General features: G+C 45.6%; 1 protein-coding gene across 2 annotated transcripts; it reads left to right on the top strand.

The window, feature by feature from the left end:
- The first annotated feature begins 66,044 nt into the window (after positions 1-66,044).
- Positions 66,045-138,448, top strand: CHRNB3 (cholinergic receptor nicotinic beta 3 subunit). 2 transcript variants are annotated; one of them, XM_073637066.1, is made up of 7 exons: positions 66,045-66,125; positions 66,189-66,326; positions 86,863-87,014; positions 108,371-108,415; positions 122,333-122,442; positions 130,053-130,935; positions 138,132-138,448. In XM_073637066.1, the coding sequence occupies exons 2-7, from the start codon at positions 66,269-66,271 to the stop codon at positions 138,267-138,269; spliced, it is 1,386 nt and encodes a 461-aa protein (XP_073493167.1). In that variant the 5' UTR covers positions 66,045-66,125; positions 66,189-66,268; the 3' UTR covers positions 138,270-138,448. The 2 variants fall into 2 exon arrangements, with proteins under 2 accessions (XP_073493167.1, XP_073493166.1); XM_073637065.1 differs by having other exon boundaries at positions 66,048-66,326.
- The last annotated feature ends 5,731 nt before the right edge of the window (positions 138,449-144,179 follow it).

Here is a 144,179-nt window from a genome sequence, read left to right as displayed (position 1 = left end):
CTTATTTTGAGCTTTGTTCTGTTATTCCTTTTTGTGCCAGGAAAAGGCTGTTACTTTTGTTTCCTCACTGGTGTATGGACAGTAAATAAACCACCAGTTTGTTTGAACCCGCGGACTGCATCACTGTGTGAACCTGTGCCTACCTCCAATGCGGCACAGTGAGTACAAATCCCTACAATGGATACTGGGAAGGTGTAGGCCATATTACATTGGGTTCAACCTAGTGATTTTAAAGCATTGCAACACTTTTTAGGGTTCACCAACTATTATAGAAAGTTCATTAGCGGTTTCTCTCAGATTGCTAAACCTCTTACAGATCTCATACCTAAAGTGGTGGATCTCAAGGTTTGGTCACCTGATGCTATTAGGGCGTTTTAAAAATTGAAAGAGTGTTTTATGTCTGTTCTAGTCCTAGTAGAACCTGATATCCAAGAACCATTCATTGTGGAGGAAGATGCTTCAGAGGTCGGGGTAGGGGCCGTATTATCTCAGGTGCCCAAAACTCTGACCAACCTGCAACTATGTGCATTTTTTTCTAGAAAATTTTCGTCAGCCAAAAGAAATTGTGATGTTGGGAATCATTAATTATTCGCCATTAAATTAGCTTTTGAGGAATGGAGACATTTTTTGGAGGGGATGGTTCATGAAGTCACTGTGGTCACTGATCATAAGAATTTAGCTTACATTAAATCAGCCAAATGGTTAACTTCTAGTGATGAGCGAGCACTAAAATGCTCAGGTACTCGTTGCTCGGGTCGAGCAAATTGGAATACTCGAGTGCTCGACCCGAGCAACGAGCCCATTGTAAGTCTATGGGAAACTTGAGTATTTTTTAGGTGGCTCCCCCCGGCAGTCTGCAGAGGGCCTAAAGATTGCCCAAATCGACGGGAACAGTGCTCAAATGACATGGGAACAGCATGGGGAAGACCCCTGGAAGCATTTCTGACTCCCAGCTCACTGCTGTCAACAACGTTGTCAGAGTATTATGCCACTTTTACGCACTCACAATAAAACATACAAAAACGAAACCAAAATGGATTTTCCTGGGAAATGACTTGTATATAAGGCAAAATAAATAACCAAAACAAAAATTACTCCTCCACACCTTGGGCTATGTTCACACATAGCTTTTTTGATACGTTTTTGCACTTTTGCATTGCTTTCAACCAAGACAAATGCATTCACTGAGAAACGTCATTTTAACATTTTACAACCTTATCTGCCCATGTGGTGTGTGACACATCATCAGACACATGCATACAGTGCTAAAAAGACATGGGAACAGCATGGGGAAGACCTCTGGAAGCATTTCTGATTCCGAGGTCACTGCCTAAAAGTGTGCCCATCATAAGTGATCCTTGGCGCATGCAAAGATGCCTCCCACCATGCACCTGTCATTGCAGACTTGCAACAATCACCGTCCACGTCCTTGTCCCACTGCAGCGTTCAGTTGTCCCTACCCCATTCCTTGGAATGCAAGCTCAAGTATGCAGCCAGCCACCCACCCTCCCACAGGCTGCAATACTATACTGCCAAATTTTTGACAGCTGCTTGCACTTGAAATGTGGCCTTTTAGGCTCGTGGAGGCTGAAGCTGTCCACAATCTTATGGCGGCGGCGGCGACTGGGTATCCATACTCGGTCCCCAGCCGCCACTATTTTTCCCGGTATCATCTCCGCCTTCCACAAGCACGGATCCCACAACATTACCCGTGCCCTCCCCAGTGCACTTACTGGAAAGGACCGCCTAACCACAAACACGTGGACAAGTGAATGTGGCCAGCAACGGTACGGAGCCAGTCCACAGCTTTTTTTGCTGAGTTGTATTTCACCACAGCCATATATTCTTTAGCTTGGTGAAAGGACTTGGGAAACCATATCTACCCAGCTGTCATTTCTCCCAGGAAGTCCTCTAAAGCTGCTTTCACTTGAAATGTGGCCTTTTAGGCTCGTGGAGGGGGAAGCTTTTCACAACCTCATGCCGGCGGCAGCCGGGTGTCCATACTCGGTCCCCAGCCACCACTATTTCTCCAGGTATCGTCTCCGCCTTCCACAAGCATGGGTCCCACAACATTACCCATGCCCTCCCCAGTGCACTTACTGGGAAGGACCGCCTAACCACAAACACGGGGACAGGTGAATGTGGCCAGGGACGGTACGGAGACAGTCCACAGCTTTTTTTGCTGAGTTGTATTTCACCACAGCCATATTCTTTAGCTTGGTGAAAGGACTTGGGAAACCATATCTACCCAGCTGTCATTTCTCTCAGGAAGTCCTCTAAAGCTGCTTTCACTTGAAATGTGGCCTTTTAGGCTCGTGGAGGCGGAAGCTATTCATAACCTCATGCCGGCGGCAGCCGGGTGTCCATACTCGGTCCCCAGCCACCACTTTTTCTCCCGGTATCGTCTCCGCCTTCCACAAGCATGGGTCCCACAACATCACCTGTGCCCTCCCCAGTGCACTTACTGGGAAGGACCGCCTAACCACAAACACGTGGACTGGTGAATGTGGCCAGGGACGGGACGGAGACAGTCCACAGGTATTTTTGCTGAGTTGTATTTAGCTCGGTGAAAGGACTGGCATAGAGGGAAACGGTATCTACTCTGGGTGTCATTTCTCCCAGGAAGTCCTCTAATGCAGCTTGTTGCAGAAGCAATGGCAGCACGTCCAACATCAACTCGCACTTGTCGGTGGTGCTTTGACACACAAACATCTTTCTTTGTGCATTTAATTTCATGACTACAGAGTTGGGCAATGGCCTGATCTGCAATGCGGTTTGAGAAATAACATGCATAAGCACGTCCGATCTACATTAAAAAAGCAGCCATAGAGTGTCCGGGAACCTACCCTCACACTTTTCTTAGCCAGGACTGCTTCTCGGCAGGGTTGGATGGTCCCACCAGAGAATCCTCTGGTGTGCCCTGACTTCTACCTCAGGAGAGTTCATGATAGCGCTAACTTTGCAGCTGCTATGGGGCTCTTGAGTGGGGGAGAAAGGTGAGCCCTCAGAATCAAATTCTCTGGTGGGCACAATGTTTTTCAATCTGAAACAGCTTCTCAGTGGGAGTTGTATTTCACCACAGCCATATTCTTTAGCTCGGTGAAAGGACTGGCATAGAGGTAAACCGTATCTACTCTGGCTGTCATTTCTCCGTCACCAGGTGTTATGATCTGCAACATGTACTAAGGAAAGAAAGGGGAAAGCTGTCACTACAGTAAGACTAAGCTAAATCCCTACGATGTAGCGGGCTGCCTGTTCCTTGCGAACAGACCCGCCTTAGTCCTCAGCTAGTCTGAACGAAGACCTATAGCATAAGGGGAGGGGTCCCTAAAAGAACTAAGGACTGGAACAAAAATGGGACACCTCCTGAACAGAGAAAGTTGTTGCAGAACACAAAAAGACAAACTGACAAAAAGGTACTAGAGGTCCCAGAAGGACCAAACGAACTGACAGAGAAATGTGGCGCCCCTGAGGGTTCGGTCGCCACAGAGGTATTGCATCTCACCCAGAGGTGTGGTATCTCACTCTCAGGTAAGCAAGGAGTATGGCTCAGGACCCTAACACTGCATTCACTACACCACATTTCCAGGGGACAGGGCGACAATGCTCCTAAGGAAGAGCACAACTGTCCCTGATCCCTGGCTGGAGTGGGGGGAACCACCTAGTTAGGGGGAACTATGTAGTGGATGGGTGGAGGAAGTAGTTAAGGGGAGCACATAGTGAGAGATATAAAAGAGAGTAGCCATCTTAGGACAGTGCGCAGTTCAGTTCAGCCAGTCAGTCAGACTGAGGGGCAGACAGGAGCAGGGGCTCTGTAGGAGTTCTGCTCCACGGGTGGGCCTATCCAGGAGGCCTGAGCCTGGGAGAGAGAGAAGGCGCAGGAAGGCTCCAGAAATCCAGAATGGACCGTAGGGGTACGGGCCGTGCAGAAGGCCACCCGTACGCCCTCTGCTACCAGGAGGTAGAGGGGTCGAGGCCAGAATAGGGAACCGGATCCCTCAAGTAGTGGAGAAACATTGAAGGCTCAGCTAGGAACCGGCGGTTACAGTGTCTAACGTGCTGTAACCATAATCCACACCAGTGGCCCTAAGAAGGTGTCCACATAGGACCAGGGGACGGAACATACGTCGCCCGCTAAGGCCCGAGGGTACCGGATAGAAGTGGCGCTGGGTGTGAGGTGCAGGAAGAGGCCAGAGGAAGGTACACAGAACAGGGGTCCTGAGAAGTGCTCTGGAGTTATCTGAGGGTGGACTGAGCCCCTCACTGAGTACGCCTGGGAAGTTGCCTGGACGTCTGTAACTTGGAAGTAGAAAACTGTGAGTAAAGACCCTGGGACTGCACCATCTTGTCTCCGTGTTTCTTACCTCGCCAGCACTAACTGTACTGGTATGCCCTGCACAACCACCATCATTCACACGCGCTGCCCTGAAGCCCTGAAGCTACACTCTTCCTGTGGGGAGTCATATTACACTTGCTGCGCACTCCACCAGCTTCAGCGGACTGCTCCGCAGCGGCGGTTAACAATTACCGCAATCCACAGGTGGCGTAGTCAGACGGTAACCTAAATACAAACAATACGCCCTTGGTTTGACCGCCCTGGGTCAAGGACCGGGTCGCCGCCACGGTGACTACAACCCCCAACATCTACAACAAGGCCCGGCTCCGGGTACCCCCACGGCCCAGGGGGCGCATCAGAAAGGCATCGAAGAACCTGGCTAGCAAAACAGTCAAACAACACTGAAGTCCAGCACAGCCAAAAGGGCGGAGCTGGAATATAAAGGCAGATGGTCACGTGACTGCAAAACACACGATGGAAAAAACAAACAGGAGGGTTCTAACAGTACCCCTCTTTTATGAGGATCCTCCGGATCCTCCAGGCCCAGGCCTATCCGGAAACCTCTTGTGGAAAGCTCTAACAAGCCTAGGAGCAGAGACATCATCCGCCCTTACCCAGGAGTTATCTTCGGGACCGAAACCCTTCCAGGAGACAAGATACTGTAATCTCCCTCTATGCCATCTAGAATTCAAGATGCGAGAAATTTCATATTCGCCGTCTTCCACCACAGGAGGAACTGTGACAGAGGCATCCCTATCTGATACATCCGCCTTTTTCAACAAGGAAACATGAAGCACAGGATTAATCTTCCAGGAAGTAGGGACATCCAACCTAACAGCAGACGGGTTAACAACCTGAAGCACTTTAAATGGACCCACAAACTTAGGACCCAGTTTTTTAGAGGGAATCCTCAACCGCAGGTTCTTTGAGAACAACCAAACCATGTAACCCACAGTAAAAAAAACCTCCTTACGTTTCCTGTCAAAATATTTCCTGGACTTCTTGTTAGCCTCTTGAAGGTTGCAATGTACATTAGTCCAAACTCTCTCCAAATCACCAGAAAAATTCTCCTCCTTCGACACCACCGACCCCAATTTGGAGAACAAACCAAAAGACGGATGTCTCCCAGTACAACAAAAAAAAGTAGAACACCCAGCAGAGGAGGATGTATGATTGTTAAGAGCAAATTCTGCGAGAGGCAGAAACTCAGACCACACCTCTTCATTGTCCACCACAAAACAACGCAAAAAATGTTCTACATCCTGGTTCTTTCTTTCAGTCTGCCCATTAGACTCAGGATGATACCCAGACGAAAATGACAAATGGACTCCCAACCTGTCACAAAAAGCACGCCAAAAGCGAGCCACAAACTGGGGTCCTCTATCAGAAACAATATCTGTGGGAATGCCATGAAGCTTGACAATCTCCTTAACAAATGCCTTAGTGAGTGTCTTGGCGCAAGGCAACTTAATGAATGGAACCAAATGACACATCTTACTAAAACGGTCCACGACCACCCAGATGACAGTAAAACCCTCGGACACAGGCAGATCAGTAATAAAAACCATTGTGAGATGCGTCCAAGCCACACTAGGAACCTCCAGAGGGCAAAGCAACCCCGCAGCAGGAGTATGTGAAGCCTTTGACCTAGCACACACCATACATTGACGCACCCACTTGATGACTTCTTTCTGCCATCCAGGCCACCAAAAACTGCGACTGATAAGTCTCTTAGTCTCCGAAATTCCTGGATGACCTGCCAACCGAGACTCATGACACTCCACAAACAAATCTCTCGTAAAGGTTCTAGGCACGAACAACCTCCCATGGGGAGTGTTAGATGGAGCCTCATCTTGAGCTTTCAGAATCCCATTCTCCAAAACGGAGTCCAATGCCGCCACCACAACTCCTTTCTGTAAAATGCTCTCCTCCTCCTCGGCACCGACCGCAGGAGAGAAGCTGCGAGATAAAGCATCGGCTTTAACATTCTTAATACCAGGGATATAGGTAACAGAAAAATTAAACTGAGAAAAAAAAAGTGCCCACCAAGCTTGACGGGCATTCAAGCGCTTGGCAGCATCCAGATAGATCAAATTCTTATAATCTGTGAAAACCTGAATAGGAAATCTAGCGCCTTCCAAAAAATTACGCCAATCTTCAAACGCGAGTTTAATAGCCAGCAACTCCCGATTTCCAACATCATAATTCAGTTCGGTTTCCGAAATTTTTTTCGAAAAGAAGGCACAAGGATGTTCTCCATCCCTGTTCTCCTGAGACAAAACTGCTCGGACCCCCACCGATAAAGCATCGACCTCGACCAAAAAAGGCTTGGTCTCATCAGGCTGCATAAGGATAGGGGCAGAACTAAACCTCTCTTTGAGATACTCAAACGCTTCAATGGCCTCAGTAGTCCACTGGACCGTATTCGCACCTTTCCTGGTGAGAACGGTTAGAGGCTTAACAATTACAGAAAAATTCTTAATGAATTTCCTGTAATGATTGGCAAAACCCAAAAATCTCTGTATAGATTTCAAACCAATAGGCCTAGGCCATTCCTGCACAGCCTGAACCTTCACCGGGTCCATCTCAAAGCCCTCGCTGGAGACAATGTAGCCCAAAAAACTAATTTTCTGCACAGCGAACTCACATTTCTCCAGCTTAGCAAAGAGTGAATTATCACTCAATAACTGCAAAACTTCACGTACACTCTGCTAATGGGACTCCAGATCTGGCGAATAAATCAAAATGTCATCCAAATACACAACCACATTCTTACCAATCAAAGGTCTCAGGATGTCATTAATAAGGTTCTGACAAAAAGGAAGGTGTATTGGTAAGACCAAAAGGCATCACCAGATTCTCAAAATGACCTACCGGAGTGTTAAAAGCAGTTTTCCATTCATCACCCTCCTTCGCTCGTATCAAATTGTATGCCCCCCGGAGATCAATTTTAGAGAACCACTTGGACCCCACCAACTGGTTAAACAAGTCAGGAATTAACGGCAATGGGTAGGAATTGCATACGGTAATCTTATTAATTTCACGAAAATCCAGACAAGGACGTAAACCCCCGTCCTTTTTTTAAAAAAAAAATCCAACTGCTACAGACGACTTAGAAGATCTAATGTGACCAGCAACCAGGCTAGTCTGTATGTACTCCTCCAAGGCCTTACTTTCAGGGATAGTCAGATTAAACAAGCGACTCTTGGGAAGAGTAGCGCCAGGAACAAACTCAATGGCGCAATCAAAATCACTATGAGGAGGTAAAACTTGCGACTCCTCCTCCGAAAAAACCCTCCAAAAATCTTGAATAGGTACAGATAATTCCCCTTTTTCCACAGCCGCAATGCGACCATTACAACATTTATCATAGCACTTCGGACTCCAAGACTTATTCACATTAGTAGACCAGTCCAGCAAAGGATTGTGCAGTTTTAACCAAGGCAATCCTAGAATGACTGGAGAGGGTAAATTATCTAATACAACCAAGTCCAAAATTTCTTGGTGAGGACCACTGATAGTGAGGGGAAATCCAGCAACCTTGTGAGTAATACATTTCAAGGGAGTGTTATCAATTGCAATCAGAGAAATAGGTGATGACAAAGGTTTGGATTTCAATTTAGGTTTTTTCAAAAACCCTTTATCAATCACATTAAGTGTTGAACCACAATCCACAAATACCTGAAATTCAATCAAATTTTCCTGCAAAGTAGTACTCCCTGAAAGAAATACTCCTGCAGAGCATAAACAAGCAATACAGGCGTACCTGACCTCCTTTTTTTTTTTTTTTTACTTAAACGAAACTCACAATACTTAATCAAATGGTCAGCTTTACCACAATAAAGACACAATCCCTCGGCGAACCTCTGGTCTCTTTCCTTAGAGCGAAGTGACATCGTCCCAACCTCCATCGGTTCTCCGCCATCTGAGCGAATTTTCTGGGGACTAGGACCTGGTATTACAGGAGTCTTTACCTCAGTTTGCCTGGACCTCAGCCTCCTATCCACACGAACAGCTAACTGCATGGCATCCTGCAGAGTCTCAAGTGCAGAGAAAGCAATTAGCAAATCCTTAACCCTTTCACTCAGACCAGCAAGAAATAAACATTTCAGAGCAGGATCATTCCATTTAACTTCAGAAGCCCACCTTCTAAAGTGTGTGCAATAAATCTCAGCATCATCTGACCCCTGATTCAAATGCCTGAGTTCTGCCTCAGCAGATGAGATTCGATCAGGATCGTCATATAATAGCCCCATAGCAGAAAAAAATTCTTCTACCGACCTTAAGCATGAATCATTAGGTTGGAGAGAAAACGCACACCCCTGTGGTTCATTGCGCAAAACTGACATAATATAACCAATGCGCTGTGATTCATTCCCAGAGGACCTTGGTCTCAAACGAAAATATAACAAACAAGCATTTTAAAGGAAAAAAATCTTGCTGTTTACCATAAAAAACATCAGGCAGTCCTACCTTGGATTCCACAAAATGCGTTCCAGAACAGCTACTCACGTGTTGCTGGAGCTCGGCCACCTCCAGAGACAATCCCTGCAAGCGTTGAGCCAAATCCTGGACGGAAACCATACTGATCCCTGAATTTCTTTCCTTTTAGGTTTTTGGGCTGGACTTACTGTTATGATCTGCAACATGTACTAAGGAAAGAAAGGGGAAAGCTGTCACAGACTAAGCTGAATCCCTACGATGTAGCGAGCTGCCTGTTCCTTGTGAACAGACCCGCCTTCGTCCTCGGCTAGTCTGAACGAAGACCTATAGCATAAGGGGAGGGGTCCCTAAAAGAACTAAGGACTAGAACAAAAATGGGACACCTCCTGAACAGAGAAAGTTGTTGCAGAACACAAAAAGACAAATTGACAAAAAGGTACTAGAGGTCCCAGAAAGATCAAGCGAACTGACAGAGAAAGGCACCGAAGCACCTGGCTAGCACCTGGCTAACAGTCAAACAACACTGAAGTCCAGCACAGCCAAAAGGGCGGAGCTGGAATATAAAGGCAGATGGTCAAGTGACCGCAAAACACAAGATGGAAAAAACAAACAGGAGGGTTCTAACAACAGGTTCCACCCATTGTCACACACAACCATGCCTGGCTGTATGTTCAGCAGTGAGAGCCTCAGATCAGGCTGCTGTGTTACAGCTTTCAACAACTCTGCAGCATTAAGCATGTTATCTTCAGCACAGCCTGTTGCCGCTTGGCCAAGGCAGTGCTGCAGTGCTGTCAGCTTGTGACTGATGTGGTCATTTCTGAGATGGAGGAGGAGGTGCAGGAGCTGAACAATGTTATTACATTGAGGTTAAATTGGCAACGCTATTTTTTATACTAAAGAAAGATCCTATTGTTTTGGGGATTTTTTACGTTATTTTTTAAGACAAATGCATTCACCAGGAAATGTCATTTTAACATTTTACAACCTTATCTGGCAATGTGGTATGTGACACATCATCAGACACATCCTGTTTCATTTATGATGGAGGGACTCTGAAAGTCATAAAGCCTATTTTTATAGGGCCATCAGACGGCCCTTACAATTCTTAAAAGGCCAGCAGTCGGCCCTCGCTATTGTTAGAGAGCCATCAGCCGGCTATGCTTTGTTGTTCCCATTATTAACAAGTGGGTCTCCTATACTGTTATTGTGTATGCAGTGACTGCAAGGGCTGCCAAAAATTCAGACGCAACCCAATTCCCATTTGAAGAGACATAGAGGAGGGTCTCAGTAAAAAAAATGTTCCCATTATAAAGGAGCGGGTCTCCTATAGTGGTAATGCCCATGCTGTGACTGCAAGGGCTGCCAAAATTTGGGAAAAACCCCACTAAGAATTTAAAGACACATAGAGCAGGGACACAGTAACAAGTTTGACATGTTCCCATTAGAAAGGAACGAGTCTGCTTTACAGTTATAGGCATAGGCGGATTATAATGAGGGCAATCTGGGCTACCGCCAGGGGCCCCGAACCTCCAGGGGGCCCGGGGCTCCGAGGTGTCTATGGCCAGATTGCCCTCATTATATGTGCGGCGCCGCGGCACATATCGGCAGACAGTGGAGGGGGGGCCCCCGGACCGCTCCCACAGCAGCAGCGCACGGCCACTGCTTCTTCTTTGGCCGGGCCAGCACTGCAGCTGTTAACTTCCCTGTGCTGACCCGGCCGCGTCACTGCTAGGAGACACGGCCCTGTGCGCGGCCGTGTATCCTAGCTGTGACGTCATGCAGTGCGCACCTGGCCTGCAGTGCAGCACCGGAGAAGAGCAGGAGGACTGGAGCCGAGCCGGGGGATGGTGAGTCTGTGTGTGTCTGTGTGTGTCTGTGTGTGTGAGTGAGTGAAAGTGTGTGTGTGAGAGTGTGAGTGTATGTGTGTGTGTGTGCGCGAGTGTGTGTGTGTGTATGTATGTGTGTGTGCAGGCAGATATCATTGTGTGATGTCTGTTTATATGTATTTTTGTGTTTCAAATGTGTTTATGCATGTATGTACAGTACAGACCAAATGTTTGGACACACCTTCTCATTTAAAGATTTTTCTGTATTTTCATGACTATGAAAATTGTACATTCACACTGAAGGCATCAAAGCTATGAATTAACACATGTGGAATTATATACTTAGCAAAAAAGTGTGAAACAACTGAAAATATGTCTTATAGTCTAGGTTCTTCAAAGTAGCCACCTTTTGCTTTGATGACTGCTTTGCACACTCTTGGCATTCTCTTGATGAGCTTCAAGAGGTAGTCACCAGAAATGGTTTTCACTTCACAGGTGTGCCCTGCAGGGTTAATAAGTGTGATTTCTTGCCTTATAAATGGGGTTGGGACCATCAGTTGTGTTGTGCAGAAGTCTGGTGGATACACAGCTGATAGTCCTACTGAATAGACTGTTAGAATTTGTATTATGGCAAGAAAAAAGCAGCTAAGTAAAGAAAAATGAGTGGCCATCATTACTTTAAGAAATGAAGGTCAGTCAGTGCGAAAAATTGAGAAAACTTTGAAAGTGTCCCCAAGTGCAGTTGCAAAAACCATCAAGTGCTACAAAGAAACTGGCTCACATGAGGAACGCCCCAGGATAGGAAGACCAAGAGTCACCTCTACTTCTGAGGATAAGTTTAGCCGAGTCAGCAGCCTCAGAAATCGCAGGTTAACAGCAGCTCAGATTAGAGACCAGGTCAATGCCACACAGAGTTCTAGCAGCAGACACATCTCTTCAACAACTGTTAAGAGGAGACTTTGTGCAGCAGGCCTTCATGGTAAAATAGCTGCTAGGAAACCACTGCTAAGGACAGGCAACAAGCAGAAGAGACTTGTTTGGGCTAAAGAACACAAGGAATGGACATTAGACCAGTGGAAATCTGTGCTTTGGTCTGATGAGTCCAAATTTGAGATCTTTGGTTCCAACCACCGTATCTTTGTGCGACGCAGAAAAGGTGAACGGATGGACTTTACATGCCTGGTTCCCACCGTGAAACATGGAGGAGGAGGTGTGATGGTGTGGGGTGCTTTGCTGGTGACACTGTTGGGGATTTGTTCAAAATTGAAGGCATACTGAACCAGCATGGCTACCACAGCATCTTGCAACGGCATGCTATTCCATCCGGTTTGCGTTTAGTTAGACCATCATTTATTTTTCAACAGGACAATGACCCCAAACACACCTCCAGGCTGTGTAAGGGCTATTTGACCAAGAAGGAGAGTGATGGGGTGCTACGCCAGATGACCTGGCCTCTACAGTCACCAGACCTGAACCCAATCGAGATGGTTTGGGGTGAGCTGGACCGCAGAGTGAAGGCAAAAGGGCCAACAAGTGCTAAGCATCTCTGGGAACTCCTTCAAGATTGTTGGAAGACCATTTCCGATGACTACCTCTTGAAGCTCATCAAGAGAATGCCAAGAGTGTGCAAAGCAGTCATCAAAGCAAAAGGTGGCTACTTTGAAGAACCTAGAATATAAGACATATTTTCAGTTGTTTCACACTTTTTTGTTAAGTATATAATTCCACATGTGTTAATTCATAGTTTTGATGCCTTCAGTGTGAATGTGCAATTTTCATAGTCATGAAAATACAGAAAAATCTTTCAATGAGAAGGTGTGTCCAAACTTTTGGTCTGTACTGTATATGTCTGTATATGTTTGTGTGTGTGCGTGACTACGTGCGTGACTGCGTGCGGCCTCCTGCTGTGTATAGATGGCGCCGTGCGGCCTCCTGCTGTGTATAGATGGCTCCATGCGGCCTCCTGCTGTGTATAGATGGCTCCGTGCGGCCTCCTGCTTTGTATAGATGACTCCGTGCGGCCTCCTGCTGTATATAGATGGCTCCGTGCGGCCTCCTGCTGTGTATAGATGGCACCGTGCGGCCTCCTGGTGTGCATAGATGGCTCCGTGCGGCCTCCTGCTGTGTATAGATGGCTATGTGCGGCCTGCCGCTGTGTATAGATGGCTACATGTGGCCTCCCGCTGTGTATAGATGGCGCAGTGCGGCCTCCCACTGTGTATAGATGGCGCAGTGCGGCCTCCCACTGTGTATAGATGGCGCAGTGCGGCCTCCCACTGTGTATAGATGGCGCAGTGCGGCCTCCCACTGTGTATAGATGGCGCAGTGCGGCCTCCCGCTGTGTATAGATGGCGCAGTGCGGCCTCCCGCTGTGTATAGATGGCGCAGTGCGGCCTCCCGCTGTGTATAGATGGCGCAGTGCGGCCTCCCACTGTGTATAGATGGCGCAGTGCGGCCTCCCACTGTGTATAGATGGCGCAGTGCGGCCTCCCGCTGTGTATAGATGGCGCAGTGCGGCCTCCCGCTGTGTATAGATGGCGCAGTGCAGCCTCCCGCTGTGTATAGATGGCGCAGTGCGGCCTCCCGCTGTGTAAAGATGGCTACGTGCGGCCTCCTGCTGTGTATAGATGGTGCAGTGCGGCCTCCTGCTGTGTATAGATGGCTACATGTGCTCAATATTGAGTCATACAATTAATGTAAGGCTATGTGCCCACAATGCAGAAATGCTCCGGATCTTTTTTGAGCGTTTCTGCATCTCCCTGGCAGAAAAAACGCATGCGGATTGTACATGCATTTTTCCTGCCAGGGACAAGCGGAAGTGAAGCGTTCTTCACATGCATTTCCGCATGCGGGTTGACAAGCGCTTTCCAAGCGATTTAGCATCACTTGGAAAGTGCTTGACAATCTGGTCACACTATATAAATCTATGCAACCAGCATGGATTTATATAGTGTGACCGTGAAAGAATGGTAAAAAATAAAAAATAAATATATAATTACCTTCTGAAGGCCTGCCGACGTCAGCGGTCGCGTGACCCGTCACATGACTAAATGACGTCACGGCAGGTCCTTTTCAGACCATCGCGAGCTGTCGGCAAGCCAGGACGCATCGGATAAAGACACCAGGGGCCATCAGAAAGTAAGTATAATATTTATTTTTTATTTTATTCTTTTTTTACAGGTTCTATGGTACCCGGGTCCGGAGGAGAGTCTCCTCTTCTCCAAACCCGGGTACCATCCGCACATTGAAACGCATGGAATCCGCATGTACAGATGCAGTGATGCGGATTCCATGTGTTCCAATGCAAGTCAATGGCCGCGCTTTCGCAAAATAATTGGTAGTGCTGCGGATTTTTCCGCAATGATAATCCACAGCGGAAATTTAGCACATGCGGATTATCATTGGGGAACATGGCAGACCTTCCACCAAGCGTTTTTTAAGCGTTTCTGCAGCGGAATTGCCGCTGCGGAAACGCTTAAGAAACGCATAGTTGGCACACAGCCTAAAAAAAATTATTATAATTAATATTGTGCCAAATTAATTTCACGTGAACTATCACATGATCTATCACAGGGGATCATGTGACATGTCACGTGATACATAAGGTGTGTGTAGGTGGGGGGGGGCCCGCTCATTCTAAACTGCCCGGGGCCCTTGCTACTCTTAATCCACCCCTGGTTATAGGGTATGCAGTGAGTCCAACAGCTGACCAAATTTAGGAAAAACCCCACTAACAATTTAAAGACACATCGTATTACCTATACGATGGACTACTTGCTAGAGATGGGGTGCACCTTACGAAGACTGGAAAACATGTATTTGGAAGTCGCCTTGCTACACTCATCAGAAGAGCTTTAAACTAGAACAATGTGGGAAGGGAAGCAAAAGGCCAGAAAAAGCCATACAGCTGACAAATACTATTGAGATCTCTGCTACTGGAAGTGGAAAGGAAGAACAAAGACAAAACAATTTAAATAATAAAAATATGGGAGGAAGAGAAACCAATCACAAACTAAAATGTTTTTATACAAATGCACAAAGCATGGGCAACAAACAAGGAGAATTGGAACTACTAACGCAGGAAAAGGAATATGATGTTATTGGAATCACTGAAACTTGGTGGGACGATACACATGATTGGAATAAAAGGCTAAAAGGATACAACTTATTTGCAAGAAACAGACTTGATAAACAAGGAGGAGGTGTCGCATTGTATGTTAGAAAAGCGTATATCTGCACAGAGATTGAAGCTTCAGAGACTGGGAGTTCTGTGGAAACTGTTTGGGTAAGAATACAAGGAGAGAACAACGGAAAGGACACCATTGTAGGCATTTACTACAGGCCACTTGGGCAAGCTGAAGATATGGATGAACTCTTTATGCATCAAATGACCAAGTTCTCCAAAAAATATGACGTAGTGGTCATGGGAGATTTCAACTATCCAGACATTTGTTGGGAATCTCTCTCAAGTAAAACTAACAGGTCAAGCAAATTCTTATCCTCTCTTGCTGACAACTTTATCTTCCAAAAGGTAGGGGGGAAAACAAGGGGATCTGCTACTTTGGATCTAATCCTTATAAACAGGGAGGAAATAGTTGAGGAGGTAAAGGTGGCTGGGACGCTAGGAGGCAGCGATCATGCTATTATAGAATTTTGGATAACTAGAGGAGGAAGACATGTGAAGACTCAAACTTCAAGGTTAGATTTTAGAAAGGCAGATTTTAAGAGACTCAGAAAGAGAATAGGAGGGATCCAATGGCTGGATGTCCTTAAGGACAAAAATGTCCAGGAAGGATGGGAAATTTTTAAAAATGAGATTCTCAAACCACAATCGTTAACAATCCCGAAAAGTAGGAAGAATGGGAAGCATTTAAGGAAACCAGGATGGATGAACACAGAACTTAAACACATGCTAAAAAGAAAGAAAGAAATGTTTATTAAATGGAAAGAGGGAGGCATATCTAACGAAGATTATAATGCAGTCTGCAGATCCTGCAGGGCACGTATCAGGTTAGCTAAAGCTGACAATGAATTAAGGCTTGCAAGAGATGTCAAAAGCAATAAAAAAGGATTTTGGGGGTATGTCAAAAGTAAAAGAAAAGTCAAAGATGCTATAGGATTTTTACAGGATGAAAATGGAGAAATGGTAAGAGAGGATGTTGAGAAGGCCGAACTTTTTAATTCCTATTTTGCATCTGTTTTCTCTCAGAAAGAAAATGTAACATCAACTGATCTTCACTGTCCTTTTAGAGGAATAGAGGAATCCAAGTTATCTGTAAACAGAAAGATTGTGAGGGAATATTTAGCTAACATAAATGAGTTCAAGTCTCCAGGTCCAGATGAATTACACCCCAGAGTACTGAAGGAGATCATAGAAGAAATTTTAGAACCACTCTCCATAATCTTTGAAAATTCTTGGAGAACAGGAGAAGTCCCAGAAGACTGGAGAAGAGCAAATGTTGTTCCTATCTTCAAAAAGGGGAAGAAGGTGGACCCAGGGAACTATAGGCCGGTGAGTCTGACTTCTATACCAGGAAAGATCTTTGAACAAATTATTAAACAACATGTATGTAAGTACATGGATAAGAATGAAGTGATTAACCAGAGTCAGCATGGGTTTGTAACTAACAAGTCATGTCAGACTAACTTAATTTCCTTCTATGACAGAATCACTGACTGGGTGGATCAGGGAAATGCTGTAGATATAGTATATCTTGACTTCAGCAAAGCATTTGACAAAGTATCTCACACCATCCTTATTGACAAAATGACCAAGTATGCAATGGACCAGGCAACTGTTAGGTGGATTCATAACTGGCTTAGTGATCAGACTCAAAGGGTGGTTGTAAATGGCTTCACATCCAGCTGGATGAATGTCTCAAGTGGGGTACCACAGGGCTCCGTCCTGGGACCTGTATTGTTCAACATCTTTATCAATGATTTAGATGAAGGAATTGAGGGTAAACTGATTAAATTTGCTGATGACACAAAGCTAGGAGGGATAGCTAATACTAGAGAAGAGAGAGAGAGGATTCAAAAAGACCTAAATAAACTGGAGCAGTGGGCAGCAACCAACAGAATGGTTTTTAACAGGGAAAAATGCAAAGTACTACATCTGGGCAATAAAAATGAAAAAAGCATATACAGAATGGGAGGAATAGAGCTAAGCAACAGTACATGTGAAAAAGACTTAGGTATACTAATAGATCATAGACTGAACATGAGTCAACAGTGTGATGCAGCAGCAAAAAAGGCAAATACAATTCTGGGATGTATTAACAGAAGCATACAGTCTAGATCACGTGAAGTCATTATCGGTCTTTACTCCTCTTTGGTCAGACCTCATCTGGAATACTGTGTACAGTTTTGGGCACCACATTTTAAAAAAGACATAGACAAACTGGAGCAAGTTCAGAGAAGAGCGACCAGAATGGTGACTGGTCTGCAAACCATGTCCTATGAGGAACGGTTGCAGGATTTGGGAATGTTTAGCTTGCAAAAAAGAAGACTGAGAGGAGACTTAATAGCTGTCTACAAATATGTCAAGGGCTGTCACATTGTAGAAGGATCATCTTTATTCTCATTTGCACAAGGAAAGACTAGAAGCAATGGGATGAAACTAAATGGGAGGAGACACAGATTAGATATTAGAAAAAACTTTTTGACAGTTAGGGTGATTAATGAGTGGAACAGGCTGCCACGAGAGGTGGTGAGTTCCCCTTCAATGGACGTCTTCAAACAGAGGCTGGACAGACATCTGTCTGAGATGATTTAGTGAATCCTGCTTTGAGCAGGGGGTTGGACCAGATAACCCAGGAGGTCCCTTCCAACTCTACCATTCTATGATTCTATGATTCTATGAGAGCAGGGCCACAGTAACGACATGTTCCCATTAGAAAGGAGAGGGTCTGCTATACAGTTATAGGGTAGGCAGTGAATCCAACGGCTGACCAAATTTAGGAAAAAAAAAAACACTAAGAATTTAAAGACACATAGAGCAGGGCCACAGTAACAACAAATTCCCATTAGAAAGGAGAGGGTCTCCCGTAGTGTTGGCCTATGCAGTGACCACGGTCAACCTGGTGATATGGTGGTGGAGGATGAGAATGAGGAGAAGGAGGAAGACAAGAGCAAATAGCCAAAATCATGAAGCGTATACCCATGTGTGGGTGTGAATAGGTGCATGGGAATACACCTCCCAAAAAAAGACACTAGATTTAAGTTTATGTTACGCTGCTATCATTCGGTGGTGTTGACAAGTCTGTCTAGCCTAATCCAGCCCTTGTTCATTTTTATAAAAGTCAGCCTGTCAGCATTTTTAGTTGACAGGCAGATGCGCTTATCAGTTATAATTCCACCAGCGGCACTGGATTGCATTTGTGTCTCTCTCGCCTGTACTCCTTGGTTGTCCAACAAACTGTGACCTCTGCCGCCAGCGGTTTCAGATGGGATTTTTTTTTTAATAGTTCCGCAACAAGGGCCTTCTGGTACTGTCCCATTTTTGTAGACCTGTCCGCCTCAGGAATAAGAGATATAAAGTTCTACTTGTAGCGTGGGCCTAGAAGTGTCACCAACCAGTAATGACTGTCATCCAAAATTTTGAGAACGCGAGGGTCATGGGAAAGGCAGTGTAACATAAACTCAGCCATGCGTGCCAGACTACTAACCGGCAAGACTTCCGTGTCCTCACCAAGAGGATGACTGACCATGCTCTCCTTCTCCTCCTCTCTGTCCTCTGGCCGTCCACGCTGAACAGACGGTATGACAGTTGTGCAGGTAGTACCATATAGCGCATGAAACTAGCTCCTGTTCTTCCTCCTCCTCCTCCTCTTCCTCTATTGTCACCCAATCCATGTTGGGATGAGATGAGGCTGGGCTGTGTGTAATCCCCCTGTATGGTTCCTTGCTCCATCTCATCATGCTCCGCCTGCAATGCATCCTCTTTGATTGTGAGCAGAGAGCGTTTCAGAAGACAGAGAAGCGGGATGGTGATGCTAATTATGGCGTCATTGCCGCTCACCATCTTGGTGGAGTCCTCAAAGTTTTGGAGGATGGTACATATGTCTGACATCCATGTCCACTCCTGAGGTCTTATGTGTGGAGTCTGAACTGAATACCGACGGCCTTGTTGATGTTGGTACTCAAAAACTGCCCTCTTCTGCTCACAAATCCTTCCCAACATCTGCAGTGTAGAGTTCCAATGCGTGGGGACATCACATACCAGTCTGTGAGCCGGAAGCTGCAAACGCTGCTGAAACACGGCAAGGGCGGCGGAAGCTGTAGGTGACTTTCTAAAACTTTAACAAGCAGATCCGGCAGCTCCGGGTGGGATTTGAGAAACCACTGAACCACGAGGTTAACCACATGGGCCAGGCATGGTACGTGTGTGAGCTCGCCTCGCCTCAGAGCCGCCACCAGGTTCCAACCATTGTCACACACGACCATGCCTGACTGTAGGTTCAGCGGTGTGAGCCACAGATCTGCCTGCTCTTTCAGAGCTGTCCACAACTCTTCAGCATTGTGCGGTTTGTCACCTAAGCATATTAGCTTCAGCACAGTCTGTTGCCGCTTGGCCGAGGCAGTGCTGCAGTGCTTCCAGCTTGTGACTGATGTGGTCATTTCGGAGATGGAGGCTAAAGAGGAGGAGGAGGCTGAGGAGGATGAGGTGCAGGAGCTGTAGACTGTGGGGGCAACCCTGATTGACCTAGGGCCCGCAATCCTTGGCGTCGGGAGAACATGTTCCATCCCAAGGTCCGACTGGGTCCCGGCTTCCACTATGTTAACCCAGTGTGTCGTCAGTGAGATGTACCCTCCCTGCCCACAAGCACTTGTCCACGTGTCCGTGGTTAGGTGGACTTTCCCGGTAACTGCGTTGTTGAGGGCACGGCTAATGTTTTGGGACACGTGCTTGTGTAATGCGGGGATGGCACACGGGGAGAAATATTGGCGGCTGGGGACCAAGTACCAAGGGAGAGCCGCCGCCATCAGATTTCAGAATGCTTCCATCTCCACGAGCCTAAAAGGCAACATTTCGAGTGCAAGCAGTCGTGAAATGTGGGAATTTAGTACTGTGGCTTGTGGGGCGTTGGCTGCGTATTTGCGCTTGCGTTCCAAGGACTGGGGTATGAACAACTGAACGCTGCGCTGGGACAAGGACATGGACGTGCTTCCTGATGCTGCTACTTGAGAGTGTGCAACGACAGGTGCAGAGCAGGAGGCATCTTTGCATGCACCATGGACAGTGGATTGGCGTGCATGCACAACAGCGGAAGAAGCAATGGTGCCACCCGCAGATACTGTTCCTGGACCCTGGGGTTCATCCCACAAAGTCGGGTGCTTTGCTGCCATGTGCCTGATCATGTTGGTGGTGGTCAGGCTGGTCGTTTTGCCGCCCCTGCTAATGCTGGCATGGCAGGTGGTGCAAATGGCCTTTTTGGGGTTATCGTCAGAGTCTTTAAAAAACAACCAGATTCGGGAAGATCTAACAGTTGTACTGGCAACTTCCTTCGCGTTGGTGTTACGGGGAATAGTTGCCTGCCTTCTTTCTTAAGCCACCACACTGCTTCTTCCTGCCTGTTGGGGTGCTCTGCCTCCCTCCCCCTGTGTGCTGCTGTCCTCGCTCTGCATGTCCTCCTGCCAGGTTGGATCAGTTACTATATCATCCACCACCTCGTCTTCCACTTCCGCACTCTGGTCCTCCTCCTGACTTTCTGGCAATTGTATCTCATCATCGTCCACCTCTTGTGACACTTTCCCACCGTCGCCTTCGTGTGACCGTGGCTGCTCAAATATTTGGGCTTTGCTAAATGCAATCTCCTCTTGCCCCGCTTCAAGTGGACCCGGTGAGAGGCCTGAATCTATAAATGGAAAAGTGAACAGCTCTTCGGAGTGTCCAAGTGTGGGATCAGTTGTCTCTGGGCACTCGGCATGGTGGGAGGAAGGAGGTTCAGGGTGAGGAATATCCGGTCCAGACTCACAGCTACTGAGACTTGACCGTGTGGAAGACAAGGTGGTGGTGGTGGTGGTGGTGGCTAAGTGACTGGAAGCATTATCTGCTATGCAACCAATAACCTTTTTCACACTGCTCTGTGTTCAATAGTGGTGTTCTGCGGTCCCCTATTAATTAGGACAGGAAGGTCGAGCGTGAAGATGTGGGTGTTTGTTGTGGCACAATTTAAGCTTGCCCATGGCCTCGGCCTCTGCATGCACCATCATCACCATCACGTCCAGTTCCCCGTCCCTTGCCACGTGGCTTGCCCATTTTAAATGGAGGACAATATCTTCCACGCTCTCAACAAATGACTGAATTTGGAGCGAACTTATATGTGATCCGTGTGACGGACAAACCACAGTTTTAAATACCTGGCCTGTAGGTAACTATTTTGAACAGCAATATGGTGTCAATTGCTTCACTGACACACTGAAACAAATTTTTAATGGAGGTCAGAAATGGCAGTATTTTCTGAAAACATATATGTGATCCGTGTGATGGAGAAAACACAGTTTTAAATAGCTGGATTTTTAGCGCTGTAATATGGAAAGGACCTGGCTGTATTCTGCAGTGCCAACAAGCAAATGGCGGAGAAAAACTGTGTTCTCTGGATTGCTTTTTAAACAAATAATGAGGATTAAGAACCAAAAAAAGAGCACCAAACATGCAGGGTGGAGACCCGAGCAACCCCGGAAATACTCGGCGAGCACCGAGCATGTCGAGCAGTGAGATGCTCGGGTGAGCACCGAGCAGTAGCGAACATACTCACTCATCACTATTAATTTCCAGAAAGTCCAGATGGTCCTTGTTTTTATCTAGATTTTATTTTTCTATCACGTTCAAGCCGGGGTCTAAAAAGGTGAAGGCTGGTGCATTATCACACAGTTTTGATTCAGTTTCTCCTCCAGAACCTCCATCCTTCATTCTTCCTCAGGGAATTGTGGTTTCTGTGGTACCCTTGGAGTTGGAAACAGAGATCCGAAAATCCAGTCATCGAGTCCTTCCACCACTCCAGGGTCCATTTGTACCAGTGTACCTGAGATTCTGTCTCTTGCAGAAGTTTCATGATTCTGTCTTAAGTAGTCATCCTGGGGTTACAGCTATGTGGAAAACTATTGCTAGACTATTTTGGTGACCATTCATATATAATTGTTACAAGGTGGGTGGTGGAACTGTAATGGGCCACAGGGTGGTAGTCAGTGGTGAGGGGTACTAGTTCTTCTTCACCCTGGCCCGTTACAGAAATATGGGGACCTTCCTGTCCCTGGGTGTGTGTGGTGTGCGGTACTCTGTGGATGCATTTACTCACTGTCATTCTTGGTTTCAACAGACCCAGTTCTTCTGGTCCTTTGTATGAGAGACAACACAGTTCTTAAAAACAACAGAGTCCACTTTACTTGTTACGCCTTTGGAAACAGAGGATTGTAGGTGCAGATGATTTTACATACAACGGCACTTGTTGGTGTTCTGGACACAGACCCAGTCCCCACACAATGAACTTCCACAGTATGGCTCAGCCCTAAGGGAAACTACCCCTGGAACTTCAACGCAGGGAAGCTCCTGCTTCACCCTACTGTTCCTACTGCCTGACTCTTTCAGGATCCACCTTTCTGATAAGGCTGTCCTAGTCCCGACACGTTCAATGCTGCCTGACAGCTGAAAGAGGCTAGAATCTGCAGATTGACCTGTTGAGTACAGACTCTGTACACGTGATGTGGAGACTAAACACAGCTTGGCTACCTAGTTGCTACTAGCTGTTCTACGTATCTCCATGCCCCTATGTGCTAGAATGGGTTGTAATCAAGGCGGGCTCTCGCCATGTCCTGGGGCTCTCAGAAATATACGCGATGTATGGCTAGGACATATAGTAAGTCCTTATTCTCCTTATGAAATCATAGCTGTCTGAACAAAGGAGACCGCATGGTTTGGATCCACAGGGGGTCTTCCTGTAGAAGGTTGCAAACTAGCTAGCTGGTGGGGGTGTGAATCCCTTGTTTGAAACTGGTCAGGGGTCTTGTTATAACTACATATGCTTACAGGATGATTGTAAGCTGCCATTACATCCCCCCATCCTTCACAAGGGGAGTCTGTCACGATTCCACCAAGCTGTGAGTGACAGCTTAGCCGCTCTATAGGATATGGCCGTGCTGAGCTGTTAGTATTGTGAGTGACAGCCCAATCTGAGGCAGGGGTGTGGTGGGCCTATCGGTATTGTGATTGATAGCCCAGCTGCCCATTCTGTCCGGGATTGCATTGTATTCCAGGTGTCCATCCATTCTGGGTGATTACCTGACTTTTAGCTGGCTGGCTATTATCAGACCTTGCCAGTTGTAGCTTTTAGCTCAGTGGTGTGTTTGCTCTGTGCTCTGTATTCTGATATTCTGATCATTGTTGCCGGACTTTGGATATGCCTTTTTTGATTACCCGTTTGTATTACCCTTTTTGTCTTGACACACTCTGACCTTGGTTTTCTGACCCCAGACTTGCCTTTGACTAGCCATTTGTATTATCCTTTTGTCTATGACATACCCTCCTGGCATTTGAACTCGGACTCCTTGACTTCCCCCCTTACTGCTTGCTTGAGAAGTGATTCAGCGTCACTGTATTAGAAAGAAAGGAGACTCATTTGGAGTGATTTTTTGGGAGTTAAGACAGCATAAAATGTATTACTAAAGTATTTAGCAGATGGTCTACTTATCCATCAGATAGAATTTAAGTGCACTCTGCTTCTCAAGGGTTTGAGTTTTTAATATTTCATCACTCAGATATACGGTAGTTGTTTTATACATTCCTTCTTGTTTGTACATAAAAGTCTTTGGATAAATGCCATGCTAACATTAACTACTACTTTCAAAGATGGTTACTCCTTCGTCTTTCTGTCTTTAGAAACAGATTTCATGAAGGTCATTAAGGTCAAAGTGAATAATAATGAATAATTCAAATCCTGTCTCTGCAATCCCTGTACCAGTGAACCTGACACTGAACCTTTTCATTATAGAAGACTGAGTGACTGCCAGGAACCACATCAGTCAGCAGCTGGGATAACCGGCAAAAAGGATTTCCTTTCTACTATCATGGCCTGATACAGAAGTGTATTTGGAGTAGAGGCAACAATAGGCTGGCCTTAAAGTTTAAAGTGGGCTTCATATTATTTGCTAACATTCAGAAAAACATAAGGGTATAAATTATTCTGCCCTGCAACGCTGCATGACCTGCATATTTTAACTTTTTATTCTGCATGAATAGCTCTAAATATATACCATGGCATTATTGAAATAAAATGGAGCCATAGGCAAAAATTACATAATATTGTTAATACTTGCAAAACCTTCTAATATCTATCTACCTAATCTATTCTGTATCTATCTGCTGCAAATTGCAGGCTAATAAACTGTCCACTATTTCCACTAGAACCTCTTGGATTGCTGATACTTTTCTTAGATTTAAGAATAAACTAAGGTGGTTATCTGAGGTCCACATTTGGAAACTAGTGCTGCTTCAATGTATTTTGCCTATCTATTTATCTATCTATCTCTATCTTTTTACAGAGAATTTAAAAAGTTTACACACCCCTGTTAAAATTCTGGGTTTTTGTAATGCAAAAAAATCATATCAAGAAGAATCACGTCAGAACTTTTTCCACATTTAATGTCACCTATAATCTGTACAAGACTGGCTGTGCTATTCCAAAGCTCCCTGGTGAAACACTTCCTGGTAAAGCCATTCATTTGTTGATTTGGTGATACATTTAGGGACATTGTCGTGCTGAAATGTTAATTTCCTCTTCATCTTCAGCTTTTTAACTTTCTTTTATGCAAAACTAATTGATATTTGGTACTGTTCATAATTCCCTCTACTTTGACTAAAGCCACATTTTCAGCTGCTGAAAAACAACCCCAAAGTATAATGCTACTTCCACCCTGCTTTACTGTGGACATGGAGTTCTTGTGGTGACGCTCAGTGTTGGCTTTGTGTCAAACATACCTTTTGGAATTATGGATAGAAAGTTTAATTCAGACTATAATACATTTCCCACATGATATACAGTACAGACAAAAAGTTTGGACACACCCTCTCATTTAAAGATTTTTCTGTATTTTCATGACTATGAAAATTGTACATTCACACTGAAGGCATCAAAACTATGAATTAACACATGTGGAATTATATACTTAACAAAAAAGTGTGAAACAACTGAAAATATGTATTATATTCTAGGTTCTTCAAAGTAGCCACCTTTTGCTTTGATAGTATAGTATAGTATATCTAATGACTTGGATTTTTTTTGACTAACAAATAAAGTAGCACTCTGCAACGCTAAGTATGCAAACATGAAATATATGAAATTTGAATAGCATTACTGCACTAGAAAATAGAAATAGCTGAGAAATCTTAGCGCTTACAGTCATGGCCAAAAGTTTTGAGAATGACACCAATATTATATTTTCACATGATCTGCTGGCCTCTGGTTTTTATTAGTGTTTGTCTGATGTTTATATCACATACAGAAATATAATTGCAATCATATTATGAGTACCAATAGGTTATATTGACAGTTAGAATGAGTTAATGCAGCAAGTCAATATTTGCAGTGATGCCCCTTCTTCTTCAAGACCTCTGTAATTCTCCCTGGCATGTTCTCAATCAACTTTTGGACCAAATCCTGACTGATAGCAGTCCATTCTTGCATAATCAATGCTTGCATTTTGCCAAAATTTGTTGGTTTTTGTTTGTCCACCCGTCTCTTGATGATTGACCACAAGTTCTCAATGGGATTAAGATCTGAGGAGTTTCCAGGCCATGGACCCAAAATCTCTATGTTTTGTTCCATGAGCCATTTAGTTATCACCTTTGCTTTATGGCAAGGTGCTCCATCATGCTGGAAAAGGCATTGTTGGGCGCCAAACTGCTCTTGGACGGTTGGGAGAAGTTGCTCTTGGAGGACATTCTGGTACCATTCTTTATTCATGGCTGTGTTTTTAGGCAAGACTGTGAGTGAGCCGATTCCCTTGGCTGAGAAGCAACCCCACACATGAATGGTTTCAGGATGCTTTACAGTTGGCATGACACAAGACTGGTGGTAGCGCTCACCTCTTCTTCTCCGAATAAGCTGTTTTCCAGATGTCCCAAACAATCGAAAAGGGGATTCATCAGAGAAAATGACTTTGCCCCAGTCCTCAGCAGTCCACTCTCTGTACCTTTTGCAGAATATCAGTCGGTCCCTGATGTTTTTTCTGGAGAGAAGTGGCTTCTTTGCTGCCCTCCTTGAAACCAGCCCTTGCTCAAAGAGTCTCCGCCTCACAGTGCGTGCAGAAGCACTCACACCAGCCTGCTGCCATTCCTGAGCAAGCTCGGCACTGCTGGTAGTCCAATCCCGCAGCTGAAACAGTTTTAAGATACGGTCCTGGCGCTTGCTGGTCTTTCTTGGGCGCCCTGGAGCCTTTTTGACAACAATGGAAGCTCTCTCCTTGAAGTTCTTGATGATGCGATAGATTGTTGACTGAGGTGCAATCTTTGTAGCTGCGATACTCTTCCCTGTTAGGCCATTTTTGTGCAGTGCAATGATGGCTGCACGTGTTTCTTTAGAGATAACCATGGTTAACTGAAGAGAAACAATGATACCAAGAACCAGCCTCCTTTTAAAGTGTCCAGTGATGTCATTCTTACTTAATCATGACTGATTGATCGCCAGCCCTGTCCTCATCAACACCCACACCTGTGTTAATGGATCAATCACTAAAACGATGTTAGCTGCTCCTTTTAAGGCAGGACTGCAATGATGTTGAAATGTGTTTTGGGGATTAAAGTTCATTTTCTGGGCAAATATTGACTTTGCAAGTACAGTAATTGCTGTTAAGCTGATCACTCTTTGACATTCAGGAGTATATGCAAATTGCCATTACAAAAAATGAAGCAGTAAACTTTGGAAAAATTACTATTTGTCTCATTCTCAATACTTTTGGCCATGACTGTATATTGGCCAATTCATCTATACCCGTTAGCCACGGTAAGGCATTTCTCGTTGCCAGGAACCTACCTAATGTGAATCCTCTCTAAAGTCTGCACGTGTATAGGAAGGTAAGATCCTGCTGTAATTAAAAAAGCCTGAGGCTTAGGGGTGGAGTGCTCAGTCAGAAGGCCTATGTATACAAATATCAAAAGACTGACTGTCACTTCCAAAACAGAAAACTGGTGTGTACAGGTGCTTACTAAGAGTAGCCATCTCCGTATTCAACTAACAAATAAAGTAGCACTCTGCAACACTAAGTATGAAATATATGAAATTTGAATAGCATTACTGCTCTAGAAAATAGAAATAACTGAGAAATCTTAGAGCATAAACTGGCCAAGTCATGTGTACCCGGCAGCCACGGTAAGGCGTTTCTCATTGCCAGGAACCTACCTAATGTGAATCCTCTCTTAGAGACTAAAGACTGCATGTGTATGGAAAGGTAAGATGCTGTTGTAATTAAAACCGCCAGAGGCTCTTTTGGATTTTTTTTTGTACTTCTCTTCTGGCTGATAATTTTCAACTCGTCTGCACGAGCCCCAATTCTGAACACAACCACATCCCAAATAGAAGAGGGTGTTCACACTTAAGTAACCACATTATTTTAGTTTTGTTCATTTTATTTTCCCCTTCAAAATTATTTTCGTTTGTTTCTCAATGGATTGGTATAGTTTTGGGTGACATTAAAGAGGAAAAAAGTTCAGAAATGATTCCTCTTGGTATGATACTTTTTCATGACCAAAATCGGTCATGTTAACAGGGGTGTGTACACATTTTATATCAATATACAGTGGATATAAAAAGTGTAAACATCCCTGTTAAAATGACAGATTTTTATTATATATGTATATATAAATATATATATATATATGACAAAAATAAATCTGTATATACGGTATATATATGAGTCTATCTATCTGTCTGTTCCTGTTCCCACAGCTTTCTAGTAACCATTTATCTACCTGTCTGTCTGTCTGTCCATCTATCTATTCTTGTTTCTGGAATTTACCTGCATCATTTATCATTGGTTTCTTGTCCTGATGTCACCTTTCCGCAGTGACATCCATTCCTTTATTCCTTACATATCTGCAGCTGCAGAGTTACTTACAGTACCTCTTAACAGTTAACATTATTTCTATTATCATGCCCCAGTGCCTTGTGAGGCCATATTCTGATGTTGTGAGCTTGCATCATAGAGGCTTCACATAGAAGAGAATATAGAACAATGCAAAGAAATAAGGTCTTACTACATCACATACTTATGGCATGTGCTGGGTTTTCTTATACCCTGCATGCCTTATTTGCTTTCATTTTATTCCTGTTGCTCCCTTACTATTGCGCTTTTTGATTGTTTGTTTTGTTAAATCTGCAATACGGCTCCAGAGATAAGGGCTTTTTTATTTAATGCTAATTATTATGGTCTTTACAAAGGGGCGTGGCTCACAGGATTCTCTAGGCTGCTCTGCATAATAACTGTGTGATCAACGCCCCCTTGGTAAAAACCATAAAAATTAGAACTAAGTAAAAAAGCCCATATCTCTTTAAGGGTGTACGCACACAATGTCTTTGTTCTACCCATGGCAGTCTTTTTCCTGATGCGTCTTCGTTGGTGGCTTTGATGTCGTTTGTTAGTTTTTTTCTCTGTATTTTACACTTCAGTGATTAGTGACTTCCTAGATGAAGCCGCCGAAGAATAGTCATGTTACTTCTTATAACCTCTTCACGGTTTCCAAACCCTGAAGTGGATGAATTAAGTAACAAATGACTAAACATGTGCACAGCAATGTCGTTTTTACATTACTGTGCATTATGTTCTTTTTATGCGGTGGTTTTCTGGCACTTTTTCTGGCGGATTGCAGGCGGAATATGCTCATATCCTAACCATAGGGCGGATTAAAAAAAACAATTGAGCTACTCAAGAGGAACAAAAACTGGTCACTCTTCACCTAAAGACAGATCCTTTAGGAGGTCGTAGAATCTGCAGCAATATCCAGCGCATATACAAATATATAGGCATAGTGCATATTTGAAGTTTTTTCAGACTCATGTGAGTGAGGTTTTGCAATTCATAATTTCCATATAACACATTCTACACATAATACTAACCCTATTGTCATCTAAAATCTGCAGTGGTTATACCCTGTCTGACTGTGGCTGATGAACTGCAGTGTAACTGCCATAATAACAATGTCTCATGTCTTTTCTTTTATCTATGTAGGGGTAGGCGAAAAATATGTATTTTGTGCACACACTCATATGCTCCATGGGTCAAATTATCGCCAGCGTCCAGTTGTTCTCATAATAAATTACCCAGTTGGAAAGTTAATTTAATTCAATGCCAAGGCTGTCGCTTGTAGCAGGTCCAGGGCTACAAAGACTATACTAATACATGTTTTACATTAGATAATGGAAGAATTTCAAAGAAATGCACCAAGTATGTGAACATTGAGCTCTTTATATACACACAACCCTTTATCTATTAGACCATCTGTTGTAACGGAGGTTTGCCAATTGTGAGGATGGTAATAATACTTACATTTACTAAGTCTCTACATGATTTCGCCTTCTCAATGTAATGGTTTGGGGCGCTCAGACAACCAGCTGTGACCGGGACTTAGTCTTATCATCTAAGCCTGATATAGTCAAACAACCGGTGTATCAGGAAACTGGAATTGTTGGTGGGTGGCATAAGATGTTATGCACCAATGTGATTATTAAGCTATTAATCATGATCCCTTTCATTTTTGCAGATCACCAGCTGCACTAGATATGGCTACTACAAATATCATTTACTTTTTTTCATAGATTTAGGTCTTCAATATCTTTCTAATCTAAAAAGAAATAGAAGATAATTCTTCAATTTAGCAATAATGCAGCAAAATGGAAAGCAAATATTACACATACACCATAACATACACTGATCAATCATAACATTAAAACCACTCAGAACCGAATGGCACCTTTAAATATGGGCATGACTCTACATAGTCTGACTGCTGCACACAGCAGGGTGCACAATGTTGTCAATAAAAATTTATGGAGCCATTGGCCACCGTGGGTGAGTGTGATTTCAGAAGTGGGCGCCCACTAAAACATGTTGTCCTACCCAAATGCAGCAAATGAACAATTAATTCTTGAAGATGATGTGTGTGACGTAGGAAACATCTGCAAGCATAGGGATCTAGTTGTCTTTGGTAAGGGCCAAATTATACAACCGAAAGAAATGAACTGGAGAATAAGTTGGTATACTTGCAATGTGTAGGAGCATGTTCACACTGGCCATTAAACAGACTAAACCTGAGATAGAAACAAATTGAACAATAAATAAATATAAAGCAATAGTGCGTATAAATAACATAAGGTACTTAGGAAACACTGTTATGATGTAAAAAAGCGTAAATGCCATCCCACCAGCGCCAAGGTGTACCCAATCGGGATGATTCTAAACTCTAATATTAAAACCTTATCATGTGTCAAAAATGACTTTAATGTGAATAAGAGCCAAGCAGGACTGGGACCCTACTATGGACACCCAGCTATGGGAAACTATATAAATGTAATGCTCAGCTCAAAGGAAGGGAGACCATGCCCTTACATGAACTGAGTGCAAGAACTTAAAGCAAAACCGAAATAACTGAACTGGAGTATAAGTTGGTATACATGCACATGTAGGAACATGTTCACACTGGCCATTAAACAGACAAAATTTAAGATAGAAACACAATTGAAGTTAGGACAGTCCCGGTTGGGTATGTGGCGCCCATGCGGGTTCAGTCGCCATAGAGGTACTGCATCTCACCCAAAGGTGTGGTATCTCACTCTCAGGTAAGGACGGAGTACTGCCCGGGACCCAAACACCTGCATCCAACACTACACTACTCCAGACCAGCAGGAGGGGCAAGATGCATTGCTGCGCTGCTGAGCCCTGACCCTGGATGGAGTGGGGGGAACCAAGAGAGGGGGAACCATGTAGTGGGTGTGGGTGGAGGAAGAAGATCAGGGGAGCACTGAAAGGAGGATATAAAAAGAGAAGCCATCTTGTGAGTCCAGTCCAATCTGAGGGGAACAGACAGTCAGTCAGAACAGTCTGAGTGCTCAGGAGGAGGACCTAGTGAGAGAGACCCAGGACAGACTGAAGAGAGGAGAGGAGCAGGAAGAAAGGCTCCAGTAAAGCAGAAAGGATCCTAGGGGCACGGGCAGTGCGGATGCCACCCGTGCGCCCGAACCCACCAGGAGTGGAAGGATCAGGCTGCAGAGAGGGGACCGACCCCTAAACTAGCAGAGTTCTTCAAGTCTCAACTAGATAACCGGAGGGTGCAGCATTTCAGGTGCTGCAGCCAACAGCCACATGTAACTCACCAAAAAGGTGGTCATAGAGGACCCAGGGGACAGAGAAAACGTTGCCCGACAAGATCCGCGGTCACTGGCTTGGGACACTGGGTGTGAGGTGCAGGGAGACGGCCTGAAGGAACACCCAGAATGGGGTCCCGTTACGTACTCCGGAGGTACCTGGGAGTTAGCTGAACCCCTCCCTGCGTAAACACAGGACGGTGTGGGAAGTTACCCTGGCCCTGGTAACTTGGAGTCTAAAAATCGTGAGTAAAACCCGGAAGACTGCACCCCACTGTCTCTGCGAATTATTACTGCGCCATCATCCCCTGCACAACCCTACACACCTACTTCATCTATAACATCCCTGCAACACCCTGGAGCTAAGCTCTACCTGTGGAGAGCTAAACCAACTCTGCTGCACTAACATCAGCTCCAGAGGACCTGTTCCGCAGCGGCGGCTCTCTTTTGCCGCATACTACAGGTGGTGTCACGAACATTAACTTTAAAAACTATAATGCTTTTCTTTAACCCCCCCCCCCCTTTAATTGACCGCCCTGAGTCACGGACCGGGTCACCGCCACTGTGACATCTCCCCTAGCAACGACCGGCCCGGTACCGAGTACCCCATGGCCCAGGGGGCGTGTCAGGTACACCTTGGTGCTAGTGGGATAGTTTTTACGCTTTTTTTAAATTAAAAACAGTGTTTACAAAGTATCCTACATTATTTATGTGCACTATTGATTTTTACTTACTTACAGCAGGGTATATGTTCATTTTGTTGTATCTAAGGCTATGTGCCCACGATGCAGAAATGCTGCAAATTTTTTCCGCATCTCCCTGGCAGGAAAAACGCATGCGGATTTTATATGCGTTTTTCCCACGACCTCTTTACCTCTCATCATCTCTCCTTCCTGGGCATCACAGAGACAAGGTTGACACCCTCCGACACTGCCTCCCCTGCTTTGTTGTGTTACGGTGGCCTCCACTTCACCCACACTCCTCGCCCTGGTAACAGACATGGTGGAGGAGTGGGTCTTCTCCTTTCTACCAACTGCACCTTTAGCCCTATCCCACCTCTACTCACCCTTACTCTCCCTTCTTTTGAAGTCCACTCTGTCCGCATCTACTCTCCCTCCAACCTCCAAGTGGCTGTCATATACCGCCCACCCGGGCTCGGTCACTGCATTTATTGACCAATTCTCCACCTGGCTTCTTTACTTTCTCTCTACTGACATTCCCACAATCATCATGGGCGATTTCAACATCCCCACTGACATTGGCCAGTTAACCGCATCCAAACTCCTGTCACTTACTTCATCCTTTGGACTTACTCAGTGGTCCTCATCAGCCACCCACAAAGGGACACACTCTAGACCTCATCTTCACCCGACTCTGCTCCCTATCTAACCTCACTACCTCCTCCTTAGCCTTATCTAACCACCAACTACTCACTATCTCATCACTGTCCTCCTCACCTGTCACCCATGTCCAGCAACTAGCACACCCCCGCAGAAACCTTGCACATTTAGACACTCACACACTCTCTGACTCTATTCTACCACTGACATCCATATCCTCACTCTGTGACACAGACAGCGCCACTGCTTTCTACAATGCCACTCTCGCATCAGCTATTGACTCGGTCGCCACTCTTATGCATGGCAGAGCGCGACGAGTCAATAGGCAACCCTGGCACAACAACCTCACTAAACAGCTTCAGCAAGCGTCCAGGGTTGCGTAGCGGCGTTGGAAGAAAACACATTCGCAAGATGACTTCACTGCATTCAAACAAGCAAGACTCGCATTCAAATCAGCCCTCACCTCTGTTAAACAGGCCTACTTCACAACCCTCATATCTTCCTTATCCTACAACCCCAAACAGTTATTCAACACTTTTAACTCTCTCCTCCACCCTCCACTGTGCCCTCCGACCTCAGTCATCTCTGCTGAGAAGTTTGCCACACACTTCAAAAACAAGATTGACCGAACACAGCTAGTCTTTACTGTCCAACCACCACAACCCCTTTGTTTCCCAGACCATTGCCCTTCCCCCATAACCTCCCTTTCCAAGATCACGGAAGGAGACCTCACTCATCTCCTCTCCAAATCACAGCTCACCACTTGTGCACTTGACCCCATCCCATCCCACCTCCTCCCCAACTTCACCCCCACACTCATCCCATCTCTTCAACCTATCACTAACTTCTGGTACCTTCCCCGCTGCCTTCAAACATGCCACAATCACGCCCATCCTCATAAAACCATCCCTCGACCCAACCGCCTTGTCCAGCTACCGCCCCATATCGCTGCTTCCATTTCCCTCCAAACTCCTTGAGCAACACGTTCACGGTGAACTTTCCTCCCACTTCTCATCTAACTCTTGTCAACAGACAATCTGGCTTCTGCCCCCACCATTCCACCGAAACTGCCCTTACCAAAATTACTAATGACTTACTTACAACCAATGCTAACAAATAATTCTCTGTACTCCTTCTTCTTGACCTGTCCTCTGTCTTTGACACAGTTGACCACTGCCTCCTACTATAGATCCTCTCTTCCTTTGGCATCAAAGACCTTGCCCTATCTTGAATCTCCTCATACCTTTCTAACCACACATTTAGCGTCTCCCACTCCCACACTACCTCCTTATCCCGCCCCCTCTCTGTTGGAGTCCCTCAAGGCTCTGTCCTAGGACCCCTACTCTTCTCAATCTATACCCTTGGCCTGGGACAGCTCACAAAATCCCATGGTTTCCAATACCATCTGTACACTGATGACACCCAGATCTACCTCTCTGGCCCAGATGTCACCTCTCTGCTGTCCAGAATTCCAGCATGTCTATCAGCCATATCCTCCTTCTTCCTCTCTCGCTTCCTCAAGCTCAATGTGGACAAAACTGAACTCATCATCTTTCCCCCATCTCGCGTATCTTCCCCACCTGATCTTTCTATCACAATAAATGACACCACACTTTCGCCAGTACCGGCAATCCATTGCCTCGGAGTAACCCTTGACTCTGCTCTGTCCTTCAAACCCCACGTCCAAGCTCTCGCCACCTCCTGTCGTCTCCAGCTCAAAAGTATTTCCAGAATCCATCCTTTCCTCAACCCTCAATCTACTAAACTGCTTGTGCATGCCCTCATTATCTCACGCCTCGACTACTGCAACATCCTCCTCAGTGGCCTACCTGCTAATGCTCTCGCACCCCTTCAGTCCATCCTTAACTCTGCTGTGCGACTGTCTCTCGCCTCGCTACTCCTCCGCTACCCCCCTTTGCAAATCCCTTCACTGGCTCCCAATTGCCCACCGTATCCAGTTCAAACTACTAACACTGACCTACAAAGCCATCCATAACCTTTCCCCTCTGTACATCTCTGAACTAATCTCCCGATATATTCCCTCACGTAATCTCCGGTCCTCCCAAGACCTCCTTTTCTCCTCCACACTTATTCGTTCCTCACCCAATCGCCTCCAAGACTTCTCCCGAATATCTCCCATCCTACGGAATTCTCTACCTTAACACGTCCGATTAACCTCCACATTTGGATCCTTCAGACGGAACCTGAAAACCCATCTCTTCAAACAAGTCTACAGCCTGCCATGACCTTGCTTGCTGCCACCTCAACACCGGAGCTACTGCAACCCCCCCAACCTACTGTCTCCTTCCCCGTTCCTGTAGAATGTAAGCCCGCAAGGGCAGGGTCCTCTTTCCTCTGTATCAGTCTATCATTGTTAGTTTTGTTTACTGTAAGTGATGTCTGTATCTCGTATGTAACCCATTCTTATGTACAGCACCATGAAATCAATGGCGCTATATAAATAAATAATAATAATAAATAATAATAATTTATATGTAAAGGTTAAAACAGATGAAATAATAGTATAATTATTTACTAAATTGTAAAACACTGATTAAAACTGTCACTGACATAGAATTGGGGGTACAGGTAGACGGTAATCTCAACTTTAGTGACCAGTGCCAGGCAGCTGCTGCCAAGGCAAATAAAATAACTGAATGCATTAAGAGGCATAGATGCTCATGAGAAAAACATAGTTTTGCCTCTATACAAGTCACTAGTGTGGCCACACTTAGAATACTGTGTACAGTTTTGGTCTCCACCGCATAAGAAGGACATAGCTGAACAAGAGTGGGTGCAGAGAAGAGCAACCAAGCCTTGACGACATATGACGTATATTTATGTCATATGTAGTGTCCCTGACTTTGATGCAGGCTCACACGCTAAGCCCACATCTTTGCCCGCACATGATGACTGATTTAATCAGTCACCATGTGCCTTTAACAGCCACGGGTGGATCAATGCTCCACTAGAGACTATTAACCAGTTAAATCCCTCTGTCAATCAATGGCAGCAGGATTTAACACGCGCCGTCCGGAAGTGCGTCATTCATCCCATCCATCGGCACCCATGTCATGTGATCGCAGGGCGCTAATGGATTGTCATGACAGCCAGGGGTCTGCAGAAGACCCCTGTGCCTGTCACTGCAATACTCCTGTGAACACCAGCTCGTGGCCATGTTCATAGGAGATCGTGATTTCTGCAATACTGTACATAGCAGAGCTGAAACCCTGCTATGTGTAGCAGAAGCGATTGTATGATCGCAGCTTCAAGTCTCCTAAGCGGACTATTAAATAAAGTAGAAAGTAAAAAAAAAAAGTGTTTAAAAATATGAAAAAAAAAAAGACACAAAAGTTCAAATCACCCCCCTTTTGCCTCATTGAAAATAAAACAATTAAAATAAAATACATATTTGGTATCGCTGTGTTCAGAAATGTCTGATCTATCAATATATGAAATAAATGAATCCGATCGATAAACAGCGTAGTGAGAAAAAATCAAAAAGCCAGAATTAAGTTTTCTTTGCCGCCGCCACATTGCAATAAAATGCAATAAGAGGCAATGAAAACATTGTACCTACTCCAAAATGGTATCAGTGAAAACGTCAGCCCAGGGCAGAAAAAATGAGCCATTACCCAGCCCCATATCCCAAAAAATGAAAACATTACGGGTCTCAAAATACGGGTGACAAAAGGAACAATTTTTTTTCATGCATATGACGCGCCCCCTGGGGCCGTGGGGTACTCGGCCCCAGGTGCCGGGGCCGGCCCAGTCGGTGCTGGGGATGTCACGTTGGCAGTGACCCGGTCCGTGACCCAGGGGGGAGAATTAAAGGAAAAGTAAAATGGGAATAAAGTTTTTGGAGATAATGTTCGTGTCGCCACCCATGGTATGTGGCTATATGGGGCCGCCGCTGCGGTGCAGATCCACTGGGGCTGATAGTGACGCAGCAGAGATAGTGCAGCTCTCCACGGGCAGAGCCAAGCCCCAGGGCAGAATATAGGATTGTTGAAGTAGATGTTGTTGGCAGGGACAGTGTAGTGCAGGGCCGGTGACGCAGCAATAAATCAAGGACACAGTGGGGTGCAGTCTTCAGGCTTTACTCACAGTTCTCACGATGCTGCAGTTACAACCGCCAGATTATAACCGCCCACGTCGTCCTGTGTCCGCCGGGGAAGTGATCCAGCCAGCTCTCAGATAACTTAGAAGCACTTGAACGGGACCCCTCTCTTATATACCTCTCCAAGTCGTCTCTCTGCGCTGGCTCTCGCCCTCCTGCCCTGTGCCTCACACACAGTGTCCCGAGACAATGGCCACCTTTTCAGCGATTATGTGTGGATTGTGGCTACGGCACATGAAGATACTGCACCTCTGGTTTGCTATCTGAGCCTTAAAGTACTCCACTAGTCTGGTGCCGGTCCCCTACTGCGGCCTGATCCCTCCACGGTCAGCGTGAACTCGGACATACGGGTGGGCTCCGCACTTCCCGCGCCACTAGGACCCTTTCTCTCTCTAGAGCCTTTCCCGCTGCTCCGGTGTTCTCTCCTCACTCTCCTCCTGCTGGGCACCTCTCACTGGGCCCTACTGCTCATTCTCCACTGAACTCCTGCTCCAAACACTGGAGCCAGGAAAAATGGACCCTTCCGCACTGCTCTCCTGAGCAGGACTTCTCCTTCTAGATGTTTCTATCTGTCTTTTATACTCTTTCTGTCTGTGCTCCCTTAAACTTCTTCCTCCACCCACCTCCTCTAATTAGTTCCACCCTCCTGACAGGGACAGGGACTGTGCTTGTGGGAGTGTGAACTGTGATAGCAGCAGGAGAGCATTAGGACCCTGTGAGTTTTGCCTGGCTGAGCTCAGAGCAGGGGCAGAGCAGGAGACCCTGTATTTTCTGAGGGTGTCTGCTGTGTGAGACGCTGGACAGGGCGTCTGAGGAGAACTGCAAGGACTGAACTGCAATAAGACTCTCTCTTTACAAGCTTTCCTGTGGGAGTTGATAACCCCTGGCCCTGGTGAAGCTGTGTCCCTGCTTAAGAACGAGTGCTGATGTGGCGCCCCTGAGGGTTCGGCCGCCACAGGAATGCTGCACTTCTTTAATGGAGTGTGGTGTTCCTCCTCTGAGGTAAGTCCGGTGCGATGGTAGTTACCTAGCTTTTTGCATCCAACACCACAGCCCTCGTACCCCGATCTTTGGGACGAGAGGGAGGTTGCAGACAAGGAATGTCTCAACCCGGCCAAGGACCAGGATCAAGAAGGCCCGGGAGCTTTAGAGTGTGGCTCCCTAGCAAATGGGTCCCGGGGAGGATGCAGACGGAGCGGAGTTCGCCTCCTGTCATCTCCTACCTGATCTATTCAGAGGGATTCCGGCTGCAAAAGGGTACCGGCCCCCGACACCCGACCTCGTACTCTATGTCCAGGACTGGAAAGCCCGGTTAGGCCCTGAGGATCCCGGCGGGCTTCGGATGGAGAGGAATTGCCACCCGAGCCCAACACCTGAGAGGAGCTCAGAGGGAGACCCGGCCTATCTACACACGCACAGACGGGAAGGGGTAAAGTCTGTAGTGCAGGAACACTCTGGTGTAGGGACGCTACCAAACACTGGACTTCCTCGGAGGTAGTCGGACCCCCGTCCCTGGGGGCCGCAGGACTCCGCGAGGAGCAGGGAGAAGCCTTGCGCTGCTTATGAGAACTGTGAGTAAAGCCTTGGAAATTCATCCCTATGGCCTCTGGACTGTTCATTACGCGCCATACCACGCGATACGGTGCCCTACTCCCGCACTACTACCCCCTATCTCCTGCCTTGCCTGCCCTGAGGCCGCGCTCCGCCTGTGGGGAGCAGCGAGAACTGTAGCCACCATGACATCGGGCCTCAGCGGACTGTAGCGGCGCTGGTGGTGCATCACCAGACACCACAGGTGGCGTAGTCGACAATTACCACTCAACCCAGATAGCCCTAACATCATTTTTAATGTGACGGCCCTGGGCACGGAACGGGTCAAGGCCACGACTGCATCCCCCTTCTTAACATCTGACCCGGCTCCGAGTACCCCATCTTCCCAGGGCAGGGCTTGAGAGGCGTCACACTGAGCTGGTGAAAGCTGTGTGGCTCTTTGGAGTTTTGTGGAAGTCCATGCTGAGTGAACTAGAGACTTTGTGCTGAAGGAGCCAAGTGTCGAGTGAGAAGGGAAAGAGACTGAGGATATCATCTCTGTGACGGAGCGCGTGGTCGGTGGTCCGGAAAACAGTGAGTGACTGCGAGAGGAGAGAAGGGGTCTGGTGCCATTCACATTGAGAGGATACTGACAAGCCTTGTGAAGAGATCTTCCCAGACCTTAACCTGAGGCTACAGGACTAAAGTCCCCGGCGTGTGGGCTCGGCATCGGCCGACAAGACAAGGAACCTTTGCTGTTTTTGTGAACGTTGCTTTTGTTTTGGCGCCAAAGTTTTCCGGGACTAGCTGCAGCCACCGCGATTGACAGGCCTGTGATAGACTACATCTGAGGTTAACGGTACCATAACTTTAAGATACCCGGGTATCCCTGTGTCACCCAGGGGGATATATAGGGGACTCAGTACCCGGGCCTTTTACCTTGTTTAGGAGGTCACAGCAGTCGGCTCCCAGGTTCGTACTCTGGGTCTCTCTTTTAAAAGGGGGTTTTTGTGTAGTTAGTCTCGTGAGGCCACCTGTGGTTTCCGGTAATGGTTACCGGCACTGCTGCAGACCTCCGGGGGTGATGGGATGGCAGCTGGTATGTTTCTGCTCCCCACAGGTGGAGCAGGCCCCCGGGGCAGTGTAGGTGCAGATGGTGGTGATGCTGGGGCTTGTAGTGCAGGAGAGCAGGAGTAACTGACAGAGACAGGGGATTCACTTAAGTACCTTTACTGGTGCGGATGTCAGGTACGGTCCAGGGTACTCGGTAGGAAGGGTGCACTTCAGGACTTCTCCCCAGTGAGCGGGTATAAGGCCTCCTGGTCCGTGTCTCCCTCTCTCTAAGCTTCTGGCCAGCCTGCAACTGAGCCTAGTTTCTGTGTCGTTGTGGCGCCCTGCTACGCATTGGTGCCACAGAACCCAGAAGGGTGCATGGATGGACTTCTCCACAAGAGGCCCTCACATATTCACACACCTCCACCCTACCACCTCAGACCAGCAGAGGGAGCCCTGATAGGGATATATATATGGAGGGTGGAGCCAGGCAGCTGAGTTTAGTCTGTGAGTTTTAGTCTCTCAGTCAGAGAGAGAGTGTGCTGGCACTTAGACCAGTGAAGAGGCAGCACACTAGCTGCTGTGCTTAGGCGAGCCAAGGCCTACAGCACGAGTGAAAGCCTAGTGAGGGCCCTGAGTGTGGCCGAAGGCGAGAGGAGAAAGAAGAAGTAGCGAGGGGGCAGAGGAGCATACCAGGCTCACCCCGAGATATATACCAGACACCGGGTCCGCGCCTACGGGGTCCCTTTATAGCCAGTAGGGACCACCAGACACCTGGAGGACTACAGGTCCCAGGTTTACCAAATGCTGACTACAGTACCAGGGCTAGGAGTCACGGAGGCCCCAGCGTCCAGGGAGAGTGATCTCCAAGAGAAGGCCCTACCACCAGGTCAGCAGGTGCAAGAGAGAGACAGTAACCAAGCAAGGCCTAGCTCCAGGCAGGTCAGAAGCTTAGCAAGAGGAAGCAATGGATCAGGAGGCCCTACACCCACTCACTGGGGAGAGTCCAAAAGTGCACTCTTCGTCCGGAGTACCCTGGACTGTGCCTGCAGCATCACCAGTAAAGGCACTGAAGCTTACCCCCGTGTGAGTGTCCGTCTTTCCTCCGGGACCGTCCTGCCGTCTCTCACCAGTATCCACCATATACCCCTACACTGCCCTAGAGCTAGCTCTACCTGTGGAGAGCCACACCATCCCTGCTGCCGTAACAACAGCTCCAGAGGACTGCTCCGCAGCGGCGGCTCCCTTTAGCCGCATTCCACAGGTGGCGTCACGAACTTACTAAAAATCCCCTATAAATATCCCCCTTTTTATTGACTGCCCTGGATCACGGACCGGGCCAGCCACCGTGATATCATCCCCGGCATCTACTGGCGCGGCACCGGGTACCCCACGGCCCAGGGGGCGCGTCATCGTGCTGTTCCTTCACCTGTCGCTTGGTAGTAGGACCTTTCTTTGGCAACCACTATCCCTGGATGCCGGAGCCTTCGTGGTTCCTAGTCCTGTCAAGGGTTTAGCTTCAGGTCGACCAGGGACTTGTAGTCCTCCTGGTATGCCAGTAGTTCCTACTGGGTATAGAGGACCCTGTAGGCGTGGACCCGGTGTCCGGTTTGTGTCTTGGGGTGAGCCTATGATGCTCCTCTGCCCCCTCAATTCCTCTCTCCTCTCCTCTTTGCCTCCAGCCACACTCGGGGCCCTCAATACAGCAGCAGACGTGCTGCTCTCAGCGTCAGCACGCTCTCTCACTGACTAAGAGACTGACTATCTCACTGTCTAACTCCACCCTCCATATATATATCCCTAACAGGGCTCCCTCTGGTGGTATGAGGTGGAAGGGTGGAGGTGTTTGTTTGTAATGAGGGCCTCTTGTGGAGACGTCCGTCCATGCACACTTTTGGGTCCTGTGGTAGCTGGGTGCCACATCCCCATACTAGGGGAATAAGAGCAATTGGTATAGTTTCATGCATTGTTATTGTTAATAGTGGTAGGATTGTACTCAGTGTGCCATCTCAGGGGTCCCTATAGAACACCATCACTAGATTGACACAGTGTTTAGGTAAAATTGTTCCAGATCTTTAGAATAATTCACATAAACTGGAAACCTTGAGATTGGCACATTGATCTCAGCTTTTGCTGATTGTGTGTATTTAGTAGGGACAGTGTCCCAGGTAGAACCTGAGACTGATTCATGCAATACTGAATTTTAGTCTAATCCCTGTTTTAGTAAAGAAAGTGTTGTTTATTTCTGTCTCTGTCTCAATTTGTGACTCACTGGATCTCTCTTGGACCCCCGGTCATTACATGCTCTCCCTCAGGAGAAATCTCGCCCTTCCCTCAGGAGTGGTGTAGTGTTGGATGTGAGTGTGTGGGTCCCGGGTAGTGCTCCCTCCTTACCTGAGAGTGGGGTACCACACCTCTGGCTGAGATGCAGTACCTCTGTGGCAACTGGACCCGCAGGGGCGCCACACATATTTCCAATTTGTTTTCATCACTTAAATAAAAATAAACTATACATGTTTGGTATGTGTGCGAACCCTCTCTAGTAACACCAAAATATCACCACAAAAACTGCAGTAAATTACTACACTTCATCTTTATTGAAAAAATAATTAAAAACAACACACAGTTAAAAAAATGGGAGAAACCACCAAATGGCACCATGACCCACATAACCATAGATACCCCATATTATCCCGGCAGTAACTCACAATATAATAAAGCCCATTAAACTTAGGCCCTAATGCTATACATATGGGAGTATAACCTTGCCAAAATTACCATAAATTACCCATATTGTCCACACAGTGGTTCACAACCTTGTTAGGCCCCTTTGAAATGGGCCACAATACTATACATGTGAGAGCACAGAAACAGCCCCTGATAGAGGGGACGACATACACAGATCACCAGTGCACACTATACCTGCTGTGGGCCAGGAGGTGTTAAATACCCTACGTATGTTTCGGCTTCCGCAGCCTTCTTCTGGGGTGCTGCCACAGTCACAGCAAGGCTCCATTAAATAGTCCCAACCGACAATCAAATGCATTCCAAATGGGGATGTTCACCTTGTGGTGGCTGTGTGGCCTGTCCTAATATCGAATGGGCCACACATTTCTATTCCTCAGATGGCTCCAAAGAATATGTGATTACTCAGAAAATCAAATGTTCTACACAGGCAGTGGTGTACTGCGCCACCTGCCCCTGCCCCAAGATATACGTGGGCTTGACCACACGGGCCCTCAAAGTTAGGGTCCGTGAACATGTACGGGATATCTTGGGAGCAGGAGGGGTGGAAGATGTAGAGAAATTGCGGACCATACCCAGACACTGTCTCAATTAGAGACTAAGTAGATCTGGACCTTGCAATCCATGTGTCCCCAAGGTCTAAATGAAAACTTGAGCTTCGCTTCATTCCTCTAAACTGTCCCCATCTAATTTTTAACCACACTTTTTTATCCTTGTTGTTTATACTGTTTCTTTTTTTTTTTTGAGACCATATATTTGCCTACCTGTGTCTTGATCGTGTCATTGTGGCGTGTTTGGTGTGGAGTTCCATGTAGTGAGGATACGGATGGAATGGAGAAGGATGGTTCGCGCTACCCCATCTCAAGCTCCGCTAGGACTGGTTGACCTCCCGTCGGGGGCAACCACACTAAGAAGGGAATCACTGCATCCTTGTTATATTATCAAATGTTTATAGCGTGATGATACCAATGTATTTGCTATGTTTAATGACACACTATGTACTGATTGAGGTATTATGTTTTATCTGTGGGTTTTACGGATGGGTCATGGAATACATGAGTGGATCTATATGATATATGTAGGTTCCTGGCACGGTAAAAGATAAGTTTATATGTGCAGTGTATATCATCAGCCCCTATGTGTAAATTAGATCTGTGACATGCAGAAGTAGCGATGTTGCTTTAAAAGCATCCAGCAACTAGAGGGGTTAACAAAGTCACAGGACACAGGGAGGGTTTAAGCAGAGCCCCAGGGGGATTGTGGGGAAGTTGTTTACTGTCTGGCTGGAGCCAAAGAGAAAGGTGGTGTGTGTGTTCTGTATCTCACAGAAGCGCCCCTGCAAGTGAAAAGGATTCAAGTCAGGAGTGAAGCTAAGCACAGGTCAGGTAGAGTTCCTGAACTAGCAGTGCAGAGTATTGTCAGGCAGAAATATAAGGCCTGGAAGAAATGGTGTCACAGGGATCATCTCCCTCAGCAAACCCTCCCCCCTCCTCCATCTCACTGTGCTGTAAAGAATGCTGTGTTCATTAGTGTGCCTTTGCATTAGAACTGTGCTGTCCTGTAGTACTGAGAAGACTGTGAACTGTGCTGCTAAGGAAACTGTACTGTTTGTAACTGGAGCCTGTTGCTCATAAGACTTAACTTGCACTGGCTGTGCGGCTTCTTATTAAATGTTACTGTTCTACCGTTTATGAGGACTCTTGTCAAGTGTGTCTGGTCAGCTGTCACGCCAGGTGTGAGTGCAACACAGAGGTGAAATGGAAAGGGTGCCCAGACACTAGGGAAAGGGGGAAGAGGTGACCTCCTGATCTAGACTTGCGTCACCCTGTCTTCCCCTAACGTCCCTATACAGCCTCCGCAGCTGTCGCCGATCACGTGCCTCACCCTACTATCCCTGGCGTAAGGCTATGGCTGGGGGTGGAAGGAGATGAGCACTAGTCAACCTCCGCTAGCACTCGAAAGACAAAAGGGGAAGACAACACAGGGGAATAACAACTTAGCTTTGGAAGAAACTCCAACAGGGCACACAGACTCAAGACTCCAGAGAGGACGTGATGCTGCTTCAGCCAAGTTCCAAGTAGAAATGAGTATAACCGGCGACACCCACCTAGACACACCAGGTATATATACACCCAGACTAAAGGGAGGTAGTTGCTGGGTCCTAAACACAGCTTCCTCTATAGGCAGCTGTCTGCATTGCCAAACGTGGAGATCTCCTGCAAACCACTGTAGGGCGATGGCCTGTCACCTCTGACACACCCGTGATATCAGCAAGTGAAACAACCTACGTGTCTGTGTCTGAGGGTCAATACCCCTGTGTGCCTGAGAGAAGCTGCAGCACATGGTCTATGGTCGCCCTGAGTAATGGTTCCCCCAGGATTCCAAAGAATTCATGTAACCTGTCTTGCCCCTATCTGAACCTAGCGGCGTGCGTGTAACAGATCTATATTTTTGTGGTTGTCACAATGATATATATATTTAGTAATTTTTTGTCAATCATATGAGGCTGATTGATTATGATTCACTTATGAATGCTGTGCGGGCGATATGCATAATGCTTGTGTCCCTCTAAATAGTACTCCTTAAGAACATATACTGTAGATATCTTGCTGGAGCTATTCATAGATGTGTCTTATATCTGCACCCACATACATAGCATGTGGAGTGACATGCGGTGATCGCAGAGGGGTACCACTGGCTTGGGACGTTCGTTGGTGCCTGTGCGCGCGCCCCCTGCCACTCCGATGCACGCAACCGGGGGGTGTCTCCTGGGGCGGTGCTTCGATTACGCGATCCGGACCACGCCCTTCGGGGCAGTTGTGCCGAGCCGCGTCGTCGGACCGCCTCCCTTGATGCGGCCCGTGGATGCGCCCCTCTGGGCGGATGGGCGGGCGCGCTCCACTATCTGCCGCTGTTTAGAATGAGTATGTTTAGGGAGGAGTGGTGAGGACGCAATGGTGTTTTTTTATTTTTTATTTTTTCTTGTGTGTGCTCTCTCTCCTCCCTCCTTCTCCCCTGTGGATGATCACCATTTTTTTGGAGAACATGGACATGGACCTTTATATGGGTCTAAATGTGGAGTTTACTTTCTCTAGTTTCTGGATTTGTGTGAATGCATCTGTGTGGATAATTACTTTCCGTCCTCCATCTTTTTGGAGTACAAAGACATGGACCTTTTGTATAGGTGTAAATGTGGAGTTTACTCTCTCTAGTTTCTGGATCTGTGTGAATGTGGATGAATGACAGGTTTGCATTAATGGATTTGATTGGCAGTTGGGACTAATTAATGGAGCCTTGCTCTAAGTGTGGCAGCACCCTGGAAGAAGGCTGCGGAAGCCGAAACGTACGTAGGGTATTTAGCACCTCCTGGCCCACAGCAGGTACAGTGTGCACTGGTGATCTGTGTATGTCGTCCCCTCTATCAGGGGCTGTTTCTGTGCTTTCACATGTATAGTATTGTGGTCCATTTCAAAGGGGCCTAACAAGATTGTGAGCCACTGTGGGGACAATATGGGTAACTTATGGTAATTTTGGCAAGGTTATACTCCCATATGTATAGCATTAGGGCCTAAGTTTAATGGGCTTTATTATATTGTGAGTTGCTGCTGGGATAATATGGGGTATCTATGGTTGTGAGAGTCATGGTGCCATTTGGTGGTTTCTCCCATTTTTTAACTGTGTGATGTTTTTAATTATTTTTTTCAATAAAAATGAAGTGTAGTAATTTACTGCATTTTTTGTGGTGATATTTTGGTGTTACTAGAGAGGGTTCGTACATACACACATTTTTTCATATGATCTTATTGTGGCGCCCCATGGGCCGGTTGCCACAGTAGTGTTGCCTCCTTCACCGGAGGTGATATTACGCTTGGAAGCAGGAGGAGCTCCCCACGTCATGTAAGCCCCACATGCACACATAAGTTCTGATCCTTGACCTGAAGGGGGAGCTCTACACCCTATTTTGGGGAGCTGCCTTTTCTGGCTAAGGGGAGGAGTTAGTTAGTGAGTGTGAGGGAAGGGAGAGGGGGAGAAAGCAGCAGAGAGAGAAGGAGAAAGTTCTGGGGAGCAGAGCACGTGAAGAGGTCACCCCAGGCAGTGGAGTAGAGGACGCCAGAGTCCTGGGTTGTACGGGCATTGCACGTCCCGGCAACCGAATCTGGGGAACAGGAGACTGCAAGTTTTCTGGCCACAAGCAGAGGCCCGGCAGCACAGCGGCATAACTAGAACCCGGAGCTGCACCCAAGACGGCAGTACCCATTATAGGTTCGCACCGCCTGCTAGTACGGAGCTTAGGGCAGGAGTGAAGAAAAGGGACCGCATGATAGCTCACAGGCAGCGGGGACTCCGATTGCTTCCAGGCTCACCAGACCCTCCTGGACCTAGTGACCAGTGCCATGGACTAAACAGCTTTTTCTGCAGTAAAGGTAACTGGACTGCATTCCTCGTGTCTCTATTCTTCTGCGCCTCCCCGCAGCTGTGCTACCACCACAACTATCATCACTGCTGTCGCCCTGCTCTCTGCACCCTGGTTCCCCTGCCGCCATCCTTCATATCAGCTTTCTCAGTCCCTGGGGGTCCGCTTCACCTGTGGGAAGTGTTTCATCCCAGCTGCTATACCATCTATCCCCCAGGGTCCACACAGCAGCGCTGGTCATCCCTGACCAGGCACCTCAGGTGGCGTCACATAAAGACTATGAATCCCCTTTAAATTCTCCCTTCATCTGCTCGGCCAGGGCCACGGAGATGGGCCACTGCCACCGTGACCTTCCTGGAAGACTGCCGGCCCGGCTACCGAGTACGCCAGGCCCTTACGGCCGCTGCAACTGGCGCCACGAACAGGATATATAGACCCCGTTAACCGGGTGCTGTGTGCCACAAAGACTGTGTATAATTGTATAAACTGCAGCCATTACTGTAGCACATGCGGAGTTAATGATATGTGGGGTGTCCCATCGTGGGCGGAGCCTCAGAAACGGCGCCAAAATAGACCCCTCCCACTTGCATAGACTGTACCAGAGTTGTCTGTCATTTAGGCTGAAAGGTGCCAGCCTTCCACTTTGCATCAGACCAAGGGGGGAGATTGTCGCCTCCCCCTGCAGCCCCCTGCTGTGTGATCCCATCTATCCATCTGCTGCAGCCCCGTGCTGTGTGATCCCTTCCATCTGACGCTCCCCCTGGGCCGTGTGTGGGGGAATACCCGGAGCCGGGTTTCTGTGTAACGCTGGGGGTTTGTAGTCTCCGTGGCGGCGACCCGGTCCCGTGGCTCAGGGTGGTCAAACCAGTGGCGGATCTGTTTATTTGGTTTTTAATGTTTAAATGTCCGACTACGCCACCCGTGGATTTGCGTCACTGAGAACCGCCACTGCGGGGCAGACCGTTGAGGCTGATGTTGTGTGCGCAGCAGAGGGTAGTATAACTCCCCACGGGAGGAGTATAGCCTCAGGGCAGTGAGTGCATATGGTGGGGGTGATGGTGCGCGGGAGCAACAGTAATGACTCAGAGTCCAGTGATGCAGTCCAGGGTCTTTACTCACAGTTTTACACTCCAAGCCACTTCTGCAGGTAATGGCTGCCCACGTCATACTTTGCTCACCAGGTGAGGGGCTCGGCCAACTCCCAGGTACCTTTGGAATGCTTTTCAGGACCCCCTTCGTGTGTCCTTTCTCTGGCCCATCGTACCCCACAATTGACCATGTTTCTGTCCAGCTGCCTCGGGCCTTGGCGGGCAAACGTATGTTCCGTTTCCCTGGGCCCTATATGGTGCCTTCCTAACGGGTGTAGTGAGGGGCCGTAACACGTGCAATGCCACGGCCTCCGGTTACTAGCTGAGGGTAGTTGCTCTCCTCCACTAGATGAGGGATCCGGTTCCCTTTCTTGGCCTGACCCCCTTACTCTGGTAGCGGCGGGCGTAAGGTGGCGACTGGCCGGTCCGCACCCCTGGGGTCCCTTCACTCCACTCCTGTAGCCTCCTCCGTTCCTCTCCTTCCTTCTCCTCCAGGCCCAGGCCTTGTGACTTGGCCTGCCCACGGAGCATAGCTCGTACAGAGCCCCTGCTCCCTGTCTTCTTCTCTCTCTGACTGAACTCAACTGAACTGAACTCCTAAGATGGTGCCCACCTTATATACTCCTCCTTCCAGTGCACCCTGGATCTACTCTCCCCACCCACACACTACCGGGTTCCCCCTTTCTAGGTGTTCCCTCCCCCCACTCCAGCCAGGGACAGGGGCAGTTGTGCTCACTCTTGGGAGCATTGTCGCCCTGCCCCCCGGAAATTTGGTGTAGTGCATGTGGGTGTTAGGGTCCTGAGCCACACTCCATCCTTACCTGGAAGTGAGATATCACACCTCTGGGTGAGATGTAATACCTCGGTAGCGACCGAACCCTCGGGGCGCTACACATCCATCCCAGCTGCTGCAGCTCTGTGAATACAACACAACTGTGAGAAGCTGTGCAGCAAGAGTGCGGCTGTACAGTGACCAGCAGACCAGTCTCGGTGACCGGCTGTGCAAGGAGCGACGATATAAGCATCCAGAGCAGTGAGTCCTACCCCGGCAAGGGTGAACTAGTGGGCAGCCCCCATAATGCCACTGTCTATGCCATACATCTCAGGAGCAGCCTGGTTACCACAATACTCAGGGGAGTCGCATACCCTTAGCGATTTCAAAGAGAGACTGAGTAGCCAGTTTGACGTTTACCCCTTGGCCGAAGGGCAGAAGGTCAGCGTTCTAATCGGTCAGCTAACTGGTGCCGCGCAGAGGGAAGTCAAGTCCTGGCTGGACACTGATAAAGGGACAGTCAAGCACATTTTAACAAAGCTACAAGACACTTTTGATACCCGCACCGCGGCAGAAATAAAAATGCGGTTCTTTGGCTGCAAACAAAGGGTGCAGGACAGTGTGCGAGACTATGCCCTCAACCTACAGGAGGCGCTGCGAGCCATTAAGCAGATTGATCCTGACAGCGTGGAGGAGGAGGACAGGCTATTAACAGAGCAATTTATAGAATGACTGCTGTCTACCATGCATAAGACCCAATTGCGTATAATGTCCTTACAAAACCCTGACATGAAATTTGCTCAATTTAAGGGCAGGGCAATCCGTGTGCTACGAGAGACGACTCCTAGCGATACCGCGCCCACTAAACGCCCAGCAATACTCTACCACCAGGAGGCAGTGTCTTTGCCCCAGGAACCTGTTGAGGCTGACACTGAGTAACGAACTTTCTGCAGACTTACGCCTACAGGTACAATAACTAACCAGAAGTGTGGCTGCGTTGGCAAAAACGGTGCAGTCTCTGCAAGTGTCTTCCCCTACAGAGAAGATCCAGCTGGCCTCGAGTCTGGATGACCTGCCGTGGTGACAACAGAAGAGGATCCCATCCACCCGCACCAAAGGAAGAGGCACCGACTGCTACGACCCGACCGGGCGGCCCATCTGCCGACGCTGCAACAAGGTGGGTCACATCGCAAGGTGGTGTCCGTTAAACGAACGACCCCTGGGGCAGAGGACCAACCTCCAGGAGTAAAGCAACCTGGTCCATGCAGCTGGAGGGACAAGTACATAGGGGGATGGCTGATCCTGCCCGTTGTGATTGATGGCATTCCACTGAACGCTCTCTTGGACACTGGTTCCCAAGTGACCGCGATGTCTCATATCCTTTACGAACGCTATTGAGCTGACACTTACCTTACCCATCGTCCTGATGATGACTTGACTATAGTAGCAAGTAATGGTCAGCCCTTGCCTCAGGTGGGGTATAAAGAGGTGACCATTAAGGTGGGGAGAGTGGAACTTGAATCGCAGGGTTTAATAATTGTGGATATTGATAAACGTGAATGCCATCCCATGATCACCCTAGGTACAAACATTATTGAAAACTGTATTGGTGAGATAATTGTGTTGTTACAGCAGGTAGCTGAAACCGCCAATGCCAGACAACAAGTCCTGCACAAAGAGATTAGAGCACTCATGCAAAGACAACAGGTAGAGTTGTCCGGTGGAGAGATTAGCAGCGTAAGGGTGAGTGACCCGTACCCCATTGTGCTACCCCCCAAGAGTGAAATAATGATATGGTGTAGGGCAGCTATGGGCATCAGAGGCCAAGATTACCAGGCCTTGGTAGAGCCCATTTACTCTGACAGCAGACCCACTATCCTGACAGCCTGAGAGGTAGTGGATGTCAGAAAGGGGAGGGTACCCATATGAGTATTGAATTGTGGGGAAAAAGAGGCCAACTTACCCAGGTATGCTACAGTAGCCAAGCTCTTTACTGTTAGTAATAACGACATCCAGGCAGTAGAACTCTTGGACCCGTCTGAAACGACGGAGGACAACGGCTCTTTGGGACTGGTGTCAGAAACTGCACATTGGTACTGATTCCACCCCTTCACATCAGAAAGGCGGGGTCTACCGGGTAGTCCAGGAAAACAAAAGGGTATTCAGTAAGAACCTCCTGGATTTTGGGCAAGTAAAATGGATCCAATACCATATCCCTACGGGAGACCACCCCCCCCCATTAAAGAGTGATACCATCCTGTCCCTCCGGCTCACAACCAATGTGCCAAGAAGATGTTGCGAGAAATGAAAGAGGCAGGAGTAATAAGGGATAGTTGTAGCCCCTGGGCAGCCCTCTTGGTACTAGTCAAAAAGAAGGATAGTACCATGCGTATGTGCGTCGACTATAGGCAGATCAATCGCATCACCCATAAAGACGCCTATCCCTTGCTGCGTATCGAGGAGTCGCTAGCTGCCCTGAAATCAGCTAAATGCTTCTCAACCCTAGATCTCACTAGTGGGCATTGGCAGGTTCCCGTTGCAGAGGTAGACAAGGAGAAGACCAAATTCACTACACCAATGGCCTTATGCGAGTTCAACTGTATGCCATTCGGGCTGTGCAACACCCCTGGAACGTTCCAGAGGTTAATGGAGTGTTGCCTTGGGCATAAGAACTTTGAAACGGTACTGTTATACCTGGATGATGTCATTGTCTATTCCAGAACCTATGAAGACCATTTGAAACACCTGGCCGAGGTATTTGAAGCCCTATCCAACTTTGTTCTCAAGGTGAAGCCGTCCAAATGTCATCTCCTGAAACCCAAGGTACAATACCTAGGCCATGTTGTAAGGCGTGTCACCAGACCCGGATAAGATCACCGTCATCAACGACTGGCAGAAGCCAACTACCATTCGTGAGGTACGACAATTTCTAGGGTTGGTTGGCTATTACAGACTATTCATCAAGGGCTTTACCAAGATAGCTGCTCCCCTTCAGGGCCTCTTGGTGGGCCACTCCAAAAACGCGAAGACCAAGAGCTCTCCGATTGAGTGGGACAACAGGGTGGAAGAATCCTTCAACTGCTTGAAGCTAGCTCTCACGGGAGATGAAATCCTGGCTTACCCCGACTACGGTTAGCCATTTATCCTGTACACAGATGTCAGCAACGTTGGGTTGGGAGCCGTGTTGTCTCAAATGCAGAAAGGCAAAGAGAGGGTCATCGCCTATGCCAGTAGGAAGCTTCGCCCTACCGAAAGGAACCCCACCAACTACAGTTACTTCAAGCTGGAGTTCCTGGCCATAGTCTGGGCAGTGACTGAGAGGTTCAAACACTACCTCGCCCCCTCCAGATTTACAGTCTTCACGGATAACAACCCGCTGATGCACCTGGAGACTGCGAAGCTTGGTGCCCTAGAACAATGATGGATGGCTCGGTTGTCTACCTACGAGTTTGTGATCAAATATCGGGTGGGAAACAAGAAAACCAATGCCGATGCTTTGTCCCGCATGCCAAACTTACCAGACTCGGGAGAAGATTTGGAAGACCTCAAAGAAATTGAGATGCCGGCCTTCCCTGCCAAGGTGCTTCCCAATGCTCCCATTGTGTGAAAAACAAGCAGTCGGCCGTTCAAGAAGTCTGTTTCAACCCATTGTCCCACCATGGATGGGCAGAAGCGCAGGACAGTGGCCCGGCCATCCACATGGTGAAAGAACTGCTGAGCCAAGCCAATTCGTCCCCAGGCCCGGATGCACCACCAGAAGCCTTGCTGCTGTGGAAGGAGAGAGCCAAGTTGTTCTTTTATGAAGGTAAATTGTGCAGAAGAACCATCAACTCCCGCACGCATTAGCTGGTATGGCAGATAGTGGTTCCAAAGAAGGATGCGCAAATGGTCCTGGAAGTGTCAGAACTTTGAATATTTTTTATTACATTTTGGCCATTTTTGCCCTCTTTCAAGATGGTGTCTTTTGTCTCATGTGCCCCTTGTCTTCCTGCTTTATAACTCCACCCCAGCCAATAGTCAGTGCTAGAGTATTCTGCCTGTGACCTGTTCCTGGTGGTTTCCTAGTTTCCTGCTCTCCCCTGCAGACCTGTGTGGATCTCCTGTTACCTGCTCTCAGAGATTCTGCTGCATTCACTTGTTACCAGCATTCCTCCTTCTCCTGGCTGCTCCTGCTGCTTCCTCTGAGCCTCAGTCCTCACCTGCATTTTGCTAACAAGTAAGCTGGTTTCTTCTCTGACTTACCTTCATTAGATAGTTGCAGAGCACGGGTCTGTGCCACACTATCAGGGACTTCCTACCCAGGCCTCCCTGGATTATCTAATATATATTGTATGGACATCGTTGCATCTATATATATATTTGTGTATGGACTTGATAAAGACTTACTTGTTTTCTAGCATCCTCTAGTGTGAACTGTGCTTTACAGACTGCTCTGCTGATTGCATTTTCCCCTGAGTGTTTATGGACTTTGAGTTTTCGTCTGCACTTGTTTGAAACACCGTGTGTTTATAATATAAACTTTGACACCTATAAACTGTGTTCTGTAGTATCTTTGTTCCATGCAAAGAGACTCCTGTGGTATTCATTATAATTATTACAGGAAGCTTACCACGACGGGGCAGGACACTTCGGGTGGAAGAAGTTGGAGGTCTTGATCCGTGACCGTTTCTTCTGGATGGGCATGAGAAGTTCCATTGACGCGCCCAAGAGATGGGGACGACTCGGTCCCCGGGCCTTTGCCTGGTTTGGGGATGTCGTGGTGGTCGGCTCCCGGGCCCGTACCCTGGGGTCACTCTTGAAAAAGGGGATTGGAACTTGGATAGAAATAAAAATAAAGTAAATAGTTTGTGACACCACCTGTGGTACCTGGTAAGGATTACCAGCGCTGCTGCAGACCTCCGGGGGGGGTGATGGGATGGCAGCTGGGATGTTTCTGCTCCCCACAGGTGGAGTAGGCCCCCGGGGCAGGGATGGTGTGAAGGGATGCAGGAGAGAGGGGACCCAGGTGGGTCAGAGGAAGAACAGACATGCACACAGGGGTTCGCTTCAGTACCTTTACTGATGTTGGTAGTCAGGTACGGTCTGGGGTACTTGTAGGTGGTGTGCACTTCTGGACTTGCTCCCCAGTGAGCGGGTGTAAGGCCTCCTTTCTGTATCTTCCTGTCTCTCTCCCTGGAGCTTCTGACCTGCCTGGTACAGGGCTAGCCTCCTTGATGTTTCTCTCACCCGTATGCTTGGCGGCGAGGGCTTTCCCACGGTTACCACTATCCCTGGACGCTGGGGCCTTCGTGGTACCTAGTCCTCTAAATGTGCGGTATTCACGGGTGGACCGAGGGATATGAAATCCTCATCAGTATGCCGGATTCCCTACTGGGCATGGAGGTCCCAATAGGCTTGGGCCCGGTGCCCGGCTTGCATCAGGGGACGAACTCTCTGTGGTTCCTCTGTCCCTCATGGCTCTTCTCCTCTCCTCTGCCTTCTGGCCCACTCTAGGCCCTCACTGGCCAGACTAGCCCACAGCTTGGGCCTAGCCTGGCTTTCAGCCACACAGACTTCAGCTTGTCTGGTGCTGCAGCATCGTGTCAGACTCATTGCCTCCCACTGACTGACTTCCTGAACTCCACCCCCCAGTATATATATACCTGACAGGGCTCCATCTAGTGGATTTGGGTGGAGGTGTCTGCATGTATTGAGGCCACTGGGGAGAATCTGTCTGTGCAACACCCAGGAGTTCTGTGACAGCCTGCAGCCGCAGGGCGTCACACCATCGAGAGGTGGTGTCGAGAGTGTGGCCCATGCAATCTAAGACGAAGAGATCATGGTAGCCAGAGAGCCCCCTTACAACCCATCATCACAAGACAACCACTTGAAATCGTGGCCCTGGACCATGTGAACCTGTCTCTGAGTCGATCGGGATACACTTATGCCTTAACATTTGTGGACCACTACTCCCATTTCCTAGTGGTTGTACCAGTCAAGGACCAAACGGCGAGGACAGCTGCTAAAGCCTTTCAAGCGCACTTCTGTTGACCTCATGGCTATCCTGAGCAAGTCCTAACAGACCAAGGCCCAGCTTTTGAAGCGGAGATATTTCAAGAATTCAGCAACCTGTACGGCTGTAAGAAAATTCGGACAACGCCTTATCACCCGCAAACCAACAATCTGTGCGAAAAGATGAACCAGGTGGTGATTGACTTGTTGAAAACCGTACCTCTGGAGGAGCGCAACCGGTGGCCCGAGAAGTTACCAGACTTGGTGGATCTGTACAATCACATTCCGGTGAATTCGACCAACTGTACCCCAGCCTACCTGATGCGGCAAGACCGGGTAAACTTTCCATCAACCTGGACATGGGTGTCCTAGCACCAGTGGCAGTACAGCCAGATACGGACTTGGACACTGAAAGACAGCTTCAGTACTGTAAAGTCCAACAGTGCGTGGAAGAGAGTCTATTGCAAGCCAGACAGAAACAAGAGAAAGATTACAATCAGCAAACCCCTGCCGCTCCCTTGTCACCAGGAGAGCAGAAAAGAAAGCGGAGAACTCATAAGCTGGATGACCAGTGGGAGGCTGAGCCGTATACCATCTTGCCCTCTCACTTTGACAACAGTAAGGTTTGCCTCATTACTAAAGATGGAGGGAGAACTTCTGCGACTGCGTAGTGAAGTCCACAGTGAGCCTACCACACCTGCAGTAAACACCTCAGATCAAGAAAGGTCAACAGAACCATCAGTGTTACGTAGATTGCAGCGTAGTACACTAGGTCAGACCCCAGTTCGTTACAAGCATGGTTTATAGAGTATTATAAGAGTTAGCAAATGTACATATTAAGTTAAAATGTTGAAAAAGCTTGTGCCCACCTGGACTAGGTAATGTGAGACCCAGTAATCACTACATGTAAACTACCTACAGAGACTACTGTATAAACTTCTAGGCTAAATTGAATAAGTGTACATATTAATCTGTTAATGGACAATTGGGCCATAGGACTAGGTGTGGCCAGGACAATGAGAAAAAAACAAAAGGGTGGTTCGCATCCAACCCTGACCTCAAAAAAAAAAAAAACTGTCGGCGTGGCCGAAGAACCAGGTCAAACCATGGCCTTTGTGCCCTGTAGCCACGCCCAGGGACGAAGTTTGGGGCGGTTTACACCGAGCTGCACTACAAACCTGTGAGGTTTATATTTTGCATTTTTCTGATGTTTTTGTACTTTTTGCATTTTTGATAATAATGTATCGTTTAAGAAATGCGCCTCCCAAAAGGGAAAAAATTGTTCATTGTTAACTTGTACCCTTATGTCTTTACAGTCCGGGACGTACTGTGCTTCACTAGGGGGGAATGTGGCGCCCCATGGGCTGATTGCCACAGTAGTGTTGCCTTCTTCACCGGAGGTGATGTTACGCTTGGAAGCAGGAGGAGCTCCCCACGTCAGGTAAACCCCACATGCACACACAGGTTCTGATCCCTGACCTGAAGGGGGAGCTCTACACCCTATTTTGGGGAGCTGCCTTTTCTGGCTAAGGGGAGGAGTTAGTCAGTGAGTGTAAGAGGGAAGGGAGAGGGGGAGAAAGCAGAAGAGAAAGAAGGAGAAAGTTCTGGGGAGCAGAGCACGTGAAGAGCTCACCCCAGGCAGCGAAGTAGAGGATGCCAGAGTCCTGGGTTGTACGGGCATTGCACGTCCTGGCAACCGAATCTGGGGGACAGGAGACTGCAAGTTTTCTGGTCACAAGCAGAGGCCCAGCAGCACAGCGGCATAACTAGAACCCGGAGCTGCACCCAAGACAGCAGTACCCATTATAGGTTCGCACCGCCTGCTAGTACGGAGCTTAGGGCAGGAGTGAAGAAAAGGGACTGCAGGATAGCTCACAGGCAGCGGGGCCCGCAACGGAGAAGCGCAGCAGGCGGAGTCCACACCTGACGGGGTGGACTCTGATTGCTTCCAGGCTGACCGGACCCTCCTGGACCTAGTGACCAGTGCCCCGGGCTAAACAGCTTTTTCTGCAGTAAAGGTAACTGGACTGCATTCCTCATGTCTGTCTTCTTCTTCTGCGCCTCCCCGCAACTGTGCTACCACCGCAACTATCATCACTGCTGCCGCCCTGCTGTCTGCACCCTGTTTCCCCCGCCGCCATCCTTCATATAAGCTTTCTCAATCCCTGGGGGCCCGCTTCACCCGTGGGAAGTGTTTCATCCCAGCTGCTATACCATCTATCCCCCAGGGTCCACACAGCAGCGCTGGTCATCCCTGACCAGGCACCACAGGTGGTGTCACATAAAGACTACAAATCCCCTGTAAAAACTTCCTTCATCTGCTCGGCCAGGGCCACGGAGCTAGGCCACTGCCACTGTGACCTTCCTGAAAGACTGCGGCCCGGCTACCGAGTACCCTAGGACCTTACGGCAGCTGCATTATTATATATGTGTATTGAACTTTTTCCAGGCATTTGTGGTTATTCCCATATGTAGATTCAAATATGCTGTGTGAGTGGATGTGTTTAATGTTTGGTATCTGCATACAGGGCCGGCCTTTGGGGCGTGCCAGCTGTGCAACTGCACAGGGCGCCTCAAACTTGAGAGTGAAGGGGGGCGCTGCGCTGGCTCCCTCCCCGTCGGTATTTTTCTTATGGAAGAGCAGAGAGGGAGCGCCCAGCGTTTCTTCTGTGCTCAGGCGCCGGCGCCCCCTCTCTGCTCTGAAATGTCCGGCCGGGACCCGGGCGCGCTGCACTCTCTCCTCCTCACACACAGGGGCGGAACTACCGCCCGTGCAGCCGGTTCATTGAACGGGGGCCCCGAGGGAGAGGGGGCCCCTTCAGCCTCCAGCAGGGCCGCCATCAGGGCATGACTGCCCTGACTCCAGTATGGGGCCCGGCCGGTAGGGGCCCCCTTGGGGGCCCCCCTCTTGTGTGTCTCTCTCCTCATGGGGCCCCCGGCCCCATGCTAAGCGCCGGGGCCGGAACATCTCTGTCATGATTTCTCTGACTTCCGGTCATGTGACGGCACCGTCACATGACCGGAAGTCAGGAGAACCTGGTGTCATCGATTTGGACGAGGATTCTGCAGGGATCGCATGGGGGTAAGTATAACAAGTTTTTTTTTTTTTTTAAATACAATTTACTAGGAGTGGGGGGAATGGGAGGTGCACATGTGGGGGAGGGGAATGAGAGAGGTGCACATGTGGGGGAGGGGGATGAGAGAGGTGCACATGTGGGGGAGGGGGATGAGAGGTGTGCACATGTGGGGGAGGGGGATGAGAGAGGTGCACATGTGGGGGAGGGGGATGAGAGAGGTGCACATGTGGGGGAGGGGGATGAGAGATGTGCACATGGGGGGGATGAGAGAGGTGCACATGTGGGGGAGGGGGATGAGAGAGGTGCACATGTGGGGGAGGGGGATGAGAGAGGTGCACATGTGGGGGAGTGGGATGAGAGAGGTGCACATGTGGGGGAGGGGGATGAGAGAGGGGCACATGTGGGGGAGGGGGATGAGAGATGTGCACATGGGGGGGTGAGAGCTGCACATGGGGGAATTGGGAGAAAATGAGCTGCACATGGGGGAATTGGGAGTAGGGGGATAATGAGCTGCACATAATGAATGTGGGGTGGGGGACAGTAAATGATGATGGGGTGGGGAGAGCAGGACATGATATAATGAATTGGGGCAGGGGGTGCATGTAAATAATGAATGCGGGGAGCAGGAAGTATAGAGTAGGGGGCGTTGCGGATGCAGGAGTGTAACTGGTAACAAATTGGCGGAAAGAGTAGAGGTTCTAATTAAATTATATATTAAGTGCCTATTTACAGTTAATGGGGGCACCGTGGTGGATTACAATTTATATTTGGAATGGTAGGTTGTATAATAACTAACCATATATTGATGGTGGATACACGTCTGTATTCAGCTGCGTAATGTAGAAGTTGGGGAATGTGCTCTAGATAACTGTGTTATTTTATGCAGAGACGAGTCCTGGCTGGAAGACGTAATGGCGGTCTGTGCTGGATGAAGGAGAAAAGCGTAGCTGAAGGACTTCACCTAGAGACGTCACCAGTGAGTCAGTGTATTACATGTACACTTACACTATATACTATGTACCGGGCTCCTGTGTATAATGTCACTGGTGATCACTGTATTACCTGTACACTGACACTATATACAGAGCTCCTGTGTATAATGTCACTGATGATCACTGTATTACCTGTACACTGACACTATATACAGAGCTCCTGTGTATAATGTCACTGGTGATCACTAGATTACCTGGACACTTACATTATACATACCATGTATAGAGCTCCCGTGCATAATGACACTTATGGTAATATTAGTAATGTGGTGGTAATATTAGTAATGTGGTGGTAATATGTGGTCTGGTCATGGTGTGGCAGTTTTTCCCCCTTCTGTGTGGTATTATTCGGTCACTATGTTGTGGTAATATGTGGTCTGGTCATGGTGTGGCAGTATTCCCTGTATGTGGTATTATTGGTCATTTTTAAAAAAAAATGTATATGACACATTCCCTTAAAGAAAACTAAATAAAAATATATCTAAAAAGAGTATTGGATATTTTAAGAAAATTTTAATAGGTTAGAGTAGGGCCCTGCCAGAAGAGTCTACCTTATCGTGGTGGCGGCTTTAAAACTTTTCAACTTTTGTTGCTTGTTATTACTTGATCATTTGATTAATAAAAAATGCACTTGTTGTTTTCACCTACATGAGTTTAATTTTTTTTCTTTGGGGGGGGGCGCCAAGAGGGATTTCGCACAGGGCGCCATATACCCTAAGGCCGGCCCTGTCTGCATACTCATACTGACCTGGAGAATCATATTGCCTGGTCAGTTTTACAATATAATGAACGTAGTAAACAAATAACCCAAAAAACAATTGTGGAATTGCACTTTTTTTTCAATTTCAACGCATTTGGAATTTGTTTCCTGTTTTCCAGTGCATCATATGATAAAATGAATGGTGTAATTCAAAAGTACAACTCGTCCGGCCAAAATCAAGGCCGTATATGGCTATAAAAAAAGTTATGGTTCTTAGAATAAGGGGAGGAAAAAACGAAAACTAAAATGGCCCGGGGGTGAAGGGGTTAAGGGAATGGGTGAACTGCAATGACAAGGCAGGTTATTAAACTTGGGGTTATTAAGTTTGGAAAAACGAAGGCTTATGAGCGATCTTGTATTCACAGCACAAATATAAGAGTGGACGGTACAGAGGTCTTTCTAATGATCTTTTTACACATAGGCCTGTAACGGGGACAAGGGGGCATCCTCTACATCTAGAGGATAGAAGGTTTAATGATAATCACAGATGCAGATTCTTTACTGTAAGAGCAGTGAGGCTATGTTGTAATGGTTGATTCACTCCAAAAATATAAGGAAGGCCTGGATACCTTTTTTTTTAAAATATAATATTAAAGGTTATGGGTACTAGATTTTGTGATGGGAGGTTGATCCATCTGATTGCCACATGTGGAGTCTATAGGGAATTTTTCTCGTAATATGTAGCAATTAACATCTGTCTCAAGGGGTTTTTGCCTTTTTCTGGTTCAACATGTAAGGCTATAGGTTGAACTTGATGGACTTAAGTCTACCTTCAACCTTAAAAACTATGAAGAAAACAAAAAAATATTAACTCTGGGTATAGTTTAGTGCAGGAGTGAGCAATTCATTTTCCAAAGAGGCCACATGATAGATCGTGACTCTTGTAAAGGGCTGAAACCAACAAGCCAAACCGAATTTTATTTATAATTATTATTTTATATTAAATTTTATACTTAATATTGAGTAGAATTTATTATGGTGACTCACTACTACTGCTAATACATGTTACGATAAGACTTATTGTATCCTGTATTCTTACCAGTAGCAGTTAATCAAAGCCATCTAATTTACTGCGTTTTATCAAGTTTATGAAAAGCAGTAAATCATACAGCTCCTGTTATTCAACACTTTTACCTTAATCAACAGCTCTCCCCACACTTAGTATGATAGACCCGACGGTCCCCGTCACACAGTATGATGGACCCAACAGCTCACTGCACACAATATAATTGACCCCAGAGCCCCACCACACAGTATGATGGACCCTACAACTTCCTTTACATAGTATTATGGCCACTTCAGCCTCTATGCAGTATGATGGACCCAACAGCTACCTATTAGTGATGAGCGAGTATGTTCTGTTAACCCTTTCGGCGAGCATACTCGGGTGCTCACCGAACATCTTCAGTGTGCTCGGAAGTTATGTTTTAGTCACTCCGTGCGCATGATTTGCGACTGTTTGACAGCTTTAATACATGTGAGGATCATGCTCACGGCGTGACTCAAACATAACACCCAAGCACGCAGAAGATAATAGGAAAACACCTGAGCATGCTCGTAAATCTCCAGTAATGAGCATGCTCACTCGTCACTACTACCTATACAATGTAATGGTGCACACAGTTTACCTACACAGTATGATAGACCCCAAAGCTCCCCACACAGTACAATGGACCTCCATGGCTCCTCACACAGTTTGATGCCTCCACAGCTCCCAAAATAGTATGATGGTCCCCATAAAATATAATGATCTCAACACAGTATGATGTTCCACACAGCTACTCACATAATATCACAGTATGATGGACCACACAGCCCCTTAAGCACAGTTTAATGTCCATATGATGCCCTCCACAGAGCATGACAGACCCAAAAGCCCCGTACACCCAGTATTATAGCCTCACACACAGTAGGATGGCCCATGTACTGTCTTCTTACACGTTCTCACGGTATGCAATATGACATACAGCATAAACCTCTTCTGTCTTCCAAACTAAGCAGACGGTTCTCTGTAGTCTAACTTGTACAGTATTATGGGTGCCACAGCCCCATAAACACAGTATAATGTCCCCCACAGATCCCCACACATTACGATGAACCCCACATCCCCCTTTTACATAGTGTGATGCCCTTCCCCTGCATACACACAGTGTGATGGACTCCACAGCCACCTTCCACACGGTATGATGGACCTCACAGATCCCCCATACACAGTATAATGTCCCATACAGCTGCTCCCCACATATCGCATGATAGACCCCATAGCTCCCCACACATAGCATTATAGCCCCCATCGATCACCACATACAGTATGATCACCCTTAATTCTCCAATACAGCATGAAGGCCCTTTGTATTACACCACTATTGTATTCACTGGTATCTGCATCTTCAGGATTAAAAATGGTAGCTTTACATCACAAATCCAGTCAAATGGATATTTGGAAATGTCATAGATTTATGTGATGAGATGACATTAGTAAAGTCTGCAATAAATAGATGAAAGAGGGTATGGTTGTATAGTTTGGATTTAATTTCTGTTCTATGTGTTGTATGTGCTTACATGCCAAATTCAATAAAAATTACCTGATTTAAAAAGAAAAAGCCTCTGATCTATTTGTCTACATACGGATGCTTCTCACTAAATTAGAATTTCAGTTCTTCAATACAAAAAGTGAAGCTCATATATTATATAGAGTCATTACAAACAGAGTGATCTATTTCAAGTGTTTATTCCTGTTAATGTTGATGATTATGGTTTACAGCCAATGAAAACACAAAAGTCATTATCTCAGTAAATTAGAATACTTTATAACAACAGCTTGAAAATGTTTTTAAAATCTGAAATGTTGGCCTACGGAAATGTATGTTCAGTAAATGCACTCAATACTTGGTCGGGGCTCCTTTTGCATCAATTACTGTTTCCCACATAAACAATGCACCATTATGGGAAAATAAAAATAGGAAATAAACACAAGACATATACCTTGGATTTTTTTTTACTTCACACATGATCTATGAATCACATGGATTGTAATGAAGGCTATGTATACCGTCAGACAGATATTTTTTATTTGCTATTGTATATTTCCTTTCTAAATTAAAGTTAAGCAACTTTAACTTTCTTAAAAATGCTCTATCATTTTGCTGCTGCAGAATGTATGTAGTTCTTTATCTAGTCTAGTTGAGTGAAAAAACAAGATAGAAACCCTGCATCTGATGTCTCTCTGCTCCCCCTCCTTTCTTTCAGTGTTAGACCACGTTCACACATTCAGTATTTGGTCAGTATTTTACATCAGTATTTGTAAGCCAAAACCAGGAGTGGGTGATAAATACAGAAGTGGTGACGTGTTTCTATTATACTTTTCCTCTGATTGTTCCACTCCTAGTTTTGGCTTACAAATACTGATGTAAAATACTGATCAAATACTGAACGTGTGAATTGGCCTTTGGGTTAGGGTTGTACACAGATCTGCAGTGGACAGAGGGAGCACATTTTTTGTAGAGCAGAGAAAACAGGTTATATAAGGAGTAAAGCACATGGAGTCCTGGAGCTGTGCTGATGCAGAAAAAGAAGGGAAGATAGCAGATTCTGGGATACACACAGAGCTCACATCCAGCCTATATTACCGGGAGAGAAACTCCCACAAGAAAAAAATCTGAAACTTGTGTCAGGCTGCAAATTGCATATCTTAGGGTCTGAAAATGAATGAAGAAATGAAGATTTCAGACTGAAGCATGACAATTTTATTATCTAAAGGTAACCATTAACATGTAAAAATAATTTTTCCCAAAGGTGTCCATAGGTTTTAAAAACAGAATAAAAAAGGCCATCAAAAGCGCAGATATTAAAACACATGATTAAAAGTAAGATCACAACAAAAAACACAGAAAAAATGATTAAAAGGTTTGTATGAAGGTAGCTTAAAGGAATTTTACTGTGTTTTACACAATAATAGAGAGCTATCCGGATTCCTATATGAAAGATTATCAAAAGGAATTGATAAATTGACGCCCTTGATAAACCTCATTTTGCAGGAATGAAATAGTGACACCTGGTGGTTCAATGTGTTATTAATGAATAAGGTGTACAGAAATAAATAGTAATTAACCACCTAATGGAAATAGAGACAGGAGGACATAAGATCTCAGCATCCATGTTAGTGATATATACTGCATTATCTGCATGCTTCATTCTAAATCTCTCATGGTATGTTATGCCCTAGTTCGACAAAACTGGTGCACAGGTGTAACGTTGCATGCAATCTAAGGGCTGTATTATTTACCTCCCCTCCATCTTTCACTGATTTCTCCTCCATTAGGTAACCTTTTTTCTGTTTAGTCACAGGACATGAAAAAGAAATGTGGTGTTTAAATCGTAGTTCTGGTGATGATCATCAGAAAACCATTGCTTAAATATTCATTGGGTAGACTGCTCCAGTGCCCGATCGATAAGGTCCTTTAATTTCTATCACTGCACAGATGGTTAATTACTGACTTAAGCTGCTCAGTCATGATCTTAAAAGGTGGAGTAACTAGTGTCCGATGGGCCCGATGCAAGATTTGGACCAAGGCCCCCTCCCCCATGTTGGTCAGATGCATGGGTCCTTGTAGCGTCCTAAATCCTATAAGGACATTGAAGTTGCACCCCTTCCCCATTATGTAGTAATGTTCCCCATCTTGGGCTCCTTCCTGGTATATATATTCCCCATCTTGGACCCATCCTAGTATATATGTCCCCCACCTTGGTCCCATCATGGTATATGTATGTGTGTGTATATATCTCCTTAATCCTGGTATATATGTTCCCCTTCCTGGTCCCATCCTGGTATATATGTCCCCCATTCTATTGCTGTTCTTTAATGCATAGAAAAAAAATGATTCTACTCATTATCCCTCCGCTCCCCCACCGTGCAGCGCCCTCTTCTGAAGCCAGCAGCTGACTTCAGTGTGCAAGCGACGGGAGCGCATGATGTCTCTGCCATGCGCCCCTAGTCACATGTACGCAGATTTCAGCTGCTGGCCTCTGATTGGTCGGCAGCGTGTATTGCAGTACCATAATTTCTGTCCAGGCCTATTTCATGAGTTTAATTTTTTTAAAAATTCTGAGGAAGCAGGGTTGAAAAGCAATGTCTGACTTTCATTTGTTCATTTTCAAAGATTTTTAATTTATTACTTCTGTCAGATTCAAGTTATTTCTGTGACCATTGTAGGTTTTTCTTTCATTAAACGAGGGGTACGAACAATTTTGACCACGTGTGTATATGCACACATAGTTTTTATAGGAGGTTTTGGAGCAGAAACTGGCTATGTGCACACAATTTCTATTTGTGGCGAATTCTGCCGTGGAAACCCCCTAACAAAGCTCTAACTAAATGCTCAAAAGAATGAACATATACATTTTTATGTAACAACTATTGCTGTGCTTATGTTTAGTCTTTGGAATGTCTAAACCACTTCAGGTTTCTAAAAATCAAAAATAAGTGACATGTCCGTCTTCTGCCGTTTTCCGCTCCGAAGATGCTCTGTACTTTACAATATAAGTCAATGGGAATACTTAACCCTAGAACGCATACCTGGGGCCTCGCAGGCCCGCCCTGTTAATTGTTTTCTATTTTCTGCAAGATTACTTTAGTTAGAATTTTGAAACTCTAGGTATTCCTCAGGTATATAGTTGTTTGTCATTTTTGTTTGAGTTATTCCATGTTATTTGCACACGGGCCTAAAAGGCCCCAGGTATGTGAAAAAGTAGATTTTTATGGTCATGCGTTCTAGGGTTAAGACGCCCGGAAAACGGACAGATTTTTTTTCGAGCATTTTGCCATCATTTTTTGTTTTAAAAAAAACGTTAGCAGCTCTTTCATTGTTCAGTGGAGTGAAAAAAATGACATTAATACAACAGTAAATAAAGAACTCACAAAAAAACAAGAAAATCTTCCCAAAAAACACCAGTAGCTGAAACTGTCAGAAAAACGCTCATGACGCAACTGAAAAAACATCTACAGATTTCTAAAGTGCCTTCTGCTTGAAAAACTTGGATCATCTGAGTTTTTAATGATGTCGTTTGCACATACACTTTGAGTGGACACTCTCCAAATCCTCCTCAAAAACTCAAAACTTCTAAAACGTTTTAGTTTTGCTCAGTTTCCTCTCCGAAAACTCTACAAAAAAGATTCCATGTGCACATACCTTATACCCAACTTCAGTAAGCTCCTAACTTTTGGTATCTTGTACCTGACTTTTTCCTTCAAGTCTGCTGTCATCAACCGGAAGGTTGGAATTCTTCACACCTCCTCCAGGAATTAATTGGCATTAAGCAGGATGAGAAAAACAGGCTGCTTCTTGATAACCTGCACCACACCTGTCCATCGGTTGTGCCTGATATTGCAGCTCAGCTCCATAGAAGTGAAAGGGGTTGTCTGAAACTTTAACATTGATGGCCTATTGTTAAAATCCTGTCTAATCTTGAGAATCAACTTTTCCCTATAGGTGTCTTCTTGAGAACCACATCCATATCGATAAAAAGATTACATTTATATATAGGGAACCAAAGAGGTAACCGAAGAAAAGAAAAATAATGTCAGATTCAGGAGAACAGCGGTATCTGCACCAGGTAAAAAAAATATTTATCTCAAGTGACAGGTCATCTTTAAAGGGAGCCTGTCAGGCCCAAACTGTGGACAAGAATTGCTGCCTGGACGCAAGATTGCAGCCATGTATATTATTCTCTGAACAATCTGGCTTTTCTGAGAGCATTTACTTTGAAGAAACGGCCAGCTCTTCCATGCGCCCCTGCAGATGACTGACAGTTCTCTCCCTTGTGTGTACATAAGCAGAGACCTCTCAATCACCGGTAGCGGGACTTCGAAGAGTTGGCCAGGTGCGCTGTCGAATTAGTCTCTTCTTTGGCTATGGTCCCGGATCTTCAAAGTGGATTTTCTGGAATCATGCGTAACCTCAGTAGTGGTGAATTATTCATTTTTTTTCAGCTAAATATTGAAAGGTTTCTTGTCTTACCAATGTGCAGTGTAATTTGTATCAACAAAAAGGTTAAGTCATGTCCAATAAAATATAAGTATATGTTCCAATATATTAGTGATCAGTTTTCTATATATGTCAAGCTCCTAGTGTCTCGGTTGCATAGAAACAACCTGAATTCATACTTTTGCTGTGATATTATACAGTAGTATCTGAAAAGACAGTAGGCATTGGTGGGGTTAAATGAGGCAGGGCTTAGGATCTGGGGATAGGATCCATGCACAGACAAGGAGGCAGCTGAAACAGTAAAGTACGCTCTGATGATTTCTCATGCTGATGGAACTGCATTAAATCCTTCCTCTATCTTTTCCAGGATTAATTTGTGGTGTCACATAAATCCGCTCTATGACAGCACATCACTGGAACTGGCTCTGAAGGGGACTCTTGGTGAATATGATCCTGCGGGCTCATTGCCTTGTTCTACTCATTAGCGTGTCTTCTCTCTACTCTGGTGAGTGATCTGTAATTGTTACACTTGTTTCTTGTATTGTACTGTCAATATGGCTTTTATTGGGCAGTCATGAGCGTTTAATGGAAACTTTAATTCAGCACAGACAAAATTACAATCTCATTATCTACATGGGTAACGTTGAGAACAAAGCTGGACAGAAACGGGTAGAATTGCCCACAGTTTGACCAGTCTTCCTTATATTTTTAGGAAGCTTCTCATTAAAGAGACATACATTTATGAGATTCTTCCTATAATGGCAAACTCTCAGCTTTTTGATTTCCTGCTTCTTATATGGCACCCACATATTCAGCAGCACTGTACACAAGTACATCCATTCACATCACATCCAAGCACACCCAAAAAAAATTAAGCAAATTTCTTTAAGTTTTCATTCCAGTAACAACCTTAATCATTTCAGTAACATCGACACTGAGACTGTTACTTATGATTGTCTTTACGGTTAGATCGTTAAAAATATATTACTACATCATGGAAGTGTTTCAGGTAATGTGTCAGAGGATAATTGAAATATTGATGTAGAAATTCCCTTGACACACCAAGGTGTAATTACATTTCCGTACATTGTGTACTGGGTATAAATTAAACTACTGCACAATTACTGAAGGATGGGAGTCCATACGGAGGATGGCTACAGGACACATTCATCAGACTCCAACGCCTGACTAATTCCTTCTAAAGCAAAATAACATCTGTGCCATCCAACTAACACAACTTCTATTCTGTCCTATTATATCGGAGAGTTAGAGTACAAAGTGGGAGCCAAATGGATCTATTTGTCTGCTGGAACATTGCCCTGGGATGCCGAACGTTGTGCTTCACAATAAATCCGTTGCTTTTCAGACTAGTTGCGAACTTAAAACTTTCATTATTACCTTTATTATAATTATTACTATTTGGAGTCTTTCTACATCATACAGAAGCAATATAAGCCACTGAGACGTTCTCTTATACTACGATTGTGTATTTGTGTGTCTGGGATAAGGAGTGGAATAACAGTGACCATTGATGTCCCTAAGCTACATACAGACGCAAGGAAGAGTTTAGCCGTCAAGGGGAATTTCCATGATTGAAAACTCGAATGTGACTTGCAGTCAAGGGGATACAAAGAAGCTTGGATAGTGGATGGAGTAAATTTTAGGTATTGTCCCCATGGAGGGACCTCCCCTGAAAGAATCAAGGTTTTCCTACACCCAGGCAAAAACTCAGTTTGGCACCCCCCTCCTATACACAGCCTAAGCGGTTTGAATAGTCATCATATGACCGCTCATATGCGATTTGCATACTTACCGTCACGTGCCGAGTAGCTGCTCTTCTTAATTCTCTCAATGTTCAGTGAAATACTACAGATCCTGCTTCATTGAGAAAAGCAGAAAGAGAAGCTAGCCAGCACGTGACCATAAATATGAAAATCGCATACGAGTGGTCATGTGATCAGATTATCAGGCAAGTTATGGATTGCTACATGTGTACAGAATTAGAAATAATAACAGTACATGAATACATCATCAGAACTGCCAACAGTACAGAAAAACATCATCAGAACCACCATCCGTACAGGAATACATCACCAAAACCACCATCAGTGCAGAAATACGCGACAAAAACATCACCAGAACCACCATCAGTACAAGAATACATGACCAGAACCATCATCAGTACATGAATACAGCACCAAGCTTAGTACAGCAATCAATTGCAGTGTCAGGTCAGCCCCATATACAATTTGTATCATATGAACCTACAATTCCAGCATGTCTTTAAAAATGGTAAGGTGATACTGGGAGTTGTTAACAGCGATCATCAGACTTTTGACCATACAGGAGCCACAGTATTGATGTGACATAGTTAGTATCACAAATAAACATTTATATCCTGGTACCTAATAGATGACATCTTCACTGATTGGAGTCATTCTCTTTCTTTTCTTCTACATCTTGTCCAGCCGCCATGATGACTTTTCACATCCAAAGGTTGTCTCTGCAAACTTCTGTCTTCTCCGGTCTTATACAGCACATCCCAACACAGTGCCCTTATAAATAACAGTGTCCTTATATTGCTCACAAATAAAAATATCTGCCCTATGCTGTGCCTCAGAATAATTGCCCCTTGATGTGCTCCCTCCCACTGACCTCTCCTTTTCATACTTAGTCTCCTCTTAACACTGTGTCCCCACTATACTGTGCATGTCGCTACACAGTGCCCTCTCCACACACTCCCTCCTTCAGCATACTGTCCCCTCCATGCTGTGCATTCACACTGTCTTCTCATGCTGCCCCCTCCCTATACTGCCACCCCACACACTACCCTGTCTTAATAAATTGTGCATCTTCCTCACACTCTCCCATTCTGCCTGTCACCTCCATACTGTGCTCTCACACTGTCCCTTCACACTGCACCCTCTCTATACTACCCCCACATTACCCAGTGTCTATACTGTGCCCAATAACATTTTTCTACCCCCATATTGTCTCCTCAGACAATTCCCCTCAAAACTCTCCACTCACACTTTTCTCCCCCCATACTGTCTCCTTAGAGCTCTCCCACAGACTGTCCCCTCACATGTTTCCCCCCACACATTCTTCCCCACTCCATACTGTTCCCTCACACATTTCTCACCCAATACTGTCCCTTCACAAATTTCCATCTTACTGTCTTATCAAACATCCCCCCCATTCGGTCCCCTTCACACATTCCCCCTTCCCATACTGTCTCCTCACACATTTCCCCCTATCTTAAAGGTGCAAGTACAATTGTATCCTGGGAGACAGCGTTTAACATGTTCTCCTTGCCGTTTGTCAGTTTGACAACATGGCTCAGAAAACAGCCGAATCGCACTCCAAGGGGCAGGGAGGGTATCAAAATACCACTACCTGGGAGAAACCTTGGATTGCCACATCAGGTGGCCCGATGGCACCCCCCACCAGCTCCACCTGGGGCAAATGCCACGCCTGTCCTCCCCGTAGATACGCCACTGTGTACTGAGACAGATTATCAAAAATTTTAAATGTCCTTGAGAAAAACTGTCTTTCTCTGCCCATAGAAGCCAATCACAATGCATCTTTCAGTTTTTAAGAATGAAGTGAGTTTTTTGTTTTGATAAATGATGATTACTGTGTTACATGGCACACCATCACTTGAATGGGCTCTATGTCATTATCCCATTTTCTATGCAGGCACGACGAATACAATTGCTCCTCGGGGTTTCAGCTGACACAACCACAATTATCAGATGATCTCCAGCAAGTCCACATATACAGTACAGACCAAAAGTTTGGACACTCCTTCTCATTTAAAGATTTTTCTGTATTTTCATGACTCTGAAAATTGTACATTCACACTGAAGGCATCAAAACTATGAATTAACACATGTGGAATTATATAGTTAACAAAAAAGTGTGAAACAACTGAAAATATGTCTTATATTCTAGGTTCTTCAAAGTAGACAGTCTAATTTTAGGGCCACTTTAAACATATTATAAGGAAACTGAATAATGAGTAATTACCTAATATATGTTATTAATTAAATCACATTTTTTTACAAGCAGCAGTAATTCATGTAATAGACCAGATCAGTTGAGAAAAAAGATCTAATTTTACCATAGGCAGAATACAGATAAGTATTACGATAGCCAATATTCTGTGAATGGAATAGCCAAGGTTGTGCTGATTATCACTGAGACAGAGGAAGCAATACTTTTATGAATGTTGCTGTTTCTGATAGCCAGCAGTAATTACATAAACCTTATATCCTTTATGTTCATAACTTGAATTTTTTTTAATATTATTGTAGTTAAGTGACACAGTTTAGCTATTTCATTTTCCAAACAATAATATATAAAGTGACCAGAACAGAGTTGTTTGTAATAGCCCAAAAAGTTGTTACTTAATTATGTACTTTGGCTGCATTTGATATCAAATTATGAGCATATGCCCAATTTTCTGAATATAGTTCATATTCTTTCTAAAGCAAAATTTACTATTCAACACCATGGGCCATTAATTATTTCTCCATGGACCCTAAAAAGCAAGTTTACAATATGTTCTACATACTACTGTATGTCTGTAACACCACGAAAAATAACAAAATGGTATCATGTGACTAGACTGTATATGAGAATTTGCTGAAACAACTACCCCTTCTCCAATATTACCCAGTGCTCTGCAACTACCGGATGAAGCTGCACCTCCCAGATTTCCATAGGTCTCCACTCTCTACGTGTATGCTACATCTAAAACTAAGAATACTAAGAGCTACAGTTCGTGATTCCTTTAGGATAATTCCCTATGATTTTTTGTTTCAAATCTGGGAAAAGCAAGTATAATGGAGAAGAGAACTCTCAGACTTATCAGTATTTTGTGCATGTAAGGGGAGGGCGAAGCAGGAAGTCAGTGCGGTGCAGCTACAGCCAATAGCTGCAGGGCAGGAAGTGATGTCAGAGAAGGACAACTTCCTGTTTTGGCAACTTCTCCAGTTTCCTCTAATGCACAGTAGTGATGGGCAGTCCGTCTCTTTTTGACCTGGATCACTAGCCTACGCTCACCAAAAAAAGCCAGCTCTTTTTGATCCTAAATTAATTAAATATTTGTTCATCATAGGTAAACATACATTTTAGATGAAATTAACACAGCCGAAACCAGGGTTTTGGTTTGGGTGGGCGGGGTTTTGGCCACCAAACACCCTCATTTTACGGCCAGTGAGAGCTATTCAGAGAATTTAGTGTTTTTCACTTGAGTGCCGCCTCCCATTGTTCCCATCAAGAACCTAGCTCTTTGTCTTGGTCGCGAACAACTCATCACTTATGCACAGGCCTTATTGTGTACGGGGTATATTGGACATTTGCATTTGTTCTTACATTTACCTTAATATTTTTTAGTTCAGCTTAACCGTCATGTGGTTACCAGTTTCTTCTCCACAATGTCTTTAGTAAGGAATGTGTTTGTCCAAAATGATTTACAGACAAAAAGAACATGTCCCCAACATACTTCACTTGGGATTTTGCAACATTAACCAGGTGTACGTGGGCCCATGGTTAAGAGTAAAGTCCCCCAATACACATTAGACTAATGTTGGGAATTAGACTAATATCAATGGGAATAGCCAACAGTCTAATGTGTGGGGGCATTGGGCAGATGATTGTCAGGGAAGATAAGGATCTGGCATGTCTGATTTTGTACTGCCAATCCTTGAGATAAGTCATGTCAGGAAGTGGCCCTACCATAGAGGACATAGGAGCTCCTGTGTATGGGAGAGATGGCCAAGATAGGTGCTAGCCAAACGATCATCTGAACCATTGTTTGGCTGACAGCCATCTTGGAGGGGAAAATAGTAGGTACGGAGATTCTCAATCAAGTTTTGCCAAAGCATCTGTCCAGGTTTGCCTGGCACTAGAGGCAACCATAATATGCTTCCATTGTACTCTTCAGAATGTCTAAGGCATCACTGAGTATGAACGGAGTAGCATCAATGGTCAATAGTTGTTCTCTAGCCTCTTGATGAACTATTGGACAACACCACTTTGGTGGCATCTCTATGGAGGTGGTGCATTCATAACAAATAGACAATGTACTTACTATAGCAAAAAAAAAACACATGGAAGAGATTTTATAGCGTTTTGCCAAATAGCAAACAATTTTTAAAACGCTTGTCCTGGAGCAAATTGTGCATTACTACTTAAAGATTCCTTTATTTTCGGTTTGCTTGGTATGTTTTATTGGCAAGGCTCAATCCTCCTCACTGCTGGAGATATCTCTCCAAATCCTGGTCCTCCTCGCCATATCCCCACAGTTACTTCTACCTCCTATCCACGACCTTCCACAAATTGTCGCAACCCTTCTAACCACATACCCATCCAACTAATCCCCACTTCCTCAGTTGCTCTAACAGGAGCTCTATGGAACGCTCGCTCCGTCTGCAACAAACTTTCCTACATCCACGACCTTTTCATTACTAACAAACTTTCCTTCCTTGCCATCACCGAAACATGGCTCACCCCCTCTGACACAACCTCCCCAGCTGCACTCTCATATGGTGGATTCCACCTTTCCCACACACCCCGCCCCAACGGCAAACATGGTATAGGTTTTCTCCTGTCAGATACCTGCGCTTTCACCCAAATATCACTGCCACCCTCTGTTACACTCCCCTCTTTTGAGGTGCACTGTGTGCGCATCTATCCCCCCTCTGACCTCCAACTGGCCGTCATTTACCGACCCCCACGGTTAGCCACCACTTTCTTAGACCACTTCACCACCTGGCTGCTTCGCTTCCTTTCCACTGACATCCCCACTATCATAATGGGTGACTTCAACATCCCCATTGACACTTCCCACTCGTCTATCTCTAAGCTCCTATCCCTCACTTCCTCCTTCGGCCTTGCTCAATGGTCTTCGGCAGCTACTCATAAAGATGGCCACACACTGGACCTCATCTTCACCCACCTCTGTTCCCTATCTAACCTCTCTAACTCACCCCTCCCTCTCTCTGACCAAAACCTCCTCACATTCTCTACCCTCTCCTCTCCAGGTGCACAATCCCCACTCCACAAACTTACACACACTCGCAGAAACCTCAAACACCTTGACCTACACTCACTCTCTGAATTTGTCCTCCCTCTTACAGACATATATTCCTTACACAATGCAGATGTTGCTGCCGCTTCATATAACACCACAATAGCTGCAGCTCTCGACTCGATCACCCCTCTCACACATACCAAATCTCGCACAATCAACAGGCAACCCTGGCACACCAAACTTACTAAAGAACTGCGACGGGCCTCCAGGGTTGCGGAGCGGAGATGGAAAAGGTCTCACTCCATCAAGCACTTCATCGCATTCAAACAATCCCTCACTATTTTCAAGTCCGCACTCACTACAGCAATACAAGCCTACTTCTCATCTCTCATATCCTCCCTGTCTCACAACCCTAAACAGCTTTTTAACACTTTCAATTCTCTCCTTCGTCCCCCAGCACCTCCTCCCTCTTCTCTCATCTCAGCCGAAGACTTTGCCTCTTTCTTCAAGCAGAAGATTGACACCATCAGACAAAGCTTTTGCCTAAAGTCCGCACAACCCCTCCTCATATCTACTCAACCCTCCTCCTCCAAACCCCACTTTTCCACCATTACAGAAGGTCAAGTCTCCTCTTTACTCTCCAAATCACACCTCACCACCTGCAAGCTTGACCCAATACCATCCTATCTCATCCCTAACCTTACCACAGTCTTCATCCCAACCCTAACCCACCTCTTCAACCTGTCACTAACAACCGGTGTCTTCCCCTCATGTTTCAAACACGCTGCAATCACACCCATCCTCAAAAAGCCCTCCCTTGACCCATCCTCTCTGACTAGCTACCGCCCCATATCACTTCTCCCCTTTGCCTCAAAACTACTAGAACAACATGTCCACCTTGAACTGTCCTCCCACCTCTTCTCCTGTTCCCTCTTCGACTGCCTGCAATCTGACTTCCGACCGCATCAATCGACTGAAACTGCCCTGACCAAAGTCACCAACGACCTACTAAACGCCAGATCCAAGCGACACTACTCCATCCTCCTCCTTCTGGACCTGTCATCTGCCTTTGACACAGTGAACCATTCCCTCTTACTACAGATTCTCTCATCTCTTGGCATCACGGACTTGGCCCTATCTTGGATCTCCTCATACTTAACAGACAGGACATTCAGCGTCTCCCACTCACGCACCACCTCCTCATCTCGCCCCCTATCTGTCGGTGTCCCCCAAGGTTCAGTTCTAGGACCTCTGCTCTTCTCCATCTACACCTTTGGCCTGGGACAGCTCATAGAGTCTCATGGCTTTCAGTATCACCTCTATGCTGATGACACACAGATCTACTTCTCTGGACCCGATATCTCCTCCCTACTAACCAAAATCCCACAATGTCTGTCCGCCATCTCATCCTTCTTCTCTGCCAGATTTCTAAAACTCAACATGGATAAAACAGAGTTCATCATCTTTCCACCCTCTCATTCATATCTCCCATCTGACCTATCCATCAACATCAATGGCTGTTCACTCTCCCCAGTCCCACAAGCTCGCTGCCTTGGGGTAACCCTGGACTCTGATCTCTCCTTTAAACCACATATCCAAGCCCTTTCCACTTCCTGCCGACTCCAACTCAAAAATATCTCCCGGATCCATGCATTCCTCAGCAAAGGCTCTGCAAAAACACTAGTACATGCCTTCATCATCTCCCGCCTTGACTACTGCAACCTCCTGCTCTGTGGCCTCACTTCCAGCACTCTTGCGCCCCTCCAATCTATCCTAAACTCTGCTGCTCGACTAATCCACCTGTCCCCCCGCTTTTCCCCGGCCTCCCCCCTCTGCCAATCCCTTCACTGGCTCCCCATTGCCCAGAGACTCCAGTTCAAAACCCTAACCATGGCATACAAAGCCATCCACAAACTGTCTCCTCTTTATATCTCTGACCTAGTCTCCCGGTACTTACCTGCACGCAACCTCCGATCCTCACAAGATCTCCTTCTCTACTCCCCTCTTATCTCCTCTTCCCACAATCGCATACAAGATTTTTCCCGTGCATCCCCCCTACTCTGGAACTCTGTACCCCAATACATCAGACTCGCGCCTACCATGGAAGCCTTCAAAAGAAACCTGAAGACCTACCTCTTCCGACAAGCCTACAACCTGCAGTAACCACCGCTCCACCACATTACTGCATGACCTCCTCTACCCCCACCTACTGTATCCCCACCCATCCCTTGTAGAATGTGAGCCCTTGGGGGAAGGGTCCTCGCTCCTCCTGTACCAGTAGCTGACTCGTTTTGTTAAGATTATGTAAATGTTTTTGCTATGTATATCCCTATCACATGTAAAGCGCCATGGAATAAATGGTGCTATAATAATAATAAATAATAATAATTAGTAGACAGTTTTATTATCAGCATTGTTTTTTGAGGACTTATACATAATATAACACATCCTCCAACAACAGTTCTGGGATATTTCCTTGCACTTCGGTATGAATCACAATTAAATACTTGTGTCCTCTGTACGATAATGTAGTTGCTGCACTGTTTAGCATGCTCCAGTAATTCAATTACATTTTAGAGCAGGAAAGACTTAGTATAACAGCACTCAATGTTTATTCAGTTTTCATCTGTTTATAAATACCATGAATAAATAATGCCGCATAAGCTACTTTCAGCAATGTTCAAGTGTCGTACCCTACAAAAGGGAAGCAATTTCTGTCTGAAGATTTTGCTAGAGGTGTTACATGAACAGTAGACATGGACAAAATCAAGAATAAATAGGTCAAGTGTTCTAAAAATGGATATTTACATCCAAATATTTTTTTCCAGATCTTTAATAAATTTTTATGTTGTTGAGAAATACAGGCCTACATTTTGTATAGTTTCCTTGGGGATACAATGAAGTAATTGTAAAATATAAAAGTACAAGTGACAATCTATATTATTGCATTATGTGCAATTCTCTTAATACACTCTCATTAACCTAATTAAATGGCTTGCTAATAGCACAATTTTTAGAGCTCTGCTGTACTTTGTTAGTTATAATAAGACTCAGTTCTGCAGTGAGATCAGATCTGACTTTGTCATTACATGGTAACTCCTCCTGATCACCATGCCCCTTGATTCAGATGGGTGAAACGTGCGTCGGGGGCGCTTGCGTAACAGGTCCACATGTAGCTAAGTATGCCCTTAAGTATCTTAACTCTATATGATATCATTCCTTTTTGGATTATGTTGTTTGACAGCTAAATACTTTGTTTAAAACATGGTTTTTGCATTAGTCTGGTTGATATATACATGCGTATATTTCATCGTGGTTTGTACCTTTACATTCTCTTCATGTTCAATATTTTTGTATTATTATGGACTTTATATGCATTTGCTTTACACAGGCAGGATTGAGAGTTAGTATGATATGCGTACTGCACCACATGGTGTTCTCATCCTAATAGGTCCAATGGTATATATGCATTTTTGTGAACTCTTGTGAGAGAGTACTTTGTGACTTTTTCATGCATTTCTTTCTGTGGATTAACCTTGCTTCATCAAGATTTTTGAAAATAATGTATTTTAATGTGTGTTAATAAAAAATCATGTTTTAATAATCTTTGAGAAAGAATTTTCACTCCTTTTGGCCTGAGGGGGCTTTCAGTGCCTTATTTTCTTTTCAAATAAACTCATATGTATACCAGCATATATGCTCATATTGCCGTGCCAAGGATAGAATAAAAATAGCATATGCAGCATGGTGGCTCAGTGGTTAGCACTATTGCTTTGCAGCTCTGGGTACATGGGTTCCAATCCCATCAAGTACAATATCTGCAAGGAGTTTGTATGTTCGCCTCATTTTTGCATGGGGTTCCTCCATGTACTCCGGTTTCCTCCCACGCTCCAAAGATATACTAATAGGGAATTCAGATTGTGAGCCCCAATGGGGAGGGTGATGCTGCAAAATTGACTGATATTTGGAACTGTTCATAATTCCCTCCACCTTAACTAAAGCCCCAGTTCCACCTGCTGTAAACAGCCCCATACAATAATGCTGCCTCCACCATGCTGCACGATAGGTATAGTGTTGTTTTGGTAATGTGCAGCGTTGGCTTTGTGCCAAACATACCTTTTGGAATTAGGGGCAAAAAGTTCAACCTTGGTCTCATCGGACCACAACTCATTTTCCCATATGCTTTTGGCAGACTTGATGTAGGTTTTGGCAAAATATAGTCAGGATTATATATTTTAGTTTGTAAGAAAAGGCTTCAGTTTTGCCAATCTATCCCAAAGGCCAGACATATAATGAATACAGTAGATTGTTGGCACAACCAGTGCTTGCCAGGTATTCCAGCAGCTCTCTTAATGTTGCTACAGGCCTCATGGCAGCCTCCTGGATCAATTGTCTTCTTGTCATTTCATTATTTTTTGAGGAAAGTCCAGTTCAAGGTAATGTCACTGTTGCTCCAAATTTAATCCACTTCTTGATGACCACCTTTATAGTGTTCCATAGTATATCTAATGCCTTGGACATTTTTGTACCCTTCTCCTGAATGATAACTTTCAACAATGAGATACTTTTGATGTGTTGTAAGTAGTGTTGAGCGAGCATGCTCGACACTGCTCGGTACTCGCCCGAGCATCTCACTATTCGGGATGTTCGGCGAGCACCGAACATTTCCGGGTTACTCGGGCGGGAGCTCGGGTCTCCGCCCTGCACGTTTGGCGCTCTTTACAGAGCCAATGAACATGCAGGGATTGCCAGCCAGTCACTGTAATGCCGCAGCCATGTTGTTTGTGGGCATTACAGTGATTGGCTGGCTGCACAGCGTCACCTCGAGTATTTAAAACCGGGGCGCCGCCATCTTGGACACAGTCGCTCCGGATCAGACAGTGTAGGGTCAGTGCTGCACAGCTAGGGAGAGATTTATACTGCCAAATAGTTAGTGTAGGGTCTCTAAAGCCTGCCAAATCAAACAAACAGTCCTTCTCAGGACTAATATCCATCCCAGATATCAGGCAGGCAGGCAGGCTATATAGGAGACGCAGTGGTTATACCAACAAACGCTGCATTACAGTCCTGTGTGCTCCTGCTGGTCAAATTTCTAGACTTAGCCCCAGGTCTCAGGGGCCAGGAAAAATCCTTTTTTTCATCTAAATCCTGTTTTTGTTTTTGTTTTTCCCTCAGTCAGACTGTACAAACACCCGTCTTATTAACCTTTTGGTATTCCCCCCCCCCCCCAAAAAAAAAAAAATTGAGTGTGTCTGTGACTGTTCAGACACAAATATATCTGTTTAAAAGAGTCTGGTGTAGGCCAGAGAAATAGAACTGTGGTTTTCCTCTTCCACGGTTCAAATCTAGGTGTTATCAACCTGCTTGCCTTTTTTCCATAAAAAAAAACAGTTTGAGTGTGTCGCTGACTGTTCAGACAAAAATATATCTATTTTAACAAGTCTGGTATACACCAGGAAATTATAACTGTGGTTTTGCAGTTCCACGGTTCAAATCTCTGTATTATCCACTTTTTTGTGTTTTTTGCATTAAAAAAAACATTTTCAGTGTCTCGCTGACTGTTCAGACACCAATATATCTGTTTAAAAGAGTCTGGTGTAGGCCAGAGAACTAGAACTTTGGTTTTCCTCTTCCATGGTTCAAATCTGGGTGTTATCAACCTGCTTGCCTTTTTTCCATAAAAAAAAAAACAGTTTGAGTGTGTCGCTGACTGTTCAGACACCAATATATCTATTTTAACAAGTCTGGTATACACCAGGAAATTATAACGGTGGTTTTGCAGTTCCATGGTTCAAATCTCCTTTTTATTACCCTTTTGCCATTGATAGTGCGAGTGTAAGCTATTTTACTTCCTTTACAATGGGCAAGGCGCGTGGCAAGGGATGTGGAAATGGATGTTCTGGTGATGGTGCGTGCAGAGGATGGGGCCGCGGCCAAGGTTAAAATGTGCCACAACCAACAGCCACATCTTCTCGCTCCCAGTTCTTGACCGAATTACTAGGGAAGCACACAACAGCACCACTATTGCGAACTGATCAGTGTGAACAGGTTATTAATTGGATAGCAGATAATACTTCCAGTCACCTGGGCACCACCAACTCCGGTCTGTCTTCCACACGGTCAAGTGTTAGTAGCCGTGAGTCTCGACTGCATACTCCTCCTCACCCTGATGCTCCTTCCTCCCACCATGCCGAGTGTCATCAGACAGCAACTGATCCCACAGTTGGACACTCTGAAGAGCTGTTCACTGGTCCATTTCCATATTTGTACCCCTCGCCTGCTCCGCTTGAAGTGGTGGAAGAGGAGATCCCATGTAGCGATGGCCAAATATTTGAACAGCCGGGGCCACAGGAAGGCGACGCTGGCAATTTGTCACAAGAGGTGGACGATGACGAGATACAATTGCCACGAAGTGAGGAGGAGGACCATAGTGCGGAAGTGGAAGAGGAGGAAGTGGTGGATGATCTAGTAACTGACCCAACATGGCAGGAGGACACGCAGAGCGAGGCCAGCAGCACACAGGGGGAGGGAGGCAGAGTACCCCAACAGGCAGGAAGAAGCAGTGTGGTGGCCGCAGACAGAAGGCGGACAACCGTTCCCCGTAACACCAACACGAGGGACGTTGCCAGTACAACCGGTAGGTCTTCCAGAGTCTGGAATTTTTTTAAAGACTCTGCTGATAACCCCAAAAAGGCCATTTGTACCACCTGCCAGGCCAGCATCAGCAGGGGTGACAAAACTACCAGCCTGACCACCACCAGCATGATCAGGCACATGTCAGCAAAGCACCCGACTTTGTGGGGCGAACCCCAGGGTCCACGACCAGTGTCAGCGGGTGTCACCACTGCTTCTTACGCTGTTGTGCGTGTAAGAAAACCCCCTGTTGTGCGTGCAAGGCAATCCCCTGTCCATACTGCATGCAAAGATGCACCCTCCTCTCAGTCTTCACTTGTTATGGCAGTTTCTCAAGAAACAGCATCAACGTCCACGTCCACGTCCCACCGCAGCATTCAATTGTCCATATCCCAGACCTTTGAACGAAAGTGCAAATTCGCAAACAACGCCCCACAGGCCACAGTCCTAAATACGCACATTTCAAGACTGCTTGCGTTGGAAATGCTGCCTTTTAGGCTGGTGGAGATGGAATCCTTCCGCAACCTTATGGCGGTGGCCATCCCTCGGCACTCGGTCCCCAGCCGACACTATTTTGCCCGGTGTGCCATCCCCGCACTACACAAGCACGTGTTCCAAAACATCTGCCGTGCCCTCAACAATTACTGGGAGAGTCCACCTGACAACGGACACGTGGACAAGTGCTTGTGGCCAGAGAGGACACATCTCCCTGACGGCACGCTGGGTAAACATAGTGGAAACCGGGACCCAGTAGGACCATGGGATGGAACACATCCTCCCCACACCGAGGATTGCGGGTCCTATGTCACTCAGAGTTGCCCCCACAGTGTACAGCTCCTGTGCATCATCCTCCTCCTCCTCCTCATGTTCAGCCTTCATCTCAGATATCACCACATCAGTTACAAGCTGGAAGCACTGCAATACTGCCTCAGCCAAGCGGCAACAGGCTGTGCTGAAACTCATAAGCTTAGGTGATAAACCTCACACTGCTTGTGAGTTGTGGACAGCTGTGAAAGAGCAGGCAGATCTGTGGCTGAGACCGCTGAACCTACATCCAGGCATGGTCGTGTGTGACAATGGCCGTAACCTGGTGGCGGCTCTGAGGCGAGGCGAGATCACACATGTACCATGCCTGGCTCATGTACTTAACCTCGTGGTTCAGCGGTTTCTTAAATCGTACCCCGAGTTGCCAGATCAGCTCGGGGTACGAGTACGCCGCCTGTCAGCTCATTTTCGGAAGTCGGCTACAGCTTCCGCCGCCCTTGCTGTGTTGCAGCAGCGTTTGCAGCTTCCGGCACACTGACTGGTGTGTGATGTCCCCACACGTTAGAGCTCTACCCTCCACATGTTGCAAAGGATTTGTGAGCAGAAGAGAACAGTTGTGGAGTACCAGCTGCAACAAGGCCGTCGATATTCAGGTCAGACTCCACACATAAGATCTCAGGAGTGGACCTGGATGTCTGACATATGTACCATCCTGACAAATTTTGAGGAGTCCACCAAGATGGTGAGTGGCGATGACACCATCATTAGCATCAGCATCCCACTTGTCTGTCTTTTGCAACGCTCTCTTCATAGAATTAAAGAGGAGGCATTGCAGCCAGAGTATGATGAGATGGATCAAGAAGCTGTAATGGGCGATTACACACAGCCCAGCCTCATCTCATCCCAACGTGCATTGGGGGAGAATGAGGGAGAGGAGGAGTAGGAGGAGGAAGAACAGGAGCTGGTATCATGCGCTGTAGACGGTAGTACCTGTACAACTGTCATACCGTCGGTTCAGCGTGGGTGGCCTGAGGACAGGGGGGGGGGAGGAGGAGGAGAGCATGGTCAGTCGTCATCTTGGTGAGGACATGGAAGTCTTGCCCGTTACCAGTCTGGCACGCATGGCTGACTTTATGTTACGCTGCCTTAACCGTGACCCTCGCGTTGTAAAAATGTTGGGTGACAGTCATTACTGGTTGGTGACACTTTTAGACCCCCGCTACAAGGAGAACTTTCACACTCTTATTCCTAAGGTAGAGAGGTCTACAAAAATGGCACTTGCTGCAGAACTGTTAAAAAAATTCCCATCTGAACACGCTAGCGGCAGAGGTCACAGTTCGTTGACCATCCAAGGCGTACAGGCGAGAGAGATGGAACTCCCATCCAGCAGAGGCAGGGGAACACTGTCAACATTCTGGGACAGTTTTCTGAGACCCGCCCAGCTTACAGGCCCTGAGGCGCGGGGTACTCTCACAAGGAGTGGAAAGTTTCAAAAGATGATGAGGGAGTACCTTTCCGACCGTACCAGCGTCCTCCGTGATTCCTCTGTGCCTTTTAATTATTGGGTATCCAAGCTGGACACTTGGAATGAACTCGCTCTGTACGCCTTGGAGGTCCTGGCCTGCCCTGCCGCTAGCGTGTTTTCGGAGCGTGTTTTTAGTGCCGCTGGGGGAATTATAACTGATAAGCGCACTCGCCTGTCAACTGACAATGCTGACAAGCTGACCCTTATCAAAATGAACAAGGGCTGGATTGGGCCAGACTTCTCATCACCACCAAATGACAGCAAAGTAACATAAAGTCAAATCCACTGTGTTATTTCGGGAGGTGTATTCCCATGCACCACTTCACACCCACACATGGGTATACGCTTCCTCATTTTGGCTGTTTTTTGCTCTTCTCCTTATCCTCAGCCTCCACCACCACTATACCACCAGGGTGACCGTGGTCCATGTTGCCAGCATTGCAAGTTACTCAGTCCTAATTTTTGACAGCTTTTGCTTGGAAGGCATTGGCAAAGACTATAGGAGACCCACTCCCCAATAATGGAAATAATGTTTTTAATATGCTGTACTGCATGGCTCTTCTAAGGGGCATTAAAACCATCTTGTTAAGCTACTGTGACCTCCACCACTCTTCCAAGGGGCATTAAAACCGTCTTGTTAAGCTACTGCGACCTCCACGTCTCTTCCAAGGAGCATTAAAACCGTCTTGTTAAGCCACTGTGACCTCCACGTCTCTTCCACGGGGCATTGATATTGTCTTTTTATTCCACTGCGACCTCCACCACTCTTCCAAGGGGCATTAAAACAGTCTTGTTAAGCTACTGTGATCTCCACGTCTCTTCCAAGGGGCATTAAAACCATCTTGTTAAACTACTGTGACCTCCACATCTCTTCCACTGGGCATTGATATTGTCTTTTTATTCCACTGCGACCTCCACGTCTCTTCCAAGGAGCATTAAAACCGTCTTGTTAAGCTACTGTGACCTCCACGTCTCTTCCAAGGGGCATTAAAACCGTCTTGTTAAGCTACTGCGACTTCCACCACTCTTCCAAGGGGCATTAAAACCGTCTTGTTAAGCTACTGTGACCTCCACGTCTCTTCCACGGGGCATTGATATTGTCTTTTTATTCCACTGTGACCTCCACCACTCTTCCAAGGGGCATTAAAACCGTGTTGTTAAGCTACTGTGACCTCCACGTCTCTTCCAAGGGGCATTAAAACCGTCTTGTTAAGCTACTGCGACCTCCACCACTCTTCCAATGGGCATCAAAACCATCTTGTTAAGCTACTGCGACCTCCACCACTCTTCCAAGGGGCATTGATATTGTCTTTTTATTCCACTGTGACCTTCATGTCTCTTCCAAGGGGCATTAACACCGTCTTGTTAAGCTACTGCGACCTCCACCACTCTTCCAAGGGGCATTAAAACCGTCTTGTTAAGCTACTGTGACCTCCACGTCTCTTCCAAGGGGCATTAAAACCGTCTTGTTAAGCTACTGCGACCTCCACCACTCTTCCAAGGGGCATTAAAACCGTCTTGTTAAGCTACTGTGACCTCCACGTCTCTTCCAAGGGGCATTAAAACCGTCTTGTTAAGCTACTGCGACCTCCACCACTCTTCCAAGGGGCATTAAAACCATCTTGTTAAGTTACTGCAACCTCCACCACTCTTCCAAAGGGCATTAAAACCGTCTTGTTAAGCTACTGTGACCTCCACGTCTCTTCCAAGGGGCATTAAAACCGTCTTGTTAAGCTACTGTGACCTCCACGTCTCTTCCACGGGGCATTGATATTGTCTTTTATTCCACTGCGACCTCCACGTCTCTTCCAAGGAGCATTAAAACCGTCTTGTTAAGCTACTGTGACCTCCACGTCTCTTCCAAGGGGCATTAAAACCGTCTTGTTAAGCTACTGCGACTTCCACCACTCTTCCAAGGGGCATTAAAACCGTCTTGTTAAGCTACTGTGACCTCCACGTCTCTTCCACGGGGCATTGATATTGTCTTTTTATTCCACTGTGACCTCCACCACTCTTCCAAGGGGCATTAAAACCATCTTGTTAAGCTACTGCAACCTCCACCACTCTTCCAAAGGGCATTAAAACCGTCTTGTTAAGCTATTGTGACCTCCACGTCTCTTCCAAGGGGCATTAAAACCATCTTGTTAAGCTACTGTGACCTCCACGTCTCTTCCACGGGGCATTGATATTGTCTTTTTATTACACTGTGACCTCCACCACTCTTCCAAGTGGCATTAAAACCGTCTTGTTAAGCTACTGCGACCTCCACCACTTTTCCAAGGGGCATTAAAACCATCTTGTTAAGCTACTGCAACCTCCACCACTCTTTCAAAGGGCATTAAAACCGTCTTGTTAAGCTACTGTGACCTCCACGTCTCTTCCAAGGGGCATTAAAACCGTCTTGTTAAGCTACTGTGACCTCCACGTCTCTTCCAAGGGGCATTAAAACCGTCTTGTTAAGCTACTGTGACCTCCACGTCTCTTCCACTGGGCATTGATATTGTCTTTTTATTCCACTGCGACCTCCATGTCTCTTCCAAGGGGCATTAAAACCGTCTTGTTAAGCTACTGTGACCTCCACGTCTCTTCCAAGGGGCATTAAAACCATCTTGTTAAACCACTCTGAACTCCACAGCTCTTCCAAGGGGCATTGAAATGTTGTTTTTAATTAATTCTAACCTCCACGACTCTTCCAACGGGCATTGCATTTCCTCCTAATTTTAGTCAGCTTTTGCTTTTCAATGCATAGGCGAACACTAAGGGAGACCCACTCCCCAATAATGGGTAGAAGGTTTTTAGTACGCTGTAATCCACATCTGTTTCAAGGGGCATTGCAGTTGCAATTTTTGGGAAGCCTTCCATTCACTTCTTAGGCCAACAGTGTACAGGAGACCCAGTTACTATAAATGGAAAAAACAGTTTAGTTAAGGCCCTCTGACCTCCATGTCACTTCCAAGGGGCATTGGAGTGCCTCGAAATTTTTAGTAGGCATTGCACTCACTGTATGCCCTATAACTGCGTAGCCAAACCGCTCCTTTTGGTACAGAAACATATCCTACAAGACATGTGTGGTTGACTGGCCTGATATTGATGTGAATGGTCCCTGTTCCTCCTGCTCTTTCTCCTTTGCCACCACCTTATCCATTATTCATCACCTAAAGCTTTGTTTTAACGGGAGTCATAGAACTGGGATAGTAGCAGGAGAACATCCAACAATCCTCGGAGGAGGTAGGATATGCGCCAAAACGCTGACCACCTCAGGCCTAGCCGCTACTACATACATGCGCTTGCATTCCAAGGAACGGAAAGCTAAGGAGATGGATGGCCTCATGATCATGAATAATTTACTCGTTGTGTAGGAGGCCGACCACTGTTGCTGTCTACCTTCTGAACTTTGTGTTGAAGCCTGATTGACCCAGGACCCGCAATCCTCTATGTCTGGAGGACGTGTTGCATCCCAGTGTCCAACTGTTTCCCGGCTTCCACAATATTAACCCAGTGTGAAGGCGTCAGTGAGATGGACCATCCCTGGCCACATTCACTTGTCCACGTGTTTGTGGTTAGGCTGTCCTTCAAATAGGGGCGGCTGGGGACCGAGTATGGACACCCGGCCGCCCCCAGGTGACTGGGGACCAAGCGTGGACACCCAGCCGCCGGGCGGCTGGGGACTGAATATGGATACCAGGCCGCCGATGCAGCCATGACGTGGTGGCCAGATTCCGCCTCCACATGCCTAAAAGGCCCAATTTCAAGTGCAAGCAAGCAGTATGGTATTGCAGCCTGGGGGTGGGTGGCAGGCTGCATACTTGCACTTGCATTGCAAGGAATGGGGGAGGTACAATTGAACACTGCCCTGGGACAAGGACTTACACGGGGATAGTTGCAAGTCTACATCTTCTGATGCGGCAAGGATCACTTCTGATGGGCACACTTTTAGGCAGTTACCTGGGAGTCAGAGATGCTTCCAGGGGTCTTCCCCATTCTGTTCCTATGTCTTTTCAGCACTGTATGCATGTGTCACACAGCACATGGCCAGATAAGGTTGTAAAATGTTAAAACGACATTTCCCGGTGAATGCATTTGTCATGGTTGAAAGCAATACAAAAGTGCAAAAACGCATAAAAAATGCTACTTGTGAACATAGCCCAATGTGTGGAGGAGTATTTTTGTTTTTGGTTATTTATTTTACCTTATATACAAGTCTTTACCCTGGAAAGGAAGTTCCTTAACATATTTCACAGGAAAACAGTTTCAGTTTCGTTTTTGAACGTTTTATTGTGAGCCCGTAAAAGTGGCTTAATACCTCTGACCACGTTGTTGACAGCAGTGACCTGGGGGTCAGAAATGCTTCCTGGGGCGTTCCCCATGCTGTTCCCATGTCATTTGAGCACTATCACTATCGTTTGGGGCACTTTTTAGGCTTTCTACAGACTGCTGGGGGTGCCGCCACAAAAATGCTCGGGTCTTCCATAGACTAACATTGGGCTCGTTGCTCGGGTCGAGCACCCGAGTATCACGGTGAGCTCGGCCCGAGCTTCAAGCATCCGAGCATTTTAGTGCTCGCTCAACACTAGTTGTAAGGTGTTTACAGACCATTTTTTTGTAAAATGGCACTGAGAAATTGTCAGGAAAACCCTACTAGAACAGCTAAACTTTATATGGGGTTAATCAGAATCCCTTTAAATGATGGCAGCTGTGTACTGCCTACTATGTAACATGAGTTTGAATGTGGTTGGCTAATTCTGAATACAACCATTTTTCCAATTATAAGAGGGTGTTCATTCTTATGCAACCACATTATTTCAGTTTTGTTATTATCATTTCCCCGATCAAAATGTTTTCAGTTTGTTTCTCATTGGTTTTGTGCACATTATGTGTGTCATTAAAGGTGGAAAAAGTTCTGAAATGATTCTTCTTGGTATGATTTTTTTATATTACAAAAACCTGGCATTTTAACAGGGGTGTGCAGACTTTTTATATCCACTATATGCAAATTCTTTCAATCATATGGCTACATAACCACAAGAACATCTATGAAAAACAACTATTTATTGAATTTGTGTTCTTCCTTGTGTTTAGTATTTTGCAGTATCCATCCTCAGGCAGAAATAGAAGATGCTCTCCTGCGAAACCTTTTCATGGGGTACCAAAAATGGGTGAGGCCTGTGCACAACCCTAATAAAACAATAAAAGTAAATTTTGGCCTGAAAATATCACAGCTCGTGGATGTGGTAAGAAAGCATTACATAAAGTTATGTTTTGCAATAAAGTTTATTTTATTAGTGCATTATTGTTTCTTAAAGGGGTTTCCACTACTTAGATGGTACCTACTTAAATGCCCGAGTCCCCTGAGTAAAATAAAATAAGCTTATACTAACCTCCAGCATCGGCGCTATTCCAGCAATGTCGGTGCCAGGTCTCCTGGCCGCTGGCTAGCTATAGCCTGTAGTATTTCATCTGCTCTGACAGAATATTGATGATCAATCAGTTACTGCTAATAGGCGTCAAGGCTCACGTGACACATATCAAGTGGGCACTGGGAGATACGGTACTAACGTTACTAGAATAGCGCCAGTGCAGGAAGTGAGTATAAGTTTTTCTTATTTTACTCAGGGGACTCTGGCATTTAATTGAAAAACACCAACTTGCCGCTGAAGAAAGAAGCCCTTACATAGTTCCATTGATGGAAAAATAAAAAAAAAATTACAGGTTTTGGAAAATTGCAGCACAAACCAAATTTTTTTTTTTCTTTACAAAGTTCAGAATTTTTTAAACTAGGTGTAGTGGGACGAGTTGTAGTTTTGAATGACACCATTTATTTTACCATATAATGTACTGAAAAATGGGGAAAAAAATCCAAGTGGGATGAAATGGTGAATTAAGTGCAATCCCAAAATTGTTTGTTGGGTCTCTGTTTTTACAGCGTTCACTGTAAAAATGACCTGGAAACAGGTCCATTTCAATACAATTAAAGCAAAGCTAAATATGCATCGATTTGATTTGTGTTTCTTTTATTGTTTTTTATTGGAACATTATAAAAACACATTTTTTGCTTTGTGTTGACATTTTCTGAGACCTGTAACATTTTTATTTTTCTGTCGATGGGGCTGAATGTGGACTTGTTTTCTGCATGGTGAGCTGACATTTTTATTGATGATAATTTTGTGTACATAAGATGCTTTTATTGTTTATTATTACACTTTCTTAGGGAGGTGAGGTGACAAACACCCAAAAAAATGCAATTCTGGTGTTTTGATTTTTCTTTTCTCTTTACAGCGTTAACCGATCTGGTTAATAATTATTAAATTTGGTTGTAAACAATATTGTTATATTTTTTTTTATGTTATTTTTTAATCCCCTTAGAGTACTTTCACCTGCGATCGCTTCTATGTACTGCTTCTTTGATGGCTAGTAGTGTATACTGCAATGCAATAGTAGTATATAGTAAAAATGTAGGTCTTGTAAGGACCTCAGCCTATGGACAGAGACACACTGCTGTATAACTCGTGTGATGACCGCATCGTAAACCTCATACTGGCCGGCACCTCTCCTGACCTGAACATGACAGAGTGATGGTTTTCTAAGCGGCTGTCAAGCTCAGATCAGGAGAGGTGCCGGCCAGTATGAGGTTTACGATGCGGTCATCACACCAGAAATATAGCCTTCTGACAATGCCCTAAAGCTGAGCTTCACAGGAGGACTGAGGTGACCGTGATGGAGGTCTTCAGCAGACGGGGGACCGATAAGAGTCAGTGCTAGAGATTGACAATGGCATTTAAAAGGTTAAGAGCCGCAGCCCGAGCTTGGCACCAGTGGTGGCTGTTAGAAACGGATGTTGCATGCGGAGGGAGCTCAGCTCCAGAGCCCCCTCCATACAGGAGCACCCCTCAGGATGTTAATGCAATGTACTTTTGCAGGAAGGGGTTAATATTGATATTCTGAAGAAACTGGGACCTGGAATATTGGCTAAGAATTAACCGATTACAACTCTATTGAGCTGAAATTCCATTTGAACGCTTCATAATATTCAGTAATGGTCTGAATAAGGAGAACTTTACAGCCAGGAATTAAAGACAACATTGTCATTTAAACATCATAGTTGCTTACATATTATTTGCTGCTTAAAGGGAACCTGTCGCTAGAAAAAAAACGCTATTAACCTTCAGATATGGGGTTAATCTGCAGGTTAACAGCGTTATTTTGCGTTATCTGCATTGGGGCTCAGCTGTCAGCCAGTATTCTCCTGATACTGATCACTAATGCCTCCGATCCTGCATGTCAGACTTATATCCTGTTTACACTGGCTGATGCTCTTGGCATGAAACAGGAAAGCCTCTGAAAAAATTTGGACAAGGAAAGTTTTGCCTCCTCCTGCATGGCCATTTGCGCCATACTTTGTTACTGAAAGAAAAATCCTCAAGCATACTTCCTGCAGATTTCCCTCACCACCTTGATGAATGAGAGTTTAGAATGAGTAAACTGGTGAATTGTTGATATTTTCTTATTTCCATGACTGCTCTGTTTTGTGGCTGGTAGTGTAGCACCCTGAGGATTCGGCTGCTACAGGGGTATTGCACCTCAACCCAGAGGTGTGATATTCCACTCCCGGGTAAGGATGGAGTGTGGACCTGAGCTCGGTAGGCTGCATGCACTACACACATCCCATTTCCGAGGAGCAGGCCGACGGTACTCCCACTTAGAAATGTGCAGGTACGACCGAGTCTGTTCCTGGCTGGAGTGGGAGGGGGGTGGAACATCCCAAGTAGTGTAGGGGCAGATAGGGGGAGCAGCCTGGGTAAAGATAGGAGCTCATTGGGTGCTGGTCACCTGAGCTCACACATAGAGGGAGTATATAAGGTGGGCACCATCAAAGAACAGGGTCAGTCTGTGAGTCTTTGCAGAGAAGTCAGAGGAGGAAGAGGAGCAGAGCAGTCCCAGAGAGAGAGAGAGGAGAAAGCAAGAAAGACCCAGAGGGGGAAACAGAAAAGGAACTCTGAGAACCCAAAGTCCATCAGCGGGTGAAGAGTTGGCATCAGGGTACCGGAACCCAAGCTGGTGGGGGCAAAAACACACCCTAGCCAGAGACCGGAGGCCGTGGGCAGCGTCTGCCACGGCCACCCACCACATCCACCCCGAAGGCATACCACGTGGAGGGTCAGGGAACCCAAGGCCAAGGGTCTCCCAACAGAAGGCCCGAGGGAGCTGGACCTGGGTGGATCAATAGTGGGGACGGCCAGAGAAAGGACAGAAGGAGAGCTCAGGGTCACGCTCCGGACTCGCTTGGGGGTTGGCTGGATCCAGGACCTGGTGGACGCAGCACGGCTCGGGTGGTCACTTGAAGCTGGAGTGACCGGAACATCAGCAGTGAGTAAATACCCTAAACTGCACAACCCGACTCTGTCTTCCTTTAACATCTATGCTGCACCACCACAACCCCCATCCTCTGCACCTGACCCCCTGAGGCTATACCCCACCCGTTGGGGGTTACACCATCAAAAGCTGCACCTACACCATCAGCCTCAGCGGACCCTGCTGCAGCGGCGGCCATAGTGACCGCAATACAACGGGTGGCGTAGTCGACAATAAAGAACTTAATAACATCTGTAGGACTGCCACATACAACTGAGTTTGACACCCTGGGCACGGACCGGGTCACAGCCACTCGGAAGACTACAACTCCCATCTGATCCGGCTCCGGATATTCCCCCTAAAGAATATGGCCCAGGGGGCGCGTCAACTTTGGCGTAGTCGGCAGGATTACGTGCCCACAACAACCGGGTACTGCGTGCCTGAAGAAAAGAACGAGTTTACCTCAAAAAGAAGTCTCCTGCCGGTTCCGGAGGGTCCCCGCCATCGGACTCCATCACAGGTCGATTCCAGCCGGTTGTCCGCCATTAACAGCTTTTTCCCGCCATCTGCAGAGTTTCCCGCCACTGGGAAGCGATTCCCGCCATTTCCAAAGGTTTCCCGCCTTGGAAGAGCGGACGCCATTATGGGCGTGCCAGAGGGTGGCGAGAGGCCACCTCCCATCGTGGGCCAGGACCGAAAATGGCGCCAAAAGTGGAAACCGCCCCCACCAACAGAGACTGTGATGCTAGAGGTGTCTGTCAGCGTGAAAGAACTGCCCCTGGAGCTGACAGTCACCAAGTGGCCCCGGGACCGCCCTCGAGGTGGGAGGAGACGAAAGGAGAGAACAAAGATGGGTGCCGCCTGGAGCAGTCTAGAGCGAGCGCACCCGGAGGCAAGAAGCCTGGAGAAGAATATCGGAGGAGCTTACCCGGAGATGGCGAGAAAGCAGAGCAGCACCGGCCCGCTGGTCAGGAGCCTGCTGGAGACAACAACTGAAGGAGAGCAGAGCAGCACCGACCCGTTGGTCAGGAGCCTGCTGGAAACAACGACCCCACTAGGCCTAGTGGAGGTCCTAGCACAGCTTCCCCGAGACCGGGAGTGTGCACAGACCGCTCTGGAGGGCCTCGCAAGGAGGATGGCCCGGGTGCAGCGAGAGACGTTGGCGGAGTGGAGCCGTGAGATGGCCCAGCAGACCGAGACCTGTCAGCGGAGCACGCCACCCGAGACGAGGAGACAGACCGCCTCTGAGGATGGCGCGGGAGGACTGAAGGCCGGAGACGGCGCCGAGGAGGGAGCCGAACGAGTGGAGGCAGGTAAAGGGGACGTCTATACCCCAAACCGGGAAACCGCGTACCTGCCCCAGCTCCCCGTCGCAGAGCCCGAAGTCTATCCTGCCGTGCCCGTCGCTGCAACGTCACCGCCGCAGACTAGGCCTCAAACGGGAGCCGCGACCCCTGTGACGTCACACGCCTCGACCCCGGGCGTGACCAAGCAGGAAGTACCACCAGCCTGGTCGCAAGGCCTAGTACCCCCGGGCGCCGCAATACCAACAGCGCCCCCTACCTCCGCGGAGCCCCCGGCCTGGTCGCAGGGCCAAGTAGCCCAGGGCGCCGCCGTCCTTACGGTGCCCTTTACCTTCCAGATACCCCAGGCCTGGCCGCAAGGCCCGGGCAACCCGGGCGCTAACACCACCGCGCCCATAAGACCAAGAGTGCCGCATCTGGGAGAGGACCTGTACGCCCAGCATACGTGCCCGGATGGGCAGCCATTTATATGGCCACCGGAGGTTCACCATCCCCGACTCCGGAGAGAGAGACCCCTGGATGAACCCCTGATCCCGGCTCCAAAGCCCGTAAAGAGGATCTCGCCCCCGCTAGCAGAAGCGCAGTTTGAGTGGGACCCCACCGGAGAAGATCTCATGGGGTTCACTCAAGAGACTCGGGCAGCTGCAGCGGAGCGTGCTGAGTGCTGCCGCCAACAGCTCGAGGACTTTGAGAGGGAGCGGAGAGAGAGGCGGGTCCGGGAACAGCAAGCTCAAATAAGGAGCGCGGAGCAGAAGAGCCGGGCCAGGAGAGACCCCCGTGCAGCGCATAGTCCCCGCACCACCGGGACTGTGATAAAGTTTAACATGCAGCATGGGTGGGGCTTCATCCGAGACCACCGCGCCCTAGGCGACGTCTTCGTGACCAGGAGAGACGTTGAGTCCCACCTACCGGAGGGACACAGAGGTCGTGACCTTTACATCGGGGACGAGGTCACCTTCACCAGGCACAAGTGTGCCAAAGGACCCTACGCCCTCCATGTGCATCGTCTAACGGAGGAAGAGCTGCGGTGTGAGGAGGAAGAACAAGAGGACCCGGACGGGTCTGAAACTAGAGTTAGAGGTAACCATAAAGAAAGAGCAGGAGGACGCCGTCGCTAAGTACAGCGAAGCAGAAGCTGTATATAGTTGCCCATCGGGGCACCGTGAAACTGAAACTGAAACTGTTACTGTTGCTAAATATAGTCCCCGTTGGGACCAGCAAGTGTGAACTGTTACCCGTTTAACCCCTAAATCCCACTGACCGAGGACTGAGAGCGGTCATTCCTCCCCAATACTTGGCCGAGGACTGAGAGCGGCCATAATCCCTGTATATAGTTGCGCGTCCTAAAGCGCCCCCTACCGGTTTTATAGGAAAACCAGTTTTCTAGAGAGACTGTCGCACTTTACCCGGTCACACGTTGCACAGTGACCGGAGGAGGAGCCAGAGGCGACGAGAATGTTTTATATGAAAAGTTTTATGCTAATATATGTTGTTTTATATGTTTTATATGTTTATGCAAAAATTTGTATGTTTTTGGTGTTATGTCTTACAGCCCGAGGACGTGCTGTGATTTACCAGGGGGGAATGTAGCACCCTGAGGATTCGGCTGCTACAGGGGTATTGCACCTCAACCCAGAGGTGTGATATTCCACTCCCGGGTAAGGATGGAGTGTGGACCTGAGCTCGGTAGGCTGCATGCACTACACACATCCCATTTCCGAGGAGCAGGCCGACGGTACTCCCACTTAGAAATGTGCAGGTACGACCGAGTCTGTTCCTGGCTGGAGTGGGAGGGGGGTGGAACATCCCAAGTAGTGTAGGGGCAGATAGGGGGAGCAGCCTGGGTAAAGATAGGAGCTCATTGGGTGCTGGTCACCTGAGCTCACACATAGAGGGAGTATATAAGGTGGGCACCATCAAAGAACAGGGTCAGTCTGTGAGTCTTTGCAGAGAAGTCAGAGGAGGAAGAGGAGCAGAGCAGTCCCAGAGAGAGAGAGAGGAGAAAGCAAGAAAGACCCAGAGGGGGAAACAGAAAAGGAACTCTGAGAACCCAAAGTCCATCAGCGGGTGAAGAGTTGGCATCAGGGTACCGGAACCCAAGCTGGTGGGGGCAAAAACACACCCTAGCCAGAGACCGGAGGCCGTGGGCAGCGTCTGCCACGGCCACCCACCACATCCACCCCGAAGGCATACCACGTGGAGGGTCAGGGAACCCAAGGCCAAGGGTCTCCCAACAGAAGGCCCGAGGGAGCTGGACCTGGGTGGATCAATAGTGGGGACGGCCAGAGAAAGGACAGAAGGAGAGCTCAGGGTCACGCTCCGGACTCGCTTGGGGGTTGGCTGGATCCAGGACCTGGTGGACGCAGCACGGCTCGGGTGGTCACTTGAAGCTGGAGTGACCGGAACATCAGCAGTGAGTAAATACCCTAAACTGCACAACCCGACTCTGTCTTCCTTTAACATCTATGCTGCACCACCACAACCCCCATCCTCTGCACCTGACCCCCTGAGGCTATACCCCACCCGTTGGGGGTTACACCATCAAAAGCTGCACCTACACCATCAGCCTCAGCGGACCCTGCTGCAGCGGCGGCCATAGTGACCGCAATACAACGGGTGGCGTAGTCGACAATAAAGAACTTAATAACATCTGTAGGACTGCCACATACAACTGAGTTTGACACCCTGGGCACGGACCGGGTCACAGCCACTCGGAAGACTACAACTCCCATCTGATCCGGCTCCGGATATTCCCCCTAAAGAATATGGCCCAGGGGGCGCGTCAGTAGCACTTTCTTCCGGATGAGCCCTGGCTCTGATCCTGCTTTCCCTGGGCAAGCATGCCTCCTCTGGCCTTGCCAGGGAGATACTGGGTTCACCTGTTGGCTCTCCAGATTGATGTCTGTGTCGAATGGAGGGTCTCTTGTTTAACTGTTGCCTCTCTGTGACCTGTAGTGCAGGCAGGCATGTACGGGGGAGGTTACATGTGGCTTATCATGCCAAGCACCATTATATATGTTAAACAAAGCCCCCACCACATCATCTTGCTTTTCCTGGGATAAACCTGAAGGGTCTGCCTCCTCTAACCTTGTTTGAGAGGTGCTGGGTCCACCTGATGTCTCTCCACAATGGCAGCTGTGCTGAGTGGAAGATGTTGTGTTGAGCTGTTTCATCTCTGTTGTCTGTAGTACATGAAGGCATGTACAAGGCAGGTTACAAGGAGCTTATCATGCCATGTATTTTTTTTTTTGTTATACAAAGCGTCTACCGCCTCATCCTACATTCCCTGGGACAAGCTTGAAGGTCCTGCCTCCTTTGGCCTTGCCTTTGGGGTGCTGGGTTGGCCTGATGGTGCTACATATTGGCATCTGTTTTGAGTGGAAGGTCTCGGGTTGGACTGTTCTCTCTCTGTAGTCTGTAGTACAGGGAGGCATGTACAAGGCGGGTTACACTGGGTCTATCATACTAAGTATCATTCATTATATTCCACCTCATCCTGCCTTCCCTGGGACAAGCCTGAAGGTCCTGTTTGCCCTGGCCATGCCTGAAAGGTGATAGGTTTATCTGCTTGCTGAGCAGTGGGTCTCATATTGGAATGTTCACTCTATGTAGACTGTATTGGAATTAGACATGCGGTTACGGTGCTGGGACCTAATATGGAATTCAGTATAAGCTGTTGCACCTGGTCTCTCTGTGCCTGGGACATCCTGACAAGCCTGCTTGTTCTGGCCCTGCCTCAGAAGTGCTGGGAGTATATGCTACATCTTTGCGTGGCTGCTTGTGGAATGTTCTGATTGTATGATTTGTTGTAGACCATGACATGCATGGCCGATTTTAAAAAGTGATCAACTTGTACAAAGACTATACAAGTCGCTTGTGACTTGTTTACTGAACAGTTCACATAGTCTGCTGAACAATGATGTGGGCGGAAGGAGGGCTAATAAGATCATCTTGCCCCTATACAGCTTCATATTAACAGCAGCACATCACCGGTTTACACAGGATGATGTCCAGCCGAAAACAATTTTTATGCCGGCATAATCAAGCCAATCAACAAAAATTAGAATTTTGTTAACGTAGATTGCATATTGCAACACAATCTATGCTATATATAATCTATTATTTACATATAGACCCCAGTTCATCAAGCAGTTTTCACCAGTTTTCTGGTCTACAGCTACATTTTTTCCAACCAATCTTGACCAGTTTCGCTGAGTTTTTGACCAAAGGGCAGATCTTAGCGGGGAGGCACCATGGCTGAGCGTGACCAACAAATTAATTATAATTTAATTATGTCTTTGTTGGGGTGCATGGCAACTAACAGATGTTCCAAATCCACTTCTCTTAATGATTTTGATGCATTTTACAACAGTACACTCTCCAAGACTGGTGTACAAAATGCCAATCTTGATTAATCAGGCTCATAGTTTATATAATGCAGTATATGCTATATGTACATTCTATAATATATACACACTCAATCTATGCTATATGCACAGTCTGTAAGATATATATATATATGTATATATAATTTCACATAGAATCTGTGTAGAAACAGTGTATGCTATGTACAAAGTCTATACTAAATATGTACAAAGTCTATACTAAGTACAAAAAAATCTACTGTATATACAGTATATAGCTATGCATGTACAGTATATACTATATACACAGTACAAACAATCTACACAGGGACAGTATCAAAGAGCTTGCTCAGTTTGCCACCCCTAATGCCAGTCCTGGATTATTGTACAGTTATCACTTGACAGTATGCTAACAAACTTAGTTTATACACTGGATTATTAATACATAATGCAAACCGAAAACTCTGAAAATGAATAAAATATCAAAAATAAAACAGACCGGATTACATAGCACATAAATACATTTTAGCAGTAAACATGTGACTAAAGTATTGTAACATGTATTACTACTATTTTCCTGTAATTAGGATATTTGAGTCAGCTCTTCTGGGAAGATATTGCAAGACGCAGGGTTCCTTTTCCCTGTGTCTTGCAATATAGAACCACTTCAATATATTGAGGTGAAAGGATTATATTATCTGGAGTGTACTGACAAAATAGCAGCACAAAGTTATTACTGCAACATGTGCGTCATTCCCGTGCCACTAAGACCAATTCAATATAGAAAATCCTACTACCTTTGTCATTGGCTCGGAAACCAGATATATTACAGGAATATTACAAAGAATTCATGTATCCAAACCAAACGTTTTTATTCTCCCTGCTAAGCCTATGGGTGCGTGTGAAACATTGGACTGCATTTGGATGATACGCGCACAGAGACAATGGAGAAGATGGAGAAATTAAGTTCTCCATCTTCTCCACAGCTGTGATACGATTCTCTCATTTAAGAGAATAGGATCAGAGTAAGATGACACTCGGCTCACACTGACAGAGTTTGAGCTGAGTGTCATTAACATAATCGGCCATATTCTCTTTCATGAGAGAATCGACGGCCATGTGACCCCGGCCTTTGAAGAATTTTGGCCAATCTGTAAAGATTTCTCCAAAAAATGTAATGCACTTTGTGGCTATTTTGGAATCTGAGGAGCTTGTGTCAGTTATTTTCTACTAATGTGTTCATAGTAATATCTGAGTCATAGATACAGTATAAGTTACTTATATTCTTCATCATTCAGATTAACTTTTCCATTTTAGAATTACCAGAATGCGTCTGAAGCCTAATTCAGGTGTCAGTGATTTTTCTCGTACGTGAAAAAACACGGACCATATTTGATCAATATTTTGGATCCCATTTACATTAATGTTTGGAAAGTGAGGCAGCTTTTTACCATTAGTGTTTGATCAGTGATTTTCTCGTATGCTTAAAAAGAGATTGTAAAGCTTCTCCTAATCAAAAAAAATGTTAAAGAGAATCTGTCACCATCTGGCACTTATCAGACCTCTAATATGGACATACAGGTGATAGAAATGTAAATCTATACATATCTGTATGGCCCATATTAGAGGTCCGGTTGCTTTGAAATGTTTTTTTATTCAGTCAGTTTTCTTATTCTTGCAGGCTGGGGGACGGGAAGAAATCCCCTCCTACGTTGCTAATTACAATTGCTAATTATTAATTACAGGGCCCTGTGACATGCAGTCTCGTCTTCAAGATCCCGCACATGGACAAATCACCTATAACGCAAGACGCACTTTTTTTTTCTCCTGGCTATACTTTTTCCAGCAGTGACCTTGTGCGCAGGCGCCGGAAAGTCACAGTGACTCCCCAGCGCCTGTGCACAAGATCACTGTTGGAAAAAATATGGCCAGTTTTAACACTGGTCACAAGGATAGCCACAACAAGCTGATGCTTTATGTTGTCTGTAGATCTCTTGTCAGAACTGTTGTATGGATAACTTCCCAATCGCTGGGTGTCCAACCGCTGGAACTCCCACCGATCCCGAGAACCAAGGAATACTATGTACATTGCATAGTTGGAGCACCACATGTGCCTCCTCCTTTTTCAAAACAAATTTATTGTCATTCCATCCATTGGTGGATGGTAAATAAGCTGCAAACATGAAAGGTCAAAAACTGACTAAGGCTTGTCTCAGATGGCTGTATGTCACAGTTCATATATGACAGTGGGTCTCCTCACTCAATTCAACAGCCTCATATATACAGTTGAAACCAGAAGTTTACATACACTACATAAAAAGACGCATATACATGTTTTTCTCAATATCTGACATGAAATCAGAATAAACCTTTCCCGTTTTAGGTCTATTAGGATTACCATCATTTTTAATATTTGCCAGATGCCAGAATAATGAGAGAGAGAGAATGTTTTAAGGTATTTTTATTACTTACTGCAAAGTCAAAAGTTTGCATACATTTCATTAGTATTTGGTACCATTGCCCTTAAACTGAATGACTTGGGTCAAACGTTTGGGATATCCTTCCACAAGCTTCTCACAATAGTTGGTCAGAATTTGGGTCCATTCCTCCTGACAAAACTGGTGTAACTGATCCAGGTTTGTAGGTCGCCTTGCTTGCTCCGGCCTTTTCAGCTTTGCCCATAAATTTTCAAAAGGATTGAGATCAGGACTTTGTGATGGCCACTCCAAAACATTGACTTTGTTATACTTAAGCCACTTTGTTACCATTTTGGCAGTATGCTTCAGGTCATTGTCCATTTGGAAAACCCATTTCTGCCCAACCTTTAATTTCCTTTCAAATGTCTTGAGATGTTGCTTCAGTATTGCCACATAATCTTCTTTTCTCATGATGCCATCTATTTTGTGAAGTGCACCAGTCCCTCCTGCAGCAAAACAACCCCACAACATGATGCAGCAACCCCCATGTTTCACAGTTGGGATGGTGTTCTTAAGCTTTCAAGCTTCTCCTTTTTTCCTCCAAACGTAACAATGGTCATTATGCCCAAAAAGTTCAATTTTAGTTTTATCAGACCACAGGACATTCCTCCAAAAATTAAGGCCTTTGTTCCTGAGTTCATTTGCAAGCATTAATCTGGCTTTTTTATGCTTCTTTTGGAGTAATGGCTTCTTTCTGGCAGAGTGGCCTTTCAGCCCGTGTTGATACAGTACTCGTTTCACTGTGTATATTGACACAATCTTACCAGCTTCTGCCATCATCTTCACAAGGTCTTTTGCTTTTGTCCTTGGGTTGATATGCACAAGTCGGACCAAAGTACATTCATCTCTGGGACACAGAAAACGTCTCCTTCCTGAGCGGTATGATGGTTGGACATTCCCAACTTGTTTGTACTTGCGTACAATTGCTTGTACAGATGAACGAGGCACCTTCAGGTATCTTGAAATTGTACCCAAGGATGAGCCAGACTTGTGCAAGTCCACAATTCTCTTCCTGATATCTTGGCTGATTTCTTTACACTTTCCCAAGATGCTACACAAAGAAGCCGTGTGTTACAGGTGTGCATTAAAATGCATCCACAGGTGTGTCTCTAATTAACTCAGATGTTTCCAAAAAAACTATCAGAAGCTTCTAAATACATGACATCATCATATGGGCAGTCCAGAATTGTTTAATTTAAAGGCATAGTAATCTTAGTGTATGTAAACTTTTGACTTTGCAGTAAGTAATAAAAATGCCTTAAAACATTTTCTTTCTCATTATTATGACATTTGGAAAATATTAAAAATGATGATAATCCTAATTGACCTAAAATGGGAAAGGTTTATTCAGATTTCATGTCAGATATTGAAAAAAACATGCATATGTGTCTTTTTATATAATGTATGTAAACCTCTGGTTTCAACTGTACCTATAACCTTGAAAAGGTATGGGTAAAGACTAAGGTCTCCTTTCATCAAAGCTTTAACAGCAGAAAACTAGCATAAAAAATTTTGAAGAGTCTCAAATTTTTTTGCGGAACGAAGAATTGGGACACTGCTACACCCGGTCGTCAAATTCAGCAAAAGTGCTGACGTTTCTTATGTCAGAAAGGCAACTCCAGTACCTGACTGGAGTAGCATTTGTGGCAATATACAAGTCACTAAGAAAATGCGCCAAATTCATTAAGTCACAACATTCCACAGCGAGTCCTTCATTAAGAGTGTTGTGCGTAACGCCAATCTTAATGAATTGCCCCTGACTCTTCATTTGGAAAAAACATTAAATTATGGACTTCTGGACATCTATATATATAATCGTCTTATCCCGTCTGTCTTTCTGTCTGTCTGTCTGTCCAGGAAATCCCGCGTCGCTCATTGGTCCGGCCGCGGCCAATCAGCGACGCGGGATTTGAGAAAAACATGGCGGCCGTTAGCGGCTCATCTGCGGGACGGAGGTCAGCGGCGATGCAGCCGGGAGATGACCGGCGCGAGGCGCTCATCTCCCGGCTGATAGCAGCAGAAGGACCCCGACCTGCGGCGCCGCTGACTTCCATGCGGCTAGGGTGTCAAGGGAGGACCGGGGAGGGTGTCAAGGGAGGACCGGGGAGCGGCGCTGCCGGTCGGGATACTTCTGCTGCGAGCAGCCGCTCATTTCCCGGCTTCTCACAGGGGAAGTAGCCGCACAGGCAGCGGCGCTCCCCGGTCCTCACCAATACGATTCCGCTCCCCGGTCCTCACCAATACGATTCGACCAATCAGCGAGATTGGCGTCAAATTTAAACAACGCTCTGCTGATTGGTCGCGACTGCGACCAATCAGCAGAGCGGTCGCGGCCGGCGACCGCGACCAATCAGTAGAGCGGTGTTTAAATTTGGCGCCAATAATGCTGATTGGTCGCTGCGGGCGACCGCGACCAATCAGCAAAGCGGTGTTTAAATTTGGCGCCTATAATGCTGATTGGTCGTGGCCGGCCGCGACCAATCAGCGATATTGGCGCCAAATTTAAACACCGTTTTGCTGATTGGTCGTGGTCACAACTAATCAGCGATTTTAGCGCCAAATTTAAACAAGCTCTCCGGTCCTCACTAACACAGTTCGCTGATTGGTCGCGGCCGCCACCCGCGACCAATCACCGATATTGCCGCCAAATTTAAACACCGTTTTGCTGATTGGTCGCGGTTGCCGGCCGCGACCAATCAGCGATTTTGGCGCCAAACTTAAACAACACTCTGCTGATTGCGCCCGGTCGGCCGCATACATATTCTAGAATACCCGATGCGTTAGAATCGGGCCACCATCTAGTATCACTATAACGGACTAGTTTACAACTGAATTGTAATAGAGCACCCATAGTGGTGCTTAGGACCATGCTGTATCCCTGTATGCCTCCAATTTTATACTGAGACAGACTGAGATTTATACATGATACTAAAAGAAATAATTAATATTTTACAGGTACAAATCATCTATAACAGAGCAGTGGTTACAGTCCATTATATCCACTAGCATTCTGCACAGAAATGTATTGAGTTGAAATGGAAAGCTACAAAACTGTAGAATGAAGTGAAATAAGTCAGAAATTCACAGACCTGCTTTTTTCTGTCCAATAACACAATGTACACTGATTTCCATTGCCTTCTGGTGAATGATAAAGTAAAAAGAAAACTTGGCAGCAGTTCTGTGTACAAGTGACCTTCTATAGCTCCAAAGAAGTAAGTGTCACACGCACACTGCTAGGTTCAGATAGGGGCGAGACAGGTTACATGAATTCTTTGGAACCCTGGGGGAACTGTTACTGATAACAGGTCTGGGTATGCAGCCCTCAGAGTGGTGGAAACAGACAAGATAAAGGACAGGACCTGGCAATTCAGTTGCAAAGACAAACTGAGTGAAGGTGTTGCTCAGGCCCCTCCTTCTGGGTGGAGGGGGTTTAAATATCCAGTGTCTCACAACAATAGGCTGGAGACGCATTAGGGGTGCGCCCACAGCAGCTATGAGAATCAGGAAGTAACCGGGCCGCCGCCCTAAGCAATCAGACAAGAGACATGCACACAGCATGAACTCGAGCAAGATTTGTAGCCTGGACTGATGGGTAAGATTGCAGTCTTGCATAGTGGGAGGTGGTGCACTATGCAAGTGACGCGCCCCCTGGGCCAGTGTTGTTTGGGGGATACCCGGAGCCGGATCAGATGGGGGTTGTAGTCTCCGAGTGGCGGTGACCCGGTCCGTGCCCAGGGTGTCAAGCTCAGTGTGTGGCAGTCCTACAGATGTTACTGGATGTTCTTTAGTGTCGACTACGCCACCCGTTGATTTGCGGTCACTCCGGCCGCCGCTGCAGCAGGGTCCGCTGAGGCTGGTGGTGTGTGTGCAGCTCAGGTAGTATAACCCCCAACGGGAGGGGTATAGCCTCAGGGGGTCAGTTGCAGAGGATGGTGGTTGTGGTGGTGCAGTGAGGGTGGTAATGAAACTCAGAGTCGGGCTGTGCAGTTCAGGGTTTTTACTTACTGCTTTTGTGTTGGTCACTCCGGCCTTGAGTGACCACCCGAGCCGTGCTGCGTCCACCAGGTCCTGGACTCGGCCAACCCCCAGGTGATTCTGGAGCGTGTTCCTGAGCTCCCTTTCTGACTTGTCCTTCTCTCTGGCCTTCCCCACCAGGGATCCACCTAAGTCCGGCTCCCTCGGGCCTCTTGTTGGTAAAACCCTTGTCTCTGGGTTCCCTGACCCTATTCTTGGTTTGCCTTCCGGGTGGATTTAGTGGGTGGTCGTGGCAGATCCTGCCCACGACCTCCGGTCTCTGGCTAAGGATTAGTGCCCTCCACCAGCTTGGGATCCGGTACCCTTGTGCCAACTCTTCACCCTCTGGTCTAATTTTGGGTTCTTGGAGTTCCCTCTTCTCCCCCTCTGGGTCCTTCTTTTCTCCTCTCTCTCACTCTCTTGGCCTTGGAGCTGGCTGAGCTGCTCTGCTTGTCGGACCAAACCTCTACAAAAGACCCTGTTCTAAGATGGTTCCCACCTTATATACTCCCTCTATGTGTGAGCTCAGGTGACCAGCACCCAATGAGCTCCTAGCATTACCCAGACTGCTCCCCCTATCTGCCCCTACACTACTGGGATGTTCCACCCCCCTCCCACTCCAGCCAGGGACAGACGCTGTCGTACCTGCACATTTCTCTAGTGGGAGTACCATTGGTCTGTCCCCCGGAAATGGGATGTATGTAGTGCATGCAGCCTACTGAGCTCAGTTCCACACTCCATCCTTACCCGGGAGTGGAATACCACACCTCTGGCTTGAGGTGTAATACCCCTGTAGCAGCCGAATCCTCAGGGTGCTACATTCCCCCCTGGTAAATCACAGCACGTCCTCGGGCTGTAAGATATAAAAAAAACATCCAAAACATACAATTTTTTTTCATAAACATAAACATATAAAACATCACATATATTATCAGCAATAAAACTTTTCATATAAAACTTTTCAGAAATAACATCCTTGTAAACACTCTTGCTCCTCCGGCCACGGTGCAACTTGTGACCGGGAAAAGTGCGACAGTCTCCTTTAGAAACACGGTTTTCCTATAAAACCTGTAGAGGGCGCCTTAGAAAGCGCAACTATATACAGGGGGAATATGGCCGCTCTCAGTCCTCGGCCAGGTAATGGGAATAGGGACACACGGGTTAACAGTTCACTCTTGTCCCAACGGGGACATATTTAAAGCAGCAACAGTTCACTGTACCCCGATGGGTAACTATTTACAGTCTCTTTACCGTACTTTAACGACGGCGTCCTCCTGCTCCTTCTTTGGATTCAGACCCGTCCGGGTCCTCCTGCTCCTCCTCACACCGCAGCTCCTCCTCCGTCAGGCGATGCACATGGAGGGCGTAGGGTCCTTTGGCACACTTGTGCCGGGTGAAGGTGACCTCGTCCCCTACATACAGGTCACGACCTCTGTGTCCCTCCGGCAGATGGCTTTCTACGTCTCTGCGGGTGACAAAGACGTCGCCGGGGGTATGATGGTCTTTTATGAAGCCCCACCCATGCTGCAGGTTGAATTTAATCACAGTCCCGGTGGTACGGGGACCATGAGCTGCACGGGGGTTCCTCCTGGTCCGGCTCTTCTGCTCCGCGCTCCTTATCTGTGCTTGCTGTTCCCGGACCCGCCTCTCTCTCCGCTCCTTCTCGAAGACCTCGAGCTGCTGGCGGCAGCACTCTGCACGCTCCGCTGCGGCCGCCCGAGTCTCCTGAGTGAACCCCATGAGGTCTCCTCCGGTGGGGTCCCACTCAAACTGTGCCTCCTCTAGCGGGGGCTGGGTCCTCCTGACGGGCTTCGGAGCCGGAATCAGGGGCTCACACAGGGGCCTCGCCCTTTGGAGTTCCAGTTGGTAGTACTCCTGGGGCCATATGAAGGGCTGCCCATCCGGGCACGTATGCTGGGCGAACAGGTCCTCACCCAGGTGCGGTACTTTAGGTGTTATGGGCGCTGTGGTGGTAGCGGCGCCTGGGTTGACCAGGCCTTGCGACCAGGCTTGGGGCACGCTAAAGGAAAAGGGCACCGTAAGAACGGCGGCGCCCGTGGTTACTCGGCCCTGCGACCAGGCTGGTGGCTCCGCGGAGGTAGGGGGCGCTGTTGGAATTGCGGCGCCCGGAGGTACTAGACCTTGCGACCAGGCCGTTGGTATTTCCTGTTTGGTCGCGCTCAGGGTCGAGGCGTGTGACGTCACAGGGGTCGCGGCCGCAGCTTCTACTTGAGGCCTAGTCTGGCACGGTGACGATGCAGCGACGGGCACGGCAGGGGGAATTTCGGGCTCTGCGACGGGGAGCTGGGGCAGGCTCACGGTTTCTCGGCTCGGGGTAGTGACGTCCCCTTTACCTGCCTCCAGTTGTCCAGCTCCCTTCTCGGCGCCGTCTCCGGCCTTCACTCCTCCTGCACCATCCTCAGAGGCGGTCTGTCTCCTCGTCTCGGGTGGCGTGCTCCGCTGACGGGTTCCGGTCTGCTGGGCCATCTCACGGCTCCACTCCGTCAGCGTGTCTTGCTGCACTTGGGCCATCCTCCGTGCGAGGCCCTCCAGCGCGGTCTGTGCACACTCCCGGTCTCGGGGGAGCTGTGCTAGGATCTCCACTAAGCCTAGTGGGGTTGTTGCTTGCAGCAGGCTCCTGACCACTGGGTCGGTGCTGCCTGTCTCTCCCTCCATCTCCGGGTACGACTTCTCCGGAGTCCTCTCCAGACTTCTTGTCTCCGGGTGCGCTCTCTCCAGACTCCTCCAGGCTGCACCCATCTTCGCTCTCTTGTTCTGTCTCCGCCCACATTGAAGGTGGTCCCAGGGCAACTTTGTGATTGTCAGTTCCAGGGGCAGTTCTCTCACGCTGATGGACACTTCCAGCATCACAGTCTCTGTTGGTGGGCGCGGTTTCCGCTTTTGGCGCCATTCTTCGACCTGGCCCACGATGGGAGGTGACCTCTTGCCACCCTCTGGCACGCCCATAATGGCGTCCGCTCTTCCAAGGCGGGAAATCTTTGGAAATGGCGGGAATCGTCTCCCAGTGGCGGGAAACTCCATGGATGGCGGGAAAAAGCTGCAAATGGCGGACAACCGGCGGGAAACGACCTGTGATGGGGTCCGTTGGCGGGGACCCTCCGGAACCGGCGGGAGACTTCTTTTTGAGGTAACGGTGAACTTTTCTTCAGGCACGCAGTACCCGGTTGTTGCGGGCACGTAATCCTGCCGACTACGCCAAAGTTGACGCGCCCCCTGGGCCAGTGTTGTTTGGGGGATACCCGGAGCCGGATCAGATGGGGGTTGTAGTCTCCGAGTGGCGGTGACCCGGTCCGTGCCCAGGGTGTCAAGCTCAGTGTGTGGCAGTCCTACAGATGTTACTGGATGTTCTTTAGTGTCGACTACGCCACCCGTTGATTTGCGGTCACTCCGGCCGCCGCTGCAGCAGGGTCCGCTGAGGCTGGTGGTGTGTGTGCAGCTCAGGTAGTATAACCCCCAACGGGAGGGGTATAGCCTCAGGGGGTCAGTTGCAGAGGATGGTGGTTGTGGTGGTGCAGTGAGGGTGGTAATGAAACTCAGAGTCGGGCTGTGCAGTTCAGGGTTTTTACTTACTGCTTTTGTGTTGGTCACTCCGGCCTTGAGTGACCACCCGAGCCGTGCTGCGTCCACCAGGTCCTGGACTCGGCCAACCCCCAGGTGATTCTGGAGCGTGTTCCTGAGCTCCCTTTCTGACTTGTCCTTCTCTCTGGCCTTCCCCACCAGGGATCCACCTAAGTCCGGCTCCCTCGGGCCTCTTGTTGGTAAAACCCTTGTCTCTGGGTTCCCTGACCCTATTCTTGGTTTGCCTTCCGGGTGGATTTAGTGGGTGGTCGTGGCAGATCCTGCCCACGACCTCCGGTCTCTGGCTAAGGATTAGTGCCCTCCACCAGCTTGGGATCCGGTACCCTTGTGCCAACTCTTCACCCTCTGGTCTAATTTTGGGTTCTTGGAGTTCCCTCTTCTCCCCCTCTGGGTCCTTCTTTTCTCCTCTCTCTCACTCTCTTGGCCTTGGAGCTGGCTGAGCTGCTCTGCTTGTCGGACCAAACCTCTACAAAAGACCCTGTTCTAAGATGGTTCCCACCTTATATACTCCCTCTATGTGTGAGCTCAGGTGACCAGCACCCAATGAGCTCCTAGCATTACCCAGACTGCTCCCCCCTATCTGCCCCTACACTACTGGGATTTTCCACCCCCCTCCCACTCCAGCCAGGGACAGACGCTGTCGTACCTGCACATTTCTCTAGTGGGAGTACCATTGGTCTGTCCCCCGGAAATGGGATGTATGTAGTGCATGCAGCCTACTGAGCTCAGTTCCACACTCCATCCTTACCCGGGAGTGGAATACCACACCTCTGGCTTGAGGTGTAATACCCCTGTAGCAGCCGAATCCTCAGGGTGCTACACAAGCACACCGCCAGGGATGTTACACCCAGCACCCTCCAGTTGTCGTTCCATTTACACAGTACATTGCAAGGTTTTGCCTCTGTTCCGCTTGGACTGTTCCTGCCTCAACAGACTCTGTTAGTCCTAGGGACTTCCCATTCGGCAACGCAGTGTTTCTGAGATCCGCTACCATTCCCTCGCTTTTCCCCGTTCGGCCTCTTCCGAAGAGAATAAGACACACATTTCAGTGCCTACTTCGGTCCTCAGGCCTCAGACCTGACAGGGATTTCCGCAAGACTTCTGCCCAAACTATATGTACTGGTAGTGGCCACTGCAGCTTGCACATGAACTTCCCAATTAAACCTCTCACTGTCTTAGACTCCAACTGACTAAACCAGGAAATGCTCTCTCTTTTTCTTTACTCTAGCCCCTCTCAACATATGGACTATTCCCAAAACATATTAACTGTATCCTAACCTGTCTGCTTCAGCAGTCTGTTGCTGGAAAAACATAACCTTTCACCTACTTAACTAATATGCCCACCACTGCATATTTGCATTTTTCTTAATCTAACCTCTAAGCCCTATACTATACCCTATGTCCTAAACCTAACTGTATGCTTTGTCTATTCACTACACATTACTCAAATTGTACAATCATTAAATTACATCACAGTAAAAAATCACTTAGTTCTTGTAATATGTGAAAATGCTTAGACCATTATAACAGTCATCAAAATACAATAAAATTACATGTCAGAACCATTTTGTAAATATTGTCTTTCAGCAAGGAAGGCACGTGACAGTCCATGTCACTCCCTTACACAATCTCAGAAAAATGCTTTGAACCCAAGATGCTACTTCCTTGGAACAAAGGAAGTCCCTGCAATTCTCCGCCTCTGCATAAACAGATCTCAAGCTTATTGTCTTTTTCTCCAGTAGATATCCTGCTTTAATCACCTGTCCATGGCAGGAGGTCTCTGTTTCCGAGGGGATGGGGTAGTAGCTCTCTCTCTAGCTATATTTACTCCCACTTCAAAGGAAGTTGGAGTTTCAGCTCTTCTCCAATAGTAGTAGTTTTCTCTCTTTTCCATATGTTTAATGTGTGGGGGACATGTCCCCTCCCTGGAGATATCTTATGGTTTTTAATTTTACATTTATTTTCTTTTATTACATTTTTATCACGTTTTTGACGCTGCCGTTTTTATCGCTCTCTGGTATATCATGTTTTAAATAAAGCTGCTTTGTTTTGATTCTTCCTTGTATTTGGCCTTGACAAAACTTTACTGACAGTCATGTGTAGATTACATGTGCTTTTAGTGCTTTTCCCCATATGTATTTTTTTCCTGTGGATTTTCCGCATCTGATGCAAATCTATGGGAAAAATCTGCACATAAAACCCGCAAGATGATTGGCATGTTGCAGGTTCCACACACGCACCGCAGGTTAGTTTACGGAGCATAAAAAAAGCACAGCGGGCATGAGATTTAAATCCCATCTACTTTGCTGGAATTGTAACATGCTGTAGTTTTGGTGCAGCAAAAATACACAGCATAAAAATCTTACCAAAAAGTAATTGTGGGAATTTAAACTTAGTGTATAGGACATGTAATACTGATAGTAATCACTGTGCACCTTTTTGGTCCATTAACACTGATTTTCATTCATGTTTCTGGCAGGATGAAAAAAAGCAACTCATGACTACAAATGTGTGGCTGAGACAGGTAATGGAAATAAGTTCTTTTATGCAGACCTTAGTCAAATTTACTAAAACTATCTGAGGGAAAATGGAGTACAATTTTTCTCACACCTGTTCATATTTTATGGCACTGAGAACCACACCACAACCCCACTAAAGAGATGTCACAGAAACCTCATGGCAATGCCTGAAGCTTATGTTGTGATTTCACGACATCAACACTTGGATAATAGACTGACAGACTTAAATTTAACCCTTTCATGACCTTTGAGGTATCCATATGTCCAGGTCGTCTGGTACTTACCGACCTAGGACATATGGATATGTCATAGCGATCTATGTGCGCGTGCGAACGCCGACGGGTGTCAGCTGATTCTGACAGCTGATACCCGGCACTTTAACCCCCCTAAGTGCTGTGATCAAAATTGATCACAGAATTTAAAGAACAGGCAGTGGGCGGAGCTCTTTCTGCACTTGGATCGGCGTCATCGTGGGGCCCGATTGTTACTTTGGTGACCCGATGTCGGCATGATGACATCCGGGTCACCAGAGCTAGCAAACTTGCTACACCATGCTCAGAGCATGATGTAGCAAGTTTGTCTGTTAGTGCAGTGCTGACAGTTTGTACAGCATAGGAATGCTCCTGCATTCCTGTGCTTTACAAGCAATCAGCCTGCAAGAAGTGAAAGTCTCATAGTGAGATAAAGTAAAAAAGTGAAAAAAAAAAGTAAAAATATAAAATTAATAATAATAATAATTAAAATATATTGTTCCCATAAATAAATATTTTTAAGGAAAAAAAATATATAAACAAAAAAAGTACACATATTTGGTATCGCCACGTCCATAACGACCCGACCTATAAAACTGTCCCACTAGTTAACCCCTTTAGTGAACACCATAAAAAAAAATGAGCCAAAAAAAGATGTTTTATCATCATACCGCCGAACAAAAAGTGCAATAAAACGTGATCAAAAAGACGAATGTAAATAAAAATGGTACCGCTGAAAACATCATCTTGTCCCGCAAAAAAACAAGCCGCCATACAGCTCCATCAGTAGAAAAATAAAAAAGTCATAGCTCTCAGAATAAAGCAATGCAAAAATAATAATTTATTTTATAAAATAGTTTTTATTGTGTAAAAGCACCAAAACTAAAACATAAAAAATATATAAATGAGAAAGAATAAATCTGCATTATCAATTTTACCACACGTGGAACAACATAAAAAAAAAATTCTTGAATTGCTTTTTTTTGTTTATTCTGCCTTCCAAAAACCAGAATAGAAAGTGATCAAAAAATGTCATGTGCTCGAAAATAGCACCAATAAAACGTTAACTTGTCCCGCAGGAGTTTGATCTGAATCACGTCACTCGGAGATTTAGATAGAAACCCAAATGTAAGTGCTCAGCGTATAGCGCAGAATAAATGTGATCCAAAATGTCATGTAAAATGTTACCAATAAAAGCTTCAACTCAATCCACAAAAAAAGCTTCCACATTGCTGGTGGCACAAAGGATCTACAAAAGCGAAATGGCTCCTCACCCTTCAAATGAAATTCAGAAAATTCTGCTCTCCCAAATCAAAATGCCCTACCTCCCTTCTGAGCCTGAGTGTGCCTAAACTGCAGTTAGCGTCCACATATTTGGCATTTCTGTAGCGATGAGAACCCGCCTAATTTACGAGTGCATGTCTCCAGAAGCATGAGCTGGGCATAATGTACTGGTCACTATATACAATGCACTGGGCACTACAACGTACTGGTTACTACAACGGCACTTTGCAATTTTCACTCAGCAACATCCGTGGAGTCAAAATCGTCACTACACCTGTAGATAAATTTCAAAAGGGGTATAATTTCCATCATGGGGTCACTTGAGGGGGGATTCTGCTCTCCTAGCACTTAGGTGCTCTGTATATGGAGTCTACAAACTATTCTAGGAAAATCTGCACTCCAGGAGGTAAATAGCGCTCCGTTCCTCCTGGGTTTCACTGTGTTGCTAAGCAGTACTGTACAGCCACATATTTCCACAGGGTATTTCCACATTCAGCAGAAATTGTGGGACAGATTTTGGTGCATTTTTATCCATTTCCCAGTGTGAAAATCTGGGGGCTAAAATAAAATTTTGGTGGTAAAATGGAATTTTTTTTTCTTCACTGCTCAATGGTATACCATTCTGTGACACACTTGTGGTATCAATATGAACACTGCACCTCTAGATGAATTCATTGAGCGTTGTAGTTTGTAAAATGGGGTCTCTTATGTGGGTTTCTGTTGTTCTGGCATCTCAGGGGCTCTGCCAATGTGACATGGCACCCTCAATCCAATCCAGCAAAATCTGTACTCCAATATAGCGCTTCTTCCCTTCTGAGCTTTGCACTGTGCCTCAAAAGTAGTTTTCGACCACATATAGGGTATTGGCGTACTCAGGAGAAATTGCACAACAAATTTTAGGGTCCATTTTCTCCTGCTATCCTCTTGAAAATTTTAAAATTTGGGGCTAAAACAATATTTTTGTGTGGAAAAATATATTGTTTTCATTTTCACAGATCAACGTTGTAAAATTCTGTGAAGCACCTGTGGGTTCAAGGTGCTCACCACATGTTTAGATAAATTCCTTGAGGAGTCTAATTTCCAAAATGGTGTGACTTGTGGGGGTTTTCCACTGTTTAGGCATATCAGGGCTCTCCAAACGCGACATGACACTCGCAGACCATTCCATCAAAGTCTGAGTTCCAAAACATCACTCATTTCTTTCTGAGCCCTGCCGTGCACCCAAACAGTAGTTTTCCCCTACATATGGGGTATATGCGTACTCCGGAGCAATTGAACAACAAATTTTGGGCTTCATTGAACAACAAATTACCCTTATGAAAATAAAAATTTGGAGCTAATATAACATTTTTGTGGGAAAAATGTGATATTATTTATTAATTTTTTAATTTTCATGGCTCTGTTTTAAACTACTGTGAAGCACCTGTGGGTTCAAGGTGCTCCCCACACATCTAGATAAGTTCCCTGAGGGGTCTAGTATCCAGAATGGTGTCATTTGTGGGGAATTTCCACTGATTAGGCACATCAGGGGCTCTTAAAATGAGACATGGTGTCCACTAATTATTCCAGCAAATTTTACATTCAAAAAGACAAATGGCATCCCCTCCTTTTCCGAGCCCTGTCATGCGCCCAAACAGTGGTTTTCCACCACATATGGGGTATCTGCATACTGAGGAGAAATTGAACAACAATTTTGGGGTCGATTTTCTCCTATTACCCTTGTGAAAATAAAAATTTGGGGGTAAAATAACATCTTTGTGGAAAAAAATTTGATTTTTTTATTTTCACGACTCAATATTATAAACTCCTGTGAAGCACATATGGGTTCATGGTGCTCATCACACATCTAGATTAGTTCCCTGAGGGGTCTAGTTTCCAGAATGGAGTCACTTGTGGGGGGTTTCCACTGTTTAGGCAAAGCAGGGGTTATCCAAACACGACATGGCATCCGCTAATTATTCCAGCAAATTTTGCATTCAAAAAGTCAAATGGCGCTCCTTCCCTTCCAAGCCTTGCCATGTGCCAAAACAGTAGTTTTCCTCCACATATTGGGTATTGGCATACAAATTGTTTGTTGCAATTTTTCCTGTTACCATTGTTAAAATGCTAAATTTGGGGCTAAAGAAAACATTTTTCTGAAAAAAATGTGATTTTTTTTTTTATTTTCACGGCTCAACATTATGAACTACTGTGAAGCACCTAAGGGTTCATGGTGCTCACTTCTTAAAGTAAAAAAAAATGGGTCTAAAGTAACATTTTTGTGAAAAAAGTTAAATGTTTATTTTTTCTTTCCACATTCCATTATTTCCTGTGAAGCACCTGAAGGTTTAATAAACTTCTTGCATGTGGTTTTGAGCACCTTGAGGGGTGCAGTTTTTAGAATGGTGTCACTTTTGAGTATTTTCTGTCATATAGGCCCATCAAAGTCACTTCAAATGTCATGTGGTCCCTAAAAAAATGGTTTTGTAAATTTTGTTGGAAAAATGAGAAATCGAGGGTGAACTTTTAACCCTTATAAGTTCCTAATTTTTTTTTGTTATGTTTCAAAAATTGTGCTGATGTAAAGTAGACATGTTAAAGTAGAAATGTTATTTTTTAACTATTTTGTGTGACATGACTCTCTGATTTAGGGGAATAAAAGTTTGAAACTTGCAAAATTTTTGCCAAATTTCCTTTTTTTTTCACAAATAAATGCAAGTCATATTGAAGAAATGTTACCACTATCATGAAGTACAATATGCCATGAAAAAACAATATCAGACGCAGTGCGATCTGTTGAAGCGTTCCAGAGTTAATAACTCATAAAGTGACACTGGTGAGAATTGTAAAATTTGGCCTGGTCATGAAGGTGAAAACAGGCTTGGGGGATGAAGGGGTTAAAGGGAATCTGTCAGCAGGTTTTTGCTACCTCATCTGAAAGCAGCATAATATAGGGACAGATTCCAAAGATGTATCACTTAGTTTACTGGGTGCAGCAGTTGTAATAGAGTTTTCTCTGCTGTAGAGGTAGCAGAGCTGAGAAAGCTGCCCCGGCCCACACCACAGCTTTCTGTGTACATTGTATATTGACAGTGAGCTGCTTATCAGTACTGGTGGCGGGGTTGGACCAGGATGCATGCGGACAGCTAGCTGATAAAGCAAGGATTGAAATGTCACCATGCAGCCTAATAAGTGACACATCACTGAAATCAGTGTCTCACACGTTGCCTCCTTCTGTCCTGAGATTACATAGCAAAAGCCTGCTGACAGATTCCATTTAATGCTACGGGCCCTGTCTGTTGCATGATGGAACCAGCACAGTTTCTAAGATGGGGGGAAAAACCTACATTTTGTCCATTTATATAGGATATATCCAGCTTTACACTGATCTCAGGCCCATCACTAGCCCTGTGAACAAACCCCAGACCATAACTCCTCTGAAAACAGAAAAACGACAAACTTTAGAGTGAACCTAACCTTATATAACTTATTTGACCGTTTAAAAACTATATTTTAGATTTACACAGATTGTTGTTCTCTTGTATTGGTTGTTTTGAATACCTGGAACAATAAACGTGGCAAATATGTGAAAAGGGAATAAATAAAGGGACACATTTTTTACAGAATACTACTTGTTGCCATTTTATAAGCAACAATAATTACAACGCCTTGTCCTTCACAACAATATACTTTTAGTGGTGACTTGGATTAGCATTGCCGCATTGTAATATTTACTTGAAGATAATCAGATCCTTGCAGATTTTAAAGGGGTTTTCAACTTTTGAAAAGTAGACCCCAACCCCTTAATATAAAATGAACAAATGAGTAGACCAATTTGGATGATAACTCGATATCAAGCTGAAATCAAGAATCATTAGGACCGAGACGAATTGAACGTTTTTAATTTCCACAACCCTTTTCAACGCTGGGCTAGCGTCTTTTTCAAGTGAAAAAAACAAGTGTCTTTTTCAAGTGATGTCACTTTAAACTCAGTGGTTGGCTGCAGCGGTGATGTGGACTGAAATTGTGACATCATCGCTGGAGCCAAAAGAGATACAGGAATGGTAGCGGGAAGCTGGCACTGGACCAGGGCAGGGTGAATACTATATCCATTTTTTACTACTAGTGATGAGCGAGCAATAAAATGCTCGGGTACTTGTTGCTCAGGTCGAGCAAATTGGAATACTCAGGTGCTCGCCCCGAGCAACGAGCCCAATGTAAGTCTATGGGAAACTCGAGCATTTTTCCGGTGGCTCCCCACAGCAATCTGCAGAGGGCCTAAAAATTGCCCAAATCGATGGGAACAGTGCTCAAATGACATGGGAACAGCATGGGGAAGACCCCTGGAAGCATTTCTAACTCCCAGGTCACTGCTGTCAACAACGTTGCCAGAGTATTACGCCACTTTTACGGACTCACAATAAAACATCCAAAAACGAAACCAAAATGCATTTTCCTGGGAAATATGCTAAGGACCATCCTTTCCAGAGTAATGACTTGTATATAAGGCAAAATAAATGACCAAAAACAAAAATACTCCTCCACAACTTGGGCTATGTTCACACGTAGCGTTTTTGATGCGTTTTTGCACTTTAGCATTGCTTTCAACCAAGACAAATGCATTCACCAGGAAATGTCATTTTAACATTTTACAACCTTATCTGGCCATGTGGTGTGTGACACATCATCAGACACATGCATACAGTGCTGAAAAGACATGGGAACAGCATGGGGAAGACCTCTGGAAGCATCTCTGACTCCCAGGTCACTGCCTAAAAGTGTGCCCATCATAAGTGATCCTTGGCGCATGCGAAGATGCCTCCCACCATGCACCTGTCATTGCAGACTTGCAATAATCACCGTCCACGTCCTTGTCCTACTGCAGCGTTCAGTTGTCCCTACCCCATTCCTTGGAATGCAAGCGCAAGTATGCAGCCAGCCACCCAGCCACCCACAGGCTGTAATACTATACTGCCAAATTTTTGACAGCTGCTTTCACTTGAAATGTGGCCTTTTAGGCTCGTGGAGGCGGAACCTTTTCATAACCTTATGCCGGCGGCGGCCAGGTGTCCATACACATTTCCCAGTATCACCTCCGCCTTCCACAAGCACAGGTCCCGCAACATTACCCGTGCCCTCCCCAGTGCACTTACTGGGAAGGACCGCCTAACCACAAACACGTGAATGTGGCCAGGGACGGTACGGAGCCAGTCCACAACTTTTTTTAGCTCGGTGAAAGGACTGGCATAGAGGGAAACCGTATCTACCCTGTGTGTCATTTCTCCCAGGAAGTCCTGTAATTGAGCTTGTTGCAGAAGCAATGGCAGCCCGTCCAACATCAACTCACACTTGTCAGTGGTGCTTTGACACACACACATCTTTCTTTGCGCATTTAATTTCTTGAATACAGAGTTGGACAATGGCCTGATCTGTAATGTGTTTTGAGAAATAACATGCATAAGCATGGCTGATCCACATTAAAAAAGCAGCCATAGAGTGTCCGGGAACCTTCCTCCACACTTTTCTTAGCCACGGCTGCTTTTCGGCAGGGTTGGACGGGCCCACCAGAGAACCGGAGACTCCTCTGGCGGGCCCTGGCTTCTCCTTCAGGAGAGTTCATAGTGCCGAGGTGAGGCCATGATGATGATAGAGGCCACCATCTGCTTAGTTTTCTGTTACTTGGAATGCAAGTGCAAGTATGCAGCCAGCCACCCACCCACCCACAGGCTGCAACACTAAACTGCCAGATTTCTGGGCAGCTCTTTGCACTTAAAATATGGCCTTTTAAGCTCTTGGAGGCGGAAGCTTTTCACAACCTCATGTCGGCGGCGGCCGGGTGTCCATGCTCGGTCCCCAGCCGCCACTATATTTCCCGGTATCGCCTCCGCCTTCCACAAGCACGGGTCCCACAACATTACCCGTGCCCTCCCCAGTGCACTTACTGGGAAGGACCGCCTAATCACAAACATGTGGACAGGTGAATGTGGCCAGGGACGGTACAGAGCCAGTCCACAACTTTTTTTGCTGAGAGTTGTATTTAGCTCGGTGAAAGGACTGGCATAGAGGGAAACCATATCTACCCCGGCTGTCATTTCTCCGTCACCAGGTTCCGCCCATTGTCACACATGACCATGCCTGCCTGTTCAGCGGTGAGAGCCACAGATCAGGCTGCTGTGTTACAACTTTCAACAACTCTGCAGCGCTGTGCGGTTTGTCAATTAAGCATTAAGCATGTTATCTTCAGCACAGCCTTTTGCCGCTTGGCCAAGGCAGTGCTGCAGTGCTGTCAGCTTGTGACTGATGTAGTCATTTTGGAGATGGAGGAGGAGGTGCATGAGCTGAACAATGTGATTACATTGAGGTTAAATTGGTGACGCTGTTTTTTATACTAAAGAAAGATCCTATTGTTTTTTGTTTTTTTTTTACGTTATTTTTTAAGATAAATGCATTCACCGGGAAATGTCATTTTAACATTTTACAACCTTATCTGGCAATGTGGTATGTGACACATAATCAGACACATCCTATTTTATTTATGATGGAGGGACTCTGTAAGTCATAAAGCCTATTTTTATAGGACCATCAGACGGCCCTTACTATTCTTAAAAGGCCAGCAGTCAGCCCTCGCTATTGTATGAGAACCATCAGCCGGCTATGCTTTGTTGTTCCCATTATTAACAAGTGGGTCTCCTATACTGTTATTGCGTATCCAGTGACTGCAAGGGCTGCCAAAAATTTGGACGCAACCCAATACCCCTTTGAAGAGACATAGAGGAGGGTCTCAGTAAAAAAAATGTTCCCATTATAAAGGAGCGGGTCTCCTATAGTGGTAATGCACATGCTGTGACTGCAAGGGCTGCCAAAATTTGGGAAAAACCCCACTAAGAATTTAAAGACACATAAAGCAGGGTCACAGTAGTGACAAATTCCCATTAGAAAGGAGAGAGTCTGCTATACAGTTATAGTGTATGCAGTGAGTCCAACGGCTGACGAATTTTAGGAAAAACCCCACTAAGAATTTAAAGACACATAGAGCAGGGCCACAGTAACGACAAATTCCCCTTAGAAAGGAGAGAGTCTCCCATAGTGTTGGCCTATGCAGTGAATGCAAGGGCTGCCAAAAATTTGGAGGCACTTCAATGACCCTTGGAAGAGACGTGGAGGAGGGCCTCATAAAAAATTTTTCCCATTAGAAAGGAGCGTGCCTCCTATACTTGTAATGCCCATGCACTAAGTGTATGGGCTGACAAACATTTACCCCTGGGGGGTATACATGAACATACTGTATAAAAAAAATTTTTATGGGCATCATAAACATCCTTTAAAAAATTATGTGGGTGTTGCATCATGGACCACGGTCACCATGGTGATATGGTGGTGGAGGATGAGGAGAAGAAGGAGGACAAGAGCAAATAGCCAAAATCAGGAAGGGTATACCCATGTGTGGGTGTGAAAAGGTGCATGAGAATACACCTCCCAAGAAAAGACACTGGATTTGAATTTATGTTACGCTGCTATCATTCGGTGGTGTTGAGAAGTCTGGCCCAATCCAGCCCTTGTTCATTTTTATAAGAGTCAGCCTGTCAGCATTTTGAGTTGACAGGCGGATGCGCTTATCAGTTATAATTCCACCAGCGGCACTAAAAACCCGCTCTGATAAAACGCTGGCGGCAGGGCAGGCCAGGACCTCCAAGGCATAGAGAGCCAGTTCATTCCACGTATCCAGCTTGGATACCCAATAATTATAAGGCACAGAGGAATCACGGAGGACGTTGGTACGGTCGGCAATGTACTCCCTCAGCATCTTCCCAAACTTCGCACTCCTTGTGAGAGTACCCCGTGCCTCAGGGCCTGTGCGATGGGAGAGTCTGAGAAAACTCTCCCAGAACTTTGACAGTGCTCCCCTGCCTCTGCTGGATTGAAGTTGTGTCTCTCTCGCCTGTACTCCTTGGTTGTCCAACGAAGTGTGCCCTCTGTCGCCAGCGTTTTCAGATGGGAATTTTTTTAATAGTTCCGCAACAAGGGCCTTCTGGTACAGCCCCATTTTTGTAGACCTGTCCACCTCAGGAATAAGAGATATAAAGTTCTCCTTGTAGCGTGGGTCTAGAAGTGTCACCAACCAGTAATGACTGTCACCCAAAATTTTGAGAACGCGAGGGTCATGGGAAAAGCAGCGTAACATAAACTCAGCCATTCGTGCCAGACTACTAACAGGCAAGACTTCCATGTCCTCACCAAGAGGATGACTGACCATGCTCTCGTGCTCCTCATCCTCCTCCTGCTCTCTGTCCTCTGGCCATCCACGCTGAACAGACGGTATGACAGCTGTGCAGATAGTACTGTCTATAGTGCATGAAACTAGCTCCTGTCCTTCCTCCTCCTCTTCCTCATTGTCACCCAATCCAAGTTGGGATGAGATGAGGCTTGGCTGTGTGTAATCACCCTGTATGGTTCCTTGCTCCATCTCATTGTGCTCCGTCTGCAATGCATCCTCTTTGATTGTGAGCAGAGAGCGTTTCAGAAGACAGAGAAGCGGGATGGTGGAGTCCTCAAAGTTTTGGAGGATGGTACATATGTCTGACATCCATGTCCACTCCTGAGGTCTTATGTGTGGAGTCTGAACTGAATACCGACGGCCTTGTTGATGCTGGTACTCAACAACTGCCCTCTTCTGCTCACAAATCCTTCCCAACATCTGCAGTGTAGAGTTCCAATGCGTGGGGACATCACACACCAGTCTGTGAGCCGGAAGCTGCAAATGCTGCTGAAACACTGCAAGGGCGGTGGAAGCTGTAGCTGACTTTCTAAAATGGGCACACAGGTGGCGTACTTTAACAAGCAGATCCGGCAGCTCCGGGTAGGATTTGAGAAACCGCTGAACCACGAGGTTAAGCACATGGGCCAGGCTTGGTACGTGTGTGAGCTCGCCTCGCCTCAGAGCCGTCACCAGGTTCCGGCCATTGTCACACATGACCATGCCTGGCTGTAGGTTCAGCGGTGTGAGCCACAGATATGCCTGCTCTTTCAGAGCTGTCCACAACTCTTCAGCATTGTGCAGTTTTTCACCTAAGCATATTAGCTTCAGCACAGCCTGTTGCCGCTTGGCCGAGGCAGTGCTGTAGTGCTTCCAGCCTGTGACTGATGTGGTCATTTCGGAGATGGAGGCTGAAGAGGAGGTGGAGGCTGAGGAGGATGAGGTGCAGGAGCTGTAGGCCGTGGGGGCAACCCTGATTGACCTAGGGCCCGCAATCCTTGGCGTCAGGAGGATGTGTTCCGTCCCAAGGTCCGACTTGGTCCCGGCTTCCACTATGTTAACCCAGTGTGCCGTCAGCGAGATGTACCGTCCCTGCCCACAAGCACTTGTCCACATGTCCGTGGTTAGGTGGACTTTACCGGTAACTGCGTTGTTGAGAGCACGGCTAATGTTTTGGGACACGTGCTTGTGTAATGCGGGGACGACACCCCGGGAGAAATAGTGGCGGTTGGGGACCAAGTACCGAGGGACGGCCGCCGCCATCAGGTTGCGGAATGCTTCCGTCTCCACGAGCCTGAAAGGCAACATTTCGAGCACAAGCAGTAGTGAAATGTGAGAATTTAGTAGTGTGGCCTGTGGGGCGTTGGCTGCATATTTGCGTTTGCGTTCCAAGGACTGGGGTATGGACAACTGAATGCTGCGCTGGGACAAGAACATGGACATGCTTCCTGATGCTGCTACTTGAGAGTGTGCAACGACAGGTGCAGGCGTCTTCGCTTGCACCATGGACAGGGGATTGGCTTGCATGCACAACAGCGGAAGAAGCAATGGTGCCATCCGCAGACACTGTTCCTGGACCCTGTGGTTCGGCCCACAAAGTCGGGTGCTTTGCTGCCATGTGCCTGATCATTCCGGTGGTGGTCAGGCTGGTCGTTTTGCCACCCCTTCTGATGCTGGCCTGGCAGGTGGTGCAAATGGCCTTTTTGGGGTTATCGGCAGAGTCTTTAAAAAACAACCAGACTCGGGAAGACCTAACAGTTGTACTGGCAACTTCCTTCGTGTTGGTGTTACGGGGAACGATTGTCTGCCTTCTGTCAGCGGCCAGCACACAGCTTCTTCCTGCCTGTTGGGGTGCTCTGCCTCCCTCCCCCTGTGTGCTGCTGTCCTCACTCTGCATGTCCTCCTCGCAGGTTGGGTCAGTTACTATATCATCTACCACCTCGTCTTCCACTTCCGCACCCTGGTCCTCCTCCTGACTTTCTGGCAATTGTGTCTCATCATCGTCCATCTCTTGTGACACTTTCCCACCATCCCCTTTGTGTGACCGTGGCTGCTCAAATATTTGGGCATCTCTACATGCGATCTCATCTTGCCCCGCTTCAAGTGGACTGGGCGAGAGGCCCGAATCTATAAATGGAAAAGTGAACAGCTCTTCAGAGTGTCCAAGCGTGGGATCAGTTGTCTCTGGGTACTCGACATGGTGGAAGGAAGGAGGATCAGGGTGAGGAATATGCAGTCCAGACTCATGGCTACTGAGACTTGACCGCGTGGAAGACAGGGTGGTGGTGGTGGTGGCTAAGTGACTGGAAGCATTATCCGCTATCCAACCAACAACCTTTTGACACCGCTCTGGGTTCAATAGTGGTGTGCTGCGGTCCCCTAGAAATTGGGACAGGAAGGTTAAGCGAGAAGATGTGGGTGTTTGTTGTGGCACAATTTCGGCTTGCCAACGGCCTTGTCCTCGGCCTCTGCATGCACCATTACCATCACGTCCAGTTCCCCGTCCCTTGCCACGTGCCTTGCCCATTTTAAATGGAGGACAGTATCTTCCACGCTCACTACAAATGACTGAGTTTGGAGCGAACTTATATGTGATCCGTGTGACGGAGAAAACAGAGTTTTAAATACCTGGCCTGTAGGTAAGTAGTTTGACCAGCAAACTGCTGTGAATTGCTTCACTGACACACTAAAGGAAATTTTTAATGTAGGCCAGAAATGGCAGTATTTTCTGACAATGTATATGTGATCCGTTTGACGGAAAAAACACAGTTTTAAATAGCTGGATTTTTAGCGCTGTAATATGGAAAGGACCTGGCTGTATTCTGCAGTGCCAACAAGCAAATGGCGCAGAAAAAATGGTGCACTCTGGATTGCTTTTTAAGCAAATAATGAGGATTAAGATCCAAAGAAAAGGATTCCTGGCCCCTGAGACCTGGGCCTTTGTATAGAAATATCTAACAGCAGCTGAAGGCAGATTTGGAATGCAGCCTCTTGTGCTATATGCAATGCAGTCTGCTATATATCCTGCCTGCCTGTCTATATACACTGCCTGCCTGATATCTCTGCAGATGGATTAGTCCTCAGAAGGACTGTTTGTTAAGATGGATATGTGTAATGTTCGGTTTTTCTCCCTACACTACCTAATACACAAGCAAATCTGTCCCTGATGCAGCATCACCTCTCCCTACACAAGCAAATGGCGCAGAAAAACGGTGTTCTCTGGATTGCTTTTGAGGCAAATAATGAGGATTAAGATCCAAATAAAAGTGTTCCTGGCCCCTGAGACCTGGGCCTTTGTATAGAAATATCTAACAGCAGCAGAAGGCAGAATTGGAATGGAGCCTCTTGTGCTATATGCACTGCAGTCTGCTATATAGACTGCCTGCCTATACACCCTGCCTGTCTGATATCTCTGCAGATGGATTAGTCCTCAGAAGGACTGTTTGTTAAGATGGATATGTGTAATGTACGTTTTTTCTTCCTACAGTACCTAATACACAAGCAAATCTCTCCCTAGCTCAGCAGCAGCTCTCCCTACACTGTCTGATTCCGGAGTGAGTGTGACGAGCATGGCGGCGCCAGGTCTGATATAGACCTGATGACGCTGTGTGGCCAGCCAATCACTGTAATCCACAAAACCAACATGGCTACGGCATTACAGTGCATGGCAGGCAATCCCTGCATGTTCATTGGCTCTCTAAAGAGCGCCAAACATGCAGGAAGGGGACCCGAGTTCCCGCCGAGCAACCCCGGAAATACTCGGCGAGCGCCGAGCATCTCGAGCAGTGAGATGCTCGGGCGAGCACCGAGCAGTAGCGAGCATGCTCGCTCATCACTATTTACTACTATCTGATCATATTGGGTACAGTTTTCTAAAAGGTGAAAACCTCTTCAACGATACACCATGAATTTTTTGAATGCTGTATTACTCCTTTGTAATCATGAAACTGATATAAACTACTGGATCTACCAACCAGACTCCAGATTCATATACCCTCTGCAGATTAGATTAAGGAACCAACTGGTGTTTTTATTTTTAGCTTACATACATATAAGAAGCATATTCTGCTCATTTACAGAAGAAGTTGTATCAAGGATGATATTACTATTTTGCATTGTGTTGCTCACATTAATTACTTTTGTCTTTGCAATAGGAATGGATGGATTTAAAATTGCGATGGAATCCTAAAGACTATGGGGGAATTAATTACATCCGAGTACCTTCAGAATCATTGTGGCTTCCTGATATTGTCCTGTTTGAAAAGTAAGAAGAATATACATCAAATCATGTGTCATATTCAGTGTACCAGGGGTAGACGAGGCATGAGAAATGGCTCAATATCTATTGATTTTATTAGTGTCATGTGTTCTCTATTAAGAATCTATGTGTCTCCCATGGTAGCGGAACTGATGAAGTACAGGGAAATAATGTATCCTTATGAGATATGCCTATGGGGTCAGTGAAAAGGATCAGCATGAGAAGTGGCGTAACTAGTCTGATGGACCCCGGTGCAAGATTTGATATTCATATATGTCCTCCATCCTGCTATATGTGTCCCTTATTCTAGCCCCATGCTGGTATATATATATATATATATATATATATATATATATATATATATATATATATACAGTACAGAATAAAAGTTTGGACACACCTTCTCATTGAAAGATTTTTCTGTATTTTCATGACTTTGAAAATTGTACATTCACACGGAAGGCATCAAAACTATGAATTAACACATGTGGAATTATATACTTAACAAAAAAGTGTGGAACAACTGAAAATATGTCGTATATTCTAGGTTCTTCAAAGTAGACTCCTTTTGCTTTGATGACTGCTTTGCATACTCTGTGCATTCTCTTGATGAGCTTCAAGAGGTAGTCACCGGAAATGGTTTTCACTTCACAGGTGTGCCATGTCAGGTTTAATAAGTGGGATTTCTTGCCTTATAAATGGGGTTGGGACTATCAGTTGTGTTGTGCAGAAGTCAGGTGGATACACAGCTGATAGTCCTACTGAATAGACTGTTACAATTTGTATTATGGCAATAAAAAAGCAGCTAAGTAAAGAAAAACGAGTAGCCATCATTACTTTAAGAAATGAAGGTCAGTCAGTCCGAAAAATTGGGCAAACTTTGAAAGTGTCCCCAAGTGCAGTTGCAAAAACCATCAAGCGCTACAAAGAAACTGGCTCACATGAGGACCGCCCCAGGAAAGGAAGACCAAGAGTCACCTGTGCTTCTGAGGATAAGTTTATCCGAGTCACCAGCCTCAGAAATCGCAGGTTAATAGCAGATCAGATTAGAGACCAGGTCAATGCCACACAGAGTTCTAGCAGCAGACACATCTCTACAACAACTGTTAAGAGGAGACTTTGTGCAGCAGGCCTTCATTGTAAAATAGCTGCTAGGAAACCACTGCTAAGGACAGGCAATAAGCAGAAGAGACTTGTTTGGGCTAAAGAACACAAGGAATGGACATTAGACCAGTGGAAATCTGTGCTTTGGTCTGATGAGTCCAAATTTGAGATCTTTGGTTCCAATCACCGTGTCTTTGTGCGACGCAGAAAAGGTGAACAGATGGACTGTACATGCCTGGTTCCCACCGTGAAGCATGGAGGAGGAGGTGTGATGGTGTGGGGGTGTTTTGCTGGTGACACTGTTGGGGATTTATTCAAAATTGAAGGCATACTGAACCAGCATGGCTACCACAGCATCTTGCAGCGGCATGCTATTCCATCCGGTTTGCGTTTAGTTGGACCATCATTTATTTTTCAGTAGGACAATGACCCCAAACAAACCTCCAGGCTGTGTAAGGGCTATTTGACCAAGAAGAAGAGTGATGGGGTGCTACGCCAGATGACCTGGCCTCCACAGTCACCAGACTTGAACCAATCGAGATGGTTTGGGGTGAGCTGGACCGCTGATTGAAGGCAAAAGGGCCAACAAGTGCTAAGCATCTCCTTCAAGATTGTTGGAAGACCATTTCTGGTGACTACCTCTTAAATCACATCAAGAGAATGCCAAGAGTGTGCAAAGCAGTCATCAAAGCAAAAGGTGGCTACTTTGAAGAACCTAGAATATAAGACAAATTTTCAGTTGTTTCACACTTTTTTGTTAAGTATATAATTCCACATGTGTTAATTCATAGTTTTGATGCCTTCAGTGTGAATGTACAATTTTCATAGTCATGAAAATACAGAAAAACTTTAAATGAGAAGGTGTGTCCAAACTTTTGGTCTGTACTGTATATATATAATAAATAAATATTATATATATATTTCACCTCCATCCTGGTATATATGTCCCTTATCCTAGTATATATATACCCTATCCTGGTACAGTGGTGGCCAAAAGTATTGGCACCCCTGCAATTCTGTCAGATAATACTCAGTTTCTTCCTGAAAATGATTGCAATCACAAATTCGTTGGTATTATTATCTTCATTTAATTTGTCTTCAATGAAAAAACACAAAAAGAATTGTCCTAAAACCTAATTGGATATAATTCCACACCAAACCTAAAAAAGGGGGTGGACAAAAGTTTTGACACTGTTTGAAAAATCATGTGATGCTTCTCTAATTCGTGTAATTAACAGCACCTGTAACTTACCTGTGGCACCTAACAGATGTTGGCAATAACTAAATCACACTTGCAGCCAGTTAACATGGATTAAAGTTGACTCAACCTCTGTCCTGTGTCCTTGTGTGTACCACATTGAGCATGGAGAAAAGAAAGAAGACCAAAGAACTGTCTGAGGACTTGAGAAACCAAATTGTGAGGAAGCATGAGCAATCTCAAGGCTACAAGTCCATCTCCAAAGACCTGAATGTTCCTGTGTCTTCCGTGCGCAGTGTCATCAAGAAGTTTAAAGCCCATGGCACTGTGGCTAACCTCCCTAGATGTGGACGGAAAAGAAAAATTGACGAGAGATTTCAACGCAAGATTGTGTGGATGGTGGATAAAGAACCTCGACTAACATCCAAACAAGTTCAAGCTGCCCCGCAGTCCGAGGATACAACAGTGTCAACCCGTACTATCCGTCGGCGTCTGAATGAAAAGAGACTGTATGGTAGGATACCCAGGAAGACCCCACTTCTTACCCCGAGACATAAAAAAGCCAGGCTGGAGTTTGCCAAAACTTACCTGAGAAAGCCTAAAATGTTTTGGAAGAATGTTCTCTGGTCAGATGAGACAAAAGTAGAGCTTTTTGGGAAAAAGCATCAACATAGAGTGTACAGGAAAAAAAAAGAGGCATTCAAAGAAAAGAACACGGTCCCTACAGTCAAACATGGCGGAGGTTCCCTAATGTTTTGGGGTTGCTTTGCTGCGTCTGGCACTGGACTGCTTGACCGTGTGCATGGCATTATGAAGTCTGAAGACTACCAACAAAGTTTGCAGCATAATGTAGGGCTCAGTGTGAGAAAGATGGGTCTCCCTCAGAGGTCATGGGTCTTCCAGCGGGACAATGACCCAAAACACACTTCCAAAAGCACTATAAAATGGTTTGAGAGAAAGCACTGGAGACTTCTAAGGTGGCCAGCAATGAGTCCAGACCTGAATCCCATAGAACACCTGTGGAGAGATCTCAAAATGGCAGTTTGGAGAAGGCACCCTTCAAATATCAGGGACCTGGAGCAGTTTGCCAAAGAAGAATGGTCTACAATTCCAGCAGAGCATTGTAAGAAACTCATTGATGGTTACCGGAAGCGGTTGTTCGCAGTTATTTTGGCTAAAGGTTGTGCAACCAAGTATTAGGCTGAGGGTGCCAATACTTTTGTCTGGCCCATTTTTGGAGTTTTGTGTGAAATGATCAATGATTTGATTTTTGCTTCATTCTCTTTTGTGTTTTTTCCTTGCAAGCAAATTAAATGAAGATATTAATACCAAAGAATTTGTGATTGCAATCATTTTCAGGAAGAAACTGAGTATTATCTGACAGAATTGCAGGGGTGCCAATACTTTTGGCCACCACTGTATATGTCCCACATTCTGCTGCTAATCTTTAATGCATAGAAAAAGATATTTATCACAAAAAAAGCCTTAATATCTATGTACTATAACCAAGCCCTGAGCAGGTGTTGCTCAGTAACAGAAGAGAAGTGAAAACATGTCCATTATAAAAAATTATATTTTATTAAGAAATTTATATTAAAAACAAATAAAAACTCAGAAAAGGTGCTGAAAATTGAAGGATGTCAGATTGTAGTGATTGGATGAATTAGCACAGAGTTCCTCCGCCCTGAAGAAGCTGGGCGAAACACTCGTCGGAGCGGAGGAACACGGTGCTAATTCACCCCATCACTACAATCTGACAACAGGTAAATGTTACATCTTAGCTAACACTAATTGATTATAGTATAACGCATGTGGATCATAACTATTAGGTTTGACTGCAGAATTTATAGGCTAGCATGACCACATGCACTCTCCTCATACTACAACACCATAGATCTATGTTTCCCATATATATTATCATTGTTTTAGCTGCAAAATCCAAAACACTCTTATAATTATATGAATTGCCCTGCTATTTTAATATAATAAATTGATGTTATTATTTGCATTATTTCACAAGTCCCTAAATTTTCAGCACCTTTTCTGAATTTTTTATTATTTATATTGCATATATTTTACTTAATAAAATATATTTTTTTATAATGGACATGTATTCACTTCTCTTCTTTTACATAGAAAAAAATAAAGAATTATATTCACCTTCCGTCAACTCCCCCGCCGCGCGGCGTCTTCTTCTGAAGCCGGCAACTGGACGTCACTGCCATGCACCCACAGTCAAGTGCTGACATCAGCTGCTGCTCTCTGATTGGCCGGCAGCGTGTATTGCCGCGCATGGACTCGATGTGTCTCTGCTCCACAATATACTTCAGCTGAATGTGCACCCTAGAACATCCAGTTGAAGTTTGCGCTGGCGTCGGTGGGTCCCCCACCTGCACGGGCCTGATAACTGTTGTGACCTCTGTGACCGCGGCCGTTAAGTCCCTGAGGGCTCAATTCTAGAGTCACCAATATGAGAACACTACTGGGCAGGATTGTCTTTATGGGAACTCCAATACTGAATTGTTGCTCTATGGATCAGGTTCCCTACATGTGGCTGTCATTGTTCCCAGTTGTGTATACTGTTTTGGTTACAAAGTTTACTTGAACTTTGTCAGCACTGGTAGACATAGACAGCAGGAAGCCCCAGTGTAAGACAGTGTATGGACCCATTTCTCTAAAGCACCCATTTTATGTATCTATAACAAACTATCAGTAAGGGTATGTTCACATTATTTTTTTTTTTTATTTTAAGTATACTTACCATTTAGTGGTATGTGTCATGTGCACCCGTCGAAAATTGTGAACCGTGAAATTCAATAAATCTTTAACCCACTTGAAAAAGCACTAAAAAAAATCAGTGGTGTAAATGTAAGTCCCCTGCCCCTGGTCATATACTCACCCTCCGGCGTCTTCACAATTTTTCGGCACGTGGCTGGAGCTCAGAAGCTACATCACAAGCTGTAAATGAAAGTCTATGAGACCCAGAACAAGGCTCTTATAGAAATGTATTGAAAAGTGACCTCTGTACAGATCCATGAAATACTGAAGCTGACGGCAGGTCACTTTTCACCAGAGACCAACAAGAGCGATGCTGGAGTACAATGAAGGCGGTGGCAGGTGAGTATGAGACAGGGCGCAGGGGAAAACACTGGAGTGGTGCTTTAAAAACAATGTACAATACAAAGCTATATTGTTGTACCGTGTTAGCCAGAAAAATCAATATAAATACTTTTATGCCCAAAAATGACAAAAGTATTCTCGGATATACTTTTGTCATTTTTGGACATAAAAGTATTTACCGTACATCAAAAAGAAAGAACACTTGCATTTCTCTATAAAAACTGCTAGCTGTTCATATGTTCAGTCTTTTGAGCTTCTTTTAACCACTAAAGGTTTCCAAAGCTGCCAAGCAGTTAAAAGAAGTGACCTGACCATTCTTCAAGCAACTTCCAAACCGCTCATCATTTTATACATACAAGTAACATAAAAAATGTTGTCGGCAAAGCTGCCACAAGAGACGGTTGGTGAGCCGCCAGAAAAGATGCTGTAGGAAAAACACCACCGACGTTTTCCTGACATGTTTTCTGCTTGAAAAACTTGATGGGTTCATCAAAATTTAAAAGACGTCTTTGTGCACATTCAGAGAAAGTCACTTTGTTTTTAGTTTGAAGGTATTCTGTAGAATCAAGAATGTGGTTCATGAATTTTGTGCAAAAGAAAAAATTCTCTGTATCATTTTTGTTTTTTGAGCTAAACATGTCTCAAAATTTGTGCAAAAATTTCAGGCTTGCATCAAATCACTCCAGGGGTGGAGAACGGAGTACATTTGTGCAAAAATTTTGCAATATTCTAAGAAGTTGCAATTGATGAATGAAAACATCTGGAAACCCAAAATGTCTCCCACAATGGCAAAAAATGAAAACAAATCAATAGGGGATCACGTATAAAATAACCTTTAAAAAAGGCGCAAATTAAAAGAAGAATTTGACACAAAATGAATACAGGCTAAAAACACCAATAGCTAGACAAAAATGGCGCAAATGCGATAATGAATCAGGCCCTCAATCTCCTTGAACACTTGACAACTGGTGGTATTATCAGCACTAAGTAATATGAAGATTTGTATTCATTATTTTATATAGGTGCCTAACCTTTTCTAAATGGTCACCATTGTTTCAACAAACTTTGCATAAATCAAGAGTACAGGCAAATATAAGAAGTATTGATAATTTATCTTAGAGAATTATGCTTCTCTCTCCATTTATGAGCCTCTTGTTCAACCCTCTGCCTCCTCTTCCTTTCCTGAACTAACTAGCCACTCTGAAAAACAGCGCAACGCCTTCTTGGTTAAAGCAATACAGGCTGCCAACACAGTGAGGTGTCAGGTTACAGCTCCTATTATATTCTATGGAGAGAGGAGTGAGCGTGAATGAGGAGCACTCAGCACAGGGAGAGACATGTAGACACCAGCAGACACAGACAGTCAATAGTGTCTCCAATGCTGCTGCTGCTCCTCATGCTTCTGTCTCATGCTACATAGAAAGAAAAAGAAGGAATGCCTCATGTCTTAGTATACAGTGTATGGAAGACTTTATTGCTACTAGTCTAGACCCACTAGCTTAGAGATAACTGAAAATTAGAGTTAGAGCCTGCATAAATGGTGTTATTCTTCATGTGCATTCACATGACATCAAGGTGAAAAGGTGTCTGATGTGATAGGTACAAATTTAAAGCGATTGTCGTAAGTTCAGAAATGGGTAAAATTAGAAAGTGCCTGTAAAAACAAGCACCTTTGCAATTTACCCCTTATTAAAAATGTTCTTCATTCTCAAGAACAGAGGGATTTTCAATTTTATAGTGCACAGCTCATGGTCTTGGTTACCAGTCACCCTGCAGTCTCAGAGTGGCTAGTTACCTAGAAAAGGAGAGTGCAGTGCTACCAGGCTCTATGCATTACAGCCTGAATGCTCCGCAGCTTGATGGATCCAAACAGCCTCAGTGCCCTTGTGCTTCTGCCGCACTGCCGAGGTAAAGTTACCCTTTTCTAGCAGCTTGGGAAAGTGCTCAGTTCGGACCAGTGTCGCCACTATGCTGCTGATCTGAACTGCCAATCTTCAGGAGCCCCTGATGAAGCAGGAAGCCTGGAGGCAGAGAGCGGTGAGCTCATGAAGCTACGCCTTGCAACAACCTCTTTTATGTCAGAATCTTATTTGTACTTGATTGTGTATTTCAATATATTTGTGATTTAACTCTTTGGAGGCCTCTGCTTTGCAGTATATATGGTTCATTTACTGTTTTGACTCTTTTTTTTCAGTGCAGATGGACGTTTTGAGGGATCTCTGATGACAAAAGCAATAATAAAATATGATGGGACAGTTACATGGACTCCACCCGCAAGCTATAAAAGTTCTTGCACCATGGATGTCACTTTTTTCCCATTTGATCGTCAGAACTGCTCAATGAAATTTGGATCGTGGACCTATGATGGGAACATGGTCGATCTTATTCTTCTTGATGCAAATGTAGACAGAAAGGACTTCTTTGATAATGGAGAGTGGGATATTTTAAATGCCACTGGTCTGAAAGGGATGAGGAAAGACGGGCTATACTCATATCCATACATCACATATTCTTTTGTATTGAGGCGGTTGCCACTATTTTATACATTGTTCCTTATAGTCCCATGTTTGGGACTGTCTTTCCTAACTGTCCTTGTGTTCTACCTTCCTTCCGATGAAGGAGAAAAGTTGTCCCTTTCCACCTCTGTCCTAGTGTCACTTACGGTTTTTCTTCTTGTTATTGAAGAGATAATTCCTTCCTCCTCTAAGGTCATTCCTTTGATAGGAGAATATCTCTTATTTATCATGATCTTTGTAACATTGTCTATAATTGTAACTGTGTTTGTTATTAATGTCCACCACCGGTCCTCTGCGACGTATCATCCAATGGCCCCATGGGTAAAAGGACTTTTCTTGCAGAAGCTTCCAAGACTGTTATGTATGAAGGGGCATGTTGATCGATTCTCCTTTTTGGAGTCAGAAAGTACTGCCCCGGCTGCCAAAGCTAAAATATCCGGTAAAAGAAGACACATCCAAGCAAGTGATGGAGAAAGGATTTTAATTGCTTTCCTGGAAAAGGCATCCGATTCTATTAAATATATTTCCACCCATGTCAAAAAGGAACATTTCATTAGACAGGTAAGTGTAAAGCGCAGTGGACTTTAATTTGTGTAAAAAAAAAAAAAAAACAGTGTGAGACTGACCTGGACTTGAACCCCTTCATGACATGGCCATTTTCCTTTTTTTCTTTTTCTTTTTTTCCTCCCCTTCTTCCAAGAACTTTTTTAATTTTTCCATCAATATTGCCGTATGAAGGCTTGTTTTATGCGGGTCGAGTTGTACTTTTGAATGACCCCATTCATTCCACCAACTAGTGCACTGGAAAAAGGAAAACATATTCCAAGTGTGTTGAAATTGCAAAAAAAAAGCGCACTTTCACAATTGTTTTTTAGGTTTTTTATTTACCAAATGGTAAAACTGACCTGGCAATATAATTCTCCAGGTCAATATGAGTACGCAGATACCAAACATGTATAGTTTTTTTTTTTATTTAAGTGGTGAAAAACAATTTGAAAATTTGTAAAATAATTAGCTATTTTTGCCATTTTCAAAGACCCCTAACGTTTTGATTTTTCAAGAAATGGGGCTGTGTACTGGCTAATTTTTGGCACCCACAGCCGATGTTTTTACTGATACCATCTAGGGTTAGATATATAATGTTTTATTCGCCTCTTTTTGCAGTTTATTGCAATGTTGCGGTGGCCAAAAAAAACGTAATTTTGGCATTTGGATTTTTTTCCCTTTTACCGATTGGATTAATTTACTTTATAATATGATAGATTGAATATACTTTATAATATGATCGATTGAATATAGGTATTTGTGTATTTTTTTTTTAATTGTTTTGTGATTTTTTTTTTTCTCACTTAAATACTTTTTACTGTATTTAATAGTTAGGGGGCTTGAAGCTGCGATCGTCTGATCGCTTGCTGTATACATAGCAGTGCATCAGCACTGTTATGTATAGCTGAAATCACGATCTCCTATGAACGCCAGCTACAGTCTGTCTTTCACAGGAGGATCGCTATGACAGGCACGGGGGTCTACAGCAGACTTCCAGCTGTCATGACAACCCATCAGCGCCCTGAGATCATGTCATGGTTCCACAATGGAAGCGTGGAATGACGAACCTCGCTGCCGGCACGTGTTAAATGCCGCTTTCAGAGATTGACAGCGGCATTTAAACAGGATAACAGCCACAGGCGGAGCTCCACCCGCGGCTGCTGTAGGCACATGATGGCTAATTAAAGGGAGTCTGTCAGCAGGTTTTTGTTACCTCATCTGAGAGCAGCATAATGTAGGCAAAGAGACCTTGATTCCAACTATGTATCACTTAGATTACTGGGTGCAGCAGTTGTGACATAGTCAGAGTTTTTAGATTTAGCAAAGCAGCAGAGCTGAGAAAGCTAGCTCCGCCCACACCAGGCTCTCTGTGTACATTGTCTATAGACAGTGAGCTGCTTATCACAGAAGGAGGCGGTGTCAGTTTTGGAAGCACATGCCTGCTAGTCACAGCAATATTAATCACCAGGTGATTAAACCTCCAGTCTAAGTAAACAACACCACACAGCTGGACATGTGTACATTGTTGAATTCAGTGTTTTAAAGCTGTCCTCAGATTACATAGCAAAAACCTGCTGACAAATTCCCTTTAAATTAGCCATCATATGTGGGTAAAGATGCGGGCTCGGGGTGCGAGCCCGCATCAAAGGCAGGGAAACGACATATGACGTAAGTTTACATATATGTCGTGAAGGGGTTAAGGCCACGTTCACACGTTCAGTATTTGGTCAGTATTTTACATCAGTATTAGTCAACTCAAATCAGGAGTGGAGCAATCAGAGGAAAAGTATAATAGAAACACGTCACCACTTCTGTATTTATCACCCACTCCTGGATTTGGCTTACAAAAACTGATGTGAACTATTGATCAAATGCTGAACGTGTGCACATCACTTGCATGAATTGTCTTGCTTTTTTTTGTAATTGAAGATTAAAAATGATAATAATGCCGTTGACAGGAAATATTCTGTGGTGCATCAAAAGGCACAGCAGCTTTGTTTGTTAGAGGAGGGAGCTTTGATACTATTAATAAGATTAGCAACTGTGTCATTTGGACATGATCATGACTTCTTTGTCCTTCCTTGGATGACCACTATAATGAGTCTGTTCACTGACAGTAAGGGGTGCTCTTGAACGTTCTGAGGAATGGAAACACAAAGGGGGCGATTGATTAAGAAATATGGAGTAAACACCTTAATAAATCACAATATTTTTACATGGTGAGTTCAGTGACACCACAGAAAGATCACACTGCAACTTCACAAATATGTATGGGAATGTAGTTGTATTATTATATGCAGATTGCATATTGCAAAGCAATTTTACAGCACAGAATTTAGTGTAACAGCAATTTCTCAGTAATATCTTTTGCTGTTTCAATGAAGGAAGAGGGAAGTTCTAATATAAAATGGGTGTGGGTGTGCACATATATAACATATAAAGAAAGTTTGCTTATAGCTGACATGGTAAGAAAGCCCAATTATTAAAAAAAAATAAAAATAATAAATAAATCCAAGAACCACATTTTCTATATAACAGTGCCCCCTTCTGGTAAAATATGTCAGAATGCCTTACTATCCTATCACTGCCAAGCGTATGTGAAACGATGTGTGCACACATTATACAGAAAAAAAGATAAATAAGATAGATGAAGGCAGGGCCGGGACAAAGTATTTTCGTGCGCTAGGCAGATGAAGCCAATGGCATCCCCCCTCCACCCCAAAGCAAAGGAATGGCTCAGAGACTAAGGTAACAGGACCCCTAATGTACCTCCCCCCTTCCCCTCCGATGGGTTAGGTAGCAAACTCTGATTATTTCCACCAGAATTGTTACCTCTTTCACAAAAAAAGTCAACAAAAATAAAAAAGTGGTGTACTTTAGGGATGTGACTTAACAGGGAGTGCTATTTCAAAGTTAGATACAGAATCAATAATTTTTTGCCGACCATTTACACAATACAAGGGAAAAAATAGCGATATAAATCCCTGACTTCCTATATTTTAAATATAGAACCCCAGGATAGTTATGGAAACTAATAAAGCGTAACTATAATCGGGGCCGGTTGGTTTCAATTAAGGTTTCCAGCATTTGGCAGATGACCTAATGGAAAATAAACAGACCCCCATTATAAATAAAGGGATATGTCTGATGGTTTTTGCATCAGTCATGTGACAAATACAGCTTTCACAAAACTGATGGTGGTTGTGGTGATGTATTCCAGTTCTGGTGACATATTCATGTACTGATGGTTGTTCTAGTGCTGTATTCATGTAGTGATGATGATTCTGGTGATATACAGTACAGGCCAAAAGTTTGGACACACCTTCTCATTTAAAGATTTTTCTATATTTTCATGACTATTAAAATTATACATTCACACTGAAGGCATCAAAACTATGAATTAACACATGTGGAATTATATACTTAAAAAAAGTGTGAAACAACTGAAAATATGTCTTATATTCTAGGTTCTTCAAAGTAGCCACCTTTTGCTTTGATGACTGCTTTGCATACTCTTGGCATTCTCTTGATGAGCTTCAAGAGGTAGTCACCGGAAATGGTTTTCACTTCACAGGTGTGCCCTGACAGGTTTAATAAGTGGGATTTCTTGCCTTATAAATGGGGTTGGGACCATCAGTTGTGTTGTGCAGAAGTCTGGTGGATACACAGCTGATAGTCCTACTGAATAGACTGTTAAAATTTGTATTATGGCAAGAAAAAAGCAGCTAAGTAAAGAAAAATGAGTGGCCATCATTACTTTAAGAAATGAAGGTCAGTCAGTCCGAAAAATTGGGAAAACTTTGAAAGTGTCCCCAAGTGCAGTTGCAAAAACCATCAAGCGCTACAAAGAAACTGGCTCACATGAGGACCGCCCCAGGAAAGGAAGACCAAGAGTCACTTCTGCTTCTGAGGATAAGTTTATCCGAGTCACCAGCCTCAGAAATCGCAGGTTAACAGCAGCTCAGATTAGAGACCAGGTCAATGTCACACAGAGTTCTAGCAGCAGACACATCTCTTCAACAACTGTTAAGAGGAGACTTTGTGCAGCAGGCCTTCATGGTAAAATAGCTGCTAGGAAACCACTGCTAAGGACAGGCAACAAGCAGAAGAGACTTGTTTGGGCTAAGGAACACAAGGAATGGACATTAGACCAGTGGAAAACTGTGCTTTGGTCTGATGAGTCCAAATTTGAGATCTTTGGTTCCAACCAGCATCTTGCAGCAGCATGCTATTCCATCCGGTTTGCGTTTAGTTGGACCATCATTTATTTTTCAACAGGACAATGACCCCAAACACACCTCCAGGCTGTGTAAGGGCTATTTGACCAAGAAGGAGAGTGATGGGGTGCTGCGCCAGACGACCTGGCCTCCACAGTCACCAGACCTGAACCCAATCGAGATGGTTTGGGGTGAGCTGGACCGCAGAGTAAAGGCAAAAGGGCCAACAAGTGCTAAGCATCTCTGGGAACTCCTTCAAGATTGTTGGAAGACCATTTCCGGTGACTACCTCTTGAAGCTCATCAAGAGAATGCCAAGAGTGTGCAAAGCAGTCATCAAAGCAAAAGGTGGCTACTTTGAAGAACCTAGAATATATTTTCAGTTGTTTCACACTTTTTTGTTAAGTATATATTTCCACATGTGTTAATTCATAGTTTTGATGCCTTCAGTGTGAATGTACAATTTTCATAGTCATGAAAATACAGAAAAATCTTTAAATGAGAAGGTGTGTCCAAACTTTTGGTCTGTACTGTATTCATCACCAGAACCATCATCAGTACATGGATAAAAAGCCCAAATCATCATCAGTACATAATTAGAGCACCAGAGCCATCAATAGTACATTAATATTGCACCAGAAACATCATCAGTAAATAAATATGACACCAGAACAACCATCAGTAAATGAATGTCACCAGAACAACCATCAGTACATGAATACATCACCAGAACCACCTTCAGTACATGAATATATCACCAGAACCACCCTTAGTACATGAATACCTCACCAAATCCACCATCAGTACTTGACTACATCACCAGAACCAAGAGTACTTAAATACAAGAACCAAGCTTAGTAGAAGTATCAATTGTAATATTAAGTCAGCTCCTTAAACAATTGTATCGCAACCCTACAACTCCCAGTATATCCTTAACAATGGTGAGGAGATACTGTGAGTTGTTTTTAACAGCCATCATCAGACTGCGGACCATGCAGTATTTCTCTGAAGTCATCTCTTTCTTTTCATCTCCATCTTGTCTAGATGACTTTTCACATCCACAGCTGGTCTCTGCAGACCTCCCTCTTCTCCCGTCTTTTGCAGCACATCCCAGCACAGTGCCCTTTAAAATAAGAGTGTTCTTAAAATGCAGTCTGCATAAACATATCTGTTGATATTATGACCTAAATAAACCTCCTATGGTATATGACCTCCACACGGTCTACCATTATCAGCGTTCCCTTTCTAATTTTCCATTACACTTTCTATATTTCCAAACTGTCCCCCTGCCATGCTAACCCCTCTCTCTATATTGTGCCTCCATTTCATGCTGTCCCCTCTGCATATCCATTCTGTTTCCCCTCTTCACGCTATGCCCTCATATTGCCCATCACACTGCCCTCTTCAAACTGTAACCACTCCTCACACTGTCCCTCTACACAGTATGATGGTTACCACAACTGCCCATACAGTATGATATCCACAACAAGCCGCCAATATATAGTATGGTCACCACCACAGCCCCCCATATATAGTGTGATGTCCATCACGGACCCCCCATAAATAGTATGATGTCTAAAACAGCCCCTATGTTTACTATGATTGCCCCCACAGCACCCAATACATTTTTCTGGACAAAAAACAGCACCCAACAGTCTGATATTCACCACAGCCCCCTGTCCAGTATAATGATCTCCACAGCCCCATATACAGTATGGTCACCACAGCTCCTCAAATATTTTGCTGTCCCCCCTTCACGGCCCCTCATTTCATGGCCCCAACACACAGCCCCTCATTTCATGGCCCCAACAAACAGCCCCTCATTTCATGGTCACCCGCACAGTTTCTCATTTCATGGCCCCCACACAGCCCCTCATTTCATGCCCCCCCCCCGCACAGCCCTTCATTTCATGCCCCCCTGCGCTACCTCTCATTGCATGCCCTCTGAGCAGCCCCTCATTTTATCCCTCCTCTGCACAGCCCCTCAGTTTATTCCACCCATCTGCACAGCCCCTGCTTATTCCCCCCATCTGCATAGCCCCTTATTTTATTCCCCACTCTCTACACAGCCCCTCATTTTATTCTCCCCACTGCACAACCCCTTCGTTTATTCCCCCCATCTGCACAGCCCCTCAGCCTGTTTTTTGTTTTACATTAATTTTTTAATTTAAATTTTCACCTTTTTTGAAGTTATTTTATTTGTGTGAACCATAGTGATTAAATGTGTGCATCATGAACCACCTTTTTGAAGAATTTGGTGCAAAAACCCGCTAATGAATACCACAAGTCAACGATCAAAAAGTGACTTTAAAAACCCTGCAGATAATCGGCATCACAGTCTTTCAATGCACAACATCCCTGCCATCTACTGTGCAGGGGAACTGCAGCACATGCTTATTGAAGTGAATAGTCTCGTCTACAGTTAGCTGCACAGTCTCATGTTTTTCATGTTTGGTTTTCTTGTGTTACCATCTTGTGTTATACATCATTTATACTGCCTCTGATATTCAGGGCAAATGCAATAAATTTCAGAAAAAATTTTAATTAAAGGCTATGGACACATTACAACTATTTTATATTGCTGCAATACAGTGAAAAGGACACACATTTGCTAATGGTCTTCATTTGAAAAAATAAAAAAATATATTTTTTTTGTCTACAGCTGCAATGTGTCACCATGGTAACAGACCACCAAAACGCTAGTCTATTCTTCCTTTTATTCATCCTCTGCTCCTTTCTAACAAAAATGTGGTACATTAGCAGGAAGTATGGGCATGACTTCCAGATCACACTACACAAAGTTTGTTTGTGGTCTGCTAACATGGAAACGCATAGCTCTGCATAGTAAAATATTTATAACGAAGACTACTCGGAGTGATACTAATGAAGATCCTAATTGGAGTGATAAAAATGGCTGTAAGGATGTTCATAGACTTCAAACCTTCTTACAAATGATCAGAGATCTCTTTATTAATTTACATTTCCTTTCTCTCAGGTTGTACAGGACTGGAAATTTGTGGCTCAGGTTCTTGACCGAATCTTTCTCTGGCTCTTCCTCTCTGTGTCCATCACAGGCTCTGTTTTAATTTTCACCCCTGCACTACAGATGTGGCTGAATAGCTACAACGTCTAGTCCTCTCACATCATCTGATATACTTCAGACTACTCCAGGCCGATCACTGCTGACAACTGTAGCCTTGCCACGTCAGCCTCACTTTGTAGCAATCAATATGTTGTTATACTCAGCCAGTTCTATTTTCTTCAGATACCCACTTGTCAAATAAATGTCTCAGTGGCAGGTTCTCCTCCTAACCTCTGTCATCTATCTGTTCATTTTTTTTTTTTGTGTTCAAGTGATTTGTACATGGGGTATATTTATTGTATATTATATAGGAAAATGGTAAAATATTACAAATGTGCATACTGTTGATAGAAAGACACATACAGTGGGGAAAATAAGTATTTGATACACTGCTGATTTTGCAAGTTTTCTCACCTACAAAGAATGGAGAGGTCTGTAATTTTTATCGTAGGTACATTTCAACTGTGAGAGACAGAATAAAAACCAGAAAATCACATTGTATGATTTTTAAATAATTCAATTGCATTTTATTGCATGAAATAAGTATTTGATCACCTACCAACCAGCAAGAATTCTGGCTCTCACAGACCTGTTAGGTTTTCTTTAAGAAGCCCTCGTACTCTGCACTCATTACCTGTATTAGTTGCACCTGTTTGAACTCATTATCTGTATAAAAGACACCTGTCCATACACTCAATCAATCACACTCCAACCTTAGACAGCCAAGACCAAAGAGCTGTCTAAGGACACCAGGGACACAATTCTAGATTTGCACAAGGCTGGGATGGGCTACAGGACAATAGGCAAGCAGCTTGGTGAGAAGGCAACAACTGTTGGCACAATTATTAGAAAATGGAAGAAACACAAGATGACTGTCAATCTTGGCCTGGGGCTCTATGCCATATCTCACCTTGTGAGGTAAGGATGATTCTGAGAAAGGTCAGGAATCAGCCCAGAACAACACGGGAGGATCTGGTCAATGAACTGAAGAGAGCTGGGACCACAGTCTCAAACAATACCGTTAGTAACACACTATGCCGTCATGGATTAAAATCCTGCAGGGCACGCAAGGTCCCCCTGCTCACGGCAGCACATGTCCAGGCCCATTTGAAGCTCACCAATGACCATCAGGATGATCCAGAGGAGGCATGGGAGAAGGTCATGTGATCAGATGAAAACAAAATAGTAAAAAGTTCTATCAACTCCACTCGCTATGTTTGGGGGAAGAAGAAGGGTGAGTACAACCCCAAGAACACCGTCCCAACTGTGAAGCATGGTGGGGAAACATCATATTTTGGGGGGGTGTTTCTGCAAAGGGAACAGGACGAATGCAGTTCATTGAAGGGAGGATGGATAGGGTCATGTATCACGAGATTTTGGCCAACAACCTCCTTCCATCAGTAAGAGCATTGAAGATGAGTCATGGCTGGGTCTTCCAGCATGACAATGACTCGAAACACACAGCCAGGGCAACTAAGGAGTGGCTCCGTAAGAAGCATTTCAAGGTTCTGGAGTGGCCTAGCCAGTTTCCAGATCTGAACCCAATAGAAAATCTTTGAAGGGAGCTGAAACTCAATGTTGCCCAGCAACAGCCCCGAAACCTGTAAGATCTGGAGAAGATCTGTATGGAGGAGTAGGCCAAAATCCCTGCTGCAGTGTGTGAAAACTTGGTCAGGAACTATAGGAAACGTCTGACCGCTGTAATTGCAAACAAAGGTTTCTGCACTAAATATTAAGTTCTGTTTTTCTATTGTAGCAACTGATTATTTGATGCAATGAAATGCTAATTAATTATGTAAAAATCATACAATGTGATTTTCTGTTTTTTTTATTTTGAGATTCTGTCTCTCACAGGTGAAGTGTATCTATGATAAAAATTACAGACCTCTCCATTTTTTGTAGGTGGGAAAACTTGCAAAATCGGCAGTGTATCAAATACTTATTTTCCCTACTGTACACTCCTAAACATTGAACCTTCAACTCCATGAAGGGCAGGCTGTAAGGTTATACAAACTGAGGAAGTAGCAGGGGTGGCTAAGATCTGCAAATGATCACATTTTCAATTACCTAGCACCAATCTGTGGCATGTGGGAGGGACATAAAAGTCAGATTGTAAACTAATTTTTTTAGCCACACAAAACCTCAACAATTAGATCAAGTTTTGTTTGATGCCTCCAGTTGTTGTTGACGTCCCAGTTATTGCCAAACTGAGAGGGACAGAATCCTTGAAATTAGAGACTTTGGTTTATCACTCCGGCAGATCGCTATGTGCATAAACTGAGACGTCAGCACTGTTCAACAGCAGTGTTCCAGTGGTTGGGAGAACAACGAATTGGAATGACCTCAAGAGGTGCACAGAGAAGAATCTCTACAAGGATGAATCGTCAGATTAGAAGAATGGCTTGTAGTCATCCATTCTGAACTGCAAGGTAGATTGGATGTCACATACCAAGAAATCAAACAGTGTCTACACAAACCACCACAAGGCGTTTGCATGACATTGTGCTATGAGTCAGATGTCAGGCTATAGGTGTTCCATTGAGAATACGCCACCGCTCTCAAAGGCTATCAGAGGAAGACAGCAATAGAGCTGGAATGGAGGTCTGTTCTCTTCAGCGATGAGTCCCACTTTTGTCTTGGATGCAATAGCCGGAGATTGATCTGAAGACCACATGGGCAACGCTGAAGAGGCCTTTATGAGGGAATAATAACACCAGCCCTACTCCAGAGGTTATAGTGTGGGTTGATAAAATATATTGTAGTTGGACCCCTCTACTCGTTATCCCATGTACACTAATAGATCGACACTATATTGATCTGTTACTCATGCTACTGTAAGAAGCTGGCTACCATGGCCTGCAGCCTCTGCTGACTTGTCTCCCATCGAGCACATCTGGAATGTCATTGGAAGCTCTTGATGATTTGCTTGCCCAAGTTCATTCATCATAGCAGAACAATCCTCAAACAACTATTAATAACCTCATTGAAACAATGCCAAGGCATGCAAGTGCGTTTAGGTCTGCACGTGGCACTCACACTTGATATTGAATAAATCATTTTGAAAATTTTGTTTCCATTTTTTCATCATTTGCATATCATCAACATATCTATCACTCCTATAATTTCCATAATTTCATGAATTTTCCTTCTTGGTCTTGCAATTTCAATGTTGAGCAATGTATAAAGATGGTATATATCAGCAAGCTCCACCATTTTCCAGTCAATGCCTTGCAATAGGGTGCAACATTCTGACACAGACCAACAAGACAATTTTTATGGTGCAAAGCTCCAAACCTCCTATTTCCCTTCTTAATATATACTGTAGTACTGAAATATTCTGTTTGCAGTCACCTACATAGGGATTTAAGAACCTTTACATGGAGCCAAGGACGTAACTACAATAGGGGCAGGGGTTGCAATTGCACCCAGGCCCTGCAGCCTGGAGAGGGCCTAAAAAGTCCCTTTGGCTTATATAAAAAGATCAATGCTATTAAAGATTTGCAATAATTTGGGGCCCCATTGGAGGTTTGACATTGAGCCCATGAGCTTCAAGTTACACCATTGCATGGCACAACAATTTCCTGAATGATCGATAGATTAAGGGAAAGTTTCCAATTATTATCTAGTGTAAACACATCCAGTGTTTGGCAAGTTTCAATTATAGGAAAACTACATTTGAAAGAGTGGTCCAGGGTTACAAAAACTTTACAATTATGTTTTCTAAAACAGCAGAGTATCTGTCTGTGGGTTGTGTTTGTTATTAGCTCCACTAAAGTGAATGATACAGCTGCAATACCACAAACAACCTGTGGGCAGCTCCACCCAACACATTAGCGAAGCTTACCGATACTGGTGGCAAAAGTCGCCAAGTTATTGTACAATTACACGTTGCACAAATATTTTGCAACATGTCAAACAGTTTTTGAAACAGGTGAAGACTATAGAATTTTTCATTCACACCAATAAAGAGAGTTTTTTGGATTTTTCGTGAAGCTGAATTTTTCTTTCCTTAGTATAGAATTGAGGCTTTTATTTTTTCATTAACCCCTTTCTGATATTTGTGGTAATAGCACGTCCTTGTGCCCTGGGCCTATTATGCCAGGGATGTACTATTACGCAGAATGCGATCGCGCCCGCACACAAGCGGTGTGGGGCAATCGCCGCCAGGTGTCAGATGATTGTCACAGCTGACACCCGATACTATGTGCCAGGAGCGGTCCTGCACCACTCCTGGTACATTAAGTCGATCTGCAGCATCTCTATGCCATGCAAGCGATCTGGGTGAAAAAAATGAAAGTCCCATAGTGGGACAAAGTATAAAAGTTAAAAAAGTGTAAGAAAGTGAAAACAAAAAAAATGAAAAAAATAATCCCCAAAAAATAAAAATATATTGTACCCATGAATAAATATTATTCTGAAAAAAAACAAAACAATAAAAGTACAAATATTTGGTATCCTCGCATCCGGAACGACCTGACCTATAAAACTGTCCCACTTGTTAACCCCTTTAGTGAACATGGTAAAAAGAAACAAAAAAAAAACAAGCAAACAACGATGCTTATCATCATACCGCCAAACAAAAAATGAAATAAAATGCGAGCAAAAAGAAGAATGTAAAGAGAAATGGTACCGCTGAAAACGTCATCTTTTCCCGCAAAAAACAAGCCACCATACAGCTCCATCAGCCGAAAAATAAAAAACTTATAGCTCTCAGAATAAAGCGATGCAAAAAAAATATTTTTTCTATAAAATAGCTTTTATTGTGTAAAAGCGCCAAAACATTAAAAAACCATATAAATGTGATACCGCTGTAAACGTACTGACCCGAAGAATAAAGCTGTCTTATCAATCTTAACACATGCAGAACGACATTAAAAAAAAAAAAAAATTCTGAATTGTTGGTTTTTGTTTATTCTGCCTCCCAAAAATCGGAATAGAATGCGATCAAAAAATGTCATGCACCTGAAAATGGTACCAATAAAAACGTCAACTCGTCCCGCAAAAAACAAGCCATCACATGACTCTGTTGGCCAAAATATGGAAAAATTATAGCTCTCAAAATATGGCATTGCAAAAACTAGTCTTTGCAAAAAAGTGTCTTTTAGTGTGTGACAGCTGTCAATCATAAAAACCCGATATGAATCTGGCATCGCTGTAATCGCACCGACCCAAAGAATAAAGTCATCTAATCACTTATACGGCACGAGGTAAGGCGTAAAAAATAAACTCTAGGGTTAGGGTTGTGCTAGGGTTAGGGTTGTGCTAGGGTTAGTGATAGGGTTATGCTAGGGTTAGAGATAGGGTTATGCTAGGGTTGGGGTTGTGCTAGGGTTAGGGTTGTGCTAGAGTTAGGGTTGTGCTAGGGTTAGGGTTTTGCTAGGGTTAGGGTTAGTGCTAGGGTTAGGGTTAGTACTAGGGTTAGAGTTGGAATTTTTTCAAAAGTAAAGAAAAAAAAATGATGACGATATGGCGACTAGTGTTTAGTGCAAATGCTCGCTACTTGAGTTTGCATCGGGTGCTCGGGTATGCACCAAGTATCATGGGTGCTCGAGTGACATGCTCGAGTCTCCGCCCCATATGCTTTGTGGCCAAAAAAAACTTGCAGGGATTGCCTGTGATGCACGAGCGATCCCCGCATGTTTTTTTTTGGGTGTCTAACAACCGTGAAACATGCGGGATGGAGACTCGAGCATGTCACTCGAGCACCCGCAATATATGGTACATACCTAAGTACCCGATGCAAACTCAAGTAACGAGCACTTGCCCTCAAGACTAATGACAACTTATTCAATATGATGACCTAATGTTATGAATTTCTGTGTCGCACCTCTGGTTTCAAAATGTTCACTATACCCCTTTATAAAATCCTTGAGGGGTCTAGTTTCCAAAATTGGGTCATTTGTGGGGGGTTTCCACTATTTAGGTGCATCAGGAGCTCTATAAACGCGACATGGCATCCGC

This window comes from Phyllobates terribilis, unplaced genomic scaffold, assembly GCF_046119375.1.
Source record: "Phyllobates terribilis strain yellow unplaced genomic scaffold, ASM4611937v1 Scaffold_1__5_contigs__length_1240528914, whole genome shotgun sequence".
Taxonomy (NCBI): Eukaryota; Metazoa; Chordata; class Amphibia; order Anura; family Dendrobatidae; genus Phyllobates; species Phyllobates terribilis.
Note: the sequence above shows the minus strand (reverse complement) of the source record. Positions and strands in the feature narration are given on the sequence as shown.

What these genes read in the sequence shown, in the direction of transcription:
- CHRNB3 (XM_073637066.1), top strand. Translation starts at nt 66,269, where the DNA reads ATGATCCTGCGGGCTCATTGCCTTGTTCTACTCATTAGCGTGTCTTCT. An exon ending in CAAATGTGTGGCTGAGACAG is followed by an intron (nt 108,416 to 122,332) that starts GTAATGGAAATA and finishes TCTTTGCAATAG; the next exon opens with GAATGGATGGATTTAAAATT. An exon ending in GATATTGTCCTGTTTGAAAA is followed by an intron (nt 122,443 to 130,052) that starts GTAAGAAGAATA and finishes CTTTTTTTTCAG; the next exon opens with TGCAGATGGACGTTTTGAGG.